We start from the raw sequence: 144,179 nt of genomic DNA on the forward strand, positions 1-144,179 counted from the left end.
AGACCTTCATTCTTATCCCCAATTATACCAAGCTCCTTCCCACTGTATCAGTCACAATACTCTATATCCCATTTAAGGGCAGCCCAGGTGGCTCAGTGGTTTAGCGCTGTCTTCAGCCCAGGACCTGATCCTGGAGACCCAGGATTGAGTCCCATGTTGGGCTCCCTGCATGGAGCCTGCTTCTCCTTATGCCTGTGTCTCTGCCTCTCTCTCTCTCTCTCTGTGTGTGTGTGTGTGTGTGATGAATAAATAAATAGAATCTTAAAAAAAAATTAAAAAAAAAAACCTTAAGGCTGGAAATGCTCTGACCCTGGATTTTTCCATAACTGATTCCTTAATATTCAGGAACAGCTCAAATGTTATCATCTGGTCACCTCTGATCACCAGTTTTAAAGTAACATACCACATGCACACACAAATGTCACACCATCCTATCATCCTGTTTTGTCTTCATCAATTTGTCTACAATTGTATTGCTCACTGATTTATACTATATGACAAACCTCCACCCCAAAATACACACACACACACACACACACACACACACACACACACAGGTAAATTCCTTGGGAAAGCAGATAGTCCTTGCTGAATCCCCAAAACTGAGAACAATGCCTGGAACCCAGCAGATACTCACTATTTATCGAATAACAGATTCCAAATGATAGATTCCATCTATCCCAAACGTTTCCCAAATCTTGTGTCTGCCTTGTTATTTCTAGCACTTGTTTACTACCACTTCACCTTGTTCCCTCTTCTAAATTTCTTTTGATCTTCTTTCTGCTTACTACAACACAAAGGAAAACAGAACAAGGAGCATAAAAAAAGGACATTAATGGTAATAGAAAGCTACTCAGGCAATGTTATTGGCAGTGGTGCAGAAGGGCAAGGAGTTTCTTAGGAGCAGAAGCCCCTAGGATTGATCTCATCCATTAGTGCAGCTCTTAAGGACAGGATCAAAAGGAATTATGGAAGTAGCTCGTCTGTGGCCTAAAAAAAAGTACCACATGCCCTGTGGACACTCAGTCGTTCTTAAAATCTTTAATGTGCAAAAGATTCAGTAGGTGTAGAAAGGATCTAAGAATCTGCACTTTCAACAAATGCCCCCAGGTGATTCTGATTGATGCAGTCTTTGAAAACTTTCAGGTCTTTGGTCACAAATAATAGCAAGGACCTAAAAGATGGTGTTAACAGGTGGATGGTTTAACCAGTAAAAATTATCTTTCTTCTCTCTCTAAATAAGCTGATTCTCAAGTCAAATTCCATTGCAATATTTGTTGAGTATTATTTAAATTCATTGGTGTTTACTAATTTCTAGGCAGCTTTTAACCATCTTAAAACTGTAATAGCTACTATTATGGGACAGCCATGCTCCATACGCTACTAACGTATTTTTTTATTAACTTTTTTTTTTTTTACACACATATATTATTCCAATTCATAGCTGAGCTTCAGGTAAGTAAGTATGGCTAACCACTAAGAAGTGACGAATTTGAAAATCAAACACATCTATATGTCACTAAAGTCTGTGTTCTATAGTCTACACGTCCCACTAACTATACCTCAATAGAAGCAAACCAATAAAAAAAGAAAATCCAGATTTCTAAATAAAGACAGGGGATTCTTCCTTTTAAATAATCCTCGCTTTAGAAAAAGATTGCATGGGATTTCATTACATGGTGAACTTTGACAGTGTAATTTAAATACCTTAACAATGACATGGCAACTCTGCAAGATAAATAAATATGAAGTGTCTTTTCTAAAACAAATAAGCACCCTCTTAATCAAAATCACCAAATATTAAAGACTGGCTCACAGTTTACAGACCTAGCAAGTGATTCTCAAACTGGGCTGATATTAATAATCACTTGGGTAGCAACTTAGAAAAAAAAAAAAAAAAAAAAAACTCTAGACCTCACGGTAGTTCTTCTGAATTAGAATCTCTGGCCTATGACCTCCAAATCTTTATTTTTATAAAGCTCCCCAGGGGCTTCCGATGAGTAACCAGGGTTCAGAAGGACTGTTAACTCTAACCCCAGCATCTTACAAGTGCATAAACTGAGGACCGACAAGGGTGTGACCTGCCTAAAGACCTACAACTTATAAGTAGCACAACAGGTTGGAAAAATACCCTGAGTCCACCCTTAGTGCTTTTAATATCAATTTGCTACTTTTGTTTTGTTTTGTGAAACTGTACCTTTTTCCTGCGCTGCTGCTGAGGCCCTGCCCGTTTCCTACTATGCTTGCGCAATTTATTCCTTCATCTGCAAACTGGGAATCGTAATAGCGGCCATCTCTAAAGAGTTGGCATGAGGATGAAATAGCATACTGTTCATTAGGCATAAAGTACCTCGCATATACTGAGCACCCATGCGGTTGGTTACCCTGCCCACTGAAAAGCATGCCGTTTTCAGCTGGAGGGACTTTCAAAGCCACTCCAATTACAAAGCGAACACAAAGCCCATGTTCAGCTAAGTCCGAAAGGACTAAATTCAGGGTAAGGTGAAGGCCCAGAGCTTGCCTGATTCTCACACACCATTCACGGTTTCTCACTCCTACGGAGCCTCAGAGTCGCCTAGTGAATCAGTGTCAAGATGACAATCGGTAATCTGTATTTTTTAGAAGCTCCTCCCAACCTCCCCCTCCCAACCAGGTGCTTCTCTGGCAAAACCAGGGTTTGATGATCCTTAGCATACACAGTCCCTGGCCACAGCAAAGGGCCTGTCGAGTCCCAGCACAGCTATCGTGCTCTGCAGCCGGAAGAGCAGCGTCATCACACCCTGATGCAAACAACAGCTGGGGACGGCTGTGCCGGGGCCCGCGGTCACTGGGGACGGCCTCGACCCTCTCATCTCCTAAGAAACTTGGAAGATTTCGAAGATGCCGTCCAGGAATCTCCGTGGCAGACAGTGCTGCCCAGATGGCCAGGAAGACAGAAAGTGAACGCAACAGTCTCCTTTCCGAGGGTAGAGCAGCGACAAAGAGCGAGTCGGCTTGGCGGAACAAGACCCAGCGGCGCCGGAAGGTTAACGACCCTCTTGCCCTGTTGCAAGCGGTGGCCAAGAGTCTCCACCACGCCACAGGCCAGCTGCCGGAAGTGCGTCACTCCCGCCTGCTGGGGGTGCCGGGAGTTGTAGTTAACTGGCTACTTCTCTTCCGTGCCCCAATTCACCTTTTCTTCAAAGAAGCAAACACCTTGGAACCGCAGAGAAGGGCGCTTTATGAGAAACAAATCCAATCCTTCCTCTTCCAGCGGACAAAGGAAACGCTTCCAGAGCTCGTCCACAATGTCGGACTACAAGTCCCGACATGCCTCTGCAAGGCGGCCAGAGCGCCCGGCCACCGTCGTAGGTGTGGGCCGCTTGAATGGGACGTCGGGCGTAATGCGAGGCTTTCCACGGTCCGCGCGGCCGGTACCTGCTCCTCGGGCGTGAGTGCGGCGTGTGGGTCGTGCGCGTGCGCGCTCGCCGGAGGCGCGGGGCGGGCGCGCCGGGCCGTTGCGGGCGCGAGGCTGCTGAGCTTGGCCGCGGCGCCGCCGCGCGCCGGGAAGACCCGTCCTTGCGGGACCGCTCGCCTCGCCCCAGGCTGCGGGCAGCCCTGGCGGCCGCCGGGGACCGCAAGGGGCGGAGGAAAGCCGGGGGCGGCGGGGCCCGGCCTCGGCACGCGGAGGAACTGCGGAGCATGCCCCGAGACAACATGGCCTCTCTGATCCAACGGATCGCCCGCCAGGCGTGCCTCACCTTCCGGGGCGGCGGGGGCGGCCGCAGCGCTCCCGACCTCGGCTCGGCGTCGGGCCCCGAGGCCCCGATGCCGCAGGGCTTCCCGGAGAACCTGAGCAAGCTGAAGAACCTGCTGACCCAAGTCCGCGCCGAGGACCTCAACATCGCCCCGCGTAAGGCCACGCTGCAGCCACTGCCGCCCAACCTGCCGCCGGTCACCTACATGCACATCTACGAGACCGACGGCTTCAGCCTCGGCGTGTTCCTGCTCAAGAGCGGCACGTCCATCCCGTTGCACGACCACCCGGGCATGCACGGCATGCTCAAGGTGCTCTATGGCACCGTGCGCATCAGCTGCATGGACAAACTGGAGGCGGGCGGCGGGCAGCAGCCGCGGCCCCTGCCGCCCGAGCAGCAGTTCGAGCCGCCGCTGCAGGCCCGCGAGCGGGACGCCGTGCGGCCGGGCGTGCTGCGCTCGCGGGCCGAGTACACCGAGGCCAGCGGTCCCTGCGTCCTCACCCCGCACCAGGACAACCTGCACCAGATCGATGCCGTGGACGGACCCGCCGCCTTCCTGGACATTCTGGCCCCGCCCTATGACCCCGACGACGGCCGGGACTGCCACTATTACCGGGTGCTGGAGCCCGTCAGGGACAAGGAGGCCTCCAGCTCGGCCTGTGACCTGCCCCGAGAGGTGTGGCTCCTGGAGACCCCGCAAGCCGATGACTTCTGGTGCGAGGGCGAGCCCTATCCAGGTCCCAAAGTCTTCCCTTGAAGCCGCCGGCGCCCGGTTGCTCTGGGCCGAAGACGTGCCCTATTCACATCTGGGCCTGGCTGCCCGCGACCCACCATAAGGGCTCTCTCCCTACCCCCAGGCCTGGGCGTTGGATCTACTGGAATGGGCTATAGCCGCTTCCTCCGGAGCCGTGGGAAGCGCGGGCTACTGGAGTGCAGCCACGGGGCCGGGTTAGGGGGCGGGGGAAGGAGGGTAGGCTGGGTTGTTTCCTGGCTCTGTCACTGCCACCGGGCTTTTGATTTGGGGGGAAAGGGGTAGGGGACTATCTGAAGCGCTTCCATCCTAAAGCCATAATGAAAATATTCTTTTTCTCTCTTCCTTATGCTATACAAAATACACTAAATGCCCCCACCACCTCCCCTTCCCCGGGTAAATAGGTTTTGTTTTACACTTAGGTCCTTGTACCCTTTTACTTATTGTTACAGTTTTAACTTATTGACTGCATGACCCAGTGGTTTGAATTGTTTTTAGTTCAAGTCATTGGTAAAAACTAGGCTTAAAAAGATGAGCTACTATTTAAAGTGAGCTGCCCTGCCGAATTAGTTCTCTGTGGCAGTTAAATCTTTTTTCCAGAGTTGGGGCATCACCCCCCAAACAAAACTATGCATGTAGAGGACAAGATTTAATTTCTTTCCTCCTCTTGCCCAGTAGCCACATCTGGTTTACTCTGGCAGCGTCTACTAAGAAATTCAGCACCTGCATATCTCAGTGACAAGAGGTCACTTACAGATTATCTTTCCCGTGAGTCTCTAGATCTGTGAGTTGAACAGATTTCTTGATGCAGATTGACCTTTAATGCAAAAACTATATTATCTTCAAATGACTTTTTGTCTTAGTGTGCTTTAAGAGGTGATAGGGTAATTCTGTGTTTTCTGATGAGAAGATTGATAGGAGCTGAATCCTATGCTTCCAAACAACTGAATGTAAAACACCCCTAGCCAGCTGTTGAATTCCATGCCCCTGTTTACTTCCAGTATTTTCCTGCAAAAATAGAGAAAAATGTTGATGACTGTTTCAAATTCTCTCAGGAGCTCTAATGTTCCAGGAGGCTGGTGGTTCCAGCTGTGTTTTGGTGGCAGTGTTCTCAAAACCCCTCAGAATAGTAGAGTCACTGTTTGCTTCATCCAGTGTGGTTTTCTATAGGAAGAGAGAAGGCACAGATGATCAAGGCTACAGAATAGAGAATTACCTGTACTGCTGGCCATTTTAGAACACCAAAACTTGGGACAAAATACTTCCTAACCTCTTAAACAGTTGTGCTATCTGTAATTAGTTTTATTTTTGTCCTTTTAGTAAGCTCAGCAACTTTACCTTGTTTACAAATGTATTTACACCATTTGCTTCAGGCTATGGAGCACTATTGTTTCCCTCTTTTTACTATTTATAGGATTCCTTTTTCACAACACTTTTAATAAAAACAAACTGTAGAAATAAACACGTTAAAATCTGCCCAGCTGTTGTCTAAGCCCTCTTGATTGACTTGCCCAAATGGCAATCCAGTTCTAAGGTCTGCAATAAGGGGAGATTTGCTATTGGCGGAAAGTGTTGACCCTGTAGAGAAACAGTATGTGCCTTTGCCTCTTTGTGCACACTGGGTTACTATGGCCCAGAGTGAAGGAATGTTTGTTCCCAATTTTTTAAATAGAATAAAAAAGCAAATTCTTGATGATTTTTTTTAAAAACAAAATACAAGATGCTTATTCAATGCGAAATGCCACTCTTCTAAAACCTGAGACAGGATTATTGACGTTTTATGGTAGCTTCACATTCTGGTATAGTTTAATATGCCTTGGGGGCAGTTTGAAGCAGATCTTAATGCTATTCGGTTTAAAAATGAATCCTAGATATGCAAATGATGATTTTCTTAGAAAAATGTTCACAAAATGAATTTATTTAATAACAGAGTAATGAATGTGTATGGTTATCAGTCACATGCCTATTCTGAATTAATAGCAAAAAGTTAATTGACCTAGATTGTTGATAGTGCTGTATATGCTATATAATACAACCTGGAGTACATTAAACCGACAAACTCATACTGGCAGTAGGACAGTAAAAAAGGAGTAATTGTTTTTCCAAACTTTAAAGTTCTCAAGTACAAACAGATTGAATGAAAAAAACTAAGGTGCTTTTCAAAAGAATAGCTGAATTGTTACAGGCCAAAATAGCAATATGCTACTCTCTTAATTTAGTTCAATAAGACCAGTGAAACTTTGGGTTCGCTAATAAATTCTGAGTAAATTAATGATGAAAACATAACTTGTTTCAGTGAGCCACTAAGGCAAGAATATTCTTCATACAAATACAAAATGTGGTGCAACAAACCTGGCACCTCTTTGCATAAACTGTTCATCATGACTGACTTAATGTGCTGCTGTTGTATTTCCATATATTCCTGCAATGTAGACTATATTTTAGTAACAACTGTGGAAAAAACTTGTCTTCCTCTACACAGACTAATGAGCACAATGATACCACTTTTCTGTTGAATAACAATTGCAATAATTGCCTCTCATGAGTGAGAAGTTTGTCTCAGTATTTCTAAAGCTTTTTAATTCTCTGGTTATATCAAAAGCCAGTTATATTAATGGAGAGTATTGTATACCTACCTACTACTTTATGAGAACTGATTTTTTTTTTTACAAAGACTGATTTGCATGGATTGAGTTACACTAACTGCTGTTCATTAATGAAGATTGTGGGCCCGTTTTAAAGAAATACTTGTCAACAGGAGTGGGTCCTCTGAACTTTTAAGACCAGTAGCCCTTAAGTTCCTCCAAATCCACACCCTTTATTCCTCCTTTTGCATTGTCCTCTTGTAGGTGCCTCAGCCTTGGCATCCCAGGAAAACTGTTACTGCTCATCTAATCCTAATGATGGTATCTTGTGCCCTAATTCTACTGCTTAGCAAAGAAGCAGTATGTCTTTAATAAAGGGTTCAGCCCATTACTGTTCAACTCTAACCTGAGGCAGTACCACTCCTGTAACCCTCCTATTCTGAATTCTGAACTCCAGGTTACAAACAAGCGAACCGCTGATCCTTTCAGTGTAATGAAGCATCTACTGTCAAGGAAATCGTTTGTTAAGCCCCATATACATACTGAATTTTCAGATCCAGAGATGTTTACATTTCTGGATTAAAGTCAGTGTACTTTCAGAAAATAAAGGCATGTTTGAAATTGTTTAGATGTAAATCTTATTTGACTATTACAAAATGAAGAAGAAAAATACTATAACGTTTACATTTTAATTACTATTAAAGCTTTAGTCTATACAGTAGGATTATGTCGTACTGAAAACCGGTGGCTTTCTACAGATTCTAAAGCCCAAGTAATAATATACATTTAGTCTATTTCCTTGAGACAGCTTTGAAACAATCTGATTGAAAACACATCTGAAACAACTGTCTAATCATATTTTGCTATAACAGAAAATAGATCCTTTTATATTTAACTTAAGGAAAATACACTAGTGCAAGAAAGCAAAAAATTTTGTGAAGGAAGGAATCTTTGGACTTAAATATTTCTTTACTGTTTCTGTAAACTTTTTAAAAATATTTTATTTATTTATTCATGAGAGACACAGAGTGAGAGGGAGAGAGGCAGAGACATAGGCAGAGAGAGAAGCAGGCCCCATGTGGGGAGCCCGATGTGGGACTCGATCCTGGGACTGCGGGATCACGACCTGAGCTGAAGGCAAATGCTCAACTGCTGAGCCACCCAGGTGTCCCTTGTGTAAACTTTAATTGCAGTTTGGACTGGCAGCATCTTAGGTACTTGATGATGCTGACCATTCATTCATAGTGTGTGTGTGTGTGTGTGTGTGTGACAGTTAAAATATCACTACAGCCATTTTTAATATATATCAAACACTTAGGTTTAATTTCATTAACAGTTGATCTTTAAATACACTGATTCATGAATAAGTGAAAACCTTACTTATAGGTTTAATAGACCTATTTTTAATATGCAGTGAACCATCACAGATGCATTACGATCTTTTTTGTTTTGTTTTTTGCATTATGATCTTCAAGCAGTTACTCTCCAGAAGTTTAATCAGAATCCCTAGTAACAGCTGTACCATCAGAAATATTATTCGATAAAGCATATTGAATGTAAGAAGGAGCAGACTTAGCTTTATATGCTTAATTTCTTGAGCAAAGTAAAAAGTTAGACACCTGCATTAAAATACCCTGAATGTTTCAAAGCTGAGAGTAAAATCTGATTAAAGATTTACCTAACATGTTAAAGTTAAGTAAAAGCCACCAAGTTGTCTATGAAGAAACACCAAGATGTGTTTCTTATGGTATGTTATGCCACTTCACCAACCCCACATCAAGGTGAAAATGATTATGTAACAGATTTGACTATTTTATCAAAATATTCTTACTCTTTTTAAAACGACTTCTTAAAAGCCATTTTTAAGTCCTGCTTTGTACACGGTTGTTTACATTATCTTGATTAAAGGTGTTCTGAAATTTAAATTGGCAAGCCAATTCTAGATCTTATAAAACTTAGGTGTACTATATTTTAATATACTGAAATTTTGGTAGGAGGGGAGTAGTCCTCAAAAACAATTATCAAAATGTGGCATTTTTTATACATATTTTTACAAAATTAGCCAAGTGGGGATAATAATATGCTGACGAACTAGGAAATCTGAATCTAATGGAATAATACCAGTCACTAGAAAAGTCTGGCCCTGAAGTTTAGGATTTCTGTTTTGTAGTCACAGAAAGAGGTATTCCGTATCTTTGAAATAGGAAAGAGGAAATAAAAGGATTGATTACCTCCACAAGTTCGATCTCAAAATTCCAGGGCTCTGAAGGGCAAAAAGTAGCTTGTCACTATCTGCTGTTCTAAAATTCAGGCCTTCGGTTATCAACCACATATGAAGGAGGCTGACAGTGGCAAAGGACACACATGACCGTTTTCAGACGATACAGCTGAACAGTGGGTATCTGATGTGTTACACTTGTGTGAGGATCCAGGATCCAGAAGCTGTGGATGAACTTAAATGCTACTGAGGCCCAATTTTAGAGTAAAATAACTTCACGAGAGATCCAACCCATTTACTCTGTATGACCGGTAGATACCTTTCTTTGGATTTATATTTTAAAATCACTACAAAAGGCTTGCAGTTAAATGAGCCCTATAATGTATTCTGTTGCAGACCGTTATGCGGTACCATGACGGAGCCCGTATATGCCTATTTAATTTGCCTATCAAAGAATGTCTCTGAGATTTTCTGAGGCTGGTGTGTACCTATCTTATCTAATGAGCGGGGTATTTTGATAGTCTCTGGACCCACCAAACGAATCGCAGATTAGTGATCCTTCCAAATAGGGGTAATCAGGGAGAGCAGACGAGAGAGAAATGAGTCCTGGGGTAATTCCTTTGACAACCCATTAATGCTGTCTTCAGCAGTGTCTGAGTGCATTTTTGATCTGAAAAGGTGATAGCGTTTTTCAAAAAGTTTTCTGTGGTCATGAGACTAATCCTGGAACCTAAAAGTCATTTCCAGCTTGACCACGCCACCACACTTTCCACAAAGCCACATCTCGTCTGAGTTCCTGGCCTTGGTCAGGGTTCTGAAAGCAGCCACAAATGTGTAGTCTCCGAGTGGGCACTTGTTTGTAAGTATTTATTTTCCGGAGCCCACTCAGGAGCCGAGAGAAGCTATAGGCTGTTATAGAGGACGGAACAATGAGTCAAAACAACGCCTCCCCACTTTTACACTAATGCACGGGGGAAATCCCCGGAACACTAGTGTTTGATTATGAATGGAGATTGCTTTGGGGGTGAACAGACTGGTGTTGAAAGGCCAGCAGAGAAACCTCAGAGATCCTGGTTTGGTCAAAGCACTAAAAGCCATTGGATGACTATGGAATTCCCACCCAGGAAATCTTTCATAAATGATTTCTGCAGCAAAAATATTGTTGAAAAGTATTTATTTACACTATAGTCATAAACCATCCATTATCTGAACTTCAGTTAGTGGTTTTGCATTAGAATAAATCATTTATATTTCCACAACTATTAAGAGCTAATAACCAAACAAGTCAGCTCCAGTAATATTATTTACATTCTTATCCGCAATTCGACTACAAAGGTAACACTTAAGTCACAAAACAGAGCATACAAAAATATACTTTCTAAAAAAAAAATCCAAATATTAATAGGCAGAAATATACAGCAATACTAACCCAGGGAATGATTTTTTTTTTTCCATAGTAAGGCAACCCATTTACATGCAGACCCTGTAACATTGTCTACATCACACAAGGCACCAAGGACACTTCCAACACAACTGCATGCATCCTAGTTTCAGAGAATATATGTACATCCCCCTTTAAATAAGTTAACCTCTGACTCATTTCAAGAGATCATAAATGCTTTACTTTTTTTTTTTCCCAAAGGTTCAGAACTTGGAGAACAGTGCACATCAAAAATACACAAAATCTGAGTGGATATACACTGAAAAAATAGTCTTTAGTTTCTCAAACAACTCAAAAAGGAGCAGATATTGCTATGTCCCTCCCATCACATTGCACTTCCATTCTCTGAGTTTATAATACATATTGCTTAGAGGGTTGGAACGACTAGACAAGCTTTGATTCACTGTTCTAGGGCCACAGAATGCAGCATAAAGGCCATGCTTCATTCACTGTACACCATTCCCCGATCAGTCCCAAGCCATAAAGTGCACATCAGCTTTGCTTCTTTCTGCTGCCCCCACCTGAAGGGTTCAGCATCTCCCAACCTACTGTAGAAGAAGTCTCAAATCAACTCTGACATTCAGAGTAAAAAATCGTACTGGGACAAAACACAAGAGAAGGGGAAGCAAAACCTAGTCAAACAACCCTTTTAAAGCAGGGTCAGGCCTCAGCCCTCTAGGCCAGGGGCCCCCACCCAACCCCTTTCTAAGCCTCCCCTATTACCTTGGGGTGCCAGTCAACTCACCTAAGAGAAACTAAGGTGGGTTGAGTTTTAGGAAGGACCTGCCTCTAAGTGGACAGGGGGCCCTTTGCCCAAGGAAGGAAGAGAGGGACAGGAAAGGGTGGTAGTGTTTGTTGTGCAGCTCGACTGGACCAGTGGACAAAGGGCCTCCGGGGCCTCAAGGAGCTGGTGTGTCAGCCCGAGTCTCATCTCAAGGTGTCCGGGTCCGAGAGGAACAAGGGGCAAGGGACCCTCCGCCGATGGTGCTGCCGTTGCTGCTGCACAGCGGCCCCCCAGCCTGCGAGCCCCCGGGGCAAGAGGCTGTAGAGGCAGCTGGCACGGATGAGGAGGGAGCGCTGCTTTTGCGCTCCTTCTGTCTCAGGTGGATCTTGGTGTGGCGCTTCCTCTCATCACTCCGGGCAAACTTGCGGCCGCAGTAGTCACAGGCAAAGGGCTTCTCGCCAGTGTGGGTGCGGATGTGGGTAGTGAGGTGGTCACTGCGGCTGAAGTTGCGCATGCAAATCCGACACTGGAAGGGCTTGTGTCCCGTGTGGATTCGGATGTGTCGGGTCAGCTCATCGGAGCGGGAGAAGCGCCGGTCACAGCCTTCTGCTGGGCACGGGTAGGGCCTCTCATGCACTGGGGTCTTGCTAGGCCTGTTGGGGTACTTGCGAGGCCTCAGAATGGGCCGCAGAGGCAGGTGGTGTGGGTTATAGGCGGCGGCGGCGGCTGCCGAGCTGCTGCCAGGCAGCCGGGGTCCCTCACTGCCTCCACTGGGCCCTGGCCCTGTGGCCCCAGCACTGGGGCCCCCCAGGGTAAAGTTGCGAATGGTGGAAAGTGGAGTGAGTGGAGGAGGGACTCGCAAGGAGTCCAGAGGGCAGGGAAAGGGTTTGCGGTCTGGGCCAGCTGTACCATGTAGGTCTCTCTGGCACTGTGATGGGAAGAATCCGGGGTAGTCTGGGATCATGGGAAACAGACCGGGGTCCGTGGCTGGCTTAGGGGAGGGGTAGGAAGGAGGTGGTGGGTAGGCCAGAGAGGAGGAGGTGGAGGTGGTGGCTGCCGACAGGAACGCCGAGGGGTCCTGGTAGAGGTCTCCTGTACAGCCAGAATAAGGAGGAGGCGGTGGCGGTGGCGAGTAGAGGTGGTCCAGGTCAGGCTGGGTCTGAGACATGGTGCACACCCCCAGGGGTCCTGTGGCCAGTGGGTTGGGGGAGGCAGAGGTGACACTGGACGAGGCTGTGGTCGAAGCTGGGGAGGTAACCCCTTGCAGGATGCCTGCACTCACAATATTGATGATGCCTTCTGGGTAGCAGCTGGCACCAGGGTACTGGGGGTCAATGGAGAACTTGCCCATGTACGTGAAGGTCTGGTTTCTAGGTGCAGAGACCGGAGCAAAGCTGCTGGGATATGGGAGATCCAAGGACCTCTTCTCTCCAGTCATGTCAATGTTGATCATGCCATCTGGGGAGGGAACAGAAAGAATGGAGGTGGAGCAATGAGAATGCAGCCAAGAATCCCTTTTCATCCCCTCTAAACATAGGTCCATTCCCAAATCCCAGGATCCTAGCACAGTAGAGCTGGGGCAGAGTCCAACAGGTGGGAAGACTGCAGCCCAGAGACAGCAAGAAGAGGGTAGCCCAGGATCCCACTGGCAGCCAGTGACAGTCTGGGACTCAAACTACCTCCAGGAAAGCAGGATGAGCTACTCCCAACCCCCACACACAGCCATCTGTGGCTCTCGTCCCCAATAAAAACACCCAATAATAGCAACAATATTAAAAATTCCCCATCTGCCTGGAACTTCTCTCGCTCTCCTTTGTCTGGGGGGGGGGGGGGGTCCCACGGCCGGGGCTCCAGGGCAGACACTAGCCAGGAGACTGATCATCCCAGCCAGTGCCGCCCGAGAGGGGAGCCTGAGAAAGAGATCAGTGATTTCCTGGCTGCTACCCATCCGCGGTGCCTTCCCTCCCTCCGTCTCCGGCTGCGCTACAGCTGACGGCTGCTGGAGGGTATGGGGCGCCGCGGTGGAAGAAATCTATAGGTTTCCTTCCCTTCCCCACCGTCGCAGCCTTGCTCCACACCCGCACGCCCCAGCCCCAGCCCCAGCCCCAGCCCCAGGCCCGCGGCGGATCTTCGAGGAAGGAGCGGGGGCCGCGGGGGACCACTTTCCACCGCATCGCCAAGGCAACCAGCGGCGCCCGTGCCCCCGCGGGCCTCCTTCGGCAGCCAGGGGGCTGCTTCCCGCCGTAGTGCGCCGCCCTCCTCCTCCTCGTCCTCCTCCTCCTCCTCGTCCTCCTCCTCCTCCTTCCCGCCTCGCCAACCCCCTCAACTTCGCGGGCGGCGCAGGTGGGGGCGCTCCTTCTGGCCGCTCGCGGAGCGCGCTCGGAGGTTTCCCCGGGGTCGGCGCTGCCCGGGCGGGACCGGCGGACGCTTTCCTCCGCGCTCCGCCGCCGCTCGGCTCTCCGGCTCTCCTCCGGGGCCCCGAACTTTCCCATCACTTTGTCCCTGCCCCGGGAGCGGGGAGGCCCGGCCGCCGCCGGCCCAGCAGCCGGCACAAGCCCGAAGCCTGGGGGGCCGCCTCCTCTACTCCCCTCCCCGCGCCCGCCGGGGGCTGGGCCCGCCGCGGCGCACGCACGCCCGCTCGCCGACGACCCGCTGCATCTGCCCGCGCGCCAGCTCCGCCGAGCCGGCCCTTGCTCCCGCCGGCTCCCCGTGCACCCCGTGCGGGCAGCGGCGTCCGCCCCGTGCCCCAACCCGCTCCTCCAAGTCCTGCACACGCACCGCACCCCACCCACCACCTTCGAGCCGCGTGGGGCCCGGCCCGCGAAGGGGACGTGCGGCTTACCTCCGGCCACTCCGTTCATCTGGTCAAAGGGGCCTCCCAGTTCGGCATTGGGGAAGATGGTCACCGACGTGGCGGCGAGGTCCTCCACCGGGTAGATGTTGTCAGACAGCTGGTGCACAAAACCACTGAGAGTTACTGGGATTTTGTCTACGGCCTTGGCGGTCATCATTTGCTCCTCGCACAACCTGGAGACCCAACTCCCTCTCTACCTGGAGCGTCAGAGAAGCCGTTTTGGAGAGGATTTGGACTGAGTCTAAGTTGGTGTCTCCTTTTGCCCTCCACGCTTAAAAGCAACCACAAAAAAAAAAAAAAAAAAATCCAACAAATAAAACTAGCAAACAAGTTGCTGGTTTTTTTTTTTTTTTTCTAAGAAAGAAGAAAAACGACTATTTGCCACTGACTCTCTCTCCTGTGTTCCGGCTGGGAAGCCAGGAGTTGCCGGTGTAGTGTTATTATAACAGTCAGTGTGTCCCCTCGCCGAGCTATTAATCAATTGCTGCTCTCTCGGTTAGACGGAAAGTGTTGCTGTAAGTATTTATGGGCAGGGCCTCAATGCCCGTGACGTCGCTGCCCATATATGGACTGAGGAACAGGGCTGGGCCAGGCGGCTTCTTGCCGTCACATGGCCGATTTGCATACGGGCTCGGCAGCGCGGGCTCCGCCGGGCTCGCGACTCCCGGCTCCCGGACAGCGGGGACCCGCGGGGGTCCGGGGCGCGCGGCCCGAGCCCCAGTCCGCGTGCGGGGCGCGGGGCCCGGCGGGGGGCGGGGGCGCCGCGGGGGCGGCTCCGGCCGCGGGGGGAAGAGCTCGCGGGTCCTAGCTGCGGCGAGGCCTCCCCGGGCGGGGAGGAATTCCGGTTCTCCGGGACTTTCCAAAAAAGGCGAAGATCCGGTGCCGGCGGCCCCGCCTCCCCAGCCCTTGTTTGGGAGCCATTCCGGAAAATTAAACTTCGGAAAGAAACCGAGCGGAGCCGAGACACTACAGTCAAACCCCTACTCACTTTCTTGGCAGCTCAAAACCGCAAGCAAAAGGAGGCAGCTAAGAAAAAAAAAAAAAAAAAAAAAAAAAAAAAAGCTGCATGCATTCACGGAAGCTGACTGTTTTTTTCTGAATTACTTGGTGGAAAGAAGTGGCTGGTGATAAGAGTGAATGCGGTATTGCTTTTTTGGAAAGTCTGTGCTATTTATACGGGAGCGAAAACGGAACAGGTTCGGGGTTGTTTGTTTGTTTAAGTATTTCGGGCACCTTGGGGCTGGGGGGTAGACCCCAGGAGGAGCAGAATAACTGCGGCGAGCTTCGAGAGAAATCCTCAGCCGGAGACACCCCCCTTCCTCTGCCCGCGCGCTCCCCGCCCCCCTTCAGCTGCCGCGCGGAGCGGGCGCCCTTCCCGGCGCGTCTGGGCGGTCGGCTGTGTGGGGGCGTCCAGATGGAGGCTTGGACACTCACCCTGCCCCGCCACGCACACGCGCACACACTCGTACACTCACACGCGCTCACTTCCGCTACACACACTCCCGCCCCCGCTGCCTTCTCACACACCCACTCGCACACCTTACGCTACACACCTCCCTGTTGACAGCGCGCCGGGCGCCCGCCCCGCCCTGCCCGCCGCCCGGGGTGCCCCGCAGCACAGCCTCCGCGCCTTCCCCGCCCCGACGGGCGCGCCTGCCCGCAGCCCGGCCCTACCCCGCAACACGCACGCTCGGGAGAGCCTCGCCGCCTGGCCTCGCCGGGAGCCGCCCCGGGAGCCCGCGGGCCGCGTCGCTAACCTCAATTCCCAGCCGCCATCACCCCACACGCGCTTCCCTCTTGGAGTAAACACGTAAACAACCACAACCACAACCACAACCACACCGTCCCGCATGGAGGCCTTCCTGTTTAGTTCCCGAAGGAAAATCTTTAAGAACTTTAAGGCGGCCCAGGCAGCGGCGGGTCCTGGCTCGCAGCACGCCCGGCTCCTGCCTCCCGGCCCGCCCGCGGGAGGTGGTCCCGGGGCCCGAGCCCGCCGCCGCCGCCTGGCTCCGCGCCGCCCCGAAACCGACACCACCTGGGACAGAGCGCGCGGGCAGCGTCCGGGGCCCGGCCCGGCCCGGCCCCCTCCCGCCCCCCTCCCGCCCCCCGGCCCGGGACGGCCGCAGCCTCGTGCGCACCCCGGCGGGCGAGAGCCACGACGCCACGCCGTGGAGGAAGCGCGCGCTGCAGGCGGCTCTCGCGCCGCTCACCTGCCGCCGCCGCCGCCGCCGCCAGCCCGCTCCCTCCCGGCCCCGAGCGCGCGCGGCGGTCGGGACCCGCGGGGAGGCCGCCGGCGGCTTCTGCTCCTCCGCCCCGGCGTCGCGTCTCCCCCTGCCCGCCGCGAAATCGTCTCGTCAGGCGGCCGGCCACCTTCCTGACTTCCAACGCCCAGGGAAAAAATTGGGGAAAGTTTATCGCCCGCATCGCGCGCTCTTTCCCAGTTGGAGATCAAAATAAAAGGGGAAGGAAGGAAATCGCGGGGACGTTAGCGCCCTTGTAGAGACCCCACCCTCGGCGTAAACGTGCAAAGTCCCATTTCGTTAAAAAAAAAAAAAAAAAAAAAAAAAGAAAGAAAGAAAAAAAAACCAAGAACAGAACGCCGCTCGCTTACCACGTGCGCCAGCCCGCTCCGCCTGCGCTCCGGCCGGTCCCGCGGCCCCCGCGCTGGCCACCGGCAAGACGACGCCTCGGAGGGGAGCCCGACTCGCATCTCCAGCCTGGAGTCCGAAAGAAGTGGCGGGGGGGAGCCAGATTATGCAAATGTGGGTCGTGGCAGCGGGACTCGGGTTACGGCCCCGCCGGCCTCCGAGGTGAGGCCCCCACACGCACGCAGCGGGCGCGGCGGCTGCCGGAGCTTCGCTCCTCTCCACGCACATGGGCGGGCGAGTCTCCGGGGCCGCCCCGCGCCGGGCGCCGCTGCCAACGCCGTCGGAGGCCGCCCCGCGCCGCCCGGAGGGGGAGCTCCTGGACGCCCGAGCGGCGCTGGGAAGGGCGCAGAGGCCGGGGCGCAGGCGGGGGCGGCCCTGGCAGAGGGGGCCCTGCGGTGCGCGGCTGCCACCCTTGCCGAAGGAGGAGGCCGAGTTGGGGCGGGGGTGAGACCCGGAAGGCCCCCCCAGGAGAGGCGGGCTCGCCTGGCCCGTCTGACAAGCGCATTAGAGTGAGTGGGAGTGACGGACCCTCTGGAATTACCCCGAGCTTTCTAATAACCCACACCTCTGAAGAGCCGCGCGCGGCCGGGCCCGCGGGGGGCGGGGGCGGGGGGCAGCCTGGGGCGCGGGCAGCCCCCGGCGGGGCGGCGGCGAGGCTCCGCGGGCTCCCGGGAGGGCGCCTGGGCCAGTCCTGGGTGGGAGCCCCCCCCCCCAACCCCTGCTGGAAACGGCTCTGTAGATACTTCCTGTAACCACCTTCTTCTTTTCCTTCTTGTTTGAAGAGTGGTGATGGAACGGAGTCAAGCCAACCACTCCGTGATCGGTACTGGGAAGGCTAAAGCGACTTGCCTAAAGTCACGCAGCTGGTAAGTGGTGGTGTCCGCCTTGCAACCGGGTCTCCGGATTCCAAGGACACTGCTCCGGTCCCTACATCCCTCTCGCAGGAAAACCCGGTTCTGGAAAGGGAGCAGCTCTTGGAGGACGGAGAGCTCGGGTCGGCCCACTAGGGAAGAAATGGGTCACCTTCGCCAACTTCATCTCTTTTCTTCGGCATTTCTGAGGAGAGGAAAGCTGAGGTCAGGGCTTTCAAAGGGCAAGGGCCGCAGGGCCGCCGTGGGCACACACTCCTCCCCAGGATGAAGGCAGAATTTGAATTCTCGGGCTCTCTAGACCTAGGTTATGGATGGAGTAAGCAGGTTGGCACAGAGCCAGCAAATTAATAGGCCCTCTAATAGGAGAAGTCGAGCGCACAGGATCCTTCCAGGAGGGTGTAAGTGAGGAAAGAAAGAGGTAGAGACCAGAACAACTCTGCAGAGTTTACAGAGACCCTCCTGTGCCAGAGAATGACACTTAGTACAGAGATGTGCCAGGGCAGCTACTTTGAGGCACTTGAACTTATTCTGATCAAAAAACTAAAAGAGCCAACCTTTACAAATAAATTGATTCTTAAATCACTCCCCCCCAAAAAAACCCTGAAAAAAAAAAACTGAACAAATTAAATGTCTTTCTTTAAAATAGAGTTGTCAAAAGGCCCAAGTAAATGGAGCACTCCAAGGTGTGTCAGGATTATTAATGCCAGATTCAGATGTGCTTTGTCCTGAATTCCAGATCCAAAAAGGGAAGGGGAAAGGAAGGAGGGGAGCATTTGGTGGGCTTGCCCCTGTGCCTGGGGGATTGGGTGGGAGGGAAGAGCAAGCATAGCAGCCGGGGGCTTCCAGCTAGCACTCAGTCTCCTCTGTAAGGGGTCTCCAGCTTTTCTTTCCCCCATGATGTGGACTTAGAATCACAATCAACCATGAGGCATATCACAAATAATATGTTAACATTTGCATTTTGATTTATTAAGAAACATTTTTAACATCATTAGAAGCGATTCCTATTGCAATGTCCTTTTCACTCACTCCCATTCTGATACTGCTACTGGAGTGGGAATCAAAGGGATGTCAGAATTGCTCTTAACTACGGACACACGTGAAAGTACAGATCCGAACTCGAATGGCATAGGACATGTGCATCTCAGTGAAAACCAGGCTAATTGCCAACTCTGCCGTCCAGCCAAGCCCTTCTTAAAGGTGCCCACATGTGCAGAGAAAACTGATAAATGGTTCCCTGCATTCAGCATCTCACTAGGCATCCAGTAATCCCAGAGACTATAAAACAAGCACAGATTAGGCCAGTCAGAGTTGTTGGGAAGCCTGAGAGCAACATTGCTTCACACCAGTTCAGTGTGCAACCAAAATTGTGTTTTGTTGGCACAAATCATCCAGACAGGAGGAAATAAGACTCCTGTGATCTCATGTTGTAGCAGCAGCACTGGCTTAAGCAGAGGTTGCTCAGTTCACCTATTGGGAAGTCAACAGATATTTCTTGAGCATCTACTGTGTATCAGGTGCTAAGCCAAAGCCTGGACATACAGTGGTGCCTAAAACCAGGCCTGGTTACTGCCCCCATGGAGCTTATAGTTAGTCACACAAATATAAAATTGTAAGCAATGAGAGAGTGTGACCCCAATGAAGGAAAAGAACATAGGACTAAATTCAGCCTAGAAGGCTGAGGAAGTCTTCCTCTAAGCCGAGATCTGAAGGATGAGCAAGGATTAAGGAATGATCAGTGGATAGAGCATTCCCAGGAGAAAAAGCAGGTGTGGAAAGGCCCCAAGGTGGGAGGACAGAGAATGTATTCATGGAATAGAGAAAGTCCAGTGTGGGTGGAAACCTCCAGGCCACCTTCCATACCTGGTACACTGGGGCTGAGGGGGTAGCCAGTGCAAGCAGACTCCTTGGAAGCCCCTCCCCAAACCATACTGCCTCCAACCGCCAAGATTGTAAGCTCTACAAGGTCTCTCCTTTTCCTCCGCCGTTATCTTTTCCTGGCTAATGACAATGGCATTATAATTTTAACATTTGAGTTTTTTTTTTGTTTTTTTTTTTTACCACTCAACTTCTGCAAAGGAATAGAATATGCCAACAAGATTTCAGCAAGAGAACATCGACAGAAATGCTTATTGACATCGGTATTGTGTTTCAGTGACAGTCCTAATGAAATAACATTCCTTCGTTGTCTATTTCTCAATCAGGAAATGACAGACCACATGAATTTTGTCCCATTGAAAATGACTAGATTGCAGAAGTACAGTCTCTCTCTCTCTCTGGTAGAAACACATCATGTCAAACCTACTGATCACTTTACCACTGCTGGCAAGAAGTAAAAAGTAAATCAATGTATCATTTATCACAATTGTTGAAGACAAGGTACATATCAACCTGGGTGCCAGGTTAATAAGTGATAGTCTGTCAGTTTGCTGGCAAAGGCTCAAAGTCAAACCTCCATTCCCAATCACCTTTTTTTTATGCCTTTAAATGTTAAATCTTTCAGCTTATACATTTAAATGTATGAAAAATGAAGTCCACTCTAACTAGGGAATTCCTGGATTTTTTTATACGCACATCTCTAACCTGCTTACAATACCAGGTTATGGAATGCAATTTTCCTTTTTCCAGATAATGTCAGACTGCCCAGAGAAGCTTTTGTTTCTATGTTGAGAAAAGGAGGGGGCTGGTCAGTGCATCCAATTGTCAGAAGATTTGTTTTGTAGCATTTAACCCCTCCCCAAAATCAAACGTTTCATGTTTCAACTTAATAATCTTGACAAGATCAATTTAAGAATCTTAACCATTTCTTGTGATTAAGATTCTGAGCTCTGGAGGCCCAGACAGCCTGGATTCAGATCCCGGGTCCTAGATTTAAATCCTAATTCTGGGGCAGCCCCGGTGGCTCAGCGGTTTAGCACCACGTTCAGCCCAGGGCCTGACCCTGGAGACCCAGGATTGAGTCCGTGTCAGGCTCCCTGCATGGAGCCTGCTTCTCCCTCTTCCTGTGTCTCTGCCTCTCTCTCTCTCTCTCTCTCTCTCTCTCTCTCTCTCTCTCCCTCTCCCCCTGTGTCTCTCATGAATAAATAAATAAAATCTTTTTTAAAAATCCTAATTCTGATACCACCTAGCTGTATGTTCTTAAGTAACTTATATAACTTCTCTGTGCCTCAGTTTACTCCTCTATAAAGAGGAAAAAGTTGATTATAAATATTTCATAGGGTATATTGAGGATTAAATTATTTTGATAGATGAAAAGCACCTAGCATACTTTTTGGTATTTGGTATGTATGGTAAGTATTCACTGTTAGCTTTTAAGTTATTACTATTACTGAGCACCTACTTTGTAGATAGTGTACTATGTTCTTCTGGGTTCGTTGCTTTATTCCTCACAACCATCTTGCAGAACAGGGCTGTTTCTTCCCATTTCACAGATGAGAGGACTAAGGCCCAGGAAGATACAGAGCTTACCCAAATTCACCCGTTGGGAAGTTGCCAAGCCAGAATACAAGCTCTATTTTCTCAATGGCCAGAGCCCACATCTCCTAAGTGTATCAAGTGATGGAAAGCAGCCTGCAGCAGATAAGAGCAAAAAGAATAGCTCCACCTCCAATCCCGATGTATAAAGCATTTTTGATATTTATTCCCAAATTCAGAGTTCTAGCTTCTAAGAATAATGATGATAGTAATGCTGAGGAGTTTCGGGTTTCGGTCGTAAGGAGGAAAGTTCATCCAGAAAGCAGCGATTGTTGACACAAAATTTACAACAAGCTGTGCCCATGTGGAAAGCGTCATCTAAACTTCAAAAGCCAAGTTCCACATTTATAAGAACCTGACTGACAACACTTTTTTTCCCCCAGGAAGATCGAAATGCATGATGATAATACTGTTGTTTTTCCAAGGAGGTTTAAAAGCGTAGAATAGAAATTTAAAATTTAGGAAGAGTGGGTTAGCGAGTGACCTGCAAAATCTAGGGGCCGTGCTCCAGAAGAGACATTCCTAGACTGCGTGTAACCTGTGCTTGGGACTTGCCTTGTGCTTTGTCTCACGGAGTCTCTGTGCTGTTCCCTTTTCAACTCCATAAAGTCCCTGAAGGCAGAGACATCCAAATGTGCTCCCTGTCTGTCCTCCAGCAAGCAGAGTTCTGCATAGGAACTTGCTAGAGCCATCCCAGCAGTGAGAGGTGAGACCTGGCCCATCTGAGATTTTCATATGCTATCTGGTCACAGAGCTCCAGATTTCCATTCTACCCAGATGACAGCATGGGATGTCTAATGATTTCTCCATATGTTGGACTTCAGGGCAAGGACAAGGACCCTAGAAAACATCCTCTGAAGGGCTTCTTTTCAGATATGGCCTTTGGGGAAAGTTTTTTTTTTTTATTTTTTAAGAAGATTTTATTTATTTATTCATGAGAGACACAGATAGAGAGGCAGAGACACAGGCAAAGGGAAAAGCAGGCTCCATGCAGGGAGCCTGATGTGGGACTGGATCCCGGGACTCCAGGATCACGCCCTGAGCTGAAAGCAGACGCTTAACTACTGAGCCACCCAGGCATCCCTGGGGAAAGGATTAAGCAAGGTATGGCCTTGTTTATATCGGGAAGTTCCAAGCTGCCACCATTTGTTCTCAGCACAGTGAGTACCACTGATGTGACGGTAGCCCAGAGTGAGGACCACTGTGGAGACATCAACCCAGAAGCCCTTCTCAGGCCAGCCTCCCTCCTCGACTATTCCATCTACTGGTCATAGATGCAGGCAATGCATATAGCTGGGGAGTGGAAGGAATGCAGGGTGAGGAGCCCCAAGATTCCCCTTCCCAGTTCTACCTCTGCCGCAGACTGGTGCCATTATCTTGGGTCGGTGGTTGATGTCGAAGGAAGCAGCAGTGCCTCCTCTACTCGCATCACTCAAGCCTCGGGTGGCAGCCTTGGGAGATAGGCTATTCTTTTCCCATATCTGATGATACTCTCAACCATATGCCATGAAGATGTAGAGACATCACATCCCCTCATGCCTGCCCAGAATTTTCAGTCGCAACCAGAAAGGCCACAGAGAGTTTGAGTTTTCACTGTGTTGAGTGAGGAAGGTGGTGAGGGCAGAGGGAAAGGATTGGGTGGAGGGAGATTGGCAGAACCTGGTGCCAGGTGTGTCACTGTGGAGTGGAAAATGCCCTAGATGGGGAATCAGGCTCCATGGTTTCTCTCCACAATAATGGTATCCTTGATAATAATAATGGCTAATATTTAGCAAACATTTAAAGTGTACTAAGCACTCTGCCGACTATGTCGCCTTATCTCTTAGCCTACCAACCACACCATGAAGTAGATATCATTACTCTTTTCACTTTACAGATGAAGAAACTGAGTCACACAAACCCAAGCCACAGAGCTAATTGAGTGGAAGTGCCAAGATGTAAACCCAAGCAGTGTGACTCCATCACCTGTCAGCAGGCGCTCCCAGGACCTACCCCAGCCTGTGTAACTAGACAAGCTACTTAACCTCTCTGAGCCTTGGGTTCTTCATCTTTGCAATGGGCCTGGGCATACCTGCCTCAGCTGCCCTCAGCCGGGTATTGCAGTGAGTCAAAGGAAGTGAATTAAGAACACATTCTGAAAAGCAGGTCATGCACTGCAAATCCGATCGTCATCTCCCAGACCAATTGTGCGGATTGCTGGACCTTTAGTGATAGAGCTGAACACAGATTGGAGTGAGAGAGGAGGCGACATTTATGATTCCAGGACAGGGACGGCGCATCAATCGCTGAAATGAACTTCTAACCCGTTCAGTTGCTGACCAATTCTTTTTTTTTTTTTTTTAAATATTTATTTATTTATTTATGATAGTCACAGAGAGAGAGGCAGAGGGAGAAGCAGGCTCCATGCACCAGGAGCCCGACGTGGGATTCGATCCCGGGTCTCCAGGATCGCGCCCTGGGCCAAACGCAGGCGCTAAACCGCTGCCACCCAGGGATCCCAGTTGCTGACCAATTCTAAAGCCCTTCAAAGTGATCTGTTGCCTCTTCCTTCACATTGGAAGGTGGTCCAGATATGTGTGTTCCTTTTCTCTGGAGATGGGTTTGGGGAATGTGTCCCCTTGAGGCTTGAGGCCTTTGGAACGAATGCATCCTTGGTGGGTCTGCTTCCCTGATGTTAAATACGGGCCTAGACACATGGTCACGCTACTTCTTTTATCCTAATAATTAACTAGAATGTATGTTTCTGCTCAGGAGCTATTGTGCCTGAGAGAATATTGTGGGTAAAATGTGATCACCACTGGGTAACAGAACAATTTCAGTCAATGGCCTTGTAAGCACACAATCAGAATCTCCCCAGAAACCTGGCCAACTCCCAGCCTCTTAGAATTTAGAAAGTTTGCTCTTTAAAAATATGATCATTTAGGGGTGCCTGGGTGGCTCAGTGGGTTAAGCACCTGCCTGCAGCTCAGGTCATGATCGCAGGATCCTGGGATGGAGCCTGGTGAGCCTGCTCAGTAGGGAATCTGCTTCTCCCTCTCCTCCTGCCCCTCCTTCCACTCATGTTCTCTCTGTCTCTGTCTCTGTCTCTCTCTCTCTCTCTCAAATAAATAAAACCTTAAAAAAAGATTATTTAGGCAACAGCCCGTGGAAACTTCAAAAAAGAGGAGAGCTGGAACAATTTAGATCCTTTCTTCTCTCTGTCTGGATTTTATGAAACAAAAAACACAAAAGGCATGACCAAAATGACCACGTTAGCCCCTTCATCCGTTACTCGGAAATCCTCGAGTGAAAACACCTTAACAAAATACTTATTTCCTTGATTTTCCTGTGCTTCAGGCTTCTCATCACAACACGCTCTCATATGATGGCAGCTCCAAACCAAAACCATGGAAAATGATATCTGGAAGCCCAGTATATACAGAAGGTCAAAGCTTGGTGGTACAGCTGAGCTGGAGTGGGCTTGACTCCCTCCACTCCATGCAAATTCCCTGGTGTCTGAAAGCCACTGCTGTGATTTACGAAGCAGGCCCTCAACATGCTGGCACTGGGCCTACTTAAGTAGGTGAACCAGAGAGCAAGTGAATATATAGGGACAGGCCAGTCTTACTTTCAAACACTGGAACAAGCCATGGTGTTCTGTTAATCCATCCTGTGAATATTTATTAAGCACCTACTACACACCAGGTACTGTGCTAGGTGCTTAGGATGCATCAGTGAACAAAACTTCCTGTCTTTGTGTAGCTTACAGCTTGGAAATTCTTGTGAATTTAATTCCAGGAACAAAAAAAAAAAAAAAAAAAAGGAAAGCCCTGTTTGTAGTGTAGTATCTTCCTTTATCTTTAGCCAGAATCACATTTAAGTCCCCTACACTCAAGTCTCCTATAAGGCCATTAGAGCAAAATACCAAACTTGCTTTAGTAACACATCCTGGTATTTAACATGCTTGCAAGACATCCATTCTTCAGAGATAGAAAACACTTTTTTTTATTATGTATTTTATTTTGTTTTCTCTTCAGGAGACATGAAAGAAGTTAGTCATGATGTTCTGAGTAAGAACCAGTCCCAGGCTGGATACAGCCCTCGACCTCTCCTGTGTAACATGGACAAATCTCCGTTCCTATAGCCTGTCCTCTGAAGTTTTCCTTTTGATCCTTTCAGCATCCATATCAACTCTTTGATGAACTTCCTGATTTCCCACACTTCCCAGAGCTTGTAAAGCCTCATCAGACATTTTATGTGGCTCTCTATCCTTCCCAAATCCCTTTCACACACATTACTTCCCTTGGGACTTGAAATACAACCATGTGATGTTGGCAAGGCCACGTTCACCTTTCCCACTGCCCATAGAAGCCAAATGAGACCCAGAGAGGCCAAGGCCCTCACCTAAGTTCACACAGCTATTGAGGAGGTGGAGCTGGCATTCCCAGTCAGGTCTCCTGGTGCTGATGTTGAAGTTCTGTCTAATGTGAGCCTCAACTACTAGTTGAGAAGGCCCAGGCCCTTGAATGCTTGTGAAATCCCTACAACACCTTGATGGCTGGTGGCCAGTTAACATTTAGGTCATGTGTTTCCTTCCCCAGGTGTGCGCTGACCCTGTTCTATACCCCCATGTCATTTTACCCCCAATGAGGGAGGCTGATAGCATAAAGCTAAGCAACAACAACTGATGACCAGCCAGATCCTAGCCCACTAGGTCACTGAAAGCAACTTTGGGCCACCAGCCCCAGGACCATCCCATGTAGTCCTCATTTGTCCCATTTCTCTGAAGTTGGCACTGACTCATTGCTTACCACCCTCTAGGTTATCAGCCTGTGGTGCAACCAGAAGAGATACTCATCTGTGTGGGGTGGCTTAAGTGTGGTTGGGTCTACTCTACTGGGGTGACCAGCCTGACCAGGAGGAGTGGTCAAATTCATCAACTTCATGGACAAAGGCCTTGATGATTTCATTTTTTTCTGAATTTAGCTAGCCTAAGCTACAGTCTGCTCAAATATGATCATATAGTATTTTAGGTGAAATTTGTTGTGTTTGTGGCTAAAATTTGGCCAATTTTACCTTGGCTAATGGGTAACACTTCCCACCCTTTCATGTTTGTCTAGAGGGTGGCAAGAGGTTCATTAATACAGTGGAAGGAGGGATGCCTGGTTGGCTCAGTCTGTTAAATATCTGCCTTTGCTTCGACTCCGGGTCCTGGGATTGAGCACCACCACGGCAGGCTTTCTGCTCAGCAGGGATCCTGCTTCTCCCTCTCCTTCTGCCCCTGCCCCCTACTGGTGCTCTGTCTCTTTGTCTCTCTCTCTCTGTCAAATAAATAAATAAAATCTTTAAAAAAAAATACAGTAGGAGTAGTTGACTTGAAGCCTCAGGAACTGGCCAATAACTGTGTTGGTCCAGCTTCACATCTGAGTCATCAGAAGCCTAGCCCCAGTAACCTATGTTAAAACAATAAAAACAACAAAGAAAATGCCCTCTTAAAAAGTTAAATTTGATGATGAGCTGACAGCCTGTTACCAGTTTTAAAAGCCCATGCTCCTTTCCATGACCTATAAATCTTTACATGTTCCGGTCTTGTCCTACCCCTTCAGTCACAGCTCTTTCCTCTTTCCCCATGCTCACCATGCTGGGCCACCTCTTAAACATCCCAACCCCTTTCCATTTCAGAGCCTGTGTTCTCACCACTCCCCTTGTCTGGAATGGCTCCTGCCCCATCTCTTTGATCATCCCACATCTAGTCCTAGAGACCAAATGTCGTGTACCCCTAAAATTTGTATGTTGAAATCTATTCACCAGTGTGATGGTATTTAGAGATTTAGAGGTGGGGCCTTTGGGGTGATTAGGTTATGAGGGTAGGCCCCTCATGATTGAGATTAGTGCCCTTATAAGAGTTCGCAGAGAGCTCCCGGGTCCTACAGTGAAAAGATAGTTAACTGTGAACTAGAAAGTGGATTCTTACCAGACACAAAAATCTGCTGGTGCCTTGATCATGGACTTCCAAGGCTCCAGAACTGTGAGAAATAAATTACTTTTGTTTTTGTTTTTCAACTACCCAGTTTATGGTATTCTGTTTCAACAGCCCGAATGGATATTTCCTTCACATCTCAGCACAAGCCTTTCCTTCCCAGACCTCCCCACTCTTCCCTGGTCATTCATCTCCTGTCCATCACTGTGTGGTGTTCTTAGTGCTGGGCAGATACAATGGTAAGAGCCATAGCTGTCACAACCACCACTGTATGCTCAACACCAAGAGTAGTGCTAGCAGAGAGTGTGAAGTAAGCATTTGCTGAATGAATGAAATGAAAGACTAGTGATCAGCCAGGTTTGGGATCCACTGCCTTAGTATGGTCCCTTTCCCCCCATGGGTCCCAGCTGCCTAGAAGTATTAGTCTGCATAGTATCCAAGGCCCCATGCAGCTTTGGCAGTCTACTGTTACCGACCCTGAGGATCTGGGAGGAACGCAAGGGCTGCAGGCTCAACATCATCCTAAACTGGGTTGTGCTTTTCTACATAAGGCAGCATTTCAAGTCATGATAAAGCAAACCATATTAGGTCTGTAGAAGAGGCCTCCCCTCCTCTACAAAGGAAAAACTAGAGTCTGTTTTTTCCTATGAAGAGAATAGATAATTCTTATATAAAATGTTCTTTGTGAAATTGTTTTGATTGAATCCTGTTGCCTTGCTTGTGCCAAGGCATTTGCAAGCGGATGGAGCAAATCAATTTTCAGATGTATACTTGGATTATGCTTAGAAGGTAGACTGAGTCTGTAAATACCTGGCATCTCTTTTCACTTTTATACATAAAGGTGATTTATTCTTTTTCAAACTTCAGGTAAGACCCCAGGATTCCATTAATTCTTTCAAATGGATGTTTTGCTTCAAATGATATAGATATAATGAAAAGGAGACAGGAGGAAGAAAAATGATTTTTCTATCTAATCAGAGTACAGGAACTTAAAGTAACTCATATTCTTTGGTGTAAGCAGTGAGGGCTGCATGTTATTTTTTGATTGAATACTGTTAAATTTCAGTTAGTAAATACCATTATTATTAACATTTGGTTTTGAATACGCTAATGGCACTCCCGTGGGCTTACTTTAATTTCAGTGATGTATTTTAATTTGGGCTATAGAAATGAAATTACAGTTTATATAATTTTTTTAAAAAATCAAGAATAAGTTGGCTTCATTGGGACCTAGTTATTTAAAATACACACACAAAAATAACCAATAAATGATGTAAAGAGAAAATGGACGTTCAAAGAAAGAAGTTGATTTTTTCATTGTCATGTTCCAAAAGAATCAAGAATGTCAGGTGTAAATTATACTTAACAGTTAAACAAATGTCATCTGTCAAAATTGAGGAAAGAGGACACTGCTGATGAAATCATCTGCTAAGTGTTTTGAGACCTGGGGTATGTTAAGTCCTGTGCCAGAGGTTACAGAGAATAAAAGAGGAATTAGAGTCCCTGTCTCTTGGAACTTGTAGTCCAGGAAAAAGGCACAAATAAATAGAATGTATGAAGAACATGGTAAGTATTATCAAACATGTTCAAAAATATTGGTACAGGGTCCCAAGAAGGGGAAGACAATCACAGGTATGGTAGTGGCGATTGGATAAAGCAAAACGCAGGAAGGTCACTCATTTTTTTTTCAGGTTTACATAGAACCATATCCTTCATAACTCAGTACACTTCTCTATCCTCCATCTAATACAGTGGCATGACTGTGACAGATGAGCAATAAATACTGGTAAATAAATTAATTGATCGTTTGATTCTTAATAAATGATAAAGGAGTCTTTCTTATGGTTTGCTTCTCTTTCTCCTTTTTTGCTTTCCCATATGTTCATCAGTTTTGTTTTTAAATTCCACATGTGAGTAAAATCATATGGTATTTATCTTTCTCTGACTGACTTCACTTAGCACAATATACTCTAGCTCCATCCACATCATTGCAAATGGCAAGATTTCATTCTTTTTGATGGCTGAATAATATTCCATTGCATATATATAATATATATGAATAATGAATAATATTCCATTGATATATATATATATATATATATATATATATATATAGTCAAATTATGGACAAAGCCCATCTGTAAATGGACATTTGGGCTTTGTCCATAATTTGACTATTGTTGAAAATTCTGCTGTAAACGTCGGGGTGCCTGTGCCCCTTTGAATCAGTATTTTTTACCCTTTAGGTAAATACCTAGTGGTACAATTGCCAGATTGTAGGGTAGTTCTATTTTTAACTTTCTGAGGAACTTTGATACTATTTTCCACAGTGGCTGCACCAGTTTGCATTCCCATCAACAGTGCAAGAGGGTTCCCCTTTCTCTGCATCCTCACCAACGTCTGTTGCTTCCTGTGTTGTTAATTTTAGCAATTCTAATAGGTGTGAGGTGGTATTTCATTGTGGTTTCAATTTGCATTTCCCTGACGATGAGTGACGTTGAGCATTGTTTCATATGTCTGTTAGCCATCTGGATGTCTTCTTTGGAAAAATGTCTATTCATGTCTTCTGCCCATTTCTTAGCTGGATTATTTGTTTTCTGGTATTGAGTTTTATAAGTTCTTTATAAATTTTGGATACTAACCCTTTATCAGATGTGTCAATTGCAAACCATAAGAAAGACCCTTAATTACAGAGAACAAAGAGTGTTTCTAGAAAGGAGGTGGGTGGGGGGATGGGCTAGATTGGTGATGAGCATTAAAGAGTGCACCTGCTGTGATGAGCACTGGGTGTTTGTTACATGTAAGTGATGAATCACTAAATTCTACTCCTGAAACTAATATTACACTATATGTTAACTAACTAGAATTTAAATAAGAACTTGAAACATTTAAAAAATAATAATAAATAAATAATAAAAAACAAAGGAAACATATTCCAAACATATGCTGTAGCAGCCAATTGGTAGAATTAATGGATCCTGTGGACTTAACTTGAAGATTGATAAAAAGCTTGGCTACCGTATTTGCAGACTCATAAACATAAGTTAGGTACGTATTTATCATCTTTAGTTTTCTGGGCAAAGATTCTTGAACCCAGTCAAGAAAGGAAAAATATGTTTTCATGCAGCCCACTCAAAAATTAAGGAGGCTGCATTTAGCAGCAGCTACACATTCTTTTCCCATCAGAACGCTCTGAGAATTACTGCACGGACACCTGTGCACAAAAAGTGGTTAATGAGGCTCTGTGTGGGGAGAAGGTGGGCCCCAAATTTTGCAGGCTTGGTTTTATAATAGAATAATAGATAGAGAAAAAAAAAACACAAAACTTTAGCCTCGTGCAAAGGACTGGCAGTCCCGAGGACCTCCCCCAGGACATGGCAGTCCCCTAAAGACAGATTTTCCCCCACTCTCTCCCATGCCCTGGTCCCTGGACTCTCCACAGTTGCAACCCCTATCGGTTGATCAGCTCTGGTCAGCACGCACTGTGCAGACAGCTCCCCTGGGATCCAAAGACCCTGCTAGAAATGAACCAGGAGGGACATGATGGCACATTTTAGCGTGCGGCCACTGCTTGTTCTTCTACAGGGCTCCTGGACGGAGTAGGAACTGAGAACTCACTTGAGCTGCAGCCGCTGAATATGGAGAGCCAGGGGAAAGCCCGTTCCTTCCAGGGGAGAAGGTGACCCTTTGCATTAGGCCAAGAGGCCAGAAACCAGGAAGGTGGGGGACTCAAGAACAGAGTCCCTACTCAGTCACTGCCTTTTATGTAGACTTCACCTCAGTGAGAGCCAGGGGGAGTTTGGCAACAGGAGTCTCATTCTAAGGCAGTTGACAGGAAGGAAAGACACCTGTCTCTGGCCCTGGTTCTCAGTTTCCATTTGGAATAAATTTTCAAAATGGAAAATTGATTGTTTAAACTTCAGTGAATTAAAAAAAAAAAAGAATGGTCTTTTGTTGGTTCTGTCTCAGTGGTTTTAATTAACTTTCAAAAGTCTACAGCAATAAATGTTACCTATGATGCTATTATAGATAAAATGTGATCAGATAGATAAAATTAAATGTTAATTGGCATAATTACCCAGTTAATATTTTAAGATTTGTTATCTACATTTCTCTGCATTTGCATTATACATGGCAGCTCAATACAAAGATTTAAAAAAAGAACTTTCTCTGCATCCCCAATGAGTTATTTTTCACTTTGACTTTGCTAGTTATTAGTCAGAGATGATAATAATAATTTTTCTTAAAGTGAGGACTGCAGCTGAGAATTTCCAAATTGCAGTGAGTCACCTCTGGAGTAGTCAAGTCATTTATCCCCAAACCTCAGACTCAAACGTTGTGCCAGGAAGGGGATCCAGGATTCCCCATCCTTAACACCAAGCATCAGTACCATGACCCCCTCACCACGTGGGGTGGCTGTCCTCACCTAGTGTGAGCTGCGGTGGAGACTGCAAGCAGGCCTCAGGGAAGGTCTCTAATTTTCGTGTCCCTCAAACCAACTGCTTCCATGTTCTCTACTTCAGCATTACTGGACATGTGATCACTGGACATGGCATCACTCTACACCTATGTCCTGCTGCCAAACAATGACAGACATTCATTAGCTACACAGGAAAATTTATCTGCCAAAAAAAGCCCAGTGTAAGGACCTGGACCATTAGAAGACCCAGCTTCTAGTCCCCATTTTGCCAGTAACATTTCAGTTATGGAATCTCAGCATGCTACAGTGTTGGATCTCTCAAACCTCAGCCATTTTTATTGCATTCTGCACTATTATTCATTTTGTACTTTTATATGATTTATTTTCACAAATAGATATATTTTAAAAGAGAACTTTATATTACTACTGCAAAACAGAAACTTGTATCATTTTGCAGAAATAAAAATAAATCATAAGACTAAATATATTGGGCTTTCTGGCCAACACAGTGAAATGGCTGCTGAAGTTCAGCTTCTGGAAATAAACAGGATTAAATCTGGGGAACGGGAACAGAACGGAACAGCTCAGTGCTTCAGAACAAGGGCGGAGGCAAGCCTTTCACTACCATTTTATATCATGTACATTAAAAAAAATTGTTGACTGAGGTTATGGCTTAAAGAAATGTGTGAGAAAAAAAAAAAACAGAAAGAAAGAAATGTGTGAAGACTGAACAGCCTTAAGACAAGGTCTTTAACCAAGCCACCAGCTGACAGGTTGCAGGTGGTTTGGGATGGTGGCAGTGCTGAGGGTGAAGGGTGGGGGCTTGATGATGAAGTAAAATGAGAATTAAAGCAGGACTGGTCAGGCCTATCACACCTTCCTAAAGGATCTAAGCTTTAACCTAGATCAGGGCTCTTCAGTCTTTTTTTTTTTTTAAATCAAGTATTCCTATTATTAAAAAAAAAAAAGTATTCCTATTATTTAGAAATGTGTAAGTCATCCTTACAAATAAATGTCATTGACTTATAAATCACACAAATGTACAATCATCATTACTAATATCCAAGGCAAAATATAGCTTTAGGGTGGCATTCATAGTAAATTAAATATAAATTTACATATCAAGTGTCATTGTTTAGGAATCCAACCAGGAAATTATTGGTGTTTTTTGGTTTGGGGATTTTTTTTAAAGATTTTATTTATTTATTCAGGAGAGACACAGAGAGAGAGGCAGAGACATAGGCAGAGGGAGAAGCAGGCTCCCTGTGGGGATCCTGATGTGGGATTTCATCCCAGGACCCCAGGATCACGACCTAAGCCAAAGGCAGATGCACAACCACTAAACCACTCAGGTGCTGCCCCCAACCAAGAAATTACTCTATAAGATATAAGACGATAAATAGAAATGGAGGATCATATTTAGGAATTAATATTAGCTACTCTTTTCAAACTGTAAACAATCAGGGATCTAAAAGCATTTTTAAAATATTCAGTTGAAAGCAGTTAATAAACTATTGAAGGGTCACCAGTTAACACAAGCTCTAACAGTTAATGATGCTCTGTCTTCTCCAACACAAAATGATATACTTAGGTTAGGGGTTCCTATCTAGAATATAGTAAGTGTTCATCCTGTTGAACAAAAGTAGAAAGATGCTGTTTTCCCTAGCAAATTCAACAAAGTTTTCAGTTGTCTAAAGACTTAAGAAAGTTAAAAATGAGCAATAAATGGATCACGTTGGATGGCTCAGTCTGTTATGCATCCAACTCTTGATTTTGGCTTAAGTCATGATCTCAGAGTGGTGAGTTCGAGCCCTGCATCAGGTTCTGCATTCAGCATGGGGTCTGCTCGAGATTCTCTTTCTCTCTCTCCCTCTGCCCCTATCCCCATCTCTCTCCTCCCTCTCTCTCTCTCTCAAAAAAAAAAAAAAAGATGAGCAAAAAAATATAATAGCAAACATCTATAAAGCATTTAATTTTACCCGACATCATTATAAGCAGCCTACATATATTAGCTTACTTAATCTCTCCCAAAATTCCCATGAATTTTTATTGTCCCCACCTCACCAAGAAGAAACTAAGGCACAGAGATATTAGTTATCCAAGATCACAGAGCTTGTAAGAGAGGAGTCAGTATATGAACCCAAGCACTCTGGTACTAAGTCTGCTCCTGACTACTCAATTACAAGAATGCTCACCCAAGAATTATTTAAAACAGAATCTAAATGATGTAAATGTCCATAAATTATGGTAAATTTGCAATATATAATAGTACATACCCACTAAAAACATGTTGTTTTAGCAATATTTAATAACATAGGAAATGCTCTTGAAACAATCAAACTGAAAGCTAAATGTGATGGTAAGTGATATTTATTCAGTGGTTACTATGTTGCAGTTTTATTCTAAATGATTTATAATGGATTATATCAATCAATTCTCACACTAACTGTACAATTTTATCCCCATTTTACAGATGAGAAAAAGCTTCCAGACTTTAAGCAATCTGCTCAACATCACACACGTTGGATTCAAATGTGAGTCATCTGAATTCAGAAGCAATGCTCTTGAATAATACTCTATGCAGCTTCCCCTTTATTTTTCTACAAAAGTGAATGTCATTATGAGCATCCATTAATTCATTCATTCAACCAATATTTATTGAGCACTTCTATGATCCAGATACTTGTCAACAATAGGCTACAACAGGGAACAAAGATCCTACATTATATTCTAGTGGAAAATAGACATCAAGCCACTCATTACAATAAAGTTTAACGAGCACTAAGACAGGAAGTTCCAGAGTGCCTTGGGAACCAGTAGTCTAATTAATTCCTGGTATGACAAATCCCTTCTAAATCCCATTATGTTTATATATTAGACTGGCCAGGGCACTGTTCAGATGATCAGTAAGGGCTCCATATAGCCACCTCATGAAAGAAGCAATCTCTTATTCGATGCTGACATAACAAGCTACCTTGGCCACAGATTGGACTAAGACCTGCCAAAAGTAGCTATCTTATGCAATGGTTGTCATGCCCCTAGTTCTCTGAGCAAGAGCAAGAGAGAGAGAGGGTAGGTTGAGAATTTGCAGAGATACTCCAGAAAAAAAAAGACTTAAAGGAAATCCACCAAAATGCTACTCCAGATAACTTGATTAGTTATCTCCAGATAGGAGGTGGGTGATGTTATTTTCTTTTTTTACTTTTGTATTTTCCTTATGTTCTACAGTGGATAATGTGTTGCATTTGTAGTTTCTAAATTTTCTACAGGTGATAATGTTTTGTATATGCAGGTTTTAGAGCTCCAGACCACTTGTACAATGACAGTAACCTGTAGAAAACATAAAACTGTCAGTTGAAGAGATTTAGCATCTTTCTGACTACAGGAACTAAAATGCTGTATCCTGCTGGGGTTTTCTAATTATGGTAAAATAAATACATAATATAAATTAACCATCATAACCATTGTAGTGATAACCATCGTATCACTACAATTTAGTGATATTGAGTACATTGACATTGTTGTGCAACCAGCACCACTAGCCAACTCCAGACTTTCTATTTTTTTGCAACTTCTTTAAACTCTGAATCCATTAAACAATAACTCCCTGTTCCCTTTCCTCCAACCCCTGGCAACCACCATTCTACTTCCTGTCTCAATGAATTTGACTACTGTAGGGACCTCATGTAAGTGGCACCTCATATACTATTTGTCTTTTTATGACTGGCTTATTTCACTTAGCCCAAAGTCTTCTGATGTCTTTACCCATGTTGTAGCTTGTGTCAGAATTTCCTTCCTTTTTAAGGCTGAATAATATTCCATTGTATGTGTATACCACATCGTTTATCCATTTATAACCCAAGTGTTTGTGTCTACCTCTTGGATATTGTGAATCATGTTGTTATGAACATTGATGTTCAAATATCTGAATCCCCACTTTCAATTCTTTGGGGTATGTGTCCAAAAGTAGAGTTATTGGAATATATATATATATATATATATATATATATATATATATATAGTAGTTCCATGTTTAATTTTTTGAGGAACTTCCATATCATTTTCCAGAGTGGCTATCCCTTTTTACATTCCCATCAACAGTGCACAAGGCTTCCAATTTCTTCACATATTCACCAACACTTTTTATTTTTGGTTTCTTGATAATAGTCATCATGATGGGTGTGAGGCTTATGTCCTGTGGTTTTCATTTGCATTTCCCTAATGATTAATGATGTTGAGCATCTTTTCATGTGCTTATTGGTCATTGGTCACATTTCTTCTTCAGAAAAAAATATATTTTAGTCCTTTATTCATTTTTTTGTGTGTGTATGTTGAATTGTAGGCATTCTTTGTATATTCTAGGTATTAATTGCTTGTCAGATATATTGTTTGCAATAATGTTCTCCCACTTTATGGGTTGTCTTTTCACTCTGTCGCTTATGTTACATCCCATTTTAAGTTGAATATTTTCATGAGGAGTGTGACATGGGGGGGAACTGATTTTTTTCTCAGGCTAGCAATTTATGCTGGGCCACTAAATAGGAATGGCCTCAGTGTGTGTGACCAACTACTCAGAGGATTAGATCTGATGCTTGCAATTTTTGGTATGAAGACATATAGCAGAAGTAAGGAAGTCTTAGCCTTTGACACATCTCTCTCTCTCTCTTTCTCTCTCTCACTCTCTCGAGATATACAAACAACATGGCAAACCCTTTCAAAACTTCCTTCTCCAGGATGGTTGCAGACTTCCTGTTTTCCCCATTGTTCTGCTGCCACCCCCATTTGGACTTTTATAATTTTGCTGTAAGTAGATTTCCAAAGAGCTTGCTGCTGTTCAGAATGCCATTGTGAAAAATACAGGCTACAAACCAAATCTGAGATCAAATAAATTTGAGAAATTTGGGGTTAATAAAAATTAAATAAATTTTTATTGCAGGACTTTTCAGGACCTATAATATGTTAAGGGTATTGCAGACCTTCAAGAAAAGATTTAATGGGCAAATTTTCCAAGATTGCTTAGCCACTGAACTTATTTAGGGAGGTAGATGAGGGAAACACTAATAACTTTGAATAGAGCATGGAAAAATGTTGATATCTAGCAATAGTTTCCTAAATGGTCGCTCTAGGGCCTCCAGTCTCATTGTCCTTCAACCTTCTGACCTTATCATAGTTGCATTAATCTACTTAAGGCATCACCCAGGGGTATTTCCCATAGGTTACCAAAGGAAGCACATCAAAGGCTATTGGAGCTCTAACCCAACTTACCCTTCTAGACTTTTTGCTGACTGTGACTCGAACAAACCCTACACTTCCAACACACTAGACTGAACATCCTATCCAAAGACGGTACAGCCTTTCTTACCTTCCTACAAAAGCCCCTCAGTGCTATCCCCTATCACAATCCTGCCATCCGCTGGGCTCCACCTCTCGGCCGTTTCTCCTCTCTCCAGGCAGAGGGAATCTCTCCTTCATCTGGATTCCTCAACACCTTCTATGGCATCATCCTGTCACTATCCGTATATTGCCTTATCCCTCCTACTGGATTTTATCTTGTTTTGAGGGAAGGAGATAACACCTCCAGTTTTGAATTCTTTGTCTTCCCTAATATCTGCTTGAGATATATTTCCTCTGTCTTCTAGAAAACTTTTAAACAAAATCACACAAGTCATAAATGAATACATGCTTGCAAAAATCCAAATACCACCTATGCCTATCCTCCTCTTTCTAACTCCTGCTAATAAGAAACTTGCATTAATAGTTAACTGTATATATTTCACTCTTAATTATATTTAATACATATATATATACTTTCTAAATATGCTTTAGTTTGTTAAAACATAAATGAGACTACAGTGTATCCACTCTGCTATGACTTGCATTTTTCACTCTACAGTATATCTTGAAGATCTTCCTGTGTTGTTACAGACAGATCTAACTCATTCACTTTAATGGATTCATGATATCCCATTTCTGCAGGTACTATACTATATTTATCATTTCTCTTTGAAATTAATTTGCTTGTTTTTTTCATAACTAAAATGCTGCAATTAACATCCTTCTATAAATATCTTTATGTTCATTATATGAACAATCTGGTCTGGAAAATAAGGATAGAATGTTGGACAAATGCTAAGAACATGTAAAATTTTGATGCTGACAAATTGTCCACTATAAAGTCAGTACTAACAATAGGTAAGTGTTGAATAAATAAATTTCAAATATAATTCCCCAAATACCTTATCTGTCTTGTCCTGTGCCTGGCACAGAACCACATACAGAATGGGATAGTCAATGCTCATTCCTGTTTAGCAACAGTGGTAACCAGTTTTACAAAGTCCTATCAGTTGAATATGGGATGGGTAGTAACTTATGTACAGGCAGTCTAAGGGTCTGAGCTGACTATGAGCTTAACACAAGGCAAAGTGAAGCAGCATCTTTGAAAAACCAAGTCTTTGGTTCCATAAATAGAAGGATAATTTCCAGATCACAGAATCAAATAATGAACTCAATTCAATAAGCATCTATCCCATAGGCTTGTGAAAGTCAGACTACATATTTTTCACTCTGGAGCACTGGTCATAAAACAGTCACTGACAACCTGGGGGTTACTCAAAATGATGAAGGCTCTAATGCCTTGTCACATGAGGCAGAGTCAAAAACTGATATATTTAGCTTAGAGAAGAGAAAACCCAGGAACGCATGATAGCCATCTTAAACAACTTGAAAGGCTGACACAGGGGAAGAGGAAGCAGACATGCTCTGTGAACCAGCACTAATGGGTGGACTTGTCAAGCAGAGAGATTTCAACCTAGTGTGAGCTGACCACTTTCTAACCACTTAGGTCATTCAACAATGAAATGAGCTGTCTCATGAGGTAATGAGGTTCCCATCACCAAGGAGGTTGCAGAAGAGGGGTGTGGACTTTTAAGGACTTTGCAAAGGCTATCCTGAAGAGTAAGGCATCTCCTGGTATCCCATAAACAGCTTCCTCAGGGCAAAGGAATGAGCTCCTGGTCTGCCTTCCCTTTATTCCAGCACCTCACTCACTAGTACCCTGAACAACTCTCTCCTAACATTCTAACCCTGGTGGGGAATGGTGGGGCATGAACCATAGAGTTGTTAAGCTTGTACTAAGGTGTCAATACTTGCAAATCCCTGAGGAGGAAGGAAATACTTTTATAAGAGGTCTGTGGGAAGAGGGCAATGCTTAATCCAAAAGGGGGCTTGATAATAGTGGAGAGTATAAGCATGGTGGCATTTTAGCAGTAGCCACATCTGAGAGCAAAAAAGGAAGTCCTGGCACCCCTATGCCCTATCACAGAGGTGGCCTCCAGTTCCATTCCCTGTTGGGCAGGCTCTGGGGGCCCAAGAGAGAAAGTGAACGTCAACATTGCTGCATCGAGAGTTTCCAACTTAAGGCCCAGAAATAAAGATGAATGGATTTTTGCCTTGAGGTGATCATGCTCATCTTCCCCTTCCATCTTCTGGTCCAAGACTCAAACCAAAGAACTGAAAGGTTACGTGATTTCCCAAATGCTATTCACCTTCCTCCTATCTTTGGATTCACGGTCGCCGGTCTCCTGAAACCTTGAGAGCCCCCAGGCTTCTCTCCAGTGTCCTTGCTGCTCTTGGGCCAGACTCAGGCCCTCCATCCCTTCACCAGGTAACTCTGCCTACTCCCTGAGGCTCCCACCCACCTCTCAGAGGCCCCGTTCCAAGTATTATGGTGATGTCAGTGGTTGCTGGCTCCCTGCCTGCAGCCCACGCTTTCCTCCACAACAAAAATGCTTCAATTCTTCTGCCCCCATTGCCTTTCAAGTTGTCGGTCCCCGGCTGGCCACAAAGGGCTCTGTTCTCTTGGTGTCTCCTCAGCACAGACCCAACACTGCCCCAGGGCAATGGTTGTGGTTGGTGGGGATGGATGTAGAGACGCTCAGGGCCTTGCACGTACCCTTTTCACTGCATGTTGAGGAAACTGAGACTCAGAGAGGAGAGGAGACTTGCTCAGGGTGATTCAGAGTAGGTGGGGAGGTTCGCCCCTCTCCCCTGGTGTCCAGTCTTGAGTCTCCAAGAGGTGGCGCAGGCTGGGACCACTTGACTTGGTTTTTACTGTCTATACTATAAAACCAAAGCTCCCTCTCCTCCTCTTCCATCTTTTTCTCCTTTTCTCCTTCTTGTTTCACTTTCTGGCTCTTCCCCTCTTTTTCTGACACTCATCTCCATCCCTCTTCCTGTTCTCTCCCCCTCAGCTTCTTCTTTTCCTGTCCCTTCTCTTCTCTTCTCCTTAGCCCTTTCCTTCTTACATTCCTCCTCTCTCGCTGTCCCTTTCTCTCTGACAAAGACTAAAGAAGAGTTGATTTCTCATCTAAGCATAGTGTCCTCCACAGGCTGGGGAGGGGACAGTGAGCAGGACCAGAGAAGGAGGACTGAGGTATCCACCCCCTTGGTTAACTGGGTCACATTCTTCCAGACTCCATTGTCTGACCCTACTGGGTAGTCTATCTATTTTCTTTTAAAGGGGTGCAACTTTTCCTTTTTTTTTTTCTCTGACTCCATATGGAAGCAGACTTATCAAGTAAAGGAGGCATGCTTTGCTGTTAATTGAAGTGCCCTCCTCCCTACTGAATTTTGGGGGGGAGTGAGGAGAGGACAACCAAGAGGGAGGGTGGAAGTCACCTGGAAAGGGAGCACTCACTGAAATGCCGATGTTATCTGATGAAGCAGGTCAGTGTGTTCTGCTTCAAACGTTGTTAACAATGAGAGAGGAGTAGGAGTGCAGGTTTTGCAACCAGATACCTGGATAATGTGTAATAAATAAGGAACACAGATGAGATGGCCTTTTATTATTTTTCTAATCTATGCTGTCAGGTTTCACTTGTGAAATGGAAGAGAGACAAGGCAGACATATTTCTCTATGGGGTCCTCAGCCTGTCCCCTCAGGTAGGCCTGCAGCGACTCCTCACCTTGAAGATATACAATTCAGAGGAGGCTGGGCCACTGGAATATTGACAGAATCTTCCCTAGACCCATAAGTATTGGGCTTGTGGAAAGAACACCAGATGGGAGATGGGAGATCCTCAGGGCAGTATGGCCTCATCTGTTGTGTACGATCCTGAGTAAGCCATTTTACTTTCCAATGCCTGCATTCTCTCATCTCTGGACTGAAGAAATTAACCTAGATAAGTGGTTTTCAAATAAAACTCCATGTTTCCAGGCTTCTACACACAGAAAAATGGTATCTGCCAAACAGTGACGATTGAGACTTCCGGAGGCTCACCCGTGATTGCCCAAACGGTGAATAGCATTTGGGAAATCACGAAACCTTTCGGTTCTTTGGTTTGGGTCCCCGGCTGCTCTTATTTGTTGGATATAACCCAGTTACAGATAAGATTTAGTTTGGGGGAACAAAAAAAGACTTCACCTAAAGTATGAAAATTGCTAAAGAAGATTATTCTTCTCCTCATACAGGGGCTGTAGAGAGGTGTCCAAATCTGATCAATAAGATAATCCTCTGGGAGTGAAAAGATAAGTCAGCCTGAAATGATTAGGCAGTCATCTCAAAGACACTGGCTTGCTTTCAGACCTGAAGCACTTACCTCTGACCTGACTGAACATATCCACAGGAAGGATGGGTTAGTCAGAAAGACCCATGACTCATGGAAGCACTGAAAATGGATGTCAGTGGTTGCCAGCCAAGCACTGTGCAGGTTCCTGAGCCCCTAGTCCTAGTGATGTGTGTGTCTGTGTGTGCATGTGTCTGTGTGTCTATGAATTTAGAAGGCTATCTGTGATGGCTTTACCCTAGGGATGGCTCAGTAGAGCATACATGTCACTTACTCCTGATCCTGTGTCCATGGCAGACATCGCTAATCAACTGTTGCTTTCCCACCAGGTCTAAAAGTGGCCTCATAATTCTCAACACTCCAGACAGCCCTTAACAATCAATAAGAGTTGCTCATGAAATGAAATCTATCTTTCATCCCTGCATTTAAACATTTGAATCATATAAGTAACTCCTTTTGTTTAGGTCTCTGACTCACCAAGCAACCTTCCAATTATAACATAGTTTCCCATGGAGGTTACAGAAACCAAATGGACTTTTCAGAAGACAGGAGTGTCTAGTCCTCCTAATAGTTGTATTTTTTTGCTAGATCTATGCACAAGTTGCATTGATTCAATTATTGGCAACTGTTTCCTCTAAAACAAATCATCTGTCTTTCAATATGATGACAAATTACATGTCTTTGATACCTTAAGGTCTAGAGACCAAACCCTGGATTCGGACAGATCCACCAAGGTAATGTAGAGACATTTGGACCACCAGCCTTCTTCAGATAACTTACTCATCATCTCTGTTTAATATAATAATCTGATGACTCTGGAAGGAACTCCAAACTGAGGATTCTATGACTTAAGAGATATTTACAACTTGCAGAGTGAATTGAGGTCAAAGAATGACAGAGTGTTTACCTCATATTCACAAGAATATGTCCAGCCAGCTTAATGACAAAAGAGTGGGAGTGTGGAAGTCTAAGCACAGATCCATGCCCCTCCCGCAGCCCTGGTCTGTCAGACCACACTCAAACTCTAAATCAGGATTCCTACACACCACCAACCACAGGGCATCTAATCAGGAATGTCTTCTTTTCTTGCCTGGTTTCTGAGTTCATCTCAGAATCATCATGAGAAAATAAGAACTAAATGCTTACCAAGTGAGACCTTTTCAGAATGTACCATACGCTGACTAGAGAACCATCTGTCCTTCAATCAGTTTTCTTACTTCCCTTTGTTTGTTGAGTCTGTTCATTAGAGAACCCACTAAGGCCCCAGTTGGTTCAGTTTCCCATGGAAGTGAATGCTATAGGCACACTCTGCACCCACAGGGTTTGAATGAAATGGTACACAATGTCACTCTTTCTCTTAGAAGCCTAACTCAGACCTGGGTCCTGCCTATAGTGGGTTTCATATTTTTGAAAGTCAACTCCAAAGCATATATACTTCCCTTGCAGAAGGGCCTAAGTGTCCCCAGATTATCAGTCTTAAATTTTTTATTTTTATTTATTTATGATAGAGAGAGAGAGAGATAGAGAGAGGCAGAGACATAGGCAGAGGGAGAAGCAGGCTCCATGCACCGGGAACCCGACGTGGGACTCGATCCCGGGTCTCCAGGATCACGCCCTGGGCCAAAGGCAGGGGCTAAACCGCTGCGCCACCCAGGGATCCCCAGATTATCAGTCTTAGACTGAAAAACAAGACTATCCCACCTATTATGAGCTGAATTGTGTCTTTAAACCCACCCCTCAAAATTCATATGTTGAAGTCCTCACTCCCAGTCCCTCAGAATGTGGCTGTATTTGCAGATAGAGGTGATTAAGTTAAAAAGAAGCCATTAGGATATGCCCCAATCCAACCTAGCTCGTGTCCTTTTGAGAAGAGGACATTTGGACACAGAGAGACATTGGTATGCATAGAAGAAAGGCCAGAAGGATACAGGGAGAAGATAACTGTGGAAGTGAAACCCATCAACCTCGATCTTGCACTTCTAGGCTCCAGAACTGTGAGAAAATACATTTCTCTTGTTTTAACCACCCAATCTCTGGTACTTTGTTATGGCAGGCCTAGCAAATTAATATGCCATCTGTTTCTCTTTCTTTTAAGGTGGGTTATACCAACCCCACAAAAATTCTTAGCTCTCCACATTCCCAGCTGCGTCTTTTGAATGCTCCCAGTACTATATATCACTCTCAGATTTGACTTTGCTCTTTAGGTCTAAAGATAATGAATTAAGAAACTGAAATTTTCTGGTTAGATACCACCATTTTTTACCCTGTCCCTTACAGCCGTACAGCTCTCTTAGAGAATGATGGTTTGGGAATCCAGCACTTTATAGAAATCTAGCACAATTTAGAACTAGAATTCATTGGCTCATCATACAGGGATCAGAAAAACAGAACATTATTCCTAGCAAAGATCCTCAACAACAACAACAAAAAACCCATTGATTATTTCAAGAAAAGAAGTAAGCATCTGGGGCACCTGAGTGGCTCAGTTGGTTAAGTTTCCAACTCTTGATTTCAGTTCAGGTCATGATCTCAGGGTCCACACATCGGCTCCGCACTGAGCACAATCTGCTTGTCCCTCTCCCTTTGCTCCTCCTCCTCTCTCTCGTTCTCTAATAAATAAATAGAATATTTTAGAAAAAAGAAGTAAGCACCTGACATATTTCAGAGAGACATAGCACCTTGAGATCAAGGTTCTAAATTTTCTCTTTGGGAATTAGAAGAGAAGACAGAGACCACATCTTGTCCACCTTTGTATCCTTGACTTTCATGCTTTCTGACTAGCATAGGATTTTGCATAAGATGGTACCTTTTAAAATTTCAATATACTGGATGAAAAAGAACATGAACTCTAACAGAGCCTGGAGGAAAGTTCTTGTCCATTACAAATGTGGATACAACAGCTAGTCAATCAAGCTCATAGCAGCACACCCAGAGTGACATTCTGGAAGTAGAATCCTAACGCTTTTTTTGAATGTGGTATTTTATGAATCTTCTTGGAGAAGTGTCCTATTATGAGGTTTCACCTGACTGAATTTGCCATGAAGCCTAGGTTTGTCTGGAACATTGTCCATTCACAACACTGAGATCAAAGTAATCCCTTTAGGGAACCCTCTTGCACTGTTGGTAGGAATGCAAACTGGTGCAGCCACTCTGGAGAACAGTATAGAAGTTCCTCAAGAAATTAAAAATAGAACCACCCTAGGGGCGTCTGGGTGTTTCAGTCAGTTCAGCGTCTTCCTTCAGCTCAGGTTATGATCTCAGGGTCCTGGGGTTCGAGCCCCCCCTCCTGCCACCTGCCGTCTCTGCTCAGTGGGGAGTCTGCTTCTCCCTCTCCCTCTGTCCCTCCCCCCACTCATGCTCACTCTCTCTCAAATAAATAAATAAATAAATAAATAAATAAATAAATAAAATCTTTTTTAAAAATAGAGCTACGGGGATCCTTGGGTGGCTTAGCGGTTTGGCACCTGCCTTTGGCCCAGGGCGCGATCCTGGAGTCCTGGGATCAAGTCCCGCGTCGGGCTCCCGGTGCATGGAGCCTGCTTCTCCCTCTGCCTGTGTCTCTGCCTCTCTCTGTCTATCATGAATAAATAAATTTTTAAAATCTTTTTAAAAAAATAGAGCTACCCTATGATCTAGAAATTACACTACTAGGTATTTACCCAAAGGATACAGAAATACAGATTCAAAGGAGTATATGCACCCCGATGTATATAACAGCATTATCAACAATAGCCAAACTTTGGAGACCCCAAATGTCCATGGACTGATTAATGGATCAGGAACATGCCATTATAAGTATATATAATAGAATATTACTCAGCCATCAAAAAGAATGAAATCTTGCCATTTGCAATGACTTAGATAGCTAAAAAGTACTATACTAAGTGAAATAATTCAGTCAGAGAAAGACAAATACTATATGATCTCACTCATATATGGAATTTAAGAGAGAAAACAGATAAACATATGGGAAGGGGGAAAAGAAAAAAGGAGAAAGGGAAACAAGACATAAGTGACTCTTAATGATAGAGAACAAACTGAGGGTTGATGGAGGGATGTGGGTGAGGGATGGGCCAGGTTGGTGATAGGTGTTGAAGAGGACACTTGTTGTGATGAGCACTGGGTGTATATAAGCCATGAATCCCTGAATTCTATTCCAGAAACCAATATTACACTGTATGTTCACTAACAGAATTTAAATTTTAAAAATAAGTAAAATAAAATAATGGAAAATAAAAACAAAGTAATCCTTTTAAAACATATGCAAAATTTTGTCACATCTTTGTGCAAAACCCTGCAATGGCTCCCGTTATCACTCAGAGTAAAGCCTTCCAAACCCCCCGTGACTTTCTTTCTCCTACTTCCTACCTCTCGCCATTCCCCTGCCACTTACTCTGCTTCACTCTAGCCTCCCTGCTACTTCTCAAACCAGATTGGCACATTCCCACAAACCTTTGTACTAACTCCTCCCTCTTCCTGGAAGGCTCTTTTCCCAAGCATCTGCTTGGCTAACTCGCTAACCTCTTCCAAATCTTTGCTTAGATATCATTATCTCAGTGAGACCATCCTGAGGACCCACTGCCAAATTCCTAGTCCCTGCCGCTTCATTATACAATTCCCCTTACCATGATTTACTTTTCTTTTTTTCCACAGCATCTGTCATCTTCTAACATGCTACATTATTTACTTATTTACTATGTGCATTATTTATTGTCTGTCTTTTTCTCACATAGATTGTAAGCACCATGAAGGCAAAGATCCCTGTTTGTTTCACTGATGTACCTCAAACACCTACAGCAGTACCTGGCACATAGTAGATGCTTAATAAATTTTTTTAATAGAATGGTGTTCTGCATAAACTAGATATTTATATTTTCCAAGACTAGGTTAACATAAAGTCACATCTTCCCATCAGGGATCAAAATACAGTAACACCTCTCATGGTTTTATTCATATGCTGTATAGAAATCTAGATGGAATAATCGTCTAGCTTGAAATCCCTTGCTAAGATTCTAATATTCCAGGAAAACACTTCATGATAAACAGTCCCCTAGTGGGCAGAGAGCACAAATGCACCTCATCTTATGGGCAGTGACCCTCAATGTTATCCATGACAAAACCACCAGTTCAGTCACACTACTGAAAAGTTTAATAAATAGGTTAGTATCAAAAGGCCAAAACACATAGTTGACTACATTTTCCACCTTCTGGCAGTAGAGGGTCTGTGGAAACTGCCTTATCCATCAAGAAGATGAAAACTAGAATTTTTTAAGGTTTTTGAGGTCTTTGAAGATTGAGTGGTCGAAAAAGGTTTTAACACTTAAGCCCCATACACCTGTTGACCACCAGGCTAGAGGGGGACAGACTCCCAACAGAAATAATATCCCAATTTTTTCTGGCCGCACTACTCTCTGGTTAATCCCATCCCATCTAATTCTCAGACCAGATTCTTCTCCCCAAGCAAGTGTTATTAATTATGCCTAGCCTGAGATTTCAGACAACTCCCTTATCCCAGAGAAAAAGCAATTCTGAATGCAGTGATTCTTTTATGTCTTTATTCTCTAGGGAAGTGTGGAGATAGGTTCTCTCAGAATAGAAAAATGTCTCTTGTGGTATCTGACAAAGTTAAAGTCACTGCATTTTTTTCCCCAGAATCTCTGCCTCTCCTAATGAACAACTTCAGATACCCAGAGACAAGCCATAGAGGAATCATGTATGGGGGAGCAAGAGAAAACAGACCATTCAGCACTTCTCTGCCCAGTTGGTTTCTTCCTACTTCACTATCAAAGATGCTCATACATTTTCCAAAATTTTCTGTAAATTCCTTGCTCTTTTTCTTTCCCTCTGACTCTTCCTTCTGTTCTTCTTTCTTAAGGAGTCCTCACTAAGCAGTTCCTGCTAGGCAGGGGTACACATGAAGTTCTTCTGGCCCTCAGAAACTCCTCACAGATACAAATAACTCCTCTATAAGGTGGTAAATGTTAGAACAGAGATGGGTGCACAGCACCTGAGAAGCACAGAGGAGAGAGGGGATACGAATTAGTTCTACCTGCGGAAGAGTGTTGTCAACAAATGCTTCCCAGAGGAAGTGCTATTTGAGCTATGTTTTAAAGTGGAGACAAACGTTTGCCAGGCAGAAAAGAAGTGAAAGGCATTTGATTTAAGTGGTCTTTGCAGAAAGTGACCGTTGAAATTGAGTTTTCCATAGGTTGAATCCATATGGCATCAAAACAGCTGGTTAATGAAGGGAGAAGTTAGCCAAAACAATCATTTGACCTTGGGCAGATTTTTTTAAAAGCATTGAGCTATTTTTTTTTTCACACATGTTGACAGTTGGAATCAAGCAGAATGGAAACATGATCTGGATAATCCAGCCAGACTTAGAAGGATTCTCTTGGCCCTCCCAACAGTACAGTCAAATAGTGGAACATTCCACCTCTTGCCTTCTGTTTCCTCTATGACACATCTCCAGAGAGGCCATGCAGAAGGATGAGCTCCAGGAAAGTGTGGTCTCTGGATCTGACTTCAGTTGTAGAGATCCAAGAGGGCTGGAGGTCCTGGGACCTTATTTCTTTCTCTGTGAAACAGATTCCAAGATCCAGAGCTGCATTTGGGACTCAGGCAGGCTGGCTCCAGAGTCTCAAGTCCTAGACATAACATTGCAGTGCCTCCTTGAGTGCACAAACTGTTCTTGTCAAACAGGCTGGGAGCTCAAGATGGAAGATGCTTTGGTTTAGTTCTATTTGTCAGAGGATCATAGAATCTGAGAAGTGGAAGTGACCTCCAACATCTTTCTAATAGTGTTTTCATTTTACACTGGGGAACCTGAATCCCAGAGACTTGAGAAAGGTCACACAAAGTTAGTAACAGGATCAAGACTAGAACAAAGTTATTTTTATCGCTAAGGAATAGAAACTTCCCTCTACATTCTCATGACTCTTCCCATACGCCATTTACGCAAAGAACAAGAAGCAAAAGGGAGTGAATGGAGGTGAACTGCCAAGATGCAAAGATGATCTTCCAGTGGAGTCAGGGTAAAAGGTAAGAACTCTGCTGTAGACTCAACTCTTGAAAATATCTTAATTAGACACCCCCCTGGTGGCTGGCAAACTCTCCAAGCAACAGTGCTGCCAGTTTTCCCATCTAGTGTTGGAAGGTGTGCTGCTTCTTCAGCTAAGGACAGCTAAGGTATTAGCTTACGTCTTAGGGCTGCGCTGAATGAAAAACACACCGCCAGCATGGGTTAACTTCAGCTGTTGCAAGGACTAAGGGCTGCAACCACAGTTCTCCTAACCACACAGGAACCGCGTCGCCCTCCTACTTCTCGAGACAGTTCCACTTTCTGCCCCAGTCAGATTTCACCTTTGCAAGATTTCCTGCAGAAGCTCCATAGAGTCAGCCTTTCCCCTTTCTGTGGTCCTCATTACTCATACTTTTAGATTCTGTTTCTAATACTTCATCAAAGTCTTTGAAAATATTTCCATACAATCTGAGCAGGTAGAGAGTCATGCGTATTTCCAAAGCAGCTTATGAAATGGAAGCATAAAGGAAATAGCACTGGCCAGGAGTCAGAAGACCTGGATTTGAATGTGTGTGGCCAGAGTCTGGGTCAGAAACCCATGACATATTCATCGACTATTCAAGGGAAGGAAACCACAGAGCAAAGGCATGGGCAGGGTTAAGAGGAGCCAGCAAAGTCTGATGAAGCACTCTGAGGCTGGCCACAAGTTGAAGGCTTATCATCCCTGGGTCTAAAGGGATAAGGAGAGGAAATGGTTCCTAGAATTGGAGAGAAGGCAGCCAACAGGAGCTGTGGCCTTAAATGAATGAATGCAATCCTGGCCAATGTGGCTGGTAGGGAGATTGTTGAAGGAATAAATACTCCAGGCTTGCCCTCCTTCATCCTCTACTCTCTTACCACTGCCTCCCACTCAGTGAATACAAGGGGAAGCCAGGAAGCAAGAGGACTTGATCCATGTGGCTCACAGCACAGGGTGGAACAGGAGGGACAAATAAAGATCACCCAGCAGAAGATTTGAATTCAGTCCCTTTGGATGAGTCTCCTTACTCTCCAATCCTCAGAATCTGCATTAGTAACAATGAGTGGGTTGATTATTAATCTCTGTGTTACCTCCCTTACAACACTCAATGATGCTATGACTCTAGATAAAATAATACTCACATGTTGCTATTTTAAATTTCCAGAAGCAGATATTCTCAATAGGCCAGGATATAGCAGCTGCTATAAAATACTTCTTGAAACAGTATAGAATTAAAAATCCATGCCTATGTAACATAATGCAGGGCTTAATAAATTTCTAAGGAAAATAAGCTGTGTCCTACTCATCTTTCTTAGTTTTAAATAAAATGTTATGTTATGCAGCCCTGTTTATGCAACATACTAAAGTGTGTACTGAAAATTACTCAGTTTTGCTTGGCCATTGGTCTCTAAATGACCTCAGTTATGTTATCTGACCTCCATGGGGCTTTTTTAATCATTTGTAAAAATACATACTTAACTGACCTGTCAAAGCATTCTGTTTTGCTGCGGGAGTCAGGAGGCAATCCTTTCCAAAGTGTATTAGCACCCAGAGGTGGAAGATCTCTAAGAGAGCCCAAGAAAACTTGGTGTCTCCAACCATCTCTGGCCTATTTCCAGAGATTGGGACTGACCATCATAGGCTTTGGGTTTATTTCTCTCTCTCAATCAATCTGTACTAAGCATGAACTAGCCCTCTTCTACATACTGGGGAACAGCTGTCAGCAAAACAAAGCCCTTGCTCCCAAAGGAAGAAGAATCATGGTTCTAAAACATGTACACACAGAGCACATAAATATGTAAGATACATTTATGTAATAAGTGCAACAAAGAGCATAATACAGGATAATGGGATAGAATGATGGGGATAGGGGACAGGAAGAAGTGGAGACCACTAGGGCCAAGACACACCATCTTCAGAAGAGGTTGACTGTTGATATAAAACTTATTTCACATATTTTGTTTCAGTCTTTTATTTCCCTACCTAAATGTAAAACTGTTCCCAAACTTCCAAGATCTTAGGAGATAGTAACTGAAAGAATCCAATCAGTGACACCCATTTTAAAAGATTAGGAAATAGAATACTGAGAACTACAGAAGTAAAGCATCCTAAGCCGAATAATTTATTACAATAACTTGTAAGTGTTCGTGGAAAATGTCTCATAAGTGTTTATTGCTGGGTCCACAGGCATCTGCAGGTGAGGGGTGGGGGCAAAGAAGCCGGGGCTAGACATCTCTAAGAGAAAGAAAGCCAGCCGTGGGATGTGGAAGGAAAAAGAGAGGGAGAAGCTGACTCCTGTGGACATGGAGATGGGTACTAGTCCGTGCCATGCAAATGAAGCCACGTACATATTTACAAGTGTCAGGCAAAGCAGACTCCTGTGATAGGGGACGCTAATTACAGTGGTTAAGGCTGTGAGCTATAGCTCAGAGATATGGGATGTGTGCTTAAAATTATTTAAACAGTTTTATTTTAGCATCAAAATGATTACAAAGGTAGGGATCAGGAAGGAAGGAACACAAAAGAAATACTCTTATATAAAATAAAGTATCAATCCACAACTAGAATTTTGCCTCTTAGGTGATAGTGAGATAAATATTGAGGTTCGATCTGCTCTCTTTTTGTGTTTTCAATATAAGGAAATGGGCATTATCTATCAGATCTGGAGCTTCCACGATTCAATGACGAGATAGCTCAAAAAAGACACTCAGAAAAGAAGCGGTAATTCCATATAATGCCACAGAACATAATCATGGCTTCAGATCTTTAGACTGCACTTCTGAGCTAAGTTCCATGGTATCTGAACTTAAATTTCCATCAGCACAAACCAAAGGTATAATGTTAAAAAAAATTTTTTTCTCCAGTACCTCAAAAGATTTAACAACACAAACTGGGTAAAACCTTTATGTCTCAGCAGTATGACAGCTTCAGCTAACCACAAAAATCAAAAAGTTGTCCCTATATTAGTAAGTTATTTTAATGAAATTCCTGGAGATAACGTAAAAGTTCTTGAACTTGATGTCCTGCCAGGTGCAACAAGTGACCAACTAAATGGTTATACTTTCTCTGCTCTGAGGGCTGTACACTGGTCAATACAACGATTAGCATGTCAGCTGATAACATTAATATTAACTGCAGAAATGGAAACTTGTACCAGTTCAAAGAGATTTTTTTTTCTAGAAACTGATGACTAACTTCATCAAAACATCGATGAGGATTGATTCTTACGGTAGACTCGGTAGACTCATATTGACTCTATGAATAACACATCTGATGATTTTCCAGTCTTGGAGGAAAGTTATTCTTGTAAAAATATTTTTATATTCATATGATATGAATAGTCACTACAATTTGGCGATTTATTCCAAGTGTGGTACAAATAGCATTATATTAAGTCCAAGAGATCTGAGAAGAATGGCTTTTCTTGAAGAAGATTAAAAATGTTTCAAAGAGCCCATGAATTTAAGAAAAGCAAAACAATTTAAAGATTCTAATTCAAAACGGTAGTTTAAGACGTTTTACATGACGTTCTTGCCAAAAGAAGGGGCAAAACACATCACGGAAGACTGGACTTTTCCAGCAGTATGCAAAAGTCATAAATAATTCTGCATTTTCACTTTCATTTTGGACTAAGGAAATTGTGAAAGAATATCACTAACAGCAGTTTTCACTCTGGTTTATCTGCTGCTAACAGATGAGTTATGTAGAAACTGTCCAAATCACAAAACTTTGAGAAAGTTGAAGTCTAACTAGGGCCTGTCATAAATACTGGATTCGGCTTGGGGAGAAATTATAAAGTCATCCAGAGGAGCCATAAATCCCTTTCAAAGTGCTGTTCCTTCTTTATCATGCAATGATCTTTTTAATGAACACCATGTCCTTAAATTATAGTTTAACGAGAACTTGCTAGGCTAACGGGCAAGGAGAAAGTATCTACAAATGAGAAGCAATTGACTGTGCAGGAAGATTGTTTTTTGTCCTGTGTATATTAGTATTCTAGTCTTATTTTCAAAGCAAAAATTCATTCTTTCTCCTGGGTATGCCATGGTGGAGAGGCAAATTTCAGCAAATAGCCATTTGGGAGATCATGAGACATCTTCAATGAGCATTGAACCTGCAGATTCTCTCTTAGGAACTCAAATTAAGTTAATTCCTGGTTAGAGATATTTGAAAAAGTTAGACAAAATACACAATTACTGAACAAGCTGAGGTCTTCAGAAAATGTAAATAAAATAATTTGCTATCAGCATCATTACTAGATAAATAATAAAAGTAAGAAAGCAAATATTGTATTAAATTATAACATATATGTTTTAACTTCCCAAATTATGATTCACTGAAAAAAAAATGTTCTCTGTACTTTTTCTCCACACAATAGTCAATGTTTATTATTTTATTTTTTAACTAATAGGCATTATTTTTTTTAACAGTTTTAGGTTTACAGAAAATTAAATAGATATAAAGAGTCCCTGCATACTCCTTCTCACCTATTCATAGTTTCCCCTGTTGTGAACACCTTGCATCACTGTGGTACATTTGTTATAACTGATGAGTCAAAATTGATACTTTATGGGACGCTTGGGTGGCTCAGTGGTTGAGCGTCTCCCTTTGGCCCAGGGCGTGATCCTGGGGTCCCGGGATGGAGTCCACATTGGGTTCCCTGCATGGAGCCTGCTTCTCCCTCTGCCTGTGTCTCTGCCCTCTGTGTGTGTGTGTGTGTGTGTGTGTGTGTGTGTGTCTCATGAATAAGTAATAAAATCCTTTAAAAAAAAAAAAGATGTTTTATTGTTAACTAAAATTTATACTTTAGGGTTCACTCCTTGTATTATACAGGTCCTATTATGGGTTTTATCACACTTTTACCAAATTTTATATTTCTCTGTATGTAATTGTATTCTTTTATATATAGAATAAGGATTCACAAACATGTACAGTGAAATATAATGTAATGTCTATGTTTTGCAACACTTTTCATGTAAATAAATTCCAGGAGAAAAAATCCTCGGTTTCTAGTTTGGGTTTAGAGTAAGAGAAGTGATCTCTTACTCTATCACTTCTGATAGATAGCATCAGAAAGAGCCTGAGTGGTTCTGGGAAAAGAAACTTTAGAATGTGAAAACAGGAACTTTGACCTCCACCTTGAGCACCAGAGTCACACACCCCTAAGTCTTAGTAGCTAGGTGCAGGCCTGACTCTGTAAACGTCCCTCTGACACCCCATAGCCAGGTCCTTAGAAAGCCCTAACTGTGGCCTCCGCTGGCCACTCAGCCTTGCCAGTTCCGTTCCATAGCAGGGATTGGTGTCTCTCCTGCTCTCCTCCAGAGACAGCCCCTCCAGCTTTATCATGTTGTGCCTCTCTCTGCCTGTTGCTTTCATGGCCTGTGCTCCAGCAGGATCACAGCCACTTTGCTTTTACCCAGCAGAGATGGAGAAGACCCATTTCGTTTCTTTTGCTTGAGGAATTCACAGTGGAATTAGTTTTCACAGGAGTTAGAGAGTGGTGGTCCCTGAACTCCCTCAAGCAGCTGGATGTGTTCAGTTTTGCAGCACAGCGTGGTCTCGTGTGCTAGTTTAAATTTGAATTTAATTGCCAACCATTACAAATTGGAAATTTTCACACACGCACAAATCTGACTTGTAGCTTCTCTTGAAAAAACAGAAGCAGCCATTCAGTCACACTGCTAACAATCAGCTGGAGATGAGTGGAAGATGCCCTCCTTTGGACAGGGTATTTGCTTCCTCGTTTTATACACTCCCCACCTCTCTCCATTTTATTTCATTTAGGTCACTTACTGCATTTATATGATCTATTTGGACTCTGTAGGCAGTTGAATTTGCAACCCTTGGAGTAGGTGGGAGAAGCTAAAGTATAACCCTACACCAAGCCCCACTTCTCACCATCCATCGATGGAAGAAATAAATGTTCCAATATGGCCACGCATGCCTTTTTGTGCCAAGAAAATCGTAAGGCTGCAGTGTCGTCCGTGCTGTATCTCTTATTTTAAAAATCCAGCTGGTTCAATGAAATGTCCCTTTACAAAAAAGGAACTCCTGACCACTAAGCCAAATGTATGGTCTGTGAGCATTATCTGGAGGGTCTCTTGAACCTAGAGACAATCAGGATGGACCCACTGTACTTTGACTTGGAGTACCTGAGGTCCTTTAGGGAATTCTTTGCTCTAAGGATTTCAGAAGCTTCCAACTCATTGACCTTATGAATTCTGATTTGTACCTTGAGTGGGTCTTCCTCACTGGAGTTGTCATTTCCTTACCTCTCAGACTTACTGAATTATAGGAGAAAGTAGCAAAGATTCTTCTTCATGTCCCCGTTCTTTATCCTAGGGCTCTCTGCCAGTTGCTCCCAGCTTCAGAGAAGCACATGCTTGATGCTCCACTCGGTTCACTTTAGTCAAGCCCTGAAGCACCATCCAAACTTTTCCTATTCTGCTTCCATAATAATAATCAAAGCATCAGAAAGATATTTCAAACCATAAACTTATTTGTCTCTTTCACCTGGTGATTGGGATAAACTGAAATTCAAATATTGGATTTGCAAGTAGGCATTCACCTGTACCCTAGAGCACCTAGACCTTATCTGGTATGAATAGAAGGGCTACTTAATGGCACAGGAGGTGCATCAGAAGCACCTTTCAGGTAGAGCTCTGTGTGAGTGTGTCCCAGGAGCTGCCTTTAATAGACCTGCCTTTGTTCACCTCTGTATTCCCAATACCTGGAATGATGCCTAGCATATTATAGACATTCAGCAAGGAAATCCAGATTAAATGAACAACGTTTGTCTTCTGCAGCCTTATTTGTCCCTGATCCATGGCTTTTGGTCTTTCCCTCACACCCTGGCTCTGGTGTCCTCCACTTACAGACTGACATAAGACTGACCTCCCAACATTTTGGATCTGACATTTACTTTTTCCTTTGCTATAATGGTTCATGAATATCTCTGTTTCCTAGTTTTCTATGCTCTGTAATTCTCCAGGCAAATGAGAAAAGCTGGGGATGCCAAGTTATTTGGCTTCTAGTTCTAGTTCTAACAAAGGGTAAGTCTTGTAACCTCCCTGGGATTCCCATCAACATGGGTTGGGTGACCCAAGTGTGGGAAATGGGTGTGATATCTCCTATTGCTATGTAGGAATGTCAGCAGTTCAGGGGAGTCTTGCGGTTATGAGAACCTGCCCAATATTGTTTAAATGTAGCATTTCTCAACATTCTCTTGATTAAGGAACCTCTCCTTTTCTCCCCCACATAATATCTATCGACATATGTGGAATTAGGATTCTGAGGAACAGATACACTTTGGGAATTGCTGGAGTAGAGACTTCGGAGTCTGTTGGAGGACTTAACATTATCTGATTAAACTCATTTGCATTAACATGAAGGGCGAGGACGACTCATCACCAGGCAAATGGTATAAAAGTAAGAGAATGACAGGTCTGAAAGCATTCTCTAAAAGGAAACTATGGTGTCTCTCCTTTGCCAACTTCCTTTCTAGGGCCCTGTTTTATGAGTCTGTCATTTATCAGCAACTAATGAGACCAAGTGAAGTCAAAGCCTCCACCTTCCTTACGGGGGGGATCTGAGTTGAATTGAGGGTGGGGGGTGGGGACCCAGCTGCAGTGTTTTATCTTTGGTGACAACAAGCAGTTGTGTTCCTTCTTAGGCAGTCACCGGGTTCATGAATAGTGCCACAGTCTTTTAAAGCCAGGACTGCTCTTTTGATCTACAAGTTCATGTGACTCCACCATGGGCAAGGCCTTCTGTCCCATTCCACCCCCTCCCCCTTCCTGTGTTTGTCTCTGCCCTTGCAAGGGTTTAGGCTCCCAGCCAGAATGAAAGCAGTTGACTTGCCCAATTCAGAGAAATAAAGGAAAACATCCCCCTCCCCAATTTGATGGTCAATAGCTGTAGAGAAGATATAATAAGCCTCTTCATTAAGCAAATGCAGCTTTTAGATAAGTGAAGAATTACAACTCTTAAAGCTATTCTTCAAAACTGTGACGGTTCCACATGGTCAGAGGCTGTCATGCTGCCATGGAGATGGAGTTTAAGTATAGAATTTGAGGGACTTTAGCCTACGTGGTTTTCTTCTTCCCAGCCCCACCTTGTAGTTTGTTATATATTAAAAAAAAAAAAAAAGTGAACTGTAAACTAAACGCAACTTCTGATGCAAAGAATGAAACAAGAGCATGGATCCTTTTTTAGCATAATTTATTTTTATTTTAGGGGATCTATCCGTTTTGAGTAATATTGACGTGTATCAGCCTTGCAAAGACTGCTGGGGAGACCCAGGCCTCGTGCCAGCCACAATAGTACAAGATGGGGGTGGTGAGGGGCACTCCATTATGGGTGTTGCCTCTACCAAATGGAACAAGCGCTTTGGTGTTTTCTGACGAAAAACCTCTTTCTTCCTTCCTGTGACCGGACATTTACTTGGTTCTTTGCAGAGGGAGCCCCACGATAAGTAAAAGGTGGCCAAGTACATCTCCTTCCCAATGACTCAATTCCCATTTTTAGGGCCACTCTGTAGGATTCAGGCATCATCTGTAGAAGATCCCAGCTAATTACTTTCCACATATCCTGCTGCACACCCTCACTCTCCCTCATTCTGCTCCATCCTTGCTGGCCTCCTTACTACTGTTCAAATACTCCAGGCATGCATCCAACTCTGGGTTTTTGCATTTGCTGTTCCCTCCAACTGAATGCTCTTGCCTGGATATACACATGGCTCACTCTCTCCTCTCCTACAAGTCTTTACTCAAATGTCATTTTGTCAGTGAGGCTATCCTAACCACCCTATTTAAAACAGCAGTTTTCCCAACCCAACAATGCTCAGCCTCTTTCCTTGTTTTGTTTTCCTCCATAGAATTTACTACTATTTATTTTTTTAAGATTTTATTTACTTATTCTGTGTGAGAGACACACAGACAGAGGCAGAGACATAGGCAGAAGGAGAAGTAGGCTCCCTTTGGGGAGCTTGATGACATTTACCACTATTTAATACATTTCTTTGTTTATTTGTTTTATTTTTTTCTTTTTTTTTAATTTTTATTTATTTATGATAGTCACACAGAGAGAGAGAGAGAGGCAGAGACACAGGCAGAGGGAGAAGCAGGCCGCATGCACCGGGAGCCCGATATGGGATTCGATCCCGGGTCTCCAGGATCGCGCCCTGAGCCAAAGGCAGGCGCCAAACCGCTGCGCCACCCAGGGATCCCTATTTGTTTTATTCATGGTCTGCTACCACCACTAGAATGCTGGTCTGCAAGAAGAAGGATTTTGTCTGTTTTGGTTGCTGCTATACTCTCAGCAATACAATGTCTAGAACAGTGCCTGGCCATAGTAGACATTCAATGACTATTTGTTGAATGAATGAATGAATGAATGAATGAATGAATGAATGAATGAATTGGCTAGCCAATTGCCACCTAATAGAGAACAAGGCCCTGAGACAAGAGGCATTAGGACTGGTACATTTTGACTGTTGGTGTACAGCTCCAAGAAGAGAATCTGAAATCATAGGGCTCCAGGAACAGGGACATAAGTGTTGAAGATACTAATTTCTGAAGTCACAAGAATAATACCTAGCAATGTTTTAAGCATTTTCCCAAGACCTCCTTCCTACTAAGTTTCTTCTCATCACCTGAAAATTTTTACCATGTCGGCTATTAACCATTAGCACCCCTGTTTCTCCAGACACAGCCAGTGATGGATGATTCCGTAAAAAAATGGGCCTGGTTTTGCTTAAACCCACACATAGATGAAGGAGAGTCCCAAATATTCCCCATAAACCAGCAATTCTGCCTCAACTAGTAGCACTTCTACTCTATTTCAGCCTTCATATTAGGGCCACCTTCCAATTCTCTCTCTTTCTGTGTCCAAATAGCTGTCAAGCTATGGCAATTTTATTTCCACAATGCCTCTTGCATCCTTTGCCTCTCTCACATTCTCATCACCACAGCCCTAGCCTGGCCCTCATTTTTCTTACCTTACTATGGCCACAGCTGCCCAACTGGTTTCTTATCTCTGGTTTCTTCGTCCTCCAACCCATGCTCTGTGCAGCTACCTCAATAATATTCCCAGAGAATAAATGTAACGTCACTCTTACTATGCCAATGTCTCTCCATCACCCATGAAATGGGTCCTTTAATCTACCTTCCAGGCTTCCCATTCACTAGTTCCCTAAATAAGCCTTCCTCCGTAGCCTTGTCTTCTCATGTACCCAAGCACTTCTCGTCTCCCATATAAAATGTGTGCTTTCCACTCTTCACAGCTTGGCTGCCTCTCCACACTGTCTACCCCCTTCTAACCATATTACCCCATTTTCTACCTGTGTCTGTTGAAGTCCTTTCCAAGATAAGACCAACTTGTTGATTCAATAAGTCTGTCAGAAAAAGAGACTAGGGAAACTCTAAGCCATCTTCCTCATAGATCTCCTATGTCAGAAATGATCTTTCCTCTGTGTATCTCCTGTGTAACTCCCTTGGTTAGGGTTATTACTCTCATATAAATCATTTCTCCAGCCAGTCTTTGTGCATGGTCCTTGAGAGCACAGGCTTTTGTGCCTCTACTTTATTCAGAGCACCTTACATGACAGCTTGCTCATAGCAGGTGCCCACACCTATCTGGGAATGCTAACAATACATCTCACAGGTCCTCTAAGTGTCACTATAATCCTCCCAAGGTCATATTTTTTATTACAACTGGGGAACTGTCACCCAGAAATATTCACCCTTCCCCCACCCCTATGGTCATCAGGGCTCACAGGGTGGAAAATAAACATTACACAACTTCCTCCAAGATGAATTTTAAAAAGGAAATCACCAGGGTGAGAACAGAGACTTGATTTACCAGTTGAGGCTGTTGTACCAGGTGCATACACATCATTTTCCTGACTGATGCCCTGTGGCACACACCTAGATATGCTGGGTGCCTCATTTTGGGGGCAGGCAATTGGGGGGCTTGTAATATGAATCTGAAATTAGAGATGTCGTGTGAGAGAAGAAGAAAAGATGGAAAGAGAGAAAGGAGGGAGAAAGAACTTAGTTTCACCTTGCCTGGCAAGAATATTGTGAGGGGAAACTGGCAGAAAGATCCTTGTAATACGCCCGTGTGGGGGCTCTGCTGCTGCATTCTGATTCTTTGCTATTGTCTGTGATTTCTGGCTGTTTGGTGTGTGCCCTGCCTTGCCATCAGGACAGACTTCCCACATTTCCCAGCTCACATGCCTTTGCTCATCTTAACTGTGAACTCTCAGAAGAAGCAGCATATTCCGTTGTCTCTGTATCCTTGGTACTGAGAACAGCACCTGGCACCTAGTGAGCACTCAAGAGAGCTGTGCTGATGATGGTAAAGTAAAGCTGTGTTTCCAAAACTTCAACCACTAGCATGCCAACATTGCGCTTTTTGTCCTGGCTAATGACCACCACTCGTGCAATTATTTTCTTCTTTCAGTTGATTCACACTTTTAAAAAGTTACTTTATTATCATCCTAGGACCTGTAGTTAGGTCCATTCTGATCCTAAGAAGGTGTGCCACTTTAGCAATCTGTGCTGAAGACTTTCTCAAATTCTGACTTTTCTGTCTAATTCATTCCTTCATCCCAATGTCTTCCCCAAATCTGGATAGTCTACCTGGAAAAGAGGTCCTAAAAACTCTCCAAAAGAGAACTAGGTGAACTGGACAAGCAGATAACTCACAAAAGGGAAATGCAATTAATCAAAGAGTATGGGGAAATATACAGGTTAAAATGGCACATGATGTGTCATTTTAAACCTTTAAAATAGGAGGGATTTTTTCAAAGTAATGCTCAGTGCAAATGAGAGTGGGCTGCAGTTGATATTGTCATACTTTACATGTGATTTTATGATGCATAGTGAGTATGTGAACTGGTAAAATATTTCCAACACACAATTTGGCAATGCCAGCTAAGGGTTCACAATTGCCATGAAGCCTTCAATCCAATGGTAATCCTTTTTCTAGAAACTCAGCCTATGGAAACAACTCTATAAGAAAAAATATTATGCACATGAAAACATTTTGTAACTATAGTATACTAGTGAAAACTGAGCAAGGACCACAATACCAACAATGAAGTTAGTGAATAAAGTCAGTGGTCTATACCCACTCAGTGGATGATCACGTATCCATTAAATTTAGATTTATGAAAATTAGATTTATGAAAAATTAAATTTATAACACAGTATGCTTTGGGTAAAATGAGATATAAAATTTTATGGATGATCGTGATAAATATGTAAAGTTATATGCCTGTAGCACTGCAGGGAAATGCGCAGGGCACGGCGCATGATGGCCAAGTGCATGAACTCTTGCATCAGGCTGTCTGCAGCTCAACTCTGCTGCTGAGTAACTTGGTGAACTTGGGCAAGTTGCTTACTTCTCTAAGAAGTGTTTAGTTTTTCCCATGTGTAAAATGTAATAGCTATCTCACCATGTTGTTGTGAGGATTAGGTAAGATCGCTTATATAAAACATTCAACACAAGGCTGGCACATGGTGGCACTGACTAGTATTTATCCTGCAAATATTGATCAGTCATTGACTTATGTGGAAGACACCTAATATGCTGGTAAATCATGGGGAAATTTCCATCTTTTTTCTGTTCTCTGCGGTGTGCTTATTATATCATCTTCATAACGGATAGTGAAGCACTGCACCTCCTTTGGTCACCACTCTGAGAGTATGGTAATCACTCTTACTGCGTTTTCCTCACCCACCCATTACAAATCAAAGATTTGATCATGTCATATCTTTGCTTCAGCATTTTCAGTGGGGCCCCATTGCTGCCAAGATAAAGTCTAATACCTTTACTTAGGAATTTGCAAAATTGGCCCCAACTTGCCCTTAATGTGCCATTTCTTGCCATTTTCTCTGTGCACTTTCTGTTTCAAACACTCTACCTTCCTCATCCCAAATCTGCAAGGGACAGCAATTTGTGCACTAGGACATGGCAATTCACAAAATCTACCCTCCTTTCAAATGGTGATTCTCCAACCACAGCCCCAAGGATGCAGATTAAAAAGTCTGGAGTGGGGCCTAGAAACACCATCCTATCTCAGGGATGCCATCTGAGAAATGTGATTTTCTTCTCTGCTTGATGGACATTTCTGCACTCTGCCAAACACAGCTGAGAGGTAGTTTCCAGTCTCCATACTTCCATGGTTTTTTATCCAAACTTCTACTAAGGTATGTCATTTCTTTGTGCTTTCTTTGCTTCTCTAGCTGTCTCCCCCACTGCATTATGAGCTCCTAAATTTCAAGAACCATGTCTCATTTATATTTACAGCCCCTTTCCAGGCACAATAACTGGCACTTAGTAGACATTTACAGATGTGTATGGGATGTATTCATGCACTCATTTATTGGCAATAATTGTGGACAACTGGATTGTTCCATTGGCTACATTGAGCTCTAGTTCATTTGTAATTACTAAGACTGACCTTACTTATACTGATTATTGGCTCTACTCAGTTTAGCATGTAACCTCCAACCACATAATTAGGAGAGAGAGAGAAAGAATCTGAGCCAGACACCATGAGGTTGAAAATGGATGGAATGTGAACTTCAATCTGGAGGAGATTAGTTAACTCAACTTCAGGAATCACACTGCTGACAGGTGAGCAGGGCACAGACCCAGCTGGGTGTTGTCCTGTGCCCAGACCCCAACACACTCACCATCAGGTTTCCTGCCTAAGTGCTAGGATAGCACAGTGGTTATTCACATGGCCCTAAACTTAGACCACCTCAGCTAGAATTACACCTCCACTGGCTGTGTGGCTCTAGATATGTTTTATAACTTCTCTGTGCTTCAGCTTCTTGTCTGTATAATGGGGCTAATAATAGTACCTAGGTCATGGAGTTGTTGTGAAGAATAAATAAACCAAAATATATTCAGCCTTTAGCATGACATTTGGTATATGGTAACTGCTCGATAATCGTAGCTACTATAATTAGATTTCTAAACTAGCATGGATTCAATGCACATTTTAGATTGTAAGTTTTGCTCTGCTATTTTTTTTCCAAACATGTCCTAAAATTTTGATAATCTTGGTCTTTGCTTAACTCTAACCTTAGGGACCTAACTTATTATGTATCAGATTGGCTTCAATTCCACAAGACTTTGAAAAGCTAGGGTAATATCACTTTAATTCATATGTTGGGGGTAAATTTGAAGTTAAAAAATATAGCAAAAGAAAATGCAAGAGTTAACTTCATGGGGAGAAGATAGTAAGCATCCCCCAAAATGATATGATGAACAGAAACTTTAGAAAAAACTGTTAAGAAATGAAGTCCCATCTATTCAAAATTGCTAACAGTATCTTTCATGGAAAGATGCCATTTACCTTTTAACCCTCTAAGGAAACTGAGGCATAAGTCTGTTCTCAGTGTTGAGAGCCTATTAGTGTTCAAGGGTGGAGCTCAGCACATTACATAAATTGTCTCCTTTAATATACATTTGCAATCACTATTTTTCTGATTTTCCTGAGGGGAAACAGTTATATTGCTAATGGTGACAAAACTGGATTCATATCCAGCTCTGAGATGGCAACAAAGCCTGTGGGGGGGAAATATCTCCAATGACCTCCTACTGAAGCCCTAACCCTGGTTCTTCAGAATGTGACGTTATTGGAAATAGAGTCCTTGTAGATGTAAGTAGTCAAGCTAAGATAAGATCATACTGGAATAAGGTGGATCCCTAGTTCAATATGCCTGATGTGCCTAGAAGAGAAGAAGAAATACTGAGCAGACATGTGAGAGGGGGTGGCATGAGAGCTACAGCTGCAAGCCAAGGAGCCAAGGAACACCAAGGATTGACAGCCACCCCCAGAAGCTAGGAGGAGGAGAGGAAGGTTCTCCTCGACAGGTTTGAGAAGCAGCATGAACTGATGAGCCTTGATTTCAGACTTGTAGCCTCCAGAGAACTGTGAGGCAACAAATATTGTCTGTTGTTTGAAGCCCCCCAGTTTCTGGCACTTTGTTACAGTAGTCCTAAAAAGTGAAAAAACTAATATATTCCCCCCTGCAGTTGGGAGGGGGTGTTCTTTTTCCATCCATGAAAATAGACAGAGGACATCTTTTGTAGGTTTTTATCACTTTGGCCCGAGAGCTGAACTGTCTCTCATCAACTATGATCATGATAATGACACAGGAGCAGACACTGTTGACTTCTCAACAGCCATACTTCCCCACTTTTGCTAACAGACACCTATTTTGCTCGGGCATTAGCCCCACGTCCTTCATGGGGCATTCTAGTTCTGTAACCATGTGGACTTCATGCCCTTGAAAGAATGCTCCAAGTGGATCCAACTGGATTAGCCTCTTACAGCCCATTTTGTTAGTGACTCTATTTTGGAGCTCAGGAATCTGCCAGTTTTACCATTCCACATGCTAAGACCAAATGGGGCTTCTGCATTCCGCCTCACCAGACTGAAAGCATGGAGCAAATGATTCATCTACCAACTCAAAAAAATGAATAGGTTTGATGGCTTGCATGGCCTGTTCACCAGCACTTGCTAGCAGATCCCAATAATATGATCACTGGCCAACCCCCAGAGATGTAGTCCTGGTCTTTCTGTGCTTCTCTTCACCCTCCCTCAAAACAAACTAGTGGATAGGCGCATTTTTAAATGTTCCTTCTTATTCAAATTGAACTTGGTAATTTTATTTTTAACATTTTTTTTTTTACATACTGCATGATTCCACTTTCATAAAGTTGAAAAACAGGCAAAAGAATCTGTGATCTTAGAAGCGAGGAGAAAATTTACCTCTGCTGAGGAGGGAGGGTTGGGATTGGGAGGAGCCATAGGGGAGTTTCGGGGATGCTGATGATGTTGTCTCTCTTGAGCTAGGTGCTGGTCTCATAGGTGTGTGCATTTTATAGCACTTGTGATTTGTGCACTCTTCTGAATCAAAGTTGCATGTCAATGATTTTTTTTTTAAGATCATATTTTGACTCCCACGACTTCTCATGGCTTTTCTGCCATAGTATTGTTCCCACTCAAGTTCATCCTAAAACAGCACATCTCAGAAGGCTGACTTGGCAGAGGATCCCAGATGGAGCAGTATCAGGTGGTAACCTAGGCCTCATCACCAGTTCCTGATCAGGGCTGCCTCTCCCACGAAGCCACTCCTTTCCAGGAAGTAAGGGCCACTTCCTAATTCACTTTTTTAAAAAATTATCTTTCTAGTTTTATTTCTAGAAAACGTTCTGACTAAAGAGATCTTCCTATTTCACATGAAATGATGAAAGGCCTGTTTCACCATGAGCCGGGTTCTTTAAATATGCAGCTTATATCTTGCATAATGTCCCTGCTCCCCCAAATCACACCTTTACTGCCCCTTGTTGAATTTATTAAACTGATCATTACGTGCAAAGCAAGGGCATTGCTTTCAAACTGAGCAGTAAGCAAATGACTGCTTTCCCATCTGTTCATATTGTGTATTTGCCCTCAGGGACGTTGACCTAATACATCTAAAGTAGTTGTGAATAAACAAAATACAGTTTTTGAAGCAATTGCTCATTACACTTTACATCCGTGACGCTTCCATCTGAGTTCAAGAAATAACAAAACAAAACAAAAACCCTTAAGATATGCATCTGCAGGGCAGCCTGGGTGGTTCAGTGGTTTAGCGCCGCCTTCGGCCCAGGGTGTGATCCTGGAGACCCGGGATCGAGTCCTGCATCGGGCTCCCTGCATGGAGCCTGCCTGTGTCTCTGCCTCTCTCTCTCTCTCTCTCTCTCTCTCTCTCTGTGTCTCTCATGAATAAATAAATAAAACCTTAAAAGAAAAAGAAAAAAGAAATGCATCTGCAGACCAGTTCTATTTAGGCTGTCAATTTGCTCACCTGCGATAGCTAGGACAGTATAAAATATTGACAGAACAAATTTGTAAAATTTCATCCGAGTCTTTCCATTTCTTTGTAGGTTTATGGTTAAAGAGCAAAAAGAGCAAAAGTCTCTGTTTCCTGTGGTGGACTTTTCTTGTAAAGAAAAGCTTCATTCATTTGGTAAACATTCACTCATTATCTACTGCAGGCTAACTCTGTGGCCACTCTTAATATATCATTCAATGGGGGATCCCTGGGTGGCTCAGTGGTTTAGCGCCTGCCTTCAGCCCAGGGCATGATCCTGGCATCCTGGGATCGAGTCCCACATCAGGCTCCCTGCTTCTCCCTCTGCCTGTGTCTCTGCCTCTCTTGTGTGTGTGTGTGTGTATGTGTGTGTGTGTCTCATGAATAAACAAATAAAATCTTTAAATATATATATATATTGCTCAATGTTTAAAATTTATCAAGGGAGACAAAAATGGGGAACAATTCTAAAAAAAAAAAAAAAAAGCATAGTGAAAAGTACCAAAATAGAGAAAGGGAGACCCCAACCCTAAAGCAGGTTAACACTGACTCTTGGAGAATGGATGGGATTCAAAGAAGGCAAAGTGGGCACACTTAGAAATGCAAAAGAGTAAAGAAGGACAGAGCAGGGAAACGCTGGAATATAGCAATTAAACATTGTGACCAGAGCATTGGGTGGAAGAGAGCTTTAGGAGTTAATACAGTCCTGGGAAGGAGGGGAACCCCGATTTTGGAGGGTTTAAATGGAAGGCTTGAAAAGATCTCTGAAGCAAATGAAGAAGTACTGTTACCAGTCTGCCTGTGTGGTGTAATACACAAAGAATGCAGAATTTACCATTTTAACCATTTTTTTTTAAAGTAGGCTCCATGCCCAGGATAGAGCCTAATGCCGGCTTGAACTCAAGACCCTGGGATCAAGACCTGAGCTGAGATCAAGAGTCAGGTACTTCACTGACTGAGCTACCCAGAGGTCCCACCCTTTTGACCATTTTTAAGCATAGAGTTCAGTGACATTACACACATTCACATTGTTGTGCAACTACCGGCCACCTCCAGGACTCTCTCATCTTCTCTGAAAGAAACTCTATACCCACCAAATGCTAATTCCCAGTCTACCTGCCCCCCCCCCACCAGCCCCTGGTGATCACCACTCTACTTGTTGTGTCTCTATGATTTTCACCACTTCAGATACCTCATATAAGTGATATCACATAGTATTTGTCCATTTCTAACCGCCTTATTTCACCTGACATAACGTTTTCAAGTTTCATCTCTGTGTCAGAATTTCCTTCCTTTTTAAGGTTGAATAACAATCCAGTGTATGTATATACCGCATTTTATCTATTTATAACCTGTGTCAGTGGACACTTTGGCTACCGTGAATGATGCTGCTGTGAACATGAATGTACAAATATACATTCAAGTCCCTGCTTTTGGGCCTTTGGAGTGCATATCCAGAAGTGCAGTTGCTAGATCATATGGAAATTCTGTTTAATTTTTTGAAGAATCTCCCTATCATTTTCCGTAGTGACCACACTCTTTACATTCCCACCAGCAATGCGCAAGAGATTCAATGTCTCTATATCCTCTCCAACACTTATTTCTGGCTTTTTAATAATAGCCATCCTAATAGGAATGAGTTGATCTGATTGGCATTTCCCTGGTGACTAGTAATATCGAGCAGTTTTTCTATATTTATTGGCTATTTGCATATCTTCTTTTGAAAAATATCTATTTGAATCCTTTGCCTAGTTTTAAATTGGGTTGTTTGTTTTAATATTGTTGAGGTGTAAGAATTCTTTATTGTAGATATCAATCTTTTATCAGTTATGATTTTAACATATTTTCTCCCATTCTGAGGGCTGCCTTTTTCACTCTGTTGATAATGAATTTTGATGAAATTCAACTTATCTAATTTTTTTAACCTATCTTTTGGTGTCAATGTCTAAGAAGTCATTGACAAATCCAGTGATTTTCCCATATGATTTCTTCTAAGAGTTTAATAGCTTCAGCTCTTACATTTAGGACTTTGATCCACTTTGAGTTAATTTTTTAAATGTTGTAAAATAAAGGTCCAACTTCATTTTTTTTGCATGTGGTTGTCCAGTTTTTCCCAACACCATATGGTGAAAAGACTGTACTTTCCCTATTGAATGGTCTCAGCCCCCTTATTGAAAATCATTTGACTATATATGCAAGAGCTATTTCTGGGCCCTCTATTCTCTCATGGTCTCTATGTCTGTCTTTATGCCGGTACCACACTATTTTAATTGCTGTAGCTTTGTAGCACATTTTGAAATCAGGAAATATGAGACCTTCAGTTTTGTTCTTTTCTTTTCCAGATTGTTTAGGCTCTTTAGGGTTCCTTGAGATTCTATATGAATTTGAGGAGAGACTTTTCTATTTCTGCAAAAAAAAAATTCCATTGCGATTTGGATAGGGATTGCACTGAATCTGTAGATCACTTTGGGTAGTTTGAACATTTCAACAATATTAATCCTTCCAATCTATGAAAACAGGATATCTTTCCATTGATTTGTATATCAGACTTTTCTATTTTTTAAGTGACATTTTATTTTTAATTAACACTTTCATTCTGTGCTTATAACTTGAGACAAATGGTGCTGTAAAATGTCACACAGCAGATGCATAATAAGTGAATGTTGCTGAATAAAAAACAACAGTTGCATAAACTATGCTCACCAATACTAACGTTTATAACACACACCTAGCTTTACCTACATGAGACTGAGAGGCTGTCATTCATTTCTTCTCCCCTGTCATTCAGAAAATCCCTTTCTACAATTTCTCCTTTGCTGTATCCATCTCAAGCCTCCAATAAGGAATCTGCCCTCCTATACAAGAAGGTTATATTCTTAAGGTCCAGTTTATTGAGTTATAATCACTTAGAGTAATTCTCCATTTAAAAATGCACAATTTGATGAGTTCTGACAAATGTTTATAGTCGTTTAATCTCGAGAGCCAGGCTTTGGAGAGTGGACTTGAGGACAGCTTCGTTCATCACACATGGAAAAAGTGGTTTGCTGCTTGGCAGTTCCTCAAAAAATTAAACATAAAATTACCATATGTCCCATCAATTCTACTTCTAAGTATAGACCCAAAAAATTGAAAGCAAGGACTCAAACAGATATTTGTACACCGATGATCATAGCAGTATTAGTCACAGTAGCAAAAGGTAGAAATAATCCAAATGTCCATAAACAGATGAATGGATAAACAAAATGTGGTATATATGTACAATGCAATATCTTCAGCCACAAAAAAATAATGAAGTTCTGACACAAGCTACAACATAGAGGAACCTTCAAAACTGTGCTAAATGAAAGAAGCCAGATACAAAAGGACAAACATTACATTATTCCATTTATATGAGGTACCTAGAATAGGCAACATAAAGACAGAAAGTAGAATCAAAAATACTAAATAAAAACAAATACTGTGTGATCTCAAATACCTGTGAAATCTCAAAAAATCAATTTCATAGAAACAGAGAACAGACTGGTGGTTGCCAGGGGTGGGCAGTGGGGGAACACAGGAAATGAATGAAGGCAGTCGAAGGATAGAAACTTCCAGCTGGAAGATAAATAAATTCTGGGGATGTAATGATGACTACAATTAACAATCCTGTATCGTGTATTTTAAAGTTGTCAAGAGAGTGGATCTTAAAAGTTCACACACAGTTACACACACACACACAGATTGTCACTGTGTGCAGCAATGGATGTCACCTAATCTATTGTGGCAATTATTTCCCAATATGTACATATCAAATCATTACAATGTACACATTAAACTTACACAATGTTGCATGTCAATTATTCCTCCATAAATCTAGAAAAAAAAAAAAAGAAGTTACTAGGGGCTGGGGGGAGAGGTACTAGGGAATTACAGCTTACTGGTGGTCACAGAGTTACTGTCTTCAGCAATGAAAACCCTTTGGAAATAGTGGTGGTGGTACCATGACCCTGGGAACATTCTTAATGCCACCGGATTATGCACTTAGAGATGGTTAAAATGCTAAGCCCCATGTTGTATATTACAAATTTTAGCATTTTATCATTTTAAAAGTGGGTTGGCCATAACTTCTAACGGACACAAGTGACTCCAAACCCTCTGGTCAAACACATGATACACATACAACCACTAGAATGTGGGACCACTGCAATGGTCCCAGCATGGCCCAAGTTACAATACTGGCAGAAGGAAAGGGAAGATAACACAGATGTAAGAGGCAGGGAGAACCCAGGTGCTAAATGACAGGGCAGAAGGGAAAGTGGAAAAGGCCAGGCCAGGGCCACATTGTGACTTTCATGCACACTCGGCACTTTTGCCTTAAGGATCTTTTCCTCCGTTAAAAAAAAAAAAAAAGAACATTAATATTATATTTTATGATTGTGATGTTATGATGATGGATTTATCAGTACTACAGATTAAAATATATTTGTCCTAAAAGTATATTATTTTCCTTCTGATTTTAAAAGAGACCAAAATATTTTTGTGAGTGGCCCTGGGGCCAGCCCTGTACGAGGAATTGACAGTCTCCTACCTGACACTTCCCACCACCCCCTTCTCCACAGCCTTCCCTGTCTAACCGACTGCTCCAAGTACTAAGCACTTTGTTGTTACAAATATGTGATCCAGGTGGAGCGAGGCATTCAGAGACTGTTGGCTCAGTGTGGGGGGTTAAGACCATGGACTCCAGAATTCGAACACAGTTCCCCCTGCCTGGCTGTGTGTACTGGAGCAAGTTACTTAAACCTTTCTGAGCCACAGTTTCCATCTGTGAAATGCGGGGAAGAATTCCCAACATCACAGAGGTCTTATGAGGCTTAGATGTGGTGAGAACACAACCACCCTAGCACGCTGCCCGGTACGTGGCTGGCAAGTGCTGGCAAAGCTCAGCTCTCCTTCCACCTGGCACTTACCCATCACCTCTTCTGACTTGGTATAAACAGGCACAGTGATTTAGGGTTTGTTATGAGGGGGAGGAGGAAAGCCATAAAGACACCTGGCGAGGGGAACGTGAAAGGGGTGAAGGAGTCCAGAGAGTAATGGCAGGAACATGAACCACTTCACACCTTTGCCCCTCGGGACAAGCCCAATTATCCTATAATCTCCCAGGCACACGGCCTGCAGTGCCATCTCTTCTGAGCACTCGGTGGCTCTAGCCACCCCCCAACAGACATCCTTACAATGGCCCCCACCCCCTGCCAATTTTTAAGTCTCATTTCTCTGTCTCCCTCTTCTCTTTCCCCCTACCTTCCTCCACTCTAGACTTCCAATCCTCACAGTCTCTTGCTTTTTCGCCTGACACCGTTTCTTTTGCCTAGAATGCCTTCTTAGGTTATCTTCTCCTGCAAGACCTGGCCCCAGTGTCTCCACCTTCTGCAACTGCCTCTGCAGAACGAATCCCTCCCTCTCCGGACTCCCACAGCACCTGTATCGTGGTACTTATCATATCACTGTGTCTGATAATCATTTGTTTACATCTCTCCCCAGCTGGAAGGTGTGTCCCAGACGTGGAGGGCTGATGGGTCCTCATTCACAGGCTACCTCCACCACGAGGTTCCCACCCCAACCGCTGCCCCACCTCCCGCACATTTTGGCAGCCCATGAATGAGGGAAGAAAGGCTTCTTCGTGTTTATTTGCTTTTGGAATCTCCCTTCTCGCACCTGTTCCAACACAGGACACCGGTTTATGCCGCAAATTAAAGATTCAACACTTAGCAAAGTCACAACGAGGCATGAAGTAGCAAGAAACTGGCAGAACTGTTTCCAAGTTGGGAAAAAATATCAGGGGGATTAATTTCATGATTAAACCTGGGTCTGCAGGTGGTTATTCCTGAAGGTATGGGGGTGGAGGGAGTCACTGGTAACCCCAAAGGCTCAGAGTCCATCACTATGGTCAGGACCCAATGGGCAATATGGGATAAGGTGGTGGACGGTACATTTCTCGCCAACGCCCCCCCCCCTCCCCAGATAGCACTTAGCCTCCTCTTCCCCTTCAAGATCATTTCCCTCCTCCTGTAGTTTCTACTTGACCGTGAGCTCATTCAGATGAAAATACTGGGATTGGAAAGTATCTGTCCCTGGCCCCTAGGAATGGCCCTTCCCACTGCTTCATGGAACTACCTTCTTCCCACAGGAAAAGCAAATGCCAGATCCCCAGTGTCCACTTCAGCAGTAGGCACTTGCTAGTGCCAACAGGCCAAATTCTAGCACTACTGATTCTTCAGAATTGCTCTTTTACCCCCATATGGATTCCTCCAGCCCCTGGAGCCTGTAGGTTTCGTGCCAGAGACCTCTGGCCATCCTGACCACCACAGAAGGGGCAGGGCATCCTCGTTGTCTACACGGCTGGGACAGCTGACGAGGAGGAACATGGTAAGGGACAGCAGCGACCCCTGTAGCAGAGAACGGTCGTTCCTCCTTGGCCCCCGCAGAACCTTTCTGAATGCAGTTGGCCGGGAGGGAAGTGGGTGCTGCTTTGGAGCAAGCCAGAGCTGGCAGGACAGTGCACACCCCAAACAGCTCGGCCTCACTCACTTGTTCCCGAGGAGCTCCTCATCACCACCTCCACCTGCCGGCCACCTGCCTCCACCTGCTGTGCCCCCCTCCCCTGGTCACGGCCACCACCCTGGCGCAAGGCCCTCCCGTCTCCCCCAAGCTCCAGCCACTACCCCCTCTCTGTTCAGCTTTCTGCAAGGAGCCACTGAAGAAGCTTCCCCAGGTTGCTCTGCGGGAGGCTGGTCACCTGCCCTTGAACGATGGCAAAACTGATCCAGGGGATGTGTGTCCAGAGCAGCAGTGACTTGCATGTTGGAAACAGGCTTCTGTGTCGTCCGGAGGGAGCCCCGGGCAATTCTGGTTGAACATTTTGACTGCGTGGCTGTTACATGTGTAAACATTCATGGAGCCCTTACACTTACGCCTTTGGGGTGCCACAGTGTGGCAGGGACTCAGGGTTGCAGCACGACCCCGGCTGCTTACTCCCCCCTCAGCCTGCCTTCCAGACCCCTGCCCTAGGCTTCTAGACGAACACAACTCAGCTATTAGCTCACGTGCCAGATTCTTCCCTCCACTACCTCGGCCCCTCGGACACCCCACTGGGCCTCACTCCCACAATGGCTTCCTCCTATTCCCAGTCCTACTGGCTGAAATCCCACTGGAGGCTCCAAGCTGAGGTCAACTCCCAACTGAAGCTTCCTCCCCCCACCCCCCATCCCGGCCCGGGAGGCCTGTGTGCCTTCCTCTCTGCAATCCTGCAGTACCTGATGCCTCTCCTGGTGCCTCCTTTTTGGAAGCTCTGGTTCTCCTGCCTGCGCTTTCCTAGTAGACACGAGCTCCTTGAGGCGAGAGCCCCACCTCTGATTCACCTGTGCTGCGCAAACACCTGCCGGGTTGACAGATCCGAGGAAAGGGAAGAACGCCTCAAACAGATTCAGGGGGCTCCCAGCTTGATCTCGGCCTGCCTCATGGTTGAGGGGCACTCAGGTTAAGCAGAAGCTTTCATACCATGACCCACCTGCTCCACCCATTAGCATGAGGGGTTTGGCTGCAATGGCTTGTTGAGACATTCGGTGCTCCAAAAAATCTCCAGCGACTTCATCAGAAAAAAACAGAAAAGGTATTGAGGAGGACAGGGGACAGAAGTGTTAAATATGCCCAGTGGCAAGTTTCCTTCTGGGCATGTAATCTGTTTATTTTCCCCTGCAGTCTCTATAGGAGTCACCTCTGGATCCAGAAGAAAGAGCCTTAAAAGCTTCTGTCTCGGGACGCCTGGGTGGGTCAGTGGTTGAATGTCTGCCTTCGGCTCAGGTGGTGATCCTGGGGTCTGGGATCGAGTCCTGCATGAGGCTCCCTGCATGGAGCCTGCTTCTCCCTCTGCCTGTGTCTCTGCCTCTCTCTGTGTGTCTCTCATGAATAAATAAATAAAATCTTTAAAAAAAAAAAAAAGCTTCTGTCTCAGAAGAGAAAGCAGCCCCAATTTCTGGGCATCACCCAGATTGGACGCTGATACCCAGAACTCTGTCGGCTATGAATTTGTACTTGCACTTCAAACATCACTTCAAAATGTGCCTTTGGGTATTAGTTTACATATACGAATGTTGCACAAAGTACGTATTAATAAATCTATTGATTATCTGCCACAGGCAGGGCACTGTGCCAAGGGGAACAGAGGATTCAGAAATTAGAATTCACCGTTCCTGTCTCCCACGGGGTTTAAAAGTAGTTTGGCATATGTATGGGATGTTCACTGGAGCATTATTTATAACAAGAAAAAATTAGAAACAACCTAAATATCCATCATGAGGAGAAGGGACAAATAATATGCAGCACACTAGCTCCATAGAATACAATAGAATAATTTAATGGAACTAACTAGGAATTGTACACATCAGTGTTAATAGATCTCAAAAATATACCAAACAAAAAACTTAGATTGTAGAATGATGCATGTCGTACAATACCATTTATGCAAACATACACATAATGAAAACCATATTCTATATAATCTATGAATACATAATATGTACTTAAAAGTATGTTTTTAAATGGTAAGAGGGGCACAGACCAGGTGTCTCCCTGGGAGAGAGGAAGACACAGAATGGGTGTAGATCCTGCTTTTTTCCATAATGACTCTCATTTTTTAAAAGTAATTAGGAAGGCATGGCCTAAATCCACGAGAAGCTAAGTAATGAGTTCATCGATAACCGAGACAACAATGCAAGCAACACCACAAGGCAGAATGGATTTATTGCCCAATGATCAGCATCTGCAATCAGGGCCAGTTTAGAAGAAGAAGAACCCGCTGGGCGCCGGGGAGGTCTGAGAAGCTGAGGAGTTAGCACTTCCTTGGAAGTCTTTGGAAAGGGAATGCTGTGATGAAGGTGGAGTTTGGTAAAGATTCATCTGGCCACAGGTGTGCAATATAAAAATTTGCATCATGAGATTATGTGGGGTTCTTTTCCTCACACTTGTCAGGCCCTAGGACACCGAAGAAGACAGTATTACATAAGCTAAGCTCTGAGAGGAAATCAGGTCAGGAAATGAGGGATGCATTGCTAGAAACCTTGAGCCAAATGAGCCAGTGATCAGTGACTCTCAGGGACACCTGGGGGCCAGCAAAGTTTACTCATTAGTTTCCTTCTTCAGAGGCTGGGGCTGTGATGACTTCCTTCCTAGCGTCCCAGGGCACTTAACAGTGCAGGATGTCAAGTAACAGGAAAATATATGAAAAGAAAGGAAGGAGGGAAGGAAGGAAGGAAGGAAGGAAGGAAGGAAGGAAGGAAGGAAGGAAGGAAGGAAGGAAGGAAGGAAGGAAGGAAGGGAGGAAGGGAAGGGGAAGGAGGGAGGGAGGGAAGGGGAGGGGAGGGAGAGGAGGAAGGAGGGGAGGGAGGGGAGGAAGATAGGTAGGAAGGAAGGGAAGAAGGAGAGGAGGGAAGGAAGAAAGAGAAGATAGGAAGGCGGGGAAGGAGGGAAGGGAGGGAAGAGGAGGGAGAAATGGAGAGAGGGAGGAGGGGAGGGAAAGAGAAGGGAGGAAGGAAGGGAGGAAGTGAAGAAAGAAAGGTAGGTAGGGAGGAAGGAAAGGAGGGAAGGAAGAAAGAACAGGAAAGAAGGAAGGAAGGGAGGAGGAAGGGAGGGAGGTAGGAAGGGAAGAAGGAAGGGAGGGAAGGGGGGAGGGAGAGAGGGAGGAGGGAAGGAAGGGAGGGAGGGAGACTGCAGAAAGGTCAAAAGGCTAAGGACTCCAATGAAGTTTGTTGCGTGAATGGCTCACTAGCTCCGTGGCACATCTGTCTCCTCCATTCTCCCCTCCCAGACTCCTCCCTCAGAGTATGACTCCGACTTGCTTCTTGCCGACCCCCCCCCCCGCCCCCCTCAGCTCCACAACCCAGCCTCTAAACCCTGGAGTCCTTTTCTAGGTTAGGAGTGGGGAGTGGCTGTCAACTCCCAGGGAGGCCCAGGATGTTGAGGTCAGAAGAAGGTTGAGCTGGGAAGACCCTCACAGCAGTTGGGTGAGGGGAAGCGATACACACTGCTGGTCTGGGGGGTGGTCTCTACGGCAGAGGTGATATGAATCTACAGAAAAGGGAATCGGGCAGGTAGAAGGACTGCCGCCAGATTTCAGAAAACTGCTTCATGCAGAAGTTTTCAAATCTGGAGCTCAGAGTGCCAGATTCCACAGACAACCTCCAGGGGTTTCCCAAACAATGAGGCTGCTTTTGCCAAGGATGAAGATTAGAACTGCCAGAGGGACCTGTTCATCTATTATCTGCCTTACATCAGAACCTGAGTTTTGAGCAAGATTTCATTTGAAGGAAGGAGACAGGGATGGGAAGGAGGGAGGGGGAAGGGGAGGGGAGAGGGAAAGAGATATTATTATAACTAAAACATTTGAAAGAACATCCAGTTATCCAGTTCATTCTCTCTCTCTCTCTTTCTTTCTCTCATAAAATGAAATTTTATATAATAAGTATTCTAGGTGAAAAAGGCTCTGTGTGTGTTAGTGTTGGGCTAGACTCAGGAAAAGAACTGAACAAAAAACAGACTCATTTGGAATCACTGTCAATTGCCCACCCCACCTTCTTAGGATTGGACTTTCTCCCAGAGTGTCAAAAACAAGAGACTCCAAGTCCAGGGTATGGGAAGCGAGGAGGTGTAGAGGATCAGGGTTTGGTTCTTGTTAATAATCACTAACGTGCTCTCAGGCGTTTCTCAGGAGCTCTGCTACGCTTACACACGTAATCTTATCAATTCTCACAACAGACTATGCAGTAGGTCCCATCACTATCCCTACCGAGGCTCAGAGAGGTTGGGCAACTCTTCAATGTCACAGCAGACGGCAAGAGGCAGAGCTGGGCCGAGAACCCAGGCAGCCTGACACGGAAATCCCCGAGCTACAGCCCAGCGCAGCAGTACCTCCCAAAGATGATGTCCTGAGCGGGTTTGGAGGAGGCAGGGCACAGTTACCTGTGGCAAAGGTCCTCGGGGAGAGAGAGCAACACCTCCACTTCTGAGAGGGCCCCCTGCGACATGATCCTCCACACAAAGTTCCAGGAACCCTGTCTCTGTCGGGGCAGCTGCCTCCTAGGGCCCTAGGGTAGACTGACTGCACCTGGAAGGTTCATTCCCTTCTGGATGCCACATCCTCAGAGAGCTTTAAGTTATCAACATTTAATCACTGAACAGGAGGATGACAGATCTGGCCAAGCATAAGGGGAAGAAAAGGCATTTAATTTTACAAAGAGAGGATTAGAAGGGGAGTGGGGAGTCTCTCAAATACTCAAAAAGCTTTCTCGAGGAAGAATGACCAAACTTGTTTTGTACAGCTCTGGGTGGGAGAGCTACGGTCAATGAGGATGTAAGATGGAGACAAATTTCAAATCAAGAATATAAACTCTTAGGACTCTTGGGTGGCTCAATGGTTGAGCATCTGCCTTTGACTCAGGTCATGAGCCTGAGGTCCTAGGATTGAGTCCTACGTCAGGCTTCTCGCACAGCGCCTGCTTCTCCCCTGCCTGTGTCTCTGCCTCTCTCTGTGTGTCTCTCATGAATAAAAAAAGTCTTTTAAAAAATACAAATTCTTTTCTTTAGCTCCATTTGAAAATGAAGTTGGCCACACTGGAGGTAGGGAGCACTCTGTCAAAGGAAGCAATCATGAAAAGACTTGACGGCTGAGAAAGAGCTTCTATGTTAGGGAGAAGACTCAATGACTACTGAAGCCTCTTCTGACACGAAGCTTCCACAAGTTTATAATTAGGATGTTTCTTTACCTTTTCAAAATTTCTCACTGAGCCAAAGACCAAGGATTGAACTCAGTGGGCATTCCAGCCACCGAACGCATATGGCCTTATAAATTCCTACATTCCTCATGTCTGTGCAGAGGGAGCCCCGGCTATGACAGAGGTCTACGCATCTGTCATCGGGGGCTACATTTTTCACACTAATAGTACAAGTCAGAATAAATATCATCTCCATTTGGGAGACAGTCCTCGACAGAAGAGAATTGGCCTCCTTGATGAGGAATATATGTCAGGTGCTGATAATAGGGAAATCCTTTTGAGCCGAGCCCCAGAACCTGAGCAGTCATAATGAGACCGATTTAATGAGCCTCCTGTTCTACAATATTAATTACAACCCTGTCACAGAAGGCAGCCAGCTCAAAATAAAATAGGTAAAATGCACAAGAATTGGATCACATTCAGAATCTTTTTCCCAGATACAAATAGGCTTGCAGTCATGTACATATGTCTATAGCAAGTGAATGGATTTAACGCCTTCTTGAAGTTGTTTGGAAGAAATACTTCGGGAGTTGCTCTAAACAGCAGATATGCTCCTGAACTTTGGGTTTCTCTCTTAGGCTGCATCTACCCCAAATGGACCTTGTGAACCTGATCCTTCCCAGCTTCTTGCTGCCCTGGAAAGATAACTGGAAGAGGACAGTGAAGGCCTTTCTTGTCAAGCAGGTAGGCATAACCTCCAAGTCACAAATCTTTCATCTTAGAGAAATGGAATTTGGGGGTGCCTGGGTGGCTCAGCCGGTTAAGCTTCTGACTCTGGATTTCAGCTCAGGTCATGTTCTCAGGGTCCGGAGATGGAGCCCCACATCATGCCCAGCATGGAGCCTGCTTAAGATTCTTTCTTTCCCTCTCCATTTGCCCCTATCCCCCAACCTAAAATAAAGGAATTTCTTCAGGTAAAGTTTTAACCGGAAACTGGTATCAATCCAGTTCAATAAATCATCACCAGGGGACTATTATTGCTAATATGTACTGAGCACTACCAGGGCCAGGCACTGTTTTAAGTATTTTAGCTCATGTGGTCATCACAAAACACCTCTGGTCACCACCGACAGACAGGTTGCCCTTTACAAGAAGCTCAGAGACATTAAGCGGCTTGTTGCAGGGCACACAGCCAGTTCTGCGGAGCCAGGATTTAAACCCAGGCTGATTGAATCCATAAGCTGGGGTACTTAACCACAAGGCCATGCTGTGCACTGTGTTTGCAGGCAGCTCATTCAGTCAGCAAGTGTTAACTGAGCACTTCTTATGTGCCAGGCACTGTGCCAGGTGCTGGGCAGAGATGATAAGATATAAGCTCTGACAGAGAAGTTGGGCAACTCCCAACAGATTGCAGCAAACCCTCCCACTCCCTGGGGCTCAGCTTCCGGAAAAGGCAAAGTGTAAAGAGACCTGAAGAGGGGCAGGAGTTAGGGAATGAGTGAAGATGGGCGGGCTAGAGGAGAGCTAGTTGCAGAGGAGGCCTTGAGATCAGGGTAGATAGAAGCATGGACACTGCGCAAATGCTGGGGAATCCTGTGACAGAGAGAGGCAAGACCCTCCTGACAGGAAGAAGATGGAAGGAGGCAAAACTTGAAGTAGGTCTTTAAAAGTCAACACAGTGAAGGAAGATAGACAATGTGTATGAGATAGGCTTGAAAGCCATCAAAATGTTCTCATATAGACATAACCCTCTCTCACTGTAACCCAGACCCACAGAATTTTGTCACCTGGATAAAGAACAGACTCCAAGGCCTTAATCGCCTGCCAGTCAAAAGAGACCACAATGGTTCTCTTTTCTTTTCCTTGGTGACATTTTGATGGTGCAGAGATTGGGGCCGGCTGATGAAGAAGGCATGGGAGAGGACAAACGTGGAATCCTGAGCCACAACTCACTCGGGCCAGCTGTGGTTACCCAAAGCTGACACAGGACAGCAGAAGTAGTGGAAGCAAAGCCTGTGTCCACACATGCTGAGGATCCATAAGCGCGTAGACTGACACTGACCCCTGACGCCACGTCCCACTGACTCGCAGACCCACGAGAGGGTCGGGGCCCAGCCTGGCTCCCCTGACCACTGCACAGCCAAGACCACCAGGCTCACCCCATCTCAGTGCCACCAGCCCCTGGACTGCTGCTCCAGTCTCACTGTTGGAATCAGCTGCAGGGCCAAACAACAGACCCAGATCGTAGGCCCCCCTCCAGAGTTTCTGATTCAGTAGGGATGGTGGCAAGAATTTGCATTTCTAACAAGTTCCTGGGTGATGCTGATGCTGGTCTCCCGCACTTTGGGAACCACTGCTCCATGGGACCGGGCAGGTTGCATCTCTCCAGGAAGACCTGCCCCAGCATGCCAGCCCCTCCAGCTTCTCTCCCCGGTCTTGCACATGTTGACATTAACACGTACTGCAAAGATAACCCCACTGCCTCGAGAAGGAGCCAGGAAGGCAATGGTATACCAGGGAATTAGCTGAGCTTGGGAGCATATGACAGGTGTGAGAGATGGGAACTGTGGTGAGCTGGAAAATTTAGGTCGCAACAAAAATAGGCAACTCACTCAGCTCTAGCCAGTTGGGGCTGGGTGCCATTGCTGGTCTTCTTGCTTTCCAGAAAAGGCAGAAATCTGTATTTTTTTTATATAAAATATCCCAAGCTTTCAAAGTTGGTTCAAGATTTTTAAAGACACAGCAGGATGGGCCAGGAGACCTCTTAAAGCTCTGCTGATGGTGGTTTGGGCTTGTAGTAAAATATTGCAGTGATGTGCTCTGGCCTCTCATAGGATGGAAGATTAGAAACACGTCCACGAGCCCTCTCATATTCTTTCCAAAACCCATAACCCCAGTCTAATCATAAGAAAAACAACCTGCAAACCCAGACTGGGGAGCATTCTGGAGGATACCGAACTAGCTTTCCAGCAGATTCTCATGGTCATGGAAACCAAGGAAAGCCTGGGAGGCGGAACAGACCAGAGGAGACTGAAGAGGCTGGATTGGATCCTGAAGCAAAAAGAGGACATTCATGGAAAAACTGGTCAAAACCAAAAACAAAAACTGGAGTTTCATGTACAGTCACATACCAATATTAGTTTCTTAGTTTTGACAAATGTACCACGGCTATACAAAATAGGAGAAACTGCATGAGGGGTATACAAGAACTCTCTTTCACTGTTCCAGCTGTGCAACCTGTCTATAAATCTAAAATTATTCTAAAATAAAAATATTTATTTAAAAATAATTAATTCTTAAAAACAAAACAAAAAAATTATGGGCAAAATCTGGTCCATGGGCTACCAGTTTTCAGCCTTTGATTTAAAAAAAAGAAAAAGTATTCCATTTTGGTAGAGTCCTAGATATGCTCTTTGGGGTCTCTGGCTTGAAATTTCCCTGGTTTTATGCAGGCAAAGCTGGAGTTCCAGAAAGTTTAAATCACTTGCCTGAGATGTCACAATGGAGGCAGATAATCTCCATGTCTCCCGCCCTCCTCACCTGCTGTCCTCTGTTGACTTTAGGTACGAAAACACCTTACTTCCTCCACCAGATCATAAGCAATGTGAGAGCATGGTTCATGCCTTTTTTAGTATTTGTAACTTTGCATCTCTCGCAGAAGAGGTATTTAATAAACAGCCCTATTTTAATTAATACATTGAAGAGGAATGGTTTTTAATTCCTGGATCTCCCTCACCGTATTCAGGAAATGGCTGTCTAATGATTAACAATGCGGGTCACTTAGTGACTCCGGGACACAGGTTTCTCTTCTGTAAAATGAGAAGGTTGGACTGGGTCCTTTCCGCCAAAAGTACTTCCATGAAAGCCTGTTAAGAATGCAAAATCCCAGGCCCCAGCCCATACCTACTGAATCATAATTTGCATCTTAACAAAATTCCCTGGCGTGATTTATATGCATTAAAATTTGGGAAGGATGGGACTAGCTCTCAAATTTTCATGTGCATCAAAATCACGCAGGGTGCTTAAAAATGCAGATATCTATGCCCAGATCAACAGAAGGAGAATCTCTGGGCATGGAGGCTGGGTGTCAGCATTTCTAGTGAGTTCCCCCGGGCCTCACTTTGAGAAACCCTACACTGCTGTGCCCTCCCAACCCTGCCACCCCACTGGACAAAGTGCTTTCCCCCTCACCTGCCAGCCTGCTCCCTGGCCTCACAGCCCCGAGCTGCTTCTCTCTTTTCAGATCAGCAGTGCCAGCCTGATGTTCCAGCCAGTTCCCTCCCAGGGAGAGGAAGGGGAACCATGGTTTGTAACATGTGCATAGCAAGAATGCTCCCACTACGGCCAATTTCAGGCACCCGACCTGATGTCACCAAACTGGGGAGAGACTGGCACAATTAGTTCCAGAAAGGGCAGTAGCACATGGCAGCTTGCCACGCAAAGGGGGATGGAAGATGAGGCTACCCAGGAGAGTGAGTAAGCGCTCAGGCTTTGAGACAGACCTGACTTCAAATCCAGATCTGCCTCTTATGATGATGACTGTAGCCTTGATCCAATTGCTTAAATTGCTTAACCTCTTTAAGCACTTTATTTCATATAAGTAAATAAATATATGTGTGTATACATGTAATATATATACCTCTGTGATATTTGCTAATTATGCCATACACACGCATGCACACGTACACTTACATACTGCGTACTATATGCACACAGCCTCAAGAAGCTTCGGTCTAGCCCGTATAAAGAAATAGTAACAAGAAAAGTTGGGTGGAAGGTACGTGGGTATTCATTTTAGTATTTGCCTTTTAATTACACATATAGAGTATATAATCTTTTGAGTGTATTATCTATTTCACAATAAAAAAGGATAATACAACCTAAATGAGGTTAATCACTAAAATGTGTCATCTCATTATCTCCCCAGCTCATCCGTTTGCCATCTTGAAAAGTGAGGTCATGACCCACTGGGAATTTGGCTGAGAACTTGGCTCTGTGGGTATGTCAGCTGGATGCTGATGAATCTAGAGGCATCTAATTCTCCCTGGAGATTGTGGGGGCCAAACTTGAAGAGACATGAGGGGACCCCATTCAACTGAGAAAGAAGTTTATAAATGCTTTGTGGGGACCTGAGTCAGCCATTCTATCCCTACCCCCACCACCAGCACAGACCCCCATTGGCAGGCTCAGAAATGGGGTTCAGGGGAAGTACAGCATGACTCACAAAAGACACAGGCCATGTGCCCCCTTCCCATTGAATATTTTTCAGCTGAAAGGCTTTCCAGCAACTGAAATAAGTTATTCATGCTCCTTGCTAGGGTCCATTAATAACTCAACCATCTCCCCGTTTTCCAGGGAGATATCTTGTTGAATGATGAGTGTGGCATGGCCAGGCTGCCAGTGAACAGCCAGCACTTGGTCCTGACAGTCAAGGTCGTAGGCCTTTTCCTGGGCCTCAGATTCTTTCCCAAACCAGCAGGAGGGTCTGGTGAATCTCTCAAGCTTTTTGAAGCTTTAATAAGCGATACTCAGGCCTATCAGGGGGCAGAAGGAATCAACATTTTCAAATCACATCACCCCATTGATTTCATGTTTTTCCTGCTTTGTTTCTTATGAGATACTTTTATGTAGGAAATAAATAGGGCAGGCAGTGAATTGCATTTAGCCGAGTAAATATTAAAGATAGCTTATATGTCCTACAGGTACCACTCCAAGTGCTTTACAATATATTGATTCTTGGGAACCCCTGGGTGGCTCAGTGGTTTAGCGCCTGCCTTTGGCCCAGGACATGATCCTGGAGTCCCAGGATCGAGACCCACATCAAGTTCCCTGCATGGAGCCTGCTTCTCCCTCTGCCTGTGTCTCTGCCTGTGTGTGTGTGTGTGTGTGTGTGTGTGTGTGTGTGTGTGTGTCTTTCATGAATAAATAAATAAAATCTTTAAAAAAAACCAATATATTAATTCAACCGAGGAAGACACCATTATTATCATTACCCTTAACTCACAGATGGGTAAACTGAGGCATGGAGCCTTTAAGTGGTTTGTCCAGGGTGACACAACTTGTATGTGGCAAAGCCAAGAATATGGATCCAAGTAGTTTGGTGCTGGATTGCACGCTGTGCTACACTGCCTTCAGATTGTATGGTATCCAGATACGCACCCGATAAGAAAGGTGGCCTTTCTTTGAGGAGGTAAAGCCAGTGATCTCATTTTATCAAGCTTGGAAACTACTAAGCATCCAGAAGTTTGAAGCCTTTATTTAGAATTGTTTTTGTCCCAGATTCTAAAAACGATTCTCTGATTTTGCCTGAAAAGGTATTCAAAAGGTTTGCCTTAAAATTTCCTTATCAGTAACTTCTTAACAGATCATCAGCAGGATGGTTTTAAAACACAGGACACATCAAGGCAGTAGCAAGCCCACTTAAAAACAGGAAAGCAGGGTTCATCCACCTCTGACCCAAGAAGCTGTGCACCTTGGCAGAGGTGCTTTACTTCTCTGGACCTCAGATTTCTCACATCTCACATAAGATAAAGAAGTAAAGACAGATGACTTTGGAGGTCCTTTGCCTCTTTAAAAAAGACTGTTGAGTCTCTGTTCTTCCCCCAACTATATGGGTTGTTGGTGATGAAGAGATAAGGCAAATGACAAGCAAGTTTCGACGGTGCTCTGAAAGCAGACACCAGACATGTAAATTCAGATCCCAGGAATGTGAGAGAAAGCTCTGGCATAGGCTTCCTATTTGAATGAACAGCTAATCAATGCAGTAACCGCCAGATAATTAAAAGCCACCTATTCATTTCCAGACTTTGCTCATCACAGACTCATCCTTCAAACTACCTATTTTACCAAAGTTCATCCCAGGTGCAGAAAATAGAGACAAGAAAGGGACCTTTCCCCTCCACAATCTCTCTTCACATTCTACTTTTCACATTTGATGACAGAAACAAAACCTTTCAAAGAGTCTACACAAAATGTTTGAGACTTCCAAAGTTTATGAATCATAACATATCATCAATCTGTCCAAAACATGACAAATAGATTAGAAGTTCCTTTGTTATACTTCAGTATCTGATGAAGAGCAGGCACTCAACAAATATTTGTTGATTAACAACAAACATGTTGATGCAAAGTTCTGACTGTTACCAATGAAAAATCAGGCTCCTTCCTATACGTGCTGATCAAACCTCAAGTATGCATCCCCTGCGCTAATCGCATGCTCCATTCATCATCAGACCAGGCAGTGAAGGAAGCATCCTCAACATTTACCTCAGAAACGAAGATTTTACTAGAACATCCAATGCCCTGACTGCCTTCCCATGCATGTCACTGAGGAACGGGTGAGAGAGACTCAGCACACACACACATACACACACACTGACGCCAACCCTCTTACCCATTTGGTTTTGTAATCTCCAGAGGTTGAGCCAAGGGAGTTGGTGAGTAAGTGAAAGTGCCTGGGGAAGGGGAGGAAGGGCAGGATTCTTAGTGAATTTAGGAAGTCACAGTACAGCGGCCACAGCTACTTTCTCATAAGAACCCAGTGTTCTCACTTTGAGGGACACTGGATCTCAATGGCACTGCCACCTGACCTGGGAAAAGCCTACCTTGTGCAAGCCAAAGAACTTGAATCGATAGTCTTAGACTGTGTCTTTGCAATCATGACCCTGGGGCACAGTAGCCTGAGGGTCTTTTCTGTAAGACCTTTCCTTGAACCCCAAGTTAATTCGAGACTCAGTTCTGGTGGAAACTGTGCTATAGGTGAAACCCATACAGGCAGATTATCGGTTAGTCTAAAGAAACTCTGTGCTTGTTATCAATGTCACTATCTGAAGGTATTGAGTGACCCTGGACCCCTCTTAGGATTTGGGAAAGATGACCTTTACTTTTTGGGAGTATAAGCACTTCTTACTTATCCCAAGCAACCATTAGCCTTACAAAAAAGACAGGGCTTCTCACGTGAAAAATTCTAACTGGAAATGACACCCAGCCAAGGTTTAGAGGGTCTGGTCCTGGAATTTAAATTCTGATGGGAAGAAAATGCACATGGCCATTGGCTAAGTTTTCACCCTCAGCTGAGCATTCTTCCTCTCTTAGAAAAACTCACAATAACTGTCATAATCCCACCTATTCTTGTATAGTTCTTCTCAATTTCTCAAAGACCTCCCCAGCAATATCTCATTTGAATCAACTGAATTCCAAATCTGTTTACTTTAACTTGGCATCCTGTTAAAAGTTTTCTGCATTTTCAGACAGTTCTGGAATCCCTCCCAACTCTCTAATGTGAAGCACTCCATGGCTTCCTCTAAGCTACCTGGTTTAGGATGACAAAGGGTCGGGGCACTTGGGTGACTCAGTGGTTGAGCATCTGCCTTTGGCTCAGGGCATGATCCTGGGGTCCTGGTATCAAGGCTTCTCCCTCTACCTATGTCTCTGCCTCTCTCTCTCTCTCTCTCTCTCTCTCTCTCTCTCTCTCTTCTCTGTCTGTCTCCCATGAATAAATAAATAAAATCTTTTCTAAAAAAAATTAGAAGAAGAAGAAAGACAAAGGGTCAGGAGCAGTGCTGTCTAGGGGGAACTTCCTACAGTGATGGAAATGTTCTACCCCTACACTGTCTAATAGAGTACCCACTAGCTCCATACAGCTATCAAACACTTAAAATCCTCAGAATGACTGAGGAATTGAATATTAAATTGTACCTCATTATAATTAACTTAAATGAAAACAGCCACACAGGAGGAGTAGTGCCATATTGGCTGGTACAGTTCTGGGCAGTTTTCCCAGTATAGGATAGAAAAGGTTAAACTGGGTCATCATCACTTAATCCCCTTTTATTTCCAATTGGTACTCATTTCCACACACTGAAATTTAAAGATTTTTCAAACTTTAAAACAAATTTCCACATAGTCCACACGGCTTATTGCTGGTGTTGTCTGCTGTTCCCTCAAATGCAAATATGGTTCAACACAATGTGCAGCAGTAGCAACTTTATTCTTCAGTAGGGTCTAGGAACCTTCACATCCCTGCTGGGAGGGCTCCATGCTCTCAGGCTTGTGAATTCCCCACCCTGCACCCACACAGCTCAGGGCTTCTAAAGAGCGCCCTTTGTCTCCTTGGCTTGTGTGTCAAGGAGGCAAAGGGTTCTGCTGCATGGCAATTAATCAAATGGCCCACTTCTACCTTTGATCTGGGAGAAAATAGTCAAGATAACATTGAAGAGGAGAAAGTGAGAGACAGTGACAGAGAAATGGGGGGGGAGGGAGGGTGGGGAGAAACTGCTAGAGACGCTAGGGGAAAGGGAAGGTGGAAAGGGGAAGAGAGAGATGGTAGCGAAGGGCATGGGTATTCCATTCTCTAGTCTATATTCTTAGAAAAATCAGAATGTCTCACACCACTGTAGCAAGTCCCTTTTCTGCTATTGGCCATATTCAAGCCACCAGATATCCTAACTCAAAGAAGGGGCCTGAAAGAGCTCTATTGGGAAGAAATGGGTCTTGATAATACCTATTAATGTCCTCCTACTCCAGGGTCCATATAACTAGTTTTCACCCAGGTCAAGAGGTGTACCTAAAGGCAGCACTCAGGAAGATCTTGACTAAAAGTGCGCTCCAAGGAAAATACGGTAAGCCTGCAGGGCTCTGAGAGCTCCTACAGACATTTAAACTTTCTTTATCCTGATTGAAACACCAAAAATCCACAATTAACTGCAGAGAAGGCAGCGACCAGTAATCATTGGTGATTAAATACAATAGCTTGGTAGCAAAGCCCTTCTCAAGGCCTTGCAGGGTTTACCTTTACATGAAGCTCTTTAGACAATGGCTGGCTGGAGGGCCGCCCTGGAAGAGAGGATTGAAAAAGAAAGGCGTCATTTCGTCATTTCAGTCAACTAAAGAGAAATGAAGTATTCAAAATCAAGGGTTTATGTTGGCATTTATTTTTCTTTCCTTGAAAAGAAAGAAAGAAAGAAAGAAAGAAAGAAAGAAAGAAAGAAAGAAAGAAAGAAAGAAAGAAAGAAAAGGGAGGGAGAAAGGAAGGAAGGAAGGAAGGAAGGAAGGAAGGAAGGGGTTATAAATGTGTTCTTTTTGTACATCTTAAAAACATGTTAGGGACACACTGAGCTGATAGATATGAAAAATATGAATATTCTGCTCAATAATTAAGCATGTCTTCTTTTCTTGGCCCTTTTAATGACAGCATTTCCTGCACAATCCATTTTAATCCAAGTCTTTGATATTTAAAAAAACGGAGATTCCTTTAATTGATTCCTAAAGCAAGTTTATTTATCCAAAGGAACTGAGAAAAGTTAGGTTTGAAGATAACTAAGAGCTTCCTCATGAGGCTACGAGTTGGCATTATTCATGCAACAAATTGATCTGCAGTTTTTCTAATGAACAAATTTGATGATTTCACTTGATCGCATAAACACACAGATGCAAACACACTTACCCTCTTCACTGGTGTGAGCTTGGCTGGATATAGGGCCAGACTATAATGTTATAAATGCTCTACATGAAGAGCCCAAGTGTCTCAGTTTCTGTAGAACATGTCCAGTTTTCCCTCACCAGACATTGGAGTCTGGTTATATCCGTCACAGGTGAATGAGTTTGTTCTCAGCCTATCCAACTCAAACCCTCTAGGAACCGTTTTGAAAACCGCAGAACATCATTCCATGCTTGATTTTGCCCTAAGATCTTTCAATGGGTTGAAACATACAGCACGTAAGAGCAGGTGTTCCCAGCTCCCGGCCCAGCTCCACGCCTGAGAAAGCTGCAGAGGGCATGCCATTCTCATTAAAAATGCACCATCTCCATCCATGTCTCTTCCTGAAACAGGCTCACCTTGTTTCAGACAGGAGGATGAGGACAAAGGCTGGCAATATCTTGACCACTTCAACTCCCAGGAGAACATTTGCTTTTAAACAGAGGAAGAGGAAAGACATAAATGAACATTCACATGTGGCTGTTCTCTAGAAACTCCCAGAAAGCTCCTAAAGTGTCTTGAAGGACAAACCTTGGCCTTAGCCCTTATCCACTCACACCTATGTGGATCCAAACATGGAGGAAAACCCAACAAATAACTCCAGTTCCCCTGAATTACCAACTGAAATTACAGATACTACATTGCATAAATGATTGGAATGGTAGGGAAGATTTTCAAATGCAGGGAGCTCAAAGGCTCATTCCACTTTCCTAATTTACAAATGAAGTACAAATTTTGGTCCATCAGTGACTTACACAAGCTAATAAAAAAAACACCCCTTCCTGAACAGCTGCCCCATCAGCTCTGCACGGTAGCTCGTCTACAGGGCAAAGCAACAATGAAACATTGCAAAATCACAAAGACTGACTCTGTCCATGTGACTGGATGTCACATACAGCACTGAGAAAGAATACCTCCTGTCAGAGGTCCACCCACGGCCTTCACTGCAGACTTGCTGGTGGGGGGTGGGGGTGATTGTGCACACACGGAGCCCTGCACCCTCCACAGCCAACACCATACGCATTTCTTCACATTGGCTTGTCTAGCTGGCGCCAGTACTTCAAAAATAAGAGGGGGAGAAAGGGATCACTCTTGTCAAAAGAAATACATAGTGTTGTTTCCAAACACTTCATTTCTTTGGCACTTCATAGTTGCTATAACAAACAAACAAACAAACAAAAGGAGCAGAGGGCAGGAGCTGCTCCACAAAGGACATAGAGGAAAAAAATCAGAAGAACCACATGAGGGCAAAGAAATTAGAAGGCACAAAATTCTTTGTGGTTTGATGAATATTATTTGTTTTCAAAAATAATCAATACATTTATCAAGTGCTTACTATGTGACAGGCATGGGCCTCCGTTATTTTGTTACTTCAAATACATAGGGAGGCATTTGGTCTCCCTGCCACAGTTGAAGAAAGTCAACTTTTGTCCAAAGATGCAAAGATGGTAACAGAGAAAGGCAGGACTTGCACCCAGGTCATCTGACTCTGGGACCTAGGTCTCTGGCACTCTATCATTACAGCCAGACAGTGCCGAGGGCTCCCTCTAACCAGGTGACTTCTTTGGAACAAGATAAAGTCTTTTCCATGTCACCTTTCATAATCTACCCACCATTACATTTTAGGAAACCCATCTTCCATAGGCTTTTCACTGGCTCCCTCACCAGGGTGGAGAGATCAAGGACCACATCAAGGGGAGTTGTGAAGAGAAGAAATCAGACATTGGTCATAGGTGGCCTATGGCCAAAGCCAACCACATTTTCTCTCTAATAAGCCAAAGGTTATCAAAACCTTATATTAAAACCTAATAAGTTTATTAGTCTGCTCAACCAAAAGACATGGCGTGTCTGATTTTCAACAAGATGCTTGGCCAAATCTCTCAAGATATTCTGTGGACAGAAGGAAAAATGCAGAGACTAGAGTTGTGGTAACTGCCCTCCCTAAGGACTGCTGGTGTATGGATTGATGTTTGTCTCAGACATCACTGCCCAATATTTTCATCAAGATCCCAGATAGGTTTGAAACCCCACAGATGCTCCCATTGCCCTTCCCCTGATATGTATCTCATCCACACATGCACATGACCTGCTCCCCAGGCCATGCTTCCTTTGTCTCTGGTCCTGGACTCCTGCAATTCCCCAGCCTGGAACTCTCTTTTTTTCTCTGATGCCTTAGCTTTCACAGGTAAGCTTAGAGGTCACTTCTACAAGGAAGCTTTCCCTAACCACAGCCCACCAAGACTAGACTAGATGTTCACCTCTGGATCTCTCTCCACCCTGCCTTGAGTGCCCACCATATGCCATACTAATCTCATCATAACTAGTAAGGCACCCATTGTTGGTGACTAGTTTATATACCTCTTTAGACTATAAAGTCCATGAGGGAAGGGATACATCTATCTTGGTCATAATATCCAGCATCATGACTGACATATAGTGAGTTTTCAATAAATATTTGTGGAATGAATGGTTGACTAAAATCAAATAATCTCGGATTAATGACAAACTCAGAATCCAAAAAAGGTCCCACAATCTGTGATAGTGGGGTAAGTCAATTTCAACTAGGATAAATGTAAAGTAAAACACATGGGTGTTAAAAAAAAAAAGTCACGAATAAAAACTAGGTGAGAGAGGCATGATTTTAGCAGCACATGTGAAAAAAACTTGGGATTTTAATTGACTGTGAGTTGAATGTGATTGGGCCACCCAAAAATATCATGAATTTTTAGTCTTGATGATTAGGAGCCAAGTGTCTAGAAGTAATGAATTCCAAACTGGTCAAAGCACACTGAGCACTGTGACTATTCCGGGTGCCATATTTTAATACCAAAGATGACCAAACAGACTGCTTTTAGAGGGAAACAGTCAGAACGAAGACAATATTTAAAGCTAAGTTATACAAAGAATGGCCAAAGAACCTTCAATTTTTCAGCCTAGACAAAGAGAAAGAGGTTTAGGTAGAGACATGATCACTATCATGTAGAAGGCAAATTAGACTTGTTCTCTCTTGAAAGTAGAACCAGCATTAGTGGCAGGAGCTATAGGTGGGCAGGAGAGATTTTTATTTCCACATAGAACTAATTGTAATGGGATTAGAGCTGGTAGAAAATGGGTGGGGGTAGGGATCTGGAGGTTTGGGAGAAACTCCATCCCTAGAAGCCTTTAATAAAATAGTTTTCAACCAAATGGATGCGCACTTGGCCAAGATGTCATATTGGAGATTTTAATAACCAGGAGCTAGTTTCAACTTGAAGATCTCCACCAAGCCACTTCCAGATCATTCAGAAAAGGGCCTCCTATCACTGCATTTCAGTAACATCCACAGATTGACATGCTGGAGGCAGCCACATTGCTCAATCACACAAACCCTGAGCTCTTTTACTTCTGTATTGTTGTATCTCACCTTACAACCTAGAGCCTCATTAACCAAAAGGAGACCAGGTTTCTAGTCCCAGATCTGGCACTGATGAGCTGTGGGTTTGTCATCTTATTTAAGTTCATTTCTTCATCTGTAAAGTTTGGACTCATCAGTCACTTAGTTATTTCTACATTAAATCTCTAAAACATTTATGTTTCTCAGACTTGATTCTTGGACAATAGTCACCAGAATCAGTAAGGAAGCCTGTTTAATACATAGATACTTGGATCTTATTGTAAAATCTGGGAGTAGAATCCAAGAATATGAATTTTTAATAAAGCACCATAAATTGTTAACATGCTCACTGACGATCCTAAAGTAAAAGAGTTTGTGTTCCCTTGAGATCAGAAAAACAAATAAGCAGAACTCAAGCCCATTAAGGTTAACTCAGTTGCCTATACCTCGTAGTAAAATCTGAATTGTTCCTACAAGAAAATAATCAGGTTATTTCCTGTTTTCTTTAAGAACCTGAAGTTTTAAATGAGAAGGTGGGTAGAGAACCAGAAAAATCTCCAAGACATGTTTTAGTAGGGCTGAAAAAGCCCTACTCTCTGTCTAGTGAGGAAGAATTCAGAGCTCTGAGACAGGAGGCAAAGCAAAGACTCCAAAGCAGGTGAGCAAAACAGGCACAATCACCAGACTGCAGGGATGGCACCAGACCTGTCAACAAGCTCTCTCTGAACCCACTTACCCTTTGGGAGTGACATGACCCAGGGTTTGAAAAACTGGGAAAATGAGAAAAGCAAGGGAGGATCTTAATTAACTGAAAACCATCCTATGCCAAGCCCAGCAAAGCAAGACTTTCATACAGAGCAGCGACTCCATCATAGGAATGTTCATTATCCAGAGGTAGCTCTACAAAATCTTTGTATTTTCTTCCTCTTGCCATGAAACTTCTCTGGTTTGAAGACCTAGTGAAATTAGTGGAGTTCTTTATTTGAATTGGGAACAAGACATTTGAAAGCCCTTTGGCTGCAGATCCCACCTAGATGTAAGACTATCGCTGCTAGCAAGTCCACTTTCTTCTACATATTTTCACTGAGGTTTTCCCAACACTGAGAACTATACTGTTAGTTTTCCTTAATCCCTATTTAAAAAACATGTGACATTACTGATTTTGAAAACGCTGGTTTTGTCCTGTAGCTTATTATCCAGGCAAGCACCCTAAAATAACAAACAGTTTTACTAAGTCAGTTGCTTGCATAAGGCTCATTCTTTGATATTTAAGCTGAAATATCCCAGATGCTGGCACATTCAATATTTATACATTTAGCAACAACTTCGGACCTTGTCTCTCCAAAAGCACTCCCTCCCTGAAAGCAAATCCGTGAATGCTCAGCATAAATGTAAATATTGCCTAATATCAGGTTTCCAACTGTTCAGATGAGGCACATTGAATCAGGTACAACCACAGGTTCATGGTTAAGACCACAAATCTGCCAAGTATTGGCATCTTGTACAAACTGAAACAACTTTGATGTCCCTCTCCCTTTAAAAACTATAGAAAGCCTTTACATAAATCATGGGCACTAGCTAGTCACTAAGTTGTATCACTGAAACCTCTGATAGCATTTCCTTAAATGATACCTTCTACCTTTCAGCTGTAAAAGTCACTTATGTGTCTCCACCAAATCAGCTGTGAAGCAAATAAACTCTAGGAAGACACCTCAACGTAACACAAATATTCCTAATGCTGAGAAGTATAAAGAATAAATCTTGCCTATGAGAAAAGCTAATTTTGTATTCCTATCAGAGAGTCATCAAGTAATACTGCTGGAAAAATAAAAAGTACCTTACCCAGAAACAGTCGAATTAAGCAGATGGATTTTGACAGGATCTACATAATTAAGTTTCCACTGCAGCTTTAGAAACTCCTGTTCTGAAACCCATTTTGTCAGCCAATGCTAAAGAATGTTTTTTGGCTCAGGAACATAAAATCCAAATAGTCCCAGAGGAGAAACTGCCTCTCAGCCTGGACACCTTCAGACAATGCCTGTCAAAGAACAACTCTTTTGCCTAGAAATGGATCTTGTCATTGACATTGTCATGTTAATTGGCCAAATTCAAGCACAAGTCATCTCTTGAACCAGCAATGGAAGGATCTTGGGTGGACTGTTTTAAAACTTTTTCCTACAGGAAAAGAGACATGCTAATAAAAAGTCAACCTTGGCATTTTAGTTCTTAACAATTAAGAACTCAAGACAAAAGGTGCCTGGCTGGCTCAGTCAGTAGAGCATGTGGCTCTCAATCTTAAAGTTACGAGTTCAAGCCCCATGTGGGACATAGAGCCTACTTAAAAAGAAGAAAGAAATAAAGAAATTATCAATTGAGAATGACGATTGAACAAGGACCCGAGGCTAAAATGCTTTTTGCTAGCTGCTGCCAACCAAGGGGGCTTCCTCTTCGCACTCTTTACTGAGCAGTAAGAAAAAGCACCCCTGGGTACATGGTTGGTTAAGCTTCTGACTCTCAGTTTTGGCTCAGGTCGTGATCTCAGGGTTGTGAGATCAATCTCCACATAGGGCTCTGATCTGAGTGGAGCATTCTTCCTCTGGCCCTCCCCACCGTCAAATAAATAAATCTTAAGGAAAAGAAAAGAGAAGACAAGACACCCAGGCCTCAAAACTCCATATGGTAACAAATGATTGGAAGTGGTAAGAATAGATTGCCACGCACATATAACCCAAAATCTTATAACAACCTTCAGATTTCTTCTGAAGCAAATTTCATTCTAGACCTGTTCACAAGGAGCAGAGATCTATATTTAAAGGGAGAGCCTGAGGCTCCCATAAAGTCTGGGTCCTGAGCTCTAGGCTCTATATAAGGCAACCGACTGAAAGATGCTGGGAACAAATGCAAAAAGCAAAGCCCTCTTCAAGGAATAAAACAATTCCCCCCAACTCTACTGTCTCTACCCACAAAAACAATGCTAAGTGAACCACATTCTTGATATGGGATTTGGATTTCTGGCCCTGAAGGTAAGGCTTTGTGCAGCCAAAACAGGTGCCGTTCCTGACTCATTCCTTTCCTGGCCCTGGAAATGACCCTGATAGAGCCCAAGGAAGATAACTTGGTTTATGGGGCTCTGTAGTTAGAAACCTGAAGGCTCGGTCTCACCATTTACTGGACAAGAAGTTATTTTTGACAGATCTTTTCTGCCTGGTTCAGATCTATCACTGAGGCCTTAGCTTTTCAATTGGTTAAAAGAAATAAATTGTATAATTGGGAAGAATAACTGGAAATTTCTACTCCATTTGGAAAGAGTAGTTTTAAAATACTTGAAAACATGTAAATGTTGGTTATATTATAGGTTCTGTAAAACTCATCCCATTGATTTGAAACCCCTAAGCATTTGGCATTTGTTTGAAGGAGTCACTAAGACACTCTCTTACCCAACTGTGTGTAAGGACCTGGTGTTCCCAAGTATGCAACACATCTCTTTGGTTTAGAAATCAGACTTTGCTGGGCCACTAGTGTTGTGAAAGTGTCTTACATTTTAGGGGTAAAACTGAAGATTCACTCAGTGCATGGCTGAGAGCAATAAAAGTCCAGGAAATTGACTTCCTCCCCAGAAACAAGCAATGAGAAAAAAATCAAGATCTAATTCAGTGACCTGGAAGCCAGCACTGACTTACCTTGGGGAAGCTGATGGGGCTCTGTAACCAGGTCCAAGATGACAGGTGCTTTGGATATTCCTGAGAGGGCAGCCACTTAGGCCTCTCATGAGGGTTAGGCATGTTGTGGCACTGCCCCACTGTAGATTGGGGGCCCAGGAAGGAAGGGGCAGAGAAAAGTCTTTGAGGTTTGGGAAGGCTATGGAAGTTGTTTGATTCACAAATATTTGCAATAGGAAAACTATATTGTGTTCTGAGTTGGATATAATATAACTGATGTAGAAACAGAAATGTGAATATGGAACTCTACCTTAGCACTGGTTTTATGCATTTTTAGAAGAAACCAATAATTCCCAAGGGCCAGTCCAACTTTAAAAATCACTGTCCCTTATCCTACCACCCTATGCCCCTATACACACATGCACACACACATTCACGTATATTTTATCTAAGTGCAATCAGGTTGAAGAGCTGTAGGTCTAGTCCTACTCTAAAGCCCTCAGAGAACACCTAAGCTTACCTGTTTATGTGACCAATGAGAAAATTGAGGTTCGAGACATATTGTGATTTACCCAAGTTCTAGGCAAGACTCAGATACTCAGGTATCAGACAAAGGGACTCAGCACAGTGTTAGGGATCATGACAAGCTATCTTCCCAACCCCTTCACTTACAGCACATGTACTCACCAGCCAGGCATTTCAATAGCCTCACCCCACTATACTCCATCAATAGCTTCACCTTAGGGACACCTGGGTGGCTCAGTGGTTGAGCCTCTGCCTTCGGCTCAGGTTGTGATCCTGGAGTCCCCGGATCGAGTCCCACATCAGGCTCCTCACAGGAAGCCTGCTTCTCCCTCTGCCTATGTTTCTGCCTCTCTCTCTCATGAAAAAATAAATAAATAAAATATTTTTTAAAAAACTGGCCTCACCCCTACTATACTCCAGCCTTTCCACACCCTCACCTCCAGCCAAGATTAGTGAACTGAGAAGCCAAGGGTCTCTCAGCTTATATCAACAAAACCACAGAAACATAAAACTGAGTGGCCCAGGAATTATATTCAGAGTCCAGTGGGGCTGGAACACTGTGTTTGCAGGAGTAAGGGGGGGACTGTCGGAAGTGGATGGCAATGGAAGATTTTTTTTTTTTAAGATTTTATTTATCTATTAGAGAATGAGACACAGAGCATGAGCAGGGAGTGGAACAGAGTGAGGGAGAAGCAGACTCCCCACTGAGCACGGAGTCCAACATAGGACTGGATCCCAGCACTCTGGGATCATGACCTGAGCCCAAGGCAGACTCCCAACTGACTGAGCCACCAAGGCACCCCAGAAGATGTTTTGAAGATAGATTGTAATGGGTCTTGAATGTCCTACTGAGGGACGGAATAAATTATGAACTTTTCTAATGTATGGGCACAGCCTGCTTAAAAAAAGAACATATCCATCATGACGATTGCATTTGTTTCTTTCCATGTTTAAGGTATATAATCCCACTAGTGTGGATGCTCTTTGAGGGCACATGTTCAATACCACCTCCCCAGTGGCCCGCAAAGTGAGTGGCATACACAAGTCCTACAAAGATATGGATTACTGAAGGAATACAAACACAACTACAGATAGGCAACTCCCCTTATACTTGTTACATGTGAGCTCTCTCTTGGCCAGTGGCCAACATTTGTATTTTAAGAAATAAGGATAACCCAACTGGCACCCGCCCCCCGTAGTTTTTTCCCCACCAGTTAACAAGAATAGCGGGTAAAATTCTATATTCATATTTCTGTTTCTACATCAGTTATATGGCACCCAAACTAGGATACAACATATTTTCCCCATTGTAAACACTGTGGATCAAACAACTTCTATAGCCTTCCCGAACCCTAAAGACAACATCAAGAGGATAGAACAATGGCCTGGGAATGAAGAAGCTTCTCCTGCTGGCTCACACTCTGACTCACACCTGACCAAGGACAAATCAGTTAACCTCAGCTTGCCTTGTTTTTACTATATGCAAAATAGAGCCGATAACAATATAAGCCTCCTCCTTCCCTTGGAGGGATATTCTGAGAATTGGGGAGATGCTATCTTGGAAGTGATTAGAGCTCCCAAGAACTGGGCTCTTAATACAGAAGCAGTGTTGTTCTCAGGTTGTGCTACAGCTGCTGTTTTTCATCATGAAAGGTCGATATTGTGAGGCCTTGTTGGCAAGGAGAGGAAACTGTTGCTATGTGACACAATGATACAACAAGCAGGAGGGCAGGCACCTCAAAAGTTTAATGGTTCTGGTTTCATTCATTGAATACTTTCTTCCTCACCTCAAATCTCAATCTCCATTATTCTTTATGGATAGGTATTGTGGTTTTTTGTTTTTGTTTTTGCTTTCCAGCTTTCTCTAGCTGCCAGGACATCTGAAGAAAAACAAAGCTGGTCCAAGCTTTATATGTATTTTTCCTGATTGAATCATAGAACACAAGGTGAGTGCTATTTCTTGAAGAGTCAGTCACTCAGTTCATTCAATTTAACCCTCAAAACAATTTCTGAGCATTTTCCATAACGAAGCTACATAAGAACTGTAGTGAACAAGTGTATGGTTAGATGGCCAAGCATGTACTTAGGAGAACAACAAGACAGAAAAGTCACTGCCCTGGAAAATCAAGATCATATACAGATTATATGAATAAAACATGGTCTCTGCTTTTGCAGAACTCAGAGGCAGCAGAGAAACAAACAATTCACTAAAGGCAAATTGTGACTAACTTGGAAGTAAACTTGCCTGAGCGTACAGAGCAGAGAATATATAATTCTGACTCTGAGGATAGGAAGAAGTATTCTGAAGAGAGTTCTCAGGGAAGGTAAGTTTCTCAGCAATGAGAACTGCAAAGTCCCAGAAACAATACACGGAGTGAAACAGAGATGGTAATCAGAGTTCAAGACATGGGAGCTCCATGGGTTTTGGGAGAGTGTTTCACGGGGTTAGAGATGGAAGGGATTTTGAGACAGTTTGTCAAAGGTTCAAGAATACTGGCTGAGAGACTGGAATTCATATGAGCAATGGGAGGCCTCATACATCTTGAGGTGGCCAGTGGGATTTACAAACTACACTTTGGGAAATGTGACTCCTGGAGTCTGGGAGGAGAGTTGGAGGACTATGATAATTCAGGAGGGAGATGGTGGAAGAGTCTCTGCAAATGGCTGAGGATACAGAAAAGGGGAGACAGGGTCAAGTTGACCATGGTTGCCTATAAACCATTCCGGGTGGAACTCTTGAAGCAGAAGGAAAGGAAAACTGTTGCCAAACTCTTCCATTCTGCTTACACTTTTAGCCCAAATGGCCACTCTCCTATGCCAACACCTGTGACCTCAAGAAGAACTACTTTATGAGTTTTAGCATGAAATCTTTATTTCTACCAGAGCAAGAATATGTTCCTCTTTAGATTGAATCATCATAACCAAACCATGTCCATGGGGTCACAGAGTATCTACAGCAGGAAAGATGTAAGAAAAAAAAAAGAGATGAAAGACAGATGGAGAAAATAAAAGGGGAACAAAAAGGGAGGAAAAGGGGTGAACATCTGCCAATCATGATGTCTCACCCTAGCTGCCTTGCCCAACTCTATGGCTTAGAATGTCATCTAAAAGAAGATCCCCAGTTTCCATAGCCTAGAGGCAAACAGCTGTTGCTCTTGGCCTGTCAGTGGATAATAACTTTTTGGGACTTGATTAGAGCAAAGACCTCTGTAAGCATCATCACATTTCTCACCTGGATTTGCCAGCAATGGTAGTCCTTACTCCAACATTTGAAATATCTTAGTAATAAATAAATAAATGCATTCATTCACTCATTCATTCATTCATTCATTCTACACATGGCTTGACTGCCCATTATGATTATAAGTTCCTCAAATGTATTCATTCATTCAACATTGAACCAAGTTTGTTATATGACTACTGTATATGAAGCCCTGGGCTAGGCCTTGGAGAAACTGAAGTGAACAAAATAGATGTTATGTCATAATCCCTGACTTCATGTTATTTCCAGTCTGAAAGGGAAAACAGACATTAAAGAAATATTTAAACACTTTAACTATAATTCTGCTGTGAGGGAATAGTATGGACACTATAAAAGCAACCAGATTTGGTCTTATCGAGCCCCATAGACTTGAAGGTGGAAAGGATTTGTCAAGCAAAAGGTGGAGGCAGGCAGAGTCAATAGCTACATGAGGGCCTGAGATGGGCCTCTGGCATGACAAAGCTCAAGAAAGGACAGTGTGGCCAGATAGGAAGCAAGGAAGGGAGCAGCAGCAGGTGAGTATGGCAACTCACAGAGATGACCCTTCTCCATGTCCTACAATTACTGCCTTAGCACCTAGCAAAGAAAACCTCCAGAACCTATGAATAAATGCAACTTAGAGTACTAAAAGCACACTCAACTATTGGCAACAAGATTTCCCCCAGCATGGAATTCATCTTTACCAAGTAGTGTGAGATTGGGTGAAATGGCTTCTGCAAATTTGATTATGCCAAGTACGGCCTTGTAGAACTAGAAAATTCACAACGAAGATATGATCTGATCTGTCATAACCACTTTGTTATTATTCATCTGTCTTGTGGCAGTAAAAACAGTATTGGGATTGCTATTGAGCTGAAGACTTATGGAAGACTCCGTAAGGGATACAGGAAGGGAGCAATGGTATTGGTGTCCAGGGCAGAAGCTGTAGTCGTGCAGTAAAGAAGCTGGGAAGGAGCAGGAAAGTAATATCCTGAGACTTCTCTCTCTCTCTCTCTCTCTCTCTCTCTCTCTCTCTCTCTCTTGTCCCTGCAGTGCCTCTGGTTGCAAAACCAAACTGCAAGTCAGTCATCAAAGAAGCTTGGATGACCAGGTCCTCATAGTCTACCTCCAGGGCACAGAGAGAGGAGGAAGGGGAAAATGAGTGGATCTGGAAAGAGAAATAGAGCAAATAGAGAACGGTCAGCATAAGTAAGATGGGAAAATCTGGTGTTACTGTAAGAGGAAAGGGAGGGAAAATTGCTCTGAAAAGTAACACATAATACATAATGGAATATATCATGCAGTATACTCTGTGATCAATTCACAAATATATCTACTTTTAAATCTTATACTATATGTCGACTATAATGTATATATTGTATACATCATATAAATATAGAAGATATATCTACACATGCATGTATATAATTATATATGTAGTTTATGTACCTTCATACGTAGTTAGATTGAGGATAAATTTGCATGGGCAAGATGTTCTAGCCATAGGGATGGCTAATGCAGAAAATGAAAGGGGCACTGACCTTCTTTGCTCTCATTGTTGTTACTTCCATATGTCTGGCACCAGCAAAGGGCTGTTTCCAAGTGGAAAGGGCTATAAACTGACTCTAAAGTCAGTCCTCTGTGAGGTGAATGCCATAGACGCTTTCTGAAGTGCATTAAGTTCCCCTCTCTCTGGAAAAAACACCCTGATTTGCAAGAAGTGGTCCCCAACAGTCATGTTTATATGATGGATGCTGGTTTTTAGCACATTTGCGCTTCTCTACCACCTCTATGCACCAAAGCCTTGCCTTTGCTTTCAGCCTCAGTTCAAATGTGGTCTCTCCTGTGGAACATGACCAGCTCTCCATAGTCACATCCTTTATGTCTCACACTGATCTGTCTCCTCGGAATGTAAGACATGTCTTACATTCATTTCTATTTCCTCCTAATGGTCGACATAAATGAAAACAAATGAATGAGATGAACTTGTTATTTTAAATGTTCATGAATGCTTGAATCATTCTATGAACCCCAAAAGGCGACAGCTCAAAACCAAGGGGCATTCTTACCTAACTGGAGCCTCTCTCTGACTTTTTAAGATCAGAATCCTTGTTGAATTTATAGCCTCATTTCCCTTTGAGGGAGCAAACAGTAGGAGAGAATCAAGGTGGAAAAGAACTCCCTGTTTTGAGAGTATACAATTCCAATTCTAGAGTCAAATGAAATCAAGAATACAGTGAAAGACACAGATGAATCGAGACATGCATGGAAGTGTTGAGGAATATAATGCCACTCTTTCCATCCATCATTGACAGCAACAAGCCCAGGACGGAACCATGGGCAGAGAACAGAGAACTTCTCAGCCATGGATACACCTCCTTACCTGGTAGCTAGAGGAGATGCCAGGTGCTAAGTGTCATTTGAGGCCAGCAGTCCATAGGGAGATCACTAATCTATAGAGGTGCCATAACAAAATGTGACCTAGCAAACTGATGTCAAAAAGGACTCTTAATCTCTATTTTCACATGCATAAGTACCTGTACGCTGCATGTCAATGAGCTTTCCCTAAGCAGCCAGGCCATTGAAAACCATTTATGTGGTACTGGGTATGTATTTTAATGGCATTAGTCTAAAGGTCAAGCAATGCAAAGAAAAGCAGCCAGGAAGCCAGCCAACAGCTCAGGCAGGTAATTGAGCATGCAAAAGCACTCCTCTACCATAGGGGTTAGCCACATTTTTGTTTATTTCTCCACTGCATGGTGTGGAAACAGAATTCTTTTATTTTCTCTTCTCTGTTTATGTTAGAAAGCAACCATAAAGATAAGGATTATGCTTCTAGAAATAATATTACTATTGTTGATAGTCTATCAGCAAAAGTTGGGCTTTCACTCTTGAGGAGATTCAGGGAGAGTCAGGTATCAGCTCTCAGAACAAACCTCAGGGATCACAATGAAGATTGGAACAAAACTGAGAACAGAGGTGGCGCTTTAAAAATATGGGAATTCCCAATCTCTAATTCCTGTTTAGAGACCTGGTAGGCCGGAAGTGAGGCAATACTTTTGTAGTTTATTGCAATGACTGCCTGCTGCAGCCATAGGGAATGACATCCTTCCATCTTTCATCTGTCCATTCATCCAACAGAACATATATGTAGCACGTGAATAATAGTGATAATAATACGTAGCTAGAATATCATTTATTTCTCATCACATTCCAGGAACTGAACCCACTGATTTATATAGATTACCTCATGCCAAACTTATAACAGCCTTCATATATTCCTATTGAACAAAAGCAGAAATGGAGACTTAGAAGAAATGAAGTAAGGCTGCCGGAGAAGCCAGAGAGTAGCGACTGGAGCTAACCCAAGCCTGACCACCGAGTCCAAGCTCTTAAGCTCAACACTGGTCTGCTTATCTTCTCCCATGCAAGACCCTGCTAGGTGCCATGGAGGATGCTAAGCAGAGAAAGGCACTGCCCTCAGGGAACCTAAGAGTCACCTAGACAAACAGAACAACAAAAGGAACTAGGAAATACTGGTGAGAAAACGGCATCTTCCCCAAGGTTCCAAAGCTCAACAGGTCTTGGAAAGACTTCACAGAAGGAGCATCTGAATAAATTCTTTGTTATCCATGCTATTAAGCCAAAAGGAAGTGTAATAAACTTTTTAAGAATTAGAAATGTATGGGATGAGCCCTGGGTGTTATACTATATGTTGGCAAATTGAATTTAAATAAAATATTTTTTAAAAAAAGAAAGAAATTAGAAATATATCTCCATTGGAGTGCGTACATGCGCACATGCATGCACGCCCACACACACACTCACACACAGGAACTTTAAAGATGACTAGAAATTATTTCTCTGCAAAGCTTTGCTTAAGCTAATTTCAAAAATGGCTCCATATTCCTTCAGAATACATCAGTTCGCTGTGAGTCCAGGTTAGAAGGATGGGGGAAGAAGAGGCAAGATTTTTTTAATTCCCTCAGAGAACGACCCACTTGCCATGGGTGCTGAGGATGGAGCCCTTGTAGTGTACCATGCTTTGTGCTCTAGATATCATAGCATTTTACCCTCAGTCTTTTGAAGCAGTTCCTTATTTTCCATTTAATGATGAAAAACCAGAAGCTCCAAGAAGCTAAATAATGGTCCAAGCTCACGGAGCAATAGGTGTGATGCTAGGATTTGAGCGCTGTTCTCTGTGACATGCGACTCCTCACTAGCCAGTATTGGTCCTGAGCCCATTGCTTTCATTCCAACTACGGGGTGGCTCAGCCTTCCAGTAGACACTAGGACATCGCTGAATGGGGATATTTCCCCAAACTCTTCCTTTTCCCCCAAAGGAATCAAATTATTTTTGTTTTTGTCTTTTAACGAAGGAGGAGAAAAAGGAGGAGGAGAAAAAGAAGAAGGAGCGGGAGGGGGAGAAGAAAAGAAATTAATTTAGGATCTGGAATATGTCAGTCACGTATTGTGCTAATTTATTTCACAAAAGTAATATGCAGGCAACATTTCTCAAAATTACCGAGCTAGGAAGGGTCAAATGTTGATCCTTCAGGACCTCTGCTAGAGACAGAATGGGGAATAAAGATGTCAAAAAAACAAGATTAACAGAGGCAAATGCCAAAGGTACAGAAGAAAAATGAACTATCCCCCCAAAACCTCCTTCGATGTACAGAAAGCTGAGGGCGGTTGCCCTTCTCTCCCATGAGTCACCAGGGACACTGTCGCATCGCTTATCAGAGGAACAAGCTGAAGGCAAGCGATCCTGCATGCAGAAGGGACAGACTAGACGCACAGATGTTGAAGAGGCCGTGGGTGCCTGATGACATTTAGCCCAGAGTAGCTCAGAGGGAAGCTCAGGCCCCTGTGGCTTAGCACAGAAGACGGGCTTGCACTATCTTTGGAATAAAGTCCTATGACTGGTAGCTGAGAGCTTCCCAGTCCCCATACCAGAGCTTGTGGAAAAGATGGTAATTCCCTAGACTCTGTAAGCCTTTTATTGGAAATCAAAAATCTTTCAGAGTAGGATTTCCAAGGAATGTGTAGTTGATAACAACTGGCAGACAAATCTGCGGTGATTCAGAGGGGACTGACTCGGGCTTGCCTCTTCACAGATGCAGGGAAGTGTTCAAGAATTTCCTTTAAGGAAGCAGAAAGCGTCTCCCACCCATGAGAATACCAGCCACTCAGGACCTGCACTGAGAGAAAGGGGAAAAGATGCAATCCGAAGGTTTATGTGTTTCACTCAGGCGATGGAGAAAGAGGTCCTCTGGAATGTTCCCAGAAGACTGAAGTAACAAAGTTCATTAGAAACCAGCATCTTACAGATCCCACACCAAAGGGCTCCTGTGGTGGTCAGAAAAGAGAGGCATCATCTGATAATCAGCCAGGAGTAGGAAAACACCGTACTGAAAAACTATTGTGTGTAAAGGGTTCCTTCTCTTCTTGGGGGGACAGACTCAGAGGGCAAAATGGACTGGAGTCATTAAACTATCTCAGGCACACGGAGCAAGCGTCAGCCTGGCCTGAAAAGGTCCACTTACTGAATGGTCCAGAGAGAAAACCAGAGAGGTACCCACTGACCTGCGGATCCATATTTCAGAAGGTCTGCTGAGGCAGTTCTCTTTCTCACTCCCTCTATTGGTGGCCTCCACAACGGGGTGAAGTGTGGGTGGGCAGGGCCCAGGCTGCAGTTCACGACAGCCCCTGAATCTTCCTCCTCAGGCTCCCTCCACTGGCAAACTCACTGGCGGTCAGAAATGGATGAGGATATTTCTGGAAGTGTCCCCTGTTCTTGCTCTGCTCCCACTGTTCTGCTCTGGGTGTGAAATCAGTCTCAAAAGACAAAAAGACGCAAGGAAGAATCTGTCTAATTAGGGAGGACACCTCCCCGCTTCTGCTATCCCCTGCCCTATACATGTATCCCCCTTCTGCGAGGGTACAGGCCTCTGGCAACTGACTCTTCAGCTGGGACCCTCGGCACTACTGCCCCCTTCACTCACTCTGCTGAAGAACCAGAACACAAAACAAAGCAAAAATGCTTGTCATCTGGGAGCAGATGGGAAAATCCTTTCCTAACTCCATCAAACTTCATGTACGGATGAGAAAAGAGGCACAGGATGGCACAGGAGAGCCAGAAAAGTGCCCCTTGGTTAGACCCAGCCCCCAATATCAGTTTGGTTCCTAGACTCTTGGCACCTCCCTTAGATAAAAGTGGATACCATTCAGAAATGGGGGTTCCCAAAGACTGAGAAAGAAGTTGGGCTTTTATTAGCTATTACTGAATATTTATGTCCCATTTATCACTGATTGTTGGCTATGAAAAAGCCAGATAAGGAAATTTGGCCTGGGGCTTTCACCAGTAACATGCCAGCCTATCAGAGGCCCCATTTCTGAGGGCTCCGACTGAGACAAAGGTCCTTTGTAAACTCTAATGCCCCAGAGCTCCAGCTTGGAGCTGGGTTGCTGCAAACAGAAGGAAGAGAGTGAGAGAAAAGGAAAAGACAATCTTCTGCTTTTCTCAGCAGAAACTTGGTATTGAGAGCAGGGACTTGTTTAAAGGAAGGACTGCCGGGGAATGATGAGGACCAGAACATGCTAGAACATCTTTCACAGATGTCCTTCCTGGCCTGATAATTCTGCTCTGACTGGGCTGCACGCTTTAGTTTGGAAATCACCAAAATAAATAATTATTGGAAATCTACAAATACAGATGCAGAACTCAATATGAATTTCCAAGTATGTCACTCAGGTGGACCTCTGTTATTGTCTCTCCCAGATCTGGAGAGGTTAAAGGCCTTTCTTTTGCTTTCTTGGAGGAGAGTGGAGTAGAAGGGAAGGAAGAAACTGGATGAGAATATGTTCAAAACAGATTAAGAACTCTGGTGATTGTTTTTAGTCTGGAGAGAGAAGACTCACTTTTTGTAGAATTAGTGCTCACCTAGTTCCCCCTATGTGGGGGATACCCCCAGAAGGACACATTATCTGCTTGTGACACGTCATCCGCTCTGGTCCACTTCTTTTTCCCCCCTGAAGGGATGGACCATCTAGAATAAAAAATCAAATCCAGGCCAGAGAATTGGGAGCAGACAAGAGAATTCAGAACTCAAAGCCCAGCTCATGAGTGTGAGAACTAAGATGGATTCAATTTTATCATTTCCTCGCATTTATCATTTTCATTAGCACCTGCTGTCTCCTGGCAAAAAAGTTTTAGAGCTTCTTTCTTCAGAGTCGTCAACAGGGGGAGGAGCTAGAAACATTGCTTCCATCCTTCCCTGGACCGAATAGAGGGAAAGACCCCAAAGGGAAGGCTAAGGCACTCGTCTGAGTCTGGGGGCCAGCAAGAAGGTAAGAAAGAAGAACGTAGGGAGCCAGCCGGGCTGAGCCTCACAGGCTCCCAGAAAGCCACTCTGGGGTCCCCATCAAAGGCAGCGAAATGGATCCAAGTGTCCCATCTTACCTAGTCACTCAAATCACCTGTTGGACTGTTCCCCTGGAAAAGTATCAGGCATTTAAATTTAAATTTTTCTTTTTGTCCAAAACTATGACACTATATTCGCAGAGTTTTTAAATTCACATGGTATAACTACAATTAGCAGTCCTCCAACTCACTTCAGCCCTGTCCTCTTGCTCCCCAGAGGCCACCACACTCAACCTGTTGAGCCCTTGCTTCTCCTAGGTGCCGCTATACTGGGAAGCAATATGCTTACAGTGCTGTTTCTTATTTATTACTGTTACACATTATTTATGGGTTTCCTGCCAAAGAGGATAGGAACTTTGCTATTTTATACACACATATCCAGCTTTCCTTCTCTCATCACCCCAAACTAGCAATATTATAACACCATTCAGTCAATAGCAATGGTTGGAGGTTCACATTATAACTTTGCAAATATCGTTCACCATTGGCATGAGTAGTACACTGAGCTCGTGCCTCCGTCTTGGGCACCCTTCATATCTCCCGGAGAATTGACTTTGAGAACTCTTCTAAGTTCTGGGTGAAGAGATGTCTGGCTCAATCTCTTTGCTTCCTCATAAACACAACAGTCCCCTCCTGAAACTCTGCCTTTGTTGGCGTTGTTCTCTTGCCTGGCGGTCCTCCACCTTTCCAGATCCCAGCCATCATGATACCTCAGGTTCCATTTCCTCCGCGAAGCCTCACCCCTCCACTGCTCTTCTTCTCCTCTAAATGTCTGTATAATTTGCAGCCTGCACTACCCACTGGGCTGTTAGGTCTTTGTGTTATTCTTGCCTCCCTACTACTGTGAGTTGTCTGAAGGCTGCTCTCCTGCCTGTACCTCCTCCGTATCCTTTGCCCTTGGGAAGGCCCCTCTACAGTGGGGTCCTCAGTGCATTCTTTGAGGCTGTTCCTCAGCTTTGATGGAACTATTTCTTTGGAGATCGTTATTTCTGCCAGGGAAATTTCTGTCGACAGATTCTCTGTGACAATCAGTTTTCTCTTAAGCCCTCCCCCCTAAATAGAAATGGTTTGATCATAACCCAGAAGGAATTGCAACCAAGCTAAAATTCCTCAAAGCCATCATTGACAGTGCATTCTGCCTTAAATGCCCCACATCTAATTAATTACCATCTTATCCCACACTGTCTCCGATAGCTGTCTTCTCCGTTTTTACTGTCTCTCTTCTCTCTCCCTCTCTCTCTCTCCCCCATTCAGGTTTTCATTTTCTGTGGTCTACACTTTGCAATAGCTTCCTGAATCACCTCCTCCTTCCTGTCTCCCACTCCTAAACCCACCTGCCAGATAAATTTTTCTAAGGCGTGGTTCATTTCTGCAGTGGTTCTTCAATGCTCTCCTGCCTTGCAATCCAGACCTTTTGCTTGGCATTTAAAACCTTCCATTCGGTCTTAGTTCCTATAACTCTCATCTCACCCTCTGCATTGCCTCCAGCTGGAAGACTCACTATTTTCCAAACACACTTCCATGCTTTTCGGCCTTAATGTTTATTCACATGATGTTCACCATCTGGCATGCTTCTGCTCACCATGCCTGCTTTCTTCTCCACCACGAAGTCTTTCCTGCTCTCCTCAACTCAGCCAGATCTTCCTCAACTCTGAATTCCTGTCACTTTTCATTCCTATCTTTCTACAGGGGCTTGTTACATTCCACTTTTGATTATCATGATCTGTCGGTCTATCTTATCTCCCTTAACATGAAAGATCACAGAGGGCAAAGACTTGGTCATTTCATATTCCATTCTCCACGAACATGGCAAATTGTACAGATTAGGAGAGGCAGGGGTTGAATAAATGTTTACTAAGTAAGTGAATGAATGAAATAAAACTGCATCTTCTCTTGAACCTACAGATACTTCAGAAGACCATTCTGATAGTCTTCACTCTCTGTGGCAAGTGGCAGGGATGAGTTTCAACACCCAATTTCTGGTGAGTAGAGGAGTCTAGCTAAATTCTGTGGCTTGCCAAAAAATTATGTTCTAGCATTAAGTTGAGTGCCTCCTGCTTTGATGCAGAGCCCAGGAGGTCACGCTGTTTCCCGATCCAAAGACCCTCTTCGGGATGGGGTTTCAACTCAGGGAGACCATAACTCAGAGCTGTCAACACTCAGATTGCCTCAACCTCACAACTCAGCTGTAAGTGCAAAGCAGCGCTCTTCCCTCTGTAAGTGGAAAAGGAAGTCTAGGTCTATTTTTACAGAATTGAGGGGGAGGCAAGAGGAAGCATTTCATTTAATTTCTATTTCTTCTCTTGGCCTCTAACTTTCTGGCCAGAGTTTTCTATTTCCAAAGCTTTGTATTATGTAAACATAGGAGGGCCTTCTCAAAAACAGAAGCAAACTCTACTAATTTCCAGTCTCCCTTGTGGCATTCTCAGAAGTCCTGCTAAGCATCTTGATCCCAGGCAAATATGTCTCTGGCTACAAGTCACTTGTAAGCAAGTGATGGTCAATCTTGGGTCAATAGATTCATTTGATTCTGTGTACCCAAGATATTTACAGTACTCTTTAGTTGAAAACTTTTCTAGAGAAAAATTATGTTGTCCAGGACTTTTCTGTTAGGCCAATTTACACAAAGCCAAACATGTTTCCATTGAACAAAGCCTGCCAAAGCCAAGAATAATTCTTAGGGAAGCTTCTTGTAACTCATCTCACAACTTCACAAATAATTTACAAAAAATAACTTGACAGCTACATCATCCACATCTTGATGCTGCATAGACTATGTAGCCTGAACTCATTCTAAGTGGTAGACTATCCCTACCTGCCTCCCTATTAAGGAGATACAACAGAAGGTAGACAAACACACAGGTGCAAGCTCCAATGAAGACTATGTCATTTTTTAAATCATCCAACACAAACATACCTTTGAGATTGCTACCAAAGCTGGACAACCTTCATAGTTCTGTATCAAACAAGGAAGGCTGGGCCCATGCCCTAGAGATCTAAGATCTAAGATTAGAAGGCTCACCTTGATGCGGCGATGAATCAGATGAAATTATAAGAAAACAAGAATTATTTTTATTTTCCCTGTCTTTATCCCACATACCTCATATCCCATTCTCTACCCTCAGGGAGAGAATTTCTGGAGCCAGCATACTATTATGTAAATGAAGTACATTAGACACCTTGGAATATTCTAGATTCTTAGTCTTCCAGTGTACCAAGGGTGGTAGCAGATGGCACAGGACCCAATCTGTTTTCAAACATTGCAGTTGTGAGTGGAAACAGGCACTTTGGACAGATTCCAGTTTGTAGATTCAATGAAGAATAACATAAGCCTCAGATTCCCCATTGGTAAAACAAAGGAGGTTGGGTGAGATATGCTCTAAAGTCCCTTCCAGATCTAATATTTTATGATCTTCAGTGGTAAAAATGCAAGGATTTGAAATGACCAGTCTCATTTCTCCCATTAAGCCCCGGGTGAATCAAGGGCCAGTATTACATTGCATCATCTCTTGTACAGTAATATGTGAATGACATTACACAATGCCCGCTTTTATTAATGGGAACACTCTTCCAGCAATAATGCAATACCCTTGAGCTCATTCTGGCCTTCTTTGTTAGTACCCAACCCAGTTGCATTGTCAGGAGCTACAAGAACATGACATAGATGTTGGAAGCAGGAGCAGTTGAAGAGGGCAGGCACATCAGAGAATGACACAAACTAACAGCCCATCGTCTTGTTCATGCTCACAGTGAACGCTTAGTGAATGCCTGGTGACTAAGAGTGAGTAATGTAGAAACACTAGTGGACTTGTTAACTGCCTAGAGTCAACACCTTTGCACCTTGCTATTTTGTCAGGGCTAAGTCTCAGCGGGGATGGGAGGGAGGGAATCTAGATTTAGGAGTACTTTTAGAGTTCCCTTATGCTGGGGGCGCTCATCTGTTGGTGTTCCATCTCCTAATTATATGGGATGGAGTCCCTTTCATTAAATATATATTTAATTTAAATACATTTTTAAATTAATTTAATTATATATAATCATATATATAATAATCAATAAATCATTAATAAATACATATAATTTATATATCTCCCAATCCTAAAAGATTTGACACAGGCAAACTTTGAGCCAAAACTATACACTCGATTCCTGATTTGGACTTCTGTCCTATCAGCTCTCTAGCGCAGGATGCACTAAAACAAAAAGCAGAAATCCCCAATATCTCATCATGTATCTTCCCTGGATGGCTCTAAGCAGCTTTTCTTGCTTCTCTCCCTTGGAAGCTCCCTGACCCCCTGAAACTGCCTGCAAACACCAACTCCCCTACCCGCACCAGCAAAGGTCACCAGTGTACAGCTCTGAAAGGAGAGAAGGAGCAGTCCGCAGTCTTAGACAGTACGATCTTCTTCTGTTCTGTACAAATGTCTCACCTCCCTGACCTCAATAAGGGGTTGAGTTCAGCCTTGTCTTTTAATAGCCTCATTATGCTATTTGTCTTTGGAAAACAGAAGTAGCCAACACCTATCCTATGCGTGATAATTTCTCATATAAAAATGAGCCCTCTATGTATCCATTTTCACAAGACCCTTCTTTGAACTGTTTTACTGAATTGACTCACTATTATTTGCTGGGACCATCATCCTCTTTCCTTTGGTCTCTGAGTGCCAGGTAGCAGGAGAAGGGTAAGAGCTAGGCAGGGGCCATGGTGCAAAACAAAACCAACTGGCCATATAGAAACTATGTTTCAGGAGAAATAAATTTTGGTAATAAGCCACTTGCTATATGGAATAAGAAGAATGTTAGGCTAGAATAAATTTTCTGTCCATTTTGCCCTACTGTCTCTCCAAATCATATCAGATTCATAATGTCAGAGGAAGAGCTAGTTAACACTTAACACAGTGTGACACCCAGCACAGCTCCGTCCTCTGAGGTTCTGACTGATTTCTCTCTGTGCTCTTTCCTTCTTTGTGGATGTTCTCTTCTTGTCAACTCATATTTCACTATTCTCTCTTTAAACATATTGAACAGGTTGAGATCCCTCAGCTATAAAGGTGTGGGGTGCACTTGGCCTTGGACTAGCTTGGAGGACTTTTATTTTAGGGAACTTAAAGCTGACATCTTCCTTGGAGCCAGCCATTTGCAAACCTTTCACTTCATTTGTAATTGAAAAGTAGTTAACACTGAACCCAAGTCTCTGCTTGGAAGTTCACCAGATCACCTCATTAAGAGATATTTGAATTTCTACACAGCTAGATATTTAAATACTCTGTAAGAAGTAGAAACACAAAACCTAGAATGGCCACTTATGTGATGAGGCTGAGGTGAAGCACTCAGATGAAAATTCTTATAATTTTATAAGTCGCACAAATTCTTAGAAATTCCACAGCAGTGTATGAAGAAATGGACCTCAATAGGTCCTTTAATAAATATCTGAGGCATTAAGTTATGGTTGCCTTTCAGGGAGCAGGTCACAGGGAAAGACCTGTGTTGATGCTACTAGTGTTCTCTAGAAGGTCCAGGGCCTTGGCATGATCTTCGGATATTTGATCTGTTTTGTCCCAAAATAGTTTTTAGAATCATCCCCAGGAAATGTCAAATGTATATGATCACCCAGGCTTCAAAATGTGACTTTGGAGCCATGTGATAGGACCTGACCCCAATACAGGGAAGGTTGTCCAGGCAGCTTGCACTTGAAGGTATGTGATATATCTGACAAAGCTCTTTTGGCTTTTGGATTAAAGGATTCTTCATTTTAACATGACTATAAAAAACATCAAACTTTCCGGTGTTTCTTCTTACCAGGGACAATGAACCCCACCCCTTCTCATCCCATTCCACAGGCTCATCTCCCTGAGCGGTTATTTTGCCTACCATTCTTCCTGGATCTCAGGGTCAACCTTGAATGTGGTGAAAGTCAGAGACAGGAATGGGACAGTGATAGAGTATAACATGCGGATAGGGAAATGCTGCTTGTCTTACTTGATAAACAAAATATTTGTAAAAATTACTTGTTAATAGAACACAGCTTTTTAAAATTTTTGGTACATCCAAATGGGCAGCATTAAGATGTTCTGCTTCTTGCTAGACAATCTGTGGGGCCAGTACAGTGTTCAGAGTTAGAACTTTATGAGACAACAAAAGCTAGTATCCAGGCAATATCTCCTTCTCCACACCATACTACTGTGGGACTTGGAGCAAGCCAGTTAGAAACACCTCCCTCTTTTACCAAATTTTGAATGGATGGAAATATAGACACTAGAGACTGTTTGTTTTTTGTTTATAGATTCAAGTTAGTCTGGGAAGTATGAATTAGATGGGCAGCCCCAATGATTTCCTAATTGATCTGAGTAAATTAGACTTACCCAACCAGGCACTAGTAGACCTGGACAACCTCAGGCCTATCTCCAGGCAGACAGGTGGCTCACCTCCTGGCAGAGGAGGAAATGAGCCTGACCCAAGAACAGATGCTCTAAGAAAGTGTGGGAAAGATATACCATACTTACACTAATTAAAAGAAGTATGGAGTGGCTATATTCACAATAGACAAAGTAAATTTCAGATCAGAGAGTATTACCAGAATAAAGAAGATCTTTCCTAATTATAATGGGTCAATTCATCAAGCAGATATAACAATCCTAAACATTTCTACATTTAATAACAGAGTTTCAAATTATAAGAAACAAAAGCTGATAGAACTTAAAGAAGAAATCTATAATTATAGTTGGACCTATAACACCCATAACTCAGTAATTAATAGAACAAGTAGACTGAAAATCAGTAAGGATATAGAATAGGCATCAGTAAATGAGTCTTTGGACCAAATCCATTTCATGGTGGGTCAAATACAGCAATATCCATTTATATATTTTCCTGCTGGGATCCCTGGGTGGTGCAGCGGTTTGGCGCCTGCCTTTGGCCCAGGGCGCGATCCTGGAGACCCGGGATCGAATCCCACATCAGGCTCCCGGTGCATGGAGCCTGCTTCTCCCTCTGCCTGTGTCTCTGCCTCTCTCTCTCTCTCTCTGTGACTATCATAAATAAATAAAAATTTTAAAAAAAATTATATTTTCCTGCTGCAACTCCAGATATCAGTAGTTGTGACAGGGAATGTATGGCTCACAAAAATGAAAATATTTACTATCTGGCCCTTTACTGAGAAAGTTTATGGACCTCTAGACCCCTGAATGTAAGACTAGACAACACTATGAATGAACACGAATAATTGACATTTGTAGAAATCTCCACAACACAAAAGAATATACACGTTTTTCTTTTTTTTTTTAAGATTTATTTATTTATTTATTTGAGAGAGAGAGGGAGAATGAGCATTCAGTGGTGGAGGGGCAGAGGGAGAAGGAGAGAGAGAGAGAATCTCAAGCAGACTCCCCACGGAGCATGGAGCCCAATGCAGGGCTCAATCCCAAGACCCTGAGATCATGACTTAAGCTGAAATCAAGAGTCAGACACTTAACTAAGTTATCCATGTGCCCCTAACATACATGTTTTTCAAATGCCTATGGGACATTTACCATGATACACCATATTTGGCCTGTAAAAAGATCTCAATAAATTTTAAAGGATTCAAGTATTCAAGGTATAATCTCTGGCCATAATGTAATTACATTTGAAATTAATAACAGAAAGCTATCTTGGAAATTCCCAGATATCTGAAAACTAAAGAATTCCTTTCAAATATCTCATAGGTCAAAGAAGAAGAAATCAAAAGGAAAAATATTTTTTCAATTACATGCAAATGAAAAACACAACAAAATTTGTGGACTACTGCTAATACAGTACTTAAGAGGAAACAGTGCATAAAATGCCTAAATTAGAAATTTTAAAAAGGTCTTAAATCAGTGACCTAAGTTTCACATTAAAGAGCTAGAAAAAACAACAAATTGCCCTAAATTAAACAGAAAGAAATGAAATCAGAACAGAAATAAATGAAGTAGAAAACAAATAATGAAAGCTGGTTCTTTGAAAAAAAATCAATGGAATCTATAAACCTCCTGCTTGACTGATAAGGAAAAAAAAGAAAAAGACACAAACCATCAATGTCAGGCATGAGAAAACTGATATCACTACAGACTTTACAAACTCCCATAACTTACTCAAGAAAAATAATCAGAACATCCCTAAAACTATTTAAAAATTAAAATTGTAGTTTAAACTTTTCTCACAGAGAAAACTTCAGGCCAGGTAGCTTCATTATGTTTGAATTCTATCAAACATTTAAGGAAGAAATTATAACAATTTTATATAAATTCTTACAGAAAATTGAAGATGAAGGACCACTTCTTAACTTATTCTACAAGACTAATATTACTGTGATACCAAAGCCAGACAAAACCAACTTGTTTATCCCAGGAAAGCAAGGTTGGTTTAACATTCAAAAATCATGTATATTAAAAACTATAAAGCATCATGGAGAGAAATTAAAGAAGACAAATAAATGGAAAGATATACCTTGTTTGTAGGTCAGAAGTCTTAGTATTGTTCAGATAAATTTTCCCACAATTGATCTATAAATTAAACACAAACACAATCAAAACCCATGCAGGCTTTTTTTTTTTAACGATCTATTGTTAGCAAATATTATCTATTGCGTTTAATCCTTATAAGAAGTCTATGAAGTAAAAAAACAAAACAAAAAAAAAAGTCTATGAAGTAGAAATTGTTATTATTCCCAAAGCTAGGTAAAGATTCCATGCCCAATATTTCAATGAGTAAGTGGTAGAACTGTGATATGAACTCCATTTGACTTCAGAATTCATGCTCTTATTAATCACTCCACCATATGTCATAATGTGCTTTCCAGGAAAACAAAACACCAGGTGCCATAACTCTGAAAGAAGGCCAGGAAACCATTTTAAGAAATCTAATTTAGCAAGCAAATTAACATTTAAAAATTATAGTGATGAAGATTTAGAATGACTTTTCAACACTCTGCAAGCACTCACAGACTTTAATCATTCATTCATTAAATATTTATTGAGTGTTAAGTATAAGACATGCTTCTTTATACAGTAATAGTTTACACCCCAATATTTGATATGTGAGCATCAGATCATTGAGACTCTTTATTAGAAACAAAACTCTTAGATTAGTGTAGACTAATTTAAAATAATAAATGGCATTGCTGTGTTCTAAAAACCCATTTATTTTACAACCTCAGATTGACTTTTCTGCCAACCTCTCAATTGTTTCTGAGCTTTGACTTTACCAGACTGCATAAGGTGTATTTTTAACATAATAAAACATAATTCTAGCTAAGCCACAGAGGAGAAATCTGTCTAACTCATTGGCTATTATCACAGTTTTATGCTTAGTAAAAAAAGAATACATATATTGAAATTTAGTATGTCAGAAACAGAGCTTGAAGCCTTAAAGTATATTTCATAAAGTAAAAAGTTAAAATCCAGTATTCATTTAACTGTAACTCCCTAAACCCTTACTCCATACATCTACAGAACAATGTACAATACAGTAGACCTCCTTATCTGCAGATTCACTTTCTGCAGTTTCAGTGGCCCACCATTGACCAAGGTCCAGAAGCAAATGATCCTCCTTCTGAGGTATTACCAGAAGGTCACTAGTAGTCCAACGTTACGTCACAATTCCTACATTGTTCACCTCATTTCACCTCATCACATGGGCATTTTATCATCTCACATCACCACAAGAAGAAGGGTGAGTACAGTAGAATAAGATATCTTGAGAAAGAGACCACATTCACAGCATATCATTACAATGGTCCTATTTTATGGTTAGTTATTGTTGTTAATATCTTACTGTGCCTAATATATAAATTAAATTTTATGATTAGTACATACGTATAGGAGAAAACATAGCATATACAGGGTTCATACTATCTGTAGTTTCAGGCATCCACTGAAGGTCTTGAAATCTATCCCCTTGAGAATAAGGGGAAACTACTGTAGAAGTTGTTTTAACCAACCCCCACTTAACCAGTTCACCAGACTAATTAAGATCTCTATTTTTTCCATAAAACACACTGACTGATGACCAAAACATGCTAGATACTTGGAACTATAGACAACTCTGCAATATGCATTTGCAATTAACTCGTCCGCTTTCTAAGAGTCAATTCTATTTGTTCGCAAATCTATTTTTGTTGGTTCTATTTGTTCCTTGACCTTTGTAATTTAATCAAGTATTATATAAACCCATGTAAGTACACAATGAGTGCAAAAAGAGAATTGTTGCTGAAAATATGTTTGAATTAATAAGTATAAATTATTAGAAGTTTTTCCATGAAATTACAGATTCTGAAATTCTTTACTCATCACACAACTTTGCAATGTCTATAAATTCCTTAAAGAGCCCACTTTAAGAATAATGAAACTTGGTACGCCTGGGTGGCTCAGTGGTTGAGCACCTGCCCCCCTGGCTCAGGGCATGATCCGCGGTCTCAGGATCGAGTCCCACATCAGGCTCCCTGCCTGGAGCCTGCTTCTCCCTCTGCCTACGTCTCTGCCTTTCTCTCTCTGTGTCTTTCATGAATAAATAAATAAAATCTTAAAAAAAAAAAGAATAATGAAACTTAAAAAATAGGTGAGGTTTTTGCAAGAAAGATGACAGAAAACTCCATAAGCAAAGATGCATAGTCAAAGATGAAGCCATGACCCTGTGTGAAAGATTTTCTAAAGAGTGTACATTTATATATTTTAAGTTTAAATAAAATAATGAAAATGTATGTAGGTATTATTATTATTCCTCACTCTAAGTTACTTTTTAATTTAACCCACAAACTACTAGTTTTAAGAGCATAGAATAAGAACACTTCTACTAAATTAATGCCCTCAGGTCAACTCTAGATCAAATTGCAAGTTAGGAGAATTTTTTTTTCTCCTATTAGAATCATACTTCATTTGACATGTCTGCTTCTCTCCCTAACCCCAGGCCCCATTACTCAATCAGTACCTATTTGGTCTAATTTAGTAGTGCTAAGATTTGATTGAGAATCAGAATTATCTGGGGAGCTTTAGAAATACCAATTTCCCCAGGAGCCAATCCCCAATGCTTGTGAATGGAAGGTAAGGCCTGGGGATCTGCTATTTATAAAGCTTTCTAGATGATTCTTACCATCAGCCAGGTTTGAGTACTCCTGCCCAGTCATACTGAAAAATAAATGACAGAGTAGCCCTAAAAATTACCTGGTAGAACAAAATGACAAAAGAGTTATAGATACATGCAGCTGACATTTCATCTCAAAATGTTTGTGGTTTGAAACAAATGCATGGGGGAGAAGACTCTGGAAGGAAAAAAATATAACCCTCTTAGTCTCATATTCTAGGATGATGTTCAACAAAAGGATAGAGCGGATTTTCTCCAGTTGCAAATTGTGAATCCTTGAAAAGACATGATTTTTAAATAACTTTCAACTGTAGTAGAACTCTTCCTTCGCGTGAAATCTCAGGTGGAAAAAAATATTCAAAACAAAACAAAGAGTACAACTGCAGCTGATGCTGGAGGTGAGGGAGAGTCCTGCCCATCTGGTGCCCCCATTTCCCTGTGGAGGCCCCTGCATGGCTTCCTGGAAATCTAGGAAATCATAGGCAACATTTTATTTTATTTTATTTTATTATTTTATTTTATTTTATTTTATTTTATTTTATTTTATTTTATTTATAGGCAACATTTTAAATAAACATAGGTATAACCAAATTCTACAGAGAATTGGAAGTTCCCTCAGGAGGCAACACTAGATCTCATCATCCAATAGCAACTCTCTGGACCCAACAGCTGCTTTTAGGGTAGTGCTGTCAGAAAAGCCCCACTGCCATACTCATAGTGTAAAGATTTGCTTCTCCTGCTGCCTACTGACTTCCTACTCTAAATCTACCTCATAACTTCTGCTTATTGAAAACTTCTACTCATGGATTCTGTGCACTGCCTTTTCTCTGTACCACTCTACTGTCTCTTACATCTCTTGTTATCTCTCACAAATGCCCAAAGAATCTGATTGTGGTGCCTCAATAGTGTATCTTTTGAGGCAGAGCTGTTGTGTCAAGCTCTCTTATGGGTCACAGGCCAACTATAGATATAGGAATATATTTGAATCAGTTGCTACTGCCTAGGATATTTTGTTAATGGTGCCAGGGTAACAAGGCCATATGATATAAAGCATAGGGACATATTCCTAGGGGACCACTTTAACTTGCTTTTTTTCAAAAGTGGGTTGTGGGCGGCAGGTTCTCAGATCAATATGACAGTACATTGGGGTGTCAGAATCAATCCATAAATATAAAATTTAAACCATAGTATATAATAAATAACTATAATAAAGCTGCAAGTCCAAACTTATCTGAGCTTACAATAATGAAATTACCAAATGTGAGTAAAAAGATAAAGGCAAGAGGAGAAGCATAAAAGTAAAATTGTGAGTTTTTAAATGGATAGACATTTCCCTCGTTTTAGGTCAACATTGCAATATGAATAACTTTTTAAGTATGCATTCATTTAAAAAGAGGACTCTCTCCATTTATTTCCACTCTTTCTTACATTAGGAAAATCTGACTATTTTTCAATGGAGAAAAAAATTTGCAAGCACACATTATGAAATATGAAGAATCATGGGACTAACTGACCACTTCAGTGATTAGGAAAACTGTAAACTATTTTAAAAAGCAAATTTTTCACTGTTCTTCATTAAGGTTTGATTACCTCGCCCATTAGCATTTGGCTCTTATTATGATTGTGAAATACTGTAGATGTTACCACTAATGGATAAGGAAAGTTGACATGGTTATCTTGATTAACTCATCAATAATCATTTGGAATAATTTTTCTTCATTCAGTGAATGGATCATTCACATGCCCTATTATAATTGTGTACATTGGGGTGCAAGAAATTAGCATAAAAATCATCTACCCTGGAGAGCTAGTTTCCACTTCTAATACCAATAAAAGTTAGTTCAGAATAACATTTGAAGGCTTTGTCAAATGAGAAGAAAGGATTCCTTGGCCACTTTTTTTTTCTGTAACTCTATTATATACAGATTTTCATTTTTAGGGTCCCCCACTATAAGAGCAAAATTAGAAATGTAACAGCATTCTTAAATCTTCCTTCTTGCTGCTTCTTTCTGCTAAGATAAAATATTAAGCAGCTCAGGGCACCTGGGTGGCTCAGCTGGTTGGGCATCTGACTCTTGATCTCAGCTCAGGTCTTGATCTCAGGGTTGTAAGTTCAAGCTCTGCTGCATTGGGCTCTGTGCTGGGCATGGAACCTACTTTAAAAAAAAATTAAGCAGCTCTTCTACATTCTACAACAATGTAATAGTGACTTTCTGTAAATAGAACATTGCAAAAGGATACTACTTCACACTCATCTTCCTCTGATAGGAAAGAAAGAAAATGATGGCTTTTGGTCCCCATTCTCAGAATGGTATTGAGATTTTAAGTGCATTTCCCTCGTTTGGGCTTTCTGTCTCAGCCACTGCCAGAAAAACTTAGAAACACAAAACTTTGGTTCTGTAAGGTGTCTTATAGATCACCTCATCTAATCCAGAACAGAAAGCTGAGACTAAGTGATTTACCCAGTCATTTATTTAGTAAACCACAACATAGGACCGCTCATTTGAATCCTTTGACTTAAGTCCAATAATTGCTTCTTTAAACCACAGGACATTACAACCACAAATACCCTGAACTTGGCACCAATCCAGACATAGAAACACTATAGGAAAGGTAGGTAGGGGACATAGGAGACTTCCAGATTATTCTTCCCTCTGTGGCAATATTTTCTTACCCGGTTCTCAGGAACTCAGACAATGACTTCAGCTGTTGGCTTATCTCCAAGAATCCTTGGCATTATGTGTGCATTTGTTTTCAGGCATAGGTGAGTATATCAAATACTGACTAACATAATCCTGTGGGATTTGAACTCTGGTCATCCTCCCAGAGTTTACCTCAGATGATTGAAGTAAACAATAACCAATCCAGGATCACCAGTGCAGTTCCTCCATGGACAGGCAAAGTTCTCAAGGAAATTCACTTCCATGGCCACAAACTGGCCACAGACTCATAAACAAACTCCCTAGTTTACAATGGGGAGAAGACGTGTGTGGGTCAGCAGCTTACAAATAATGCCATTTCATGACAATTGGCCTTGATCTGGGCAATGTTATATATAACTAGATATTGATATCTTTGGGATTTTGGAACTACTTGACAAAATCCATAATGCTAGAACTTTGGGACAAGTCCTTTGCAACAGAAATGTAATGCAAGCAACATATGTAATTTTAAATTTTGTGTTAGTTACCACAATAAAAAACTAAAAAAGAAAGGTGAAATTAATTTTAATAAAATATATTTAACTCAGCATGTTCAAAATAATATAATTTCAATTTTTTATTTTAATAATAAAAATTATTGAGGTATTTACATTCTTATATTTACACTAAGTCTTCAAAATCCAGTATAGATTTTATATTTACAGATTACCTCAATGTATATGCTCAGAAATGCTTTCATAAAATTTATAGTTAAAGAATAAATTCCTGGGCACCTGGGTGGCTCAGTTGGCTAAACATCTGCCTTTGGGTCAGGTCGTGATCCCAGAGTCATGAATCAGGCTCGCTGCTCAGTGGGGACCTCCCTCTCCCTCTCTCTCTCTCAAATAAATAAAATCTTTAGGGATGCCTGGATGGCTCAGTGGCTGAGCATCTGCCTTTGGCTTAGGTCATGATCCCAGGGTTCTTGGATCAAGTCCCACTTCGGGCTCCCCACAGGGAGCCTGCTTCTCTCTCTGCCTATGTCTCTTCCTCTATCTGTGTGTTTCTCATGAATAAATAAAATCAATCAATCAATCAATAAAATCTTTAAAATAAAAATAAATCCCTGTGCCCAAGTTGTCCTAAATATACTTAAAAGTTTTCCAACCATTAATCAATTATTCAAAAATCAATTCCTTAGTATTTGCATCCAAATTGACAAAACTGATTCTTTTTTTGTTTTTAAAAGATTTTCTTATTTGTAAGTAATCTCTATATCCAACATGGGGCCCAAACTCACAACCTCGAGGTCAAGAGTCACATGCTCTATCAATTGAGCCAGCCAGGTGCTCTAAAATTAGTTCTTTTTTCAAGAAAATTTGATTTGACTTTGTAGCAAAAACATATGAGCTTTAAAACTACGTCTATCCAAGTTAAATAAATGCAATCTCTCCTGTGTTCACTCATGATTATTAACATGAAACTCAAAAACATATTTATCAATTGAAATACAATTCTAAATTTATCAATATCAACAAAGTGTTCAAATTTCACTTGTACTGTTGTCAGCTGATTTTCATGAAAATGCTCTTCACATTGATTCATGTTATAAAAATGTGAAAATCATTATTAATTTGTATTATGAAAATTTCCCATTTCAACATAATTGATCTATTTGTCTACCTAGGTCACAAATAAGTTTTTCCCTTTCCTTGGAGCTAGTTTTAAATTTAGCTCATTCATATGCAGTGTGATATCAGTTGGAAAATGTAAATTGTACTATCATTTGCATCTTTGATAGTTGAATATTTAGCAAGCATTCCTTTTGTTCTAAGAAAGTCAGAGTTGACAATACAGTAGGACTGTAAACTCTTCCACAACTCAACCAATGAGCCCTGGCAAAGAACACAAGATCATTAAATTCATTGTCTACTATTTTTTTCAACAGTTCCAGTAAACTGCTGATGATTCATAGCATTTGCACATGTATATTAAAGTATTTTAACAACTATATCCATAACACTGTCACAGAATTTGTTTTAGCAAAATAAGCACAAATAATGAGCACAAATGTTTTCTAAATATCATATATCTCATGTAAGAGAAACATCAATCACTTGTTTTAAAGTTTCAGTAAATTTGAATTTTTGATCTAATACAATTGAAGCACCAACCATTATGACAAAAAGTAACTTTTTTCAAATATAGCTGAAACTGTTCTTTGACAGTTGTAAAAGATTCGAAGACTATGTACAGCATGAGTTTAATTTTAGGTCACAAATTGACAATATTTCTTTGAAAGATAATGTAACTGAAGTATTAATTGGTCAAAGTCTCTCATGGTATCTAAAACTAAAGAAAAATTTTTATAATTTTGAATCAATTGATATTTTTATATTGTTAGAACAATCATGTTTGGGGAGTTATTTTGGGTTTATTTGAAGATTTTTCAGTTTTTGTAATCTTTTTTAGTCTTTTCCTATCGAAATTTCCATCACTGCAATAATAACTTCTTTTACCCCCCTCCATCTAAATCCTGTGTGTGATGTGTGCATTTATACATGTGCAAGAGTGCAAGCAGTCTTATACCTGGCCAAAGTTATAGTTCAGATCATCTTAATCATTTTTAGGGGTGGTTGGGTGGCTCAGTTGATTGGATGTCCAAGTCTTGATCTCAGCTCAGGTCTTGATCTTGGGGTCATGAGTTTAAGTCTGGCATTGGGCTCCATGTTGGGCATGAAGCCCACTTAAATAAAAAAATAAAACTTTAAAACCTCATTTTTAAATAACATATTAGACATTAAAGTCAAATTTTAGGTGCCTCCTCTCATCAAATTTTGACTGTAAAGGGGAAACTTCTTATCAAATTCACTATGCATTTGCTAAAAGTCTCTTAAAATTGTCCAGTCTTTTATGTTAAAATATAATTTCTCACACACACACACACAAAAACAGATTTTTCACATTTCTCTGTCACTGCAAATTGCAACTGCCATTCACTGTGAAATATGCAATATACCTTCCTTCAGTATCTTTTTTCCTTTGTCATTGTACTATTTCTGCATTTCCACTTGATTCTCTATCAGTAGGATGCCTTCCTTTTAAAGTGCATTCGCATTTATTTTTAACTAGACAAATAATTGAGTTATTTTACAATTAAATAAGCAATTCAATTTATGAGTATTACTGTAACTCATGCTATTTGCATATAATATTCAAATAAACACATTATTGTTTTACATCAATGCAGAGAAAAAAATTTGAACTACATCAATCTGTTGACACCAGCTACTTGATTAGACATTATATATGACACTAGGAATAACACATGTGCTCAATACATGCACTATGAAAAGTGTCTGACCCAATGCAGTAAAGTGAAATGGGGCCCTACCAAAAAAATAGGAAAATACACGGCTTTGGTTTTTAATTTAAATTATTAAAATTAAATTAAAAATTAAGTTCTCAGTCATCCTAGCTACATTTCAAGTGTTCAGTAGCCACCTGTGGCTGGTGCCTACCATATAAAGCAGTGTGATTGTAGAGCTTTATGGACAGTATACCCAGTTTGAGAACTGATACATGTTTGTTGTTTTTGTATACCTTTCTTAATAAATTCACACATTAGCTTAAGTTTTAAAGGCTTTAAACTTTTCCCCTGGATCATGCTTGCTTCTCTGGAAGCTGCCACTTGTTGAGGATATGTAGGTAACCAAAATATCATTCAGACTTTCATAGCAGAAATGGAAAGGAATAAGAAAACATTTACCATTCGTGCTTTCTATTTTTTGAACATTGGTGTTATCTTCTTTAAATACTGGGAAATAAAAACAAAAAGAAGATGGCTTTTTAAAATTAAGTATTTGTTTAAATACTTTGTTAAATTAGTAAAAATCTTTTCTTTCTCTTTCTTTTTTTTTTTTTTAATAGAGGGAGAGAAAATAGGGGAAGTGGGAAGGGGCAGAGGGAGAGAAAATTGCAAGCGGGTTCCATGCCTGGCCTGGAACCCAATGCACAGCTCAATCCCACAACTCTGAGATCATGACCTAAACTGAAATCAGGAATTGGACCTTAACCAAATAAGCCACCCAGAGGCCCTCAAATCTTTATATTTTTCTTAAATATCTAATTGCTTACTGTTCTTCTAGTAATAGGATGCCCTAGCTTTTGTAGCTTCGGGTCACTTTCTTCCAGCTTAAACCCAGCTCCTTCTTAACCTAGTTCTTTGGGGTCACTTTCTTCCAGCTTAAACCCAGCTCCTTCTTAACCTAGTTCTTTGGACCTATTCCTCTCCTGCCAACAAGAGCTGTAAGTTTCTTGGTGACTTTAAATAGCAATGAAATAATAATAAGCATAATATTTGGCATAATAATAATAACTTAAAATCATAGTAATGTGAAATGATGCATCACGTAAAATAATTAAAACCTAGAAACAACTCGAATACTCAACAGTAGGCAGGGAGTTAGTTAAATTTTGGCATATTTACACAAAAGAATGTGCCTCAGAGTTGAGAAATGATAAATTAAATAAGTATTTATTGACATGGAAAGAAGGCTATCAATGTAGTGAGTAAAACAGCAAATTCTATAGCAATACATACTGTATGATCCCACTGATGGTTTACATATACATAAAAATACATATGAATATATGCGTTTTATAAATGCCTGACAATGTTAAACAAAGTGATTGCTTTCACCTTTTAAATTTCACCATTTCAGAGGCACCTGAGTGGCTGAGTTAGTTAAACAGCCAGCTCTTGGTTGAGGCTCAGGTCATGATTTTGGGGACATGAGATGGAGCCCCACATCAGGCTTTGCACTCAATGGGGAGTCTGCTTGTGGATTCTTTCTCTCTCTCCCCCTCCTCATACCCATGCACTCTTTCCCTCTCTCAAATAAAAACATATTTTTTTTAAGATTTTATTTATTTATTCATGAGAGACACAGAGAGAGAGGCAGAGACACAGGCAGAGGGAGAAGCAGGCTCCATGCAGGGAGCCTGATGTGGGACTTGATCCCAGATCCTGGGATCATGCCCTGAGCCAAAGGCAAATGCTCAACCACTGAGCCACCCAGGCATCCCTGAAAAAATCTTAGAAGAAAAATCTCACCATTTCATATGGGTGTTTTTATTTTCTTCTTTTTGCTTTTCTACATTTCATATAAAAAGAGAGCATATTTCATGCCTTTATATTTTAAAATACAATAACTTTTATTTTTTTTAAAGACCAGTTTCTGTAATTGCCATTTCTAGCTATCTCCAATCCACTCAGAGCCCTTCCTTACAGGCAAATATTTTTAAACCTGGGTCTGTCTAAGGAGCTTACCCTTCACCATTTCTGGCATTTTGAAATCACCAGACAAACCAAAGCATAGGCCAAAAAATATTCAGATGGATCCGTCCAGTGTTATAACAACTCTGTCCTATGTACATAATGAGATTTTGAGAATTATAGGTGTAACAGGTCTTTTCCCAATACTTTATCTCTCTTATGAGCCCAGCTTGAACAGTCAAGAAAGAATATTTTAACATGATTGGGTCCCCAGATGTGGATTTCTGACCTCCTAGAAACACGATGTGACCCCCACATTGGAGATCCTCCCTGCTGGGGAGCACCACAGTTCTTGGCCTCCTTGGTCTGCCTCCTTCCTTTAGCTCCAGGAAGGTCATCTTCATTTCTCTCAGTTCTATTTAGAATGGAATAGGCTGGTGTCTTCCTTCCCATCTGCACTGTGTCTCATAACTAGAACAAGTTTCTTACCAAAGGTCTCTGGTACCATGTTAGTCAAGGCCTCTGAAATGAGTTAATAAGGATATGTAGAGATAATAAAGGATAATAAAGACATCGCATCAGTTGACAACAGGATGCCAGCTCTCTAGAGGTCATTCACCAGTTAAGAAAAACAAAGGACATCTTTGTGTATGGTGTAAGAGAATGGTCTAGTTTCAGTCTTCTGCACATGGCTGTCCAATTTTCCCAACACCATTTATTGAAGAGACTGTCCTTTTTTCCAGTGGATAGTCTTTCTTGCTTTGTCTAATATTAGTTGACCATAGAATTGAGTGCCCATTTCTGGGTTCTCTAGTCTGTTCCATAGATCTATATGTCTGTGTGCCAGTACCACACTGTCTTGATGATCACAGCTTTGTAATACAGCTTGAAATCCAGCATCGTGATGCCCCTGGCATGGTTTTCTTTTTCAATATTTCTCTGGCTATTCGGGGTCTTTTATGATTCCATACAAATCTTAAGATTATTTGTTCCAATTCTGTGAAGAAAGTCCATGGTATTTTGAAAGGGATTGCATTGAACGTGTAAATTGCCCCGGGTGGCATAGACATTTTCACAATACTTATTCTTCCAATCCATGAGGACAGAATGTTTTTCCATCTCTTTGTGTCTTCCTCAATTTCTTTCAGAAGTGTTCAGTTGAATGGTCAGTAGCTTTTAGGGTATAGATCCTTTATCTTTTTGTTTAGGTTTATTCCTAGGTATCTTATGCTTTTGGGTACAATTATAAATGGGATTGATTCTTTAATTTCTCTTTCTTTAGTCTCGTTGTTAGTGTATAGAAATGCCACTGATTTCTGTGGATTGATTTTGTATTCTGCCACACTGCTGAATTGCTGTATGAGTTCAAGCAATCTTGGGGTGGAGTCTTTGGGTTTTCTATATACAGTATCATGTAATCTGCAAAGAGGGAGAGTTTGTATATAAATGGAATATTACTCAGCCATCAGAAGAGATAAATACCTACCATTTGCTTCTATGTGAATGGAACTAGAGGGTATTAGCTGAGTGAAATAAGTCAATCGGAGAAGGACAATCATCATATGGTTTCACTCATATGGGGAATATAAGAAATAGTGAAAGGGATTATAAGGGAAAGGAGGGGAACTGAGTGGAAAAAATTAGAGAGGGAGACAAACCATGAGAGACTCCTAACTCTGGGAAACAAAGGGTTGTAGAAGGGGAGGTGGGTGGGGGGTTGGGGTAACTGAATGACAGGCACTGTGGAGGGCATTTGATGGGATGAGCACTGGGTATTATACTATATGTTGGCAAATCAAACTTAAATAAAAACAAATTAAAAACAGAAAAACAAAGGACACATATGTGACTTGTCTTAGAAAACTTACCTATGAACAAGCACAGAATAGTGCAGAACTGACTGAATTTTTAAAATGCTGAGGGAAATACGGTAAAGGTGGGGGAAGTATCAATATCCAAAAACTTTAACTAGGGGTATCAAAGCTGGCCTTATGCACAGATGCTTCTTATATAGAACAATTTCAGAGAAACAGGAGATGACCACCCCAAGTCCCTCCCCTCTGGAGGCTGCCTGTCAACTTTCCCAGATAAATAATTCCTCTGAGCTGAAGCTCCAAAGGCCACTCTTAAATTGGAAATGTTAAGAAAGGATTAACATGTTAGGCTGATTCAGCCTTCTGTTGTACCACCACTCTTATAAATGGATTATCAGATTAGTTGGCCAGTCACCAAACTGGTTCTGAGGAAATGGAACCCCGATGGAAGCATTTGATGGAGAGGAGTCCGAGGTGAGGACATGGGACACTGGTCTGCAGGGTACTCAGGGTGGAGCAGCAAAGAGGCAGAAAGATGGCTCAGGACCCCAGGCAGAGGGAAAAGCCAAGAGACTGACAATGCCTGTGGAGAAGCCCCAAAGAGCAAGGCCACCAGTTGATGGGCAAAGAAGGGAGGAGAGGGAAAGCGTGCCCCAGCCTGCTGGAGGCATTTGGAGTTCATGGGGCCACTCATTCGCCACCCCAATTAAAGGCTTTTTGCTCCCTGCCTTGCCTTACTGTGGTTTCCTCAGACAGAAGTGGCTTTGTTCCTGGGTGAGCACCGGGGCCGGGGAAGCAGCTGTGAGTGTGTGGACTTCCTGGTTGCAGCCTTTCTCCTCTGAATGCCTCCCAGGGACCTCTTGGTCCTGAGCCTTTTATCTCCCGTGTTTCATCTGATTCTCATTGAGTATATTCTATAATTTGCTTTGTCAACTGCCGCTCCCAAGGAATCATTCCCTCTTGATCTTTTGCTTTCAATCCATTTTTTGTTCTGTCCAGAATGTAGTTTTCAATTAATTTTTTAGCTTAAAAACTTATCAAAGTTCAAAAACAGTCTAAAATGTTAATCACTAAAAAGACCAGTTCCTTGCCATTCCCACCTCACCCAGATGGAACTCCATTTATTTTAGTGATTTTTGTCCTCTAACTTACCCCAAACATAACACAAATATACTGTTACTGCCTAATTCATCAATTATAGATACCTCTCTCCCAATATCCTCACCTCTCTCATCCTCCCAATTAGCTACACTATAATTTTGGGTTATCCACTCCGAGTGTTTTAGTTATTATGATTAAGTAAATACTGTTTGATGTTAAGCCACATTGTATACTATGATTACATTCTTGTGTAATTTTTTTCTTTCTTGGAGTTCATAATTACTTCATTTTTTCATATGCTTAAAGAATATGACCGTATGGGGCGCCTGGGTAGCTCATTCGGATAAGCATTTGCCTATGGCTCAGGTCATGATCCCAGGGTCCTAGGATCAAGCCCCATGTCTGCCTCTCCCTCTCCATCTGCCTCTCCCTCAGCCCATGCTCTCTCTCTCTCTCTCTCTCTCTCTCAAATAAATAAATAAAGCCTTAAGAAAAAGGATATTAACTTCATGAATTTGCATGTTTCTCTTGAGCAAGGGTCATGTTGAGCTGCTTTTTCCCTCGCAGTTGCAAGACACATGCTACCAAAGGTCCTACTTCATGAAAAAATTTACCCCAGATCACAGAACCAACACTGAGTCCTACACATAACTAGTGCTCCATGAATGTTCCCCACTTGGTTTATTGTCCATGATCTTGTGCTGCATTTAGCTCCTACCAACACTTTTGCATATTCTGTAACAAACCAAAGTCTACTCAACCAAAGATGTCAACAAAACCATCAATACATCTAATGTAAAATTTTTTGCCAGTAGTTTTGTTTTCTCCCAGGGTGACATATAATGGATAAGAATGTCTAAAATTTTAGCATTTTGTGAAGTAATCAGAACAGACACGCAGTTAGGAAAAAGCAGATAGTTATACTTAATATCCTTCTTCCCAATGGAAAAACCACAAGTTTAGTAGCAGAGAAGGACAAAGTGGCTCCATGTGGAACCAGGTCAGAATTGGAGAGTTACAGCCTCATGTTCATGCTTGATTGTCAAGGTTTGGGTTGGAAGTACCTCCCATGAAAAATTTTATCTAGAGGGAGGTGCCGAGAAAATTGTTGCATATTGCATATTGTTGTATTGTTGTATATTTTTCTTCTTGTCCACATTAAAAACCATGTATGTGATTATTTAATTCATTTCTTTTTCTCCTACTGACTATGAGCTCCATGGTACAGAGAACATATCTGGGGTTTTTTACCTTAATATCCTTAGAGCCTCACACAATCCCTGGTACCTAATGGGCATTCAATAAGCATCTATATTGAATTAATGCCACTGATTGATACTCCTTTTTCACTACGGTCACCAAGAACCTCTAGGTTAAATTTATAACTTATCCACTAATGTGTTACTGAATGGTGTTCAGATCTATACTTTTTTTTTTTTTTTGGTCATCCATGCTTCCTATTTTAATTATATTTCCACTGACACGTATTTTTATTTTTATTTGATTGTTTAATTGCATGTTCTTCTGCTATGGACCATCCCAAGTCAATTGTTGAAAAAAAACTGGGTGTGAAATAATGAAGTTATAATTTAAAATAGGTTATCTGCTGTTACCAGTAGAAACATTCTAATAAGCCTAAGATTCACTTCACCTAATTTCTCCTAGATTAAAATACTGGGAAAAGAATGAGGTTTTCCTTGGAATTTGGGCCCATTTAATCTAACAGTAGCCAATATTTTCTGAACATCAGTCACTTTTCCAACCACCTCACTTGTACTACCTTATTTAATGCTCACAAATGTCCCCAGATGTTGTGAATGCTTTTCAGAGGAGGAGGGAATCACAAGGATAAAATATTACTAAAATTAGCGTATTCCCTGATTTATTAATCAGAATTTATCAGTTACAAATATGCTTGACTATCCATAACGCGATACTTAATAAATGGTAGCTTGAACGGATACAGGTGTATCTTCCTCATACAACAGAAATTCCACCAGAAGATATTCAGGACTGACATAGAAATCCCACAGTGCATCAGACTGTATTTTCATTGAGCCATCCTTTGTGTATCTTCATGCTTACTGCTTCATGGTCCAAGATGGCAGCACCACGTCTGTCATCACTCAGCAGCCCAGGCAGAAAGATAGGGAAAGGCATAGGATAAAATGTTTACCAGCCGAGTATGTCTCCTCTAACAAGAAAACAATGGCTTTTCCTAGATGTCTCACCAGGTGACTTTACTTATATCTCATTGGCTGGAATGAGGTCACGTGGCTACTTTCACCTACAAAGGAATCTGGAAAATGTAGTTTTTGGTTTTTAGGTAAGGCACATTGCCATCTCCAATAGAATTGAGGTCTTATATGTAGACTATCAGGAGTGTTTCTAATGTTCTCCTACATCTGGTAAACGATACCAATATGTCATGAAAATAAGAAAATTCACAGATTTATGGAAGTTATAGAATTGAGCCTATTTTTTATTCCAGTGTTACCTTTGTGCAAGAAGATTTTTAGGCTTTCTTTGTACTGAAGACCTAGATCCAATTTCCCACATATAATCATATTTGTTATAATGACTTTTTGTGCAGTGAGATATCCCCAGATATTCTGCACTAACAGGATTTCTGACAGTGATCTTGCAAATATCCTCATCCAGAAAGGTTCAGAATTCATTAGTGTATCTAAACCTCACACATACAAATGCACAAGACCGGGGGGGGGGGGGGGGAGGCAGTGTCAAGCAGTTGGGAATCAACTAAGTAAAGAACATTTAGTGATAATCAGGATTAATTTTGAGGAAAATGATACTGTTGGGGTTTTAGAAAGAATAAACAACTGGCATAATGAAATATTTGCAGTATTTTTTTCACCTTCTGTGAAGGGAGTTGTTTTCCCAACAAGATGTGGATATCTGTTACATAAATATTAAATATAATTCTTATAATTACAATAGGGAGGAAACCTTCAAACATTCTATGGTTTAAATTAAGTTGATTTCCTCTTTCCAAACCCCTCTTTAGCCAGCCAGGGAGGCTGTAATTTCTACAACTTCTGAAAGATTGGAATCTAAGAATGGGCTGAAAAAGTTGATTTGGGGCCATTATGATGCAATATTACTGCCCAATAGTATTTCTGTAGGGACAGAAAACAACTTTAAAAATAGTGCAAATATCAACAAATACCTTTAAGATAATCAGAACTAGAAAATAAGGCAGTGGTCTCATAGAGGATATTGAAAAGCATTCTGCTTTTCAGCTTATTTTTTTTTTAATTTTTATTTATTTATGATAGGCACACAGTGAGAGAGAGAGGCAGAGACACAGGCAGAGGGAGAAGCAGGCTCCATGCAGGGAGCCCGACGTGGGATTCGATCCCAGGTCTCCAGGATCGCGCCCTGGGCCAAAGGCAGGCGCTAAACCGTTGCACCACCCAGGGATCCCTGCTTTTCAGTTTAACTTCTTTGTAGGAATATGGTTTTTATAGGAATGTGGTTTGAAGGAGAATTCAAGGTAATCTGTCTTCTGTGAAGCAAGCACTTCTATACTTTTATCACATCCCAGCAGGAATGCCTTCCCTCCCTTCTCTGCCTTGTTGAAAATCTGTCCATTTTTCAAGGCTGTATCTACAAAGTTTTCCCTGATACCACTGTCTACCCTCTCTCCTTCCTCATAATCAATTCATTGTAATATTACTTGTGTGTGTCATGACCTTATAATTTATCACAGGGCTTTTCCGAGAGAGAAAGAAAACACTGCAAAATAATATGCCAGCTCAACAAAAGTCAATCAAGTATATCCCAGGCAGGGATTCTTGGATGGCTCAGTCAGTTAAGTGTCTACCTTTGGCTCAGGTCATGATCCCAGGGTCCTGGGATCCAGCCCCTCATTGAGCCCCTCATTGGACTCCCTCATTGGGGGGTTTGCCTCTCCCTCTCCCTATGCCCCTCCCTCTGCTTGCGATCTCTCACTCACTCTCTCTCAAATAAATAAACAAAACCTTTTAAAAAGAGAGAGAGAATATCCCAGGCAGGCCAGAATACACAGTGACTTTACTTATTTGGTCCAGGGATGTTTGACATTTATGAAGGATATATTCTCATTACTTCCAGAAGGTCAAAATCAAGAAAATAGGTTCAGGTTCCTAGCTGTCTCCTAAATTCTATTTGCATTTAGAAACATATGTGTCTGGACACCAGCTATACACTGCAGGAAAACTGCCTTTTCAGATTTTATCTCTTATTTGATGACCATTTGTTCATAAAGAAACAGATGTTGTTTCTGTTTCTGGGGTGGGGGTGGATGTTGGGCTCTATGGTAGGTCCACCAACCAGCTGAGTGGTGGACACCCTCTCAGCAGCCTCTGCACACACAGTTAAAATCCCCACCTCAGCAAAGTGCCAAACTGCTATGCCGTGATCCTCCTTGTCATTTCTTCCAAGTTAAAGCATGAATGCTGAGTGTAAGATAATTATATATTGCCTGGACCTTCTTTAAGTTTAAATATTCCATGGTTTCGGTGAAGTCCTTGTTCAAGCATTTGAGCTACTATGAAGCTGTTTTTTGAGAAAAGGTGTAGACTCATCTACAGGAACTCCAATGGCCCATTTCCTCAGAGAGATGGAGGGGCCCTTTTCTGCCTACACATTAATATTTAAGATTATTTATGCCTAGAACTCCATATTTTTTCTCTTCACCATCAAATTTCTGGAAGCCTTGTCTACATTCTTCATGTTCTGTGCATTTCCCACTCTACCTTCTGACCCTAGCACCCTCTGTATCATGGAGATTATTCTGACAAAGGCCAACAAGCAGGAGCTTAAGAAACTCACTGAAAACCTTTTCAGGCTTTATTATAATTGAACTCTTCTCATTGGCCTTCCCTCTTTGACAGATGTTTTGTTCTGTTGGCTTCCAACATGTCACTACCTCCTGGTTCTTGGTCTCATTTGCTGACCCTCAACAAACTCTTGAATATCAGTGTTCTCCAGAGTTCTCTTCTAAATTCTCTTTCCTCTCCACCTTCACATTCTTTCTTGACAAACATGTTGTCTCCCATGACTTCAACCAATACTGCATAACCAACAGTCATAGGTTCTAAATTTTTTAATCAGTTCCAAATTATTCTACTTCATGCTTTCTGTAAAAGTTGCCTTCATTATGCAATTAAATGTGATTTAATTTTTAGAACTTCTTGGGATTTCCCCCATAATTATTCAAATTCACCTGCCTTTGTAGGTCACATTATTCCTTATGTATGAATTTTTTTATTAACTAATTTGTCTGAGTTGAAATCTCAACTCCCTCACACATGTGAGCTTAGGCAATAAATTGTATAATCTCTTTGTGCCTCAATTTCCTCATCCTATAAAATAGGATTAATAGTAATATTAAGTCCAACCTTATGTAGTTATAGGGGAGATCACAGGAGCTAAACTATATCCGAAACACTTGGAACAGTGCCTGGCACTTTAAGTCCCATATCCTTGTTAGCTATTATGATTTTATACGGTGAACATACTTACATACTGAAGACTCCCACATTTGTCTGCAAGAGGTGTCCTCTTTTGTGAGCATTAAACTGCCTGTTCACGTGGAGATCCCATAGGTAATTCAGCAGCAACATGCCCAACACTCAGCCTGTTATTTTTTCCAAGACTCCTCCTTTATTCCCTGTTTGCATGAGTGGTATCACTTTCATTCTCCATCCAGCCATAAAATATCATTGTTACTTAATTATTCATCCTCATCCTAGTTGGTCTAGTTGGTCATGTTACCTTCTACTTTCCAAATGTCTTAGACTGAACCCATTTCTCCATTACCATTGTCATTCATCTTCTCTCAATTTAACCCTCAGAACTTCCTTTCCCAATGCAACCTATTTCTAAAACACTGGTCTGGTTGCATCATTTTGCTGTTTAAGTCTTTCAAGCATTCCATTGTCCTTAGAAGTTCTATCCAATAGAACTTGCTGCAATGATGGAAATTTCTTTTTTTTTTTTTTAAGATTGTATTTATTTATTCATGAGATTCAGAGAGAGAGAGAGAAAAAAAAAGAGAGAGGGAGAAGCAGGCTCCATGCAGGGAGCCCAACGCAGGACTCGATCCCGGGTCTCCAGGGTCACATCCCAGGCCGAAGGCAGCACTAAGCTGCTAAGCCACCTGGGCTGCCCAATGATGGAAATTTCTCTATCTATGCTCTCTAATATGGCTGTCACTAGCCACTTGTAGCTACTGAGTACTTGAAATGTGACTGGTGCCACTGAGGAAATAAATTTTTAATTATGTTGAATTCTAATTAGCTTAAACATAGGTTCATATGACTTCTATCTTACTGGACAGCACAGGTCTAGAAGATAAAGCCCACCCAACCTGGCCTTGCAAATCCTACATTCCCCACACCTTTACAAACTATACCCTGACCCCAATAGTCTATGTATCTTCTTCCAACACTCTTTGTACTTTTATATATCCATGCTTTTGCCTAGAAGGCCTTTCTCACTTTTTCTATCTTTGCAAAGGTTCAGTTTTGCAAACCTCAATCAAATAAATGTCAATTCCACTCAGAAACCTTTATTGACATCACATACATAGATACACAGACTTACTTTTACTCTGCAATTTGCATTTATTACTATTATAATAGTTATACCACATTATGTTTGAACTGTTTATCTCCTCCTAAATTGTGATCTCCTGTGGAACTGTTGTTAGCTCAGTATCTTGGACTTATTAAACATTTTTGAATGCATAAATGAATAAATGAAACACAGAAAACTAATTTTGATCAATAAGTGAATACCTATACCTTGTGTTGATGGGCATCAATGATCTTATGCTTTTTGTCATCTTCAATCATCCTCAAAGATTGGTACAGTAAAACGACTGACTTTGAAGTGAATTAGCCAAAGATTTATGTTGCTAATTCTGATTCTAGATTCTCAAGGTTCTCAAGGTTCTACTCCTGTACTAAATCAGATTATTGGAAATGCATATGTCTTACCTCCCTCAGAAACACTAAGGACTGCAATGTAGCATTATGTCTTCTTTTTTGTTATTACTATAAGAAATGGTCATGTGGAGACTGAATTTTTAATAAAATTCTCTCAAAGACACTGCTCATTATGTGGTCCAATTCTTCTTATAGAAAGACCTATGTGAGAATTCTTCTACTAGTACAGTACTAGAAAGATTTCATCCTTTATAACAAACCTACACGCATCCTTTCATTAACTAATAATTGCTACATGACCCTTCACATTTCCCTCTGGCTGTCAACAAGCTTGGAGTTAATTTTCATACATTATAATTAGCAATTTTTTTCAAGCTTAGGGTAAATTCCATTCTTTAATCTGTCTTAATGGTTTTATTGGATCTTATTATTTGTTGTTAGTCTCAGATCCTTTCACCAAATATTTATCACATATTCTTTTAGCTATTATGAATATTAAATAAATAAAATATACAAGATTACCCATTTTAAATGATCTATTTGTATATATCTGCATTATCTCTCCAGCAGGTCAACTTCTTAGAGACAGAAACTCACTTTTTCTCATCTAGTGCATCCTCCCAGTGGCAGCAGTCCCACAGGTAGTCAGTAATCAATATAGCTATTGATTCAGGGTATCAGAGCTAATTAATTCAGCCAAAATAGAAGTTGTGTGGTTTAATCCTAGGATTTTTAACTACTTGTAAAGCTGAGATGAGCTACTATATTAATCTTAAGACTGAAAACAACATGTAAATATATGTTCAACTTCGTTAACAATCAACGAAATCAAAATACAGAATTACTGTTCTTGGACTGTCCAGTTAGCAATGACTTTTTTAATAATAAGTTGCATCCTGGCAAGCATCTTGAGAGCCATAAAGAATTATGATCACTGGGAGTAAGAGTGAACATCTCTAGAAGAAAATTTGACAATACGGGGTAAAGCTTTAAAAATTTTATATCTTTGATACTGCAATTGTAGCTCTAAGGATTTTAACCCAAGAAAACATCAAATGTGCAAAATATCATGCACAAGGAAGTTTTCACAATATAACTGACAATAGCAAAATTGGAAATAACCTGTCAAAGAGAAGAACGGTGAAAATTGGTACAAATGCTGCAATTTCACCACATTTAAACATACCCTTAACCTAGCAATTCTTTTTCTAGGAATTTATCCAAAAGGAATATAGATAAAGGTATAGATGATATAGATTTATAGTTATGGACATGCATATTTATTTCAGTAATATTAAAAATTTCCAACTCTAAAAAATTAAGTAAAACTCAGAAACTCTCATGTGATGGAATACTAGGTAGCTATTAACTTGCCATTATAGAAATTTTATTGACATAGGAAAATGAACATAATAAATTGTTTAGATGTAAATATAGTCTATGAAACATCATTTGCAGTATATAATTACTTTTTGAAATAAAAACTATGTTAAAATTTAGGTATGGCATGGTTGCTCCTTCCGTACTTGTCAAATTGTATTCAGTGAACATGTAGTACTTCTTTAGAATCAGAAAAATCTATCCAAGAAAAGTATGCCCTTATGATTTTGAAGTCTCAGTATAGAAAGAGCTAACACTAAGATGTCAGAACCTTCTGAAGAAAGTTGCTTTCTAGATGTGGGTCAGGTGCTTTACATTACCTGGACTTAGGTGCTCTAGAGAAGCACTATCAGGTTTTTACAAAGTGCTTTGCTTAGCCATCTGGACAAGGTCGGGAAGCCAGGTGGCTGACCAGGCGCCTTTATACCACCCCAGGGCCCACACACAGACCAGAGCCTGCTCTCCATGTCTTCAATGCAAAAGAATTCCAAATTATGGAATCAGCTCAAGGGTCCATCGATAGATGTATGGATAAAGAAGATGTTGTATATGTATACAATGGAATATTACTCAGCCATAAGAAAATGAAATCTTGCCATTTGCAACAATGTGGATGGAGCTAGTGAGTATTACACTAAGTGAAATAAGTCAGTCAGAGAAAGACAAATACCATGTGATTTCATATGTGGAATTTAAGGAACAAGACAAAAGGCCAAAGAGACAAAAGAAAAAAAGAGAGAGAGGCAAATCAAGAAACAGACTCCTAACAAACTGATGGTCACCAGAGGAGGACTGGGGGTGGGATGGGTGAAATAGGTGATGGGGATGAGGGAGTGCACTTGTGATGAGCACCGGGTGCTGTATGGGAGTGTTGATTCACTATGTGGTACACCTAAAACTAATATTACACTGTATGCAACCAACTGAAATTTAAATAAAAACAGATGCACTAAGAAGTACTAAGAGGTCTGAAAAGAGTTAATGTTGCTGGCAAGGTCCCAAATCTAAATCTAACCCCTTTTCAATTTAATTCAATTTGGAAAATGTTGCTGAGTACCTTAACACTGCTGGGAACTATACTAAATGATGCAGGGTATACATAAGGCAAACTAGCATTCAGTAAGCATCTACTAGGAAGTCAGGCACCAGGCTGAAACTTCACATTCCTGACCTCTCACAGTTTCTCAAGCACTCTGGGAGGCAATTAACATGACCCCCATTTAGCAGATGACATAGAGGCACAGGGCAGAAACAGAATTTGCCTAAGCCCAGATATTAAGTGGCCAAGCTAAAATTTAAACTCCAATCGGCCTGATCCCACAGCCCATGTTTTCCTATTTATCAATTTATCTATCTCCACCATGGAGGAAAACAAGTCATGCATAGAGTTTACAAGCCATGCATCCAAAGATGTCTAAAAAGAAAGAAAAAAAAAAAAAGGAGGGTGGAGTCTGGGTGGTTCAGTTAAGAATCCAGCTCTTGATTTCAGATCAGATCATGATCTCAGGGCCATGAGATCAAGCCCTGCATCAGGCTTCATGCTCAGCAGGGAATCTGCTTGAGATTCTCTCCCTCAGCTCCTCCTCACCACTTGCACACTCTCACTCTCAAATAAATAAATGAATATTTGGGGGGAAAAAGGAGGTAATGTCCTATAAGCTCAGTTTAAACTTGTAAAGGAAGGTAGAGGAAGGAAGGCACCTCTTCCAGGGAAGTTGAGGGAGAGTTTTCACAAGAGGGAACAGCATCCATAAACCAGGCAGTGGAGTTTTTGTAGGATTCCAGCAGGATGTCAGCAAAGGCTTTCTAGTGGCCCAAGGCTCATGATAGCAAAGGCACAGAGGTGAGACTTGGCACTATGCTTCAGAAATGGTGATTGTGGGAGGCCTGGAGGCAGCAGGTGGAGTTGAGACTGGCAAGGCAGGCCTAAGCCAAGCCAGAGAGAGGCCAGAATTTATCTTACAGATAGTTTTTGGGCAAAGGAGCAACATGATCAGGATTGTGCTTCAGAATGTTTACTTAGAAGTATCTGGTCCAGTTTGATGTTTTTCTCCCTTTTAATTTCATAAGGGAAATTCCATATTTGAAGAGCAAACAGTAGCCATCTTAAAAGGTCAGGGTGGGGGGGGTTGTTGTTTTTTTGTTTTGTTTATTGTCCTTTTCTACTTTTTAGTAAGTAGATTTCCTTAGCTAGGTTCTTGACAATGTAAATCTGCCCATCTAAGAACTCACTGTCCGAGCCTCACATAATAGTCTTTCATTACAGACCAACGTTATTTTCCCATTCACCAAATTACTTCATGTTGGCAAGTGTGGATTGGTTGCTAAGATATTTCAATCTGCTCAGCTTGGTTAATGAAGATTATGGACATGGATAAATGGATGAGTCCATAAGTGCCCCCACTCAGGGGCTGGGTGATTGTCACATCACCACTCATGGAAATCAGGTCAAGTGGCTCTGTATTTTAGGATAGGAAGCTGGGCTAACTGGACAAAACCAATAGAAACTTAATTTGGAAGCAAAAAAAAATGTACATGAACATAAAAAGCTGGAGAGATGAATATGGCCTGCCTTCTTTTTTGTTGTAACTCTTCAATGCTGCCTGACAATCAACTCAATTTAATATAACCCCCTGGGAAGCATACTTTCTCCCTAAGCAGGAAACTGTAAAATGTCAGAAATACATAAAAGGCAGCTCACATCTGGAAGAGGAGAGACAGGTATGCTTCTAGAAGGAACACCAGTGAGGTGAACCCTAAGAATTAGGCAGTTGGCACTGCTCGTCTATTAAAGTTCCTTTATTCCCGGCATAGGGAGTGTGATTTAGGAACAGGCTGAGAACTCCTCACTCCATATTGCAGTGAACACTATGAACACCAGGGACACCTGGGTAGCTTAGTTGGTTAAGCATCTACGTTCAGCTCAGGTCATAACCCCTGGGTCCTGGGTTCAAGCCCCTCAGCGGGGAACCTGCTTCTCCCTCTCCCTCTGCCTGCCGTTCCCCCCGCTTGTGTCCTCTCTCTCTCTCTGTATCAAATAAATAAAATCTTTAAAATTATTTTTAAATTGAAAAAAAGACTATGAGAAATGAAAGTCAAGGGGCAATACAAAGGACCACGGTAGTTTGGAGAAAGCCATGGGTAGCAGGACAGGCCACTACCTCCTCCCCTGTGCCCACTCCCAGACCCTCAGGACCTTACCCCTAAACTCCTCCCCATCACCTGTTTGGTGGTCCTTCCCTTGCTCTCTCCCCATTCCTGCTCACCTGCAGCAGGCTTCCGGTACAGGTGTACTTCGGCCCAGCCACCAGGCCTGACTGTGCCTCCCTATTGCTTTAGGTTCTCAAGCAGCTTCCAGAGGAGCACCTAAGTACTGTGGAAAAGCCTCAGGGAATGGGAGGCCTGGGGCTTAGTCGCAGACCCATGCCTCCTTTCCACCCAGAACTAATCATTTTTTCAGCTGTTGCATTCACTGAGTTTCCACTAAGATTTTTTAATAAGTAAAAGCTGACATCACCCAAAGTTGAGAACCACCATCGTGCCTCATGCAAACCTGGCTTCACGCTTCTCACCGGACCCACCTGCTTCACCAGCCTCATTTCCAAAGTCACTCTCCTGCCCACCATTTCTCATCCCCAGTTGGGGTGAGCATATGTTAAATATGGCATATTTTATGGCATATAAATATGGCATAAAATATTGGCATATTTTAACAGGGTGTTCCTGTTGTCCCAACTCCCTCTGGGTCATAAAGAACTCTTCTTTCTCTAAACTCTTTCTTAGGACATTTCTTTTGATTCTTAGCCACATCTGGCCCGTGTCATTTCTGATGCATTTTCATCCTGTATGTGTTGTGTGTGGAGGTGGACCCCAGGCCTGGGGTAAGTGGGGTTGCCCCCCCACAGAGACATTTGGAACTCCCTCACAGGTAAGATCCTCCAGTGAGACTCCTTCCTATTTCTCAGAACTTGCCCACACCCTGCTCCTCTGCTGCTGCTACCCATTCAGGGGCCCGAGCACGCTTTCTTGCAGCTCACCTCCAATCTCTATCTCTATCTCTCTTTCTATCTCCATCTCTGTCACTCCCAAGTCTCCAGTCTGCCCTGACCTCACCTCCTCAGATCTAATGCACGTGTTACTTAGTGCCGCACAATGGAGCATGTAATCATCCCATGCCATGAGCTGTTCTCTGGTGGTTGCAGATATGCCTCTGGTTCCCACCCCCCACAACGTTGGAGTTACAGGCTCACTGGTATGTGGGACCACCTCTTACTTGCAAAGACCATCTGCCTCATTTGCTTTGGGCAAATGACATGGAAAAGTCATCAGATGAGTTGACTCCTTAATTCCAAAAGAGGAGAATTTTCTCTTTCTGTTCTTTTTTTTTAAGATTTTATTTATTTATTCAGGAGAGACACAGAGAGAGGCAGAGACATAGGCAGAGGGAGAAGCAGACTCCATGCAGGGAGCCCGATGTTGGACTCGATCCCAGGACCCAGGGATCACACGCCCTGAACCAAAGGCAGATGCTCAACTGCTGAGCCGCCCAGGCATCACTCTCTGTTCTGAAAGGCCAACTCCACCCTCCCTTTCAGTGCTGCAGATAACTTCCATAAAAGTCACAAATAGGTACAAAACAGTATGTTCTATGCAGAGGAGAAGCCACAGCACTCCTGACCCCATTTGGGTTCTGATGAGGCTTTTGCAGCTGTAAACACCAGAGGCCTCCTCGCACCACGCAAACACTGTAGCAGGGTGGTTGTAGAGATTCAGGGCAGTGCCAAAAATTCCAGGAGCTGCAAGTGAGGTGACGCCAGGGCCTCTTCCTCAAAACCCCAAGTGCCAAGTAGAAACTGGCTAACCCGGGTCCAGCATGTTCCGGAGATCAGAGGAATCTCCAAATCTCTTTTCAAGACAGGGCACTTCGTTCCCTGGGGCCCCTGCGTCCCCCTTCCTAGGTCTCCTGCAGGCTCCCCAGCTCCTGTGGGCACCAGCTCAACATCAGCCACACTCTTCCAGCTGCCAATCTTCTAGTTCCACACCCACCACTACCCACCCAGGTCTCTCCATGTGGGTCTTAAGAGAGAGAATCTGATTAACTGGGGTCCCCCTTCTGCCTGCTGTCCAAAAGGGAAGAAAGGAGGCATGTGGCACAATCAAGACAACCTGTGGAACATGAAGGAAAGAATACTAAGGTCGCATGACTGAGAGGCAAGGACTGGTCTCTCTCAGAATTTATGGTTACCTGCAACACTTTAAAAATATGCCAACTGGGGGTGAGTGGGTGGCTCAGTGAAGTGTCTGACGTGCTCAGGTCATGATGCCAGGGTCCTAGGATTGAGTCCTAGGATCGAGTCGAGACTCTGGCTTTCCGCTCAGTGGGCAGTCTGCTTCTCCCTCTCCTTCTGTCCCTCCCCCTGCTTGTGCTCGCTCTCTCTTTCTCTCTCTCTCATAAATAAAATAAAATCTAAAAAAAATAAAAATAAAATATACCATTGGCTCCTTCTGATTTTACCTCTTATTTTCCACATATGTTATTTTCTCAAAAAGTACTCCTTATTTCTAAGTGCATGGACAGAAGGAAATCAGCAACCTAGAACCCCCCACTCCTCGCAGTCAAAGCCGACACCAACAGGGTCTGTCTCAAAGAAGCATCTTGTATTAACCTTCTTAAAAGTCCCTGAAATTTAAACAGACTAAGCTTTGCATCTAAATGGAGATATTCTCTCAAACTAATGAGCTTGCACTCTGTTATTTGCACTTGGAGACCATTAAAAATGCAAGTTCCTCTGATTCTCTCACAAGTTCCATGAGCTCTTCCCAGGGAATATCATTATATCATGGGATTTTTGACTGCAGGACAACACAGCGTTTGTCATTCAATAAAGAATAGTTTGAGATATGAGCATGGTGTGTGAAAATCAGCACTTTTTTTTTTTTCAAATGAAAACTTCCAGAAAGCATATCTTTTAAAAATTCTGTCAGGATTTGATGTCCCCAAGTCTTATTTTCACTTAAAAAATAATAATAAGCTAGAAAAAATTGTTGTGGTATCACAGCCTTCTTGGCCTATGGTTCGCCATTCCGCAATTGTTAACATAAAAAATGTTTTTGTAAAGTGAAAACCAAAAATAGATGAGAATTCCCACTAGACCTCTAACAAAAAACACAGTCAAGTTGTAAATTTCAGAAACAAGAAACTTAATTAATTCTCCATAAAGAACTATGGGGACAGAACCAACATTTTAGGGACTAAGGGTATACAATGCCAAAACCTAACTAAACATTTTTGAGACTACTTTACCTCCAGTGATAACAAATTATTGAACTTTCTGCCAAAGGAAAGACTTATAGAACCCGCAAGACTCAGATTCAACATAAAACAAATCAGTATGATTGGACATTAATGATTTTTGAGTCTTTGAGACAGATTTTATAGCCACCAATGATGATTCTGTCTTACATTGAATCATGTGGAAAGGAGGAATTTTGAAATTGGCATTTTCCACGCAATTTATTGCCTACAACTACAGGCAAACACTGGTTTCCCCTGGTATCTCTCAACTTCACCTTCACCGCTTCTGCATAAGAGCAGAACTCCCTTTACACGTTTTGTGGGTGAAATCAGAGCTCTGTTGTAGTGAAGAAGCTCTTCAGATCCCTTCCACTACCACTTTCTTTCTGACCCTGTGGATATACTATGATATATATACAGTATTGCCTTTGCTTATGTTCTCCTCAATAACTTACCTGATGCACTCTACACATGACTGTACTGTTATTTTTACAGACAGGCACTCTTTTTTTGGATTCTGAATAGAGACATAACACTTTGTCCAAGAATAATTGCTCCTTCCTCTGTGCTCCCATGGCCAAGGCACCTCTGTTCTAATTTAAATAATGCACACTTACTTAATGTAACTTAAGTAATGTAAGTTGCCTTATATAGAGTGTAGCCAACCAAACCACAAACATCTCCCTAGATCGTGTTCCTTGAGAAAGGAGACTATCGCTTTGTCTCACTGCAGGTCCTTGGCATAGTACCTGGTAGGGCCAAGGGACAGCTTCTGGATTTCAGTGTTCCACCCTCAGCAGTCCCTAATAAACCCATAATCCAAGGGAACCTGGGCAGCCCGGGTGGCTCAGTGGTTTAGCGCTGCCTTCGGCCCAGGGCGTGATCCTAGAGATCCGAGATCGACTCCCACGTCGGGCTCCCTACATGGAGCCTGCTTCTGTCTCTCTCTCTCTGTCTCTGTGTCTCTCATGAATAAATAAATAAATAATATTTTTTAAAAAATCCAAGGGAACCTGTGCTTGGCAAGTTCAATCTTAAAACAATTTTTTAGCCCACTCCTCTTCACCCTCCAACCTGACTTCAAAATCTAAGCCTTCTTTCTAAATACATATTCTAAAGCAGCCTGTCACTTAGGAGAAGGGAGTAGAGGGTAGAGAGGGAGGAGAGTAAGAAGAAAAAGAGAGAGAGGAAGGAGGAAAAGTAACGGTTAATATTTTTGAAACCCTATGTCTGGAATCGTGTTAAATATTTTACACACTTTATCTCATTTAATCTTACCAACAGCCCTAAAGGAGAAATACCATTATTGTGCTGAGAAAATTGCAAAGGTTAAGTAACTGCTTAGTCACCAATAAGAAGCAAAGTCAAACACTCAAAAATTGTTAAGGGATTGAATAGATTATCTTGTCATCTTTCCCCTGGGATCTCAACGCGGTCGAGAACCAGAGTAAGATAAAAGCCATCCATTACTTCACACCACAGCATTTCAGGCACACACGCATCCACCTGCCTATCAGACTGGGTTAGGTGCTTGGTGTACTTCACCAAAGATACAGAAAATTATTGGATATACGGCAGCCACACAGACAGGACCAGGTACGGAAGCTGTCTCTGCAGCTTCTCATGGCTGTTGAACTGCTAAAGGGAGTCCACAGCCAAGTGCTGGACACAGCATCCCAGAAAGTCAGGTCTGGAAGAACCTGGAAAGCCCATTTTTTGCTTTCCACACCCTTCCACACTGAGGATTCCAGACAAAACTTCCCACTGATCACCTGTATGCCTGCATTCAGGGAATGCTCACAAGTATTGGGTTCTCCCGGTGCATGAATCAAATTCAGCCTTAGTGAGGTCACATGCTTCTCCAGAGAGAGAAGCCAGAGACAAACACCATGCTCAGATGACCCTGAGCCATCTCTTGACCTCCAACTTCCCCAACTGGGAAAGCCAGTTCCCCAGCACAATTAGACCTCAAAGGACATTTTTAGTTTAATATTTCTGAAAGTGTGAGCCA

At 42.6% G+C, this 144,179-nt stretch overlaps 2 protein-coding genes across 8 annotated transcripts; one reads left to right on the forward strand and one right to left on the reverse strand.

Moving 5' to 3' along the window:
- Window positions 1-3,481: 3,481 nt before the first annotated feature.
- Window positions 3,482-7,697, forward strand: ADO (2-aminoethanethiol dioxygenase). Its single transcript, XM_072823240.1, has one exon. The coding sequence runs from the start codon at window positions 3,682-3,684 to the stop codon at window positions 4,492-4,494; it is 813 nt and encodes a 270-aa protein (XP_072679341.1). The 5' UTR covers window positions 3,482-3,681; the 3' UTR covers window positions 4,495-7,697.
- A 2,751-nt stretch (window positions 7,698-10,448) lies between these two features.
- Window positions 10,449-115,161, reverse strand: EGR2 (early growth response 2). Of its 7 annotated transcripts, XM_072823235.1 has the most exons (8): window positions 115,101-115,161; window positions 114,075-114,130; window positions 86,701-86,744; window positions 68,986-69,018; window positions 17,808-18,014; window positions 16,922-17,027; window positions 14,299-14,407; window positions 10,449-12,914 (listed from the first exon to the last, which is right to left on the reverse strand). In XM_072823235.1, exons 6-8 carry the CDS (start codon window positions 17,018-17,020, stop codon window positions 11,665-11,667), a joined length of 1,458 nt encoding a protein of 485 aa, XP_072679336.1. In that variant the 5' UTR covers window positions 17,021-17,027; window positions 17,808-18,014; window positions 68,986-69,018; window positions 86,701-86,744; window positions 114,075-114,130; window positions 115,101-115,161; the 3' UTR covers window positions 10,449-11,664. The 7 variants fall into 7 exon arrangements, with proteins under 7 accessions (XP_072679336.1, XP_072679335.1, XP_072679337.1 ...); XM_072823234.1 differs by lacking the exon at window positions 68,986-69,018; XM_072823236.1 differs by lacking the exons at window positions 114,075-114,130; window positions 115,101-115,161 and adding an exon at window positions 87,355-87,508.
- Between the last annotated feature and the right edge of the window lie 29,018 nt (window positions 115,162-144,179).

This window comes from Canis lupus, chromosome 4 (genome assembly GCF_048164855.1).
Source record: "Canis lupus baileyi chromosome 4, mCanLup2.hap1, whole genome shotgun sequence".
Classification (NCBI taxonomy): domain Eukaryota; kingdom Metazoa; phylum Chordata; class Mammalia; order Carnivora; family Canidae; genus Canis; species Canis lupus.

Excerpts from the sequence above, each read along its gene's own strand:
- ADO (XM_072823240.1), top strand. The coding sequence starts at position 3,682 with ATGCCCCGAGACAACATGGCCTCTCTGATCCAACGGATCGCCCGCCAG.
- EGR2 (XM_072823234.1), bottom strand. The coding sequence starts at position 17,020 with ATGCGAGTCGGGCTCCCCTCCGAGGCGTCGTCTTGCCGGTGGCCAGCG. Across the intron at positions 14,408-16,921 it reads GGAGCGGGCTGGCGCACGTG|CTGTCTGACAACATCTACCC; the intron begins GTAAGCGAGCGG and ends TTTGTGCACCAG. Across the intron at positions 12,915-14,298 it reads GATGAACGGAGTGGCCGGAG|ATGGCATGATCAACATTGAC; the intron begins GTAAGCCGCACG and ends TTCCCTCCCCAG.